Source organism: Cervus canadensis, chromosome 28, assembly GCF_019320065.1.
Source record: "Cervus canadensis isolate Bull #8, Minnesota chromosome 28, ASM1932006v1, whole genome shotgun sequence".
Classification (NCBI taxonomy): Eukaryota; Metazoa; Chordata; class Mammalia; order Artiodactyla; family Cervidae; genus Cervus; species Cervus canadensis.
This window is the reverse complement of record NC_057413.1, coordinates 31,202,616-31,346,794: the sequence shown is the minus strand read 5'-3', so window position 1 is coordinate 31,346,794 and position 144,179 is coordinate 31,202,616. Positions and strand designations below refer to the sequence as shown.

At 39.1% G+C, this 144,179-nt stretch overlaps 1 protein-coding gene and 2 pseudogenes across 1 annotated transcript; all 3 read right to left on the bottom strand.

Moving 5' to 3' along the window:
• Positions 1-22,439: 22,439 nt before the first annotated feature.
• Positions 22,440-22,546, bottom strand: LOC122430227 (annotated as a pseudogene).
• Positions 22,547-80,588: 58,042 nt separating this feature from the next.
• Positions 80,589-108,493, bottom strand: LOC122429269 (annotated as a pseudogene).
• A 16,440-nt stretch (positions 108,494-124,933) lies between these two features.
• On the bottom strand, positions 124,934-126,890 carry LOC122429268 (endogenous retrovirus group K member 8 Env polyprotein-like). Its single transcript, XM_043449498.1, is given in 2 exon segments — positions 124,934-126,685; positions 126,687-126,890. Coding segments are annotated over 2 exon segments (1,956 nt in total).
• Between the last annotated feature and the right edge of the window lie 17,289 nt (positions 126,891-144,179).

The window sequence follows — 144,179 nt, the reverse complement described above, 5'->3', positions numbered from 1 at the left end:
GACAGAGTGCCTGAAGAATGATGGACAGAGATTCATAACTCTGTGTAGGAGGCAGTGACCAAAATCATCCCCAAGAATAAGAAATGCAAGAAGGCAAAGTGGTTGTCTGAGGAGTCTTTACATATAGCTGAGAAAAGAAGAGAAGTGAAAGGCAAGGAGGAAAGGGAAAGATTAAACACCGATACAATATACTAACGCATATATATGGAATTTTAAAAGATAGTAACAATAACCCTATATGCAAAACAGAAAAAGAGACACAGATGTATAGAACAAACTTTTGGACTCTGTGGGAGAAGGCAAGGGTGGGATGTTCTGAGAGAACAGCATTGAAACAAATTTACTATCAAGGGTGAAACAGATCGCTGGCCCAGGTTGGATGCATGAGACCAGTGCTCAGGGCTGGTGCACTGGGAAGACCCAGAGGGATGGGATGGGGAGAGAGGTGGGGGGGTGGGGGGGTGGGATGGGAAACACATGTAAATCCATGGCTGATTCATGTCAATGTATGGCAAAAACCACTACAATATTGTAAAGTAATTAGCCTCCAACTAATAAAAAAAAATAAAAACAAAATAAAATAAACCCAACTGAGTGCAGAGTTCCAGAGAATAGCAAGGAGAGATAAGAAGGCCTTCTTAAATGAATAATGCAAAGAGGAAAACAGTAGAATAGGAAAGACTGGAGATCCCTTCAATAAATTGGGGATATCAAAGGAACATTTCATGCAAAAATGGATATGATAAAGGACAGAAACAGTAAGGACTTAACAGAAGCAGAAGAGATTAAAAAGAGGTGACAAGAATACACAGAACTGTACAAAAAGTCTTAATGACCCCAATAACTGTGGTTGTGTGGTCATTCACCCAGAGCCAGACATTCTGGAATGTGAAGTCAAGTGGGCCTTAGGATGCAGCCGGGGTCCAGCCTCGGCAGGATCCAGGGGGTACCCTCAGGATGATCGGTGTTGGCGAGAGAAGACACATGAGACCAGCCCTGATAGGGCCAAGTCTGCGAGGGAGAGAGAAAGAGAGAGAGAAAGAGAGAGAGAGAGAGAGTGACCAGACGGGGGTGCAGAGGGTCTGGCAAATCTTTATTTTTACCGTAGCTTTTATATTCTAAGTTAGTACATTTTTAAGGGGAAGATAGTTTAATGTTACATCAGCTTGTCCTACACGAAACCAGGGTGTTTTCTGCATACTTCTTTGTGAGAGTCTTGTACATTATCTTCTGGCCTTGGGGCCTATTGACATTTTATGACCTAGGTGCATGCAAAGCTGTTTTCTGCGATCTATTCTTTAATGAACACAAAGGTCAGTCCTTTTGCAGAAGTTATCAGTTAAATTTATCTAAAAGTTTTACCACACAAAGACTCTGCAGCTCTGGTGAGGCATCCCCTGTTTAGCATTCCTGGTTAAAATTAACAATTTAAACTCTTATTTTTCTAAATCTTTAACTATAACCACCTTTAGAATAAATTTTTGTGTTCTCTAATAGGGCTTCCTCACCTCCCGAATGGCTCTGTACCTATTAGGGCCTTTTGTGTGATCAGGTTCTTTTGAAGAAGGAATTCATAGGACCTGGACTCCATCTCAGCCTGTCTGTGCTGGTTGTACGCGGCCATCTCTCCACTGGACTCTGAACTCTTGTGCTTAGCGCCTGTAGGAATGACAATGGAAGGATAAGACCCCCTTTGGGCAGGGGAATCTTGAAGATCACATCCAGGTTACTCATTGCCTAAGAGAAAACAGACACTAATCACCCCTGCCTCCGGACAGTATCTATCGAAATGTAACCACAGGCTTATTGGTTATTAACTGGTTGTAATGTAACCGTGGGCTTATTGATTACTAACTGTTTGAACACATGACACGTGAATGATGGGGTTATTGTGATTGTATTTAGCCTTCCTTTGTAAGCCTCAAGGGATTTGGGCTGGTGGGTTTGGACGCGTACACATGGGGTATAAAAGATTTTCACAAATGCTGGTCGGGGCTAAGAGGAGATTCTGCCTTGGGCCCACCGGTGTAATAAACTGCACTCCACTATCTGCATTGTCCTTCTGAGTGAGTTTGTTTCCCAGAAAGCGTGGCTATAACACTTTATTCTGTTTATGATTAAAGTGTTGTGAGCAGTCATGTGCATTAGTACGCATTTGCCAAGCAGGCTAGAATGCCAGCAAAGGGGTCTAAATTGAAACACTCCTTTCATCCTGGATAATCTTATAGGATTCCACCGTCTGGGGGACATATTGATTAAAGTTCTAAGTTGATTCTGTTTGGAGAGAGATCGGGGAAGGCCTTCTGCCTGTGTCACAGAAATTAGGGAGTAGTCTAATACAGCAAGCATCAGAAAGACAGAGATCATCTTTAAGGTGAGCACCGGGGCAGCTTTTCTAAATCCCTGAAGTCCTGATCCGCCTTGCCTGTCAGGTCTTCTCCTCATGACCTTGTCATGGGTGGGATCTCCTGCGCTGGCTCCCGACATCTCCCCCTTTTTTATTTTTTAAGACAGACAGATGGATCTCAGTCGCGAGCTTCTGAGTGTTCTGCCGGAGAGTTCTGACAATACAAGGAAGGATTATAATGAGAAGTAGGACTAGGGCTGCCACAGTAACATAACTGAGGATAGTTGATAGAATATTTATTCCGGTAATAAAGTTAGAAAAGGTATGAAAAAAATCATTAGCAGCCCCTGCAGCAGTAAAGTCCAGACAGGAATATTCTAAGGTTTTTATCTGATCGTGAAGCTTTCCAAAGTGTAAACTAATGCTGGAGCTATTCCATACACCTGAAATGTGATTTTTAATCTTTTCCCAATTATAATCTGTATCGTTTACTTTTAGGGGTGTTACACAAATCCACCGATAGTTGGCGTGACAGAATAATGCTAACTTTACTTTTAAGGCCTGTAATTCAGTTCCAATATGCATGACCGCTGCTTCTAGGGCATCTACTTTTAATTCTAATTTCCTATCTATAATCTTTTGCATAGCTAGAGCTAAAGAAACATATTTTGACATATCATTGATATTGTTAGGAAAAACGCCGCTGGAGGAAAAAGCCGCCTCTAAGGACCGGTGGTAAAGGCCTTTTATTAAGCGTCGCTCTCGGGCAGAACTCCTGGGGGCTGGTGAGTGAGGAGACAAAGGGAGTCTGCAAGGTATGAGGGGTGGGGAGGGGTTTTATAGTCCGGGCCGGCATCCAGGCCAGGTCTTTTCATATAAGGAAGAAAGCGCGGGCTACAGCGGTGGTCAGTGTCCGAGGGCTTTATGTTGGTACCTGATTGGGCCAGGCTGCAGGGGGCCAGCCCCTGGAAGTTTAGCCAGCCTCCAGAATTTGCCTTGCAGCACTTTCCCGGGGGCATGCCCCGACCTTTCAGATATATTGAGCAGTATGTACCTGTTGAGTCAATGATATCGCTGCCACAGTGACAGAGGTAATTGTGGTTATTAAGGCTGAAATCCCTAAGAGAAGTAGTCCTACAAACCGTCAGGATCGCATTAAATCTTGCAGTTGTTGCAGAACGGCTACACCGTAATTGTCATACCAAAAGGTACTCACTGCGATGGGCACCATAAGGTAAGGTGGGCGTCGCAGCACCACAAAGGAACAAATATTATGTTGAGAGGTTAGGCAGGATGAGAGCATGCATTGTTCACAGTAGACTATATGTGGTCCACCTGGATAGTTCATCTGTATATAAATATTTTTAGAGTTATTAGTGAACAAAAAAACGTAAGGGGAGGGTAAAGAAGCCAGCACAGAATAGGTGGAATTGTTCTCGGGCCGAGGTAGAGTAACAAGGGAGGTGGCAGCAAGGGCTCTCCAAATTTCTGGTTGCCAAAAAGTTTTACCCTTAGTTGTATAGGACAGCATGGGGGAACAAATTGACTATAATGCCATCTGCTGGCCCCCAGTGGCCAAGGGAGGGAATCATTTTTCCAATTGCTAAACCTATTGACATAGTCAGGAACAGATCCTGGATCCTCACTTGGGTTTGGATTGCTCCAGTCTTGTACCGAATAGCTTCCGCCTCCCGGTATTCTATAATCTATTTTTGAATTATAAGTACAAGATTTCCATACCAGGTATCCAAGGCTGTTGCCTATAGTTTTCCATATGACGTCTGAAGGAGCAACATCAATACAATTTGGATATTTTGGTGGAGCATTAAGGAACAAGGATTTATAGGGATCAAGGGCCCCGGGCATACGGGCCTGTAATATTCAAACCAGCTGATCTCCTATTTTATCTGAAAATTTTGATATTGGAGAATCTGTCAAAATTGCTTTCTTGGAGGCTCCGACACACCCCTCCTTAGAGGGAGTGATAACATTTCTTGGGAAGTTAAAGCAAAGGGGAAGGTCATCTGTTAATCCCCTAAAAGTACAGTTAAAATTAATGGGATAGTGATCTTTATTATAAGAAGTATAGGATCCTCCCAAGAGATGAAGCTGCTTTGTGTTGACCCGTATAGAGTCATTGTTCCAAGTAACTACTTGGAAAGTTGGGGGATCAGGGAAATACACCCAATATTTTTTTTGATGCCCAGTATTTTTCTGATGTAGAAGAGGTAGCATTTACCTGGCAAGAAAGTGAAGCAAGCATAGCTATAAAAACCCCTTCAGGAGAGGCTGAAGATCCCTGCAGAGAAGCTATTGCCTGTGCTTGACGGCACAGTGACTTAATTTGCCCCCATGTGGGTGTGGAGTCTTGTTGAGTGGCCCGCCCAGGATTTCTTGGTTGCAGGTCATGAGGCATCTGATCTTCATCCAAAGATAGATTACTGAGATAAGCTTTAGAAACAAACAGAGTTGTTTTTTTAAATAACTTAATTAAATCTGTTAGCAATATAATATAACAAGGAACTATCTCAGAAGTGAGTCTTAGTAAACACTAAACCTTAATTAACAAAACTAGAAACTTAGTTTAACAATTTACAAAACTTAATATTCAGTAATTTTTTTTATTACGGATACATTAACCCTGTAGCCAGGGAAGGCTTTAACCCATCAAATAAAAATGAGATTTGTCAGGGAGCTGGGAAAAGCCAGTGGCTGTCTTGGATTTTCCATAGCCCTGACTCTTTGATTTTCAGCTATTGTTCACCCATTTTTAATTTTTCAATTTAGGAGTAGACTGTTGCCATGTTTTAAGGACATTAGGATAGCACAAGTCTAACAGTGAGAGGTTATTTTTGTAGAAGCAAAATGAGCTTTTACATGTACCATAATCTTAAATAGCACTTATTTACTTTACTAAAGTAACAAAAGATTTTAAAAACAAATATAAATCACTTAAAGGCAAAGAAATTCATAATCTGTTACTGAAAGATTTATTTTAAGAAAACTTTGTTTTCTTAACATAGAGAGTAGACTAAATTCTAGTCTGTTACCAATTTACCAGATAGCAAACAAACAAAATTTATCAGTTAATCTTAGAAAAGTCTTTTTTATAAATCTTGAAGAACTAGCAGTATTTTTTTAAAGGCATGAGAGTGAAACCATACAAGGCATGTTTAAAATCTAATTAAATTGTAATTGACAAAGAAGCCTGGTCATTGCTGTGACTTGTAACACTTTAACGTTATAACTAGAAATATAACTGATAACATTTTACCAGGAGATATCAGATTTTCATGAATTTTACATAATTTCTAGGATATCTATATAAGTAACATCAACCGTACAATATAACCTGAGAAGATTTATCATTCCTCCAACAATAATTCCCATGCAATTTAACATGTCAAATGAACTCAGGTAGTTTAATAGCTCTTTGGGATGTCTCAGGGGCCCTCTGAAGCATCCCAAAGTCAGCTAGAAGTCAAGCTATTTAGGCAGTTTTGTCAATAACTATCAAAAGGGTTTATAGCACTCTGTCAGGTAGAATCATATAGATCACTGTGAAATAATATATTTACTTAGCCAAAGTAAAAAAGAAGATTTTAAATATAAACATAGAACAGATCACTTCAGAGGTAAAGAAACTTAAAATCCATTATCAAAGGCAGTTTAACATCTCAAGAAAACTTGTGTTTATGCACAAAAACTCTTTCCTTGGCGTGCACTTTCCATCAAACCTTCTTAACACTTTCTGTACCCATTACTTTGTTCTCCCATCCTGAAACAGCCACCTGTAAGTCAGACTTACTTCCTTTTTTTTTTTGTAAAATGTAACTTCATTCCTCATGCCTTCTTTACTGAACACACACATCTTACTTTCCTTAAACAACCAAGAATTGACCTTTATATTATCAATCTACAGATTGGTGAACATAAACACCAGTGACAATTTTTTAAAAAATTTTAGCGAACATCTCAGGATGGCATCCAACATTACTCAGTAATAGTCCAAAATCTCTAGTTTCTCTGTAAGAGGAAATTAGTGTTCAGTAATGAATGTTCCAGAATCTTATTTTGTTGTTGTTGTTGTTATTATGACAGTATAAGTGTCTTTATTTAAAGAGTAAAAATGTATGCAAAAATCCTCCTCCCTCTTACAAAAGATTGAGAATATTTTTTTTTCTGGCAGCAAGTGAAATATCATTGAAATATCAATATTTTTATACACTCTAGATATGAAGACATTAAGTTAGTCACAGGTTATTTTGAAATTATTAAATTTAAAACATTTTTGTGCTATTTCAAAGATACATTAGTTCTTTTTAAAAGGCAGTAGCATAAAATGACGAACATGAAAAACAGCAGACCTCACCAATAATATCTGGAGGCACAACCCTTTAAAGAAATATCATACTCCACACTGTTTTCCATAGCGGCTGTACTAGTTTGCATAACGATAACCCTATATGCAAAACAGAAAAAGAGACACAGAAATACAGAACAGACTTTTGAACTTTGTGGGAGAATGTGAGGGTGGGATATTTCAAAAGAACAGCATGTATACTATCTATGGTGAAACAGATCACCAGCCCAGTGGATGCATGAGACATAGTGCTCCGGCCTGGTGCACTGGGAAGACCCAGAGGAATCGGGTGGAGAGGGAGGTGGGAGGGGGGATCGGGATTGGGAATACATGTAAATCCATGGCTGATTCATATCAATGTATGACAAGACCCACTGGAAAAAAAAATAAATAAAATTAAAAAAAAAAAAAAAAAAAAAGAAATATCATACTTGAATTTCACCATTTATCAGGGCAAAAAAACCAATCTTTCCTAATTAACTGACATGGACTGTCACAAAAATAAATGTGACGAGTCATTTCATGTCAATCAACAACACAGCAATTTTGCCTGATCTGTTTGATTTTCTGATGCCAACACAATTTCCTAAACTTCAAGCTAGCAAGATACGTATGAAAATTGGCTCAATGAGAATCTCATGTGGAAAAAATTTTAAAACAAAAATGAACGTTTCATTGTTTTTATACTTATATGGTATAGAAATGACCAATAATTTTATCTCTCCTCTGATATAAATTATCTTATGGAAAATTTATTCATAAAATCAGAGCAAAGAATGAATAGCATAAATTATATTTTCTTTCAAAATACAAGTTATCTTTCAATAAAAGAAAAGACTACTTGGCTTCTGATAACTGCAACCTCAATAAGCACAATGGACATAGTTTATAAGCTGAGACAAAGTAATGGAAGTTTCTTGAATCAACTGGGGAAATCAGTCTCACTGCTTATGGTGCATAAAGTGATGGAGAGAGGCAAAGAAGAGAAAAGAAACAGCATCAGATTGTGTTTGAGAACTGAGTGTTCAAGGAATAAAAGAAAAACTGCAAAAAGAAGAAAATGAATAGATTTTTTTTTAAGGTATCTGAGAAACACAGGGGAAAAATAAAAAAGAAATAATAGATTGATTTTTAGAGATCTAGGAGAATTCCTTGCCTTAAAATACATACACATATAGTTGAGATATATATAACAGAAATCTGTCATCTTGGCTAAAACATATTGTCTCCCTCAAAGTATGTGAAGTCAAAGGTCAATAATTTTAAGCTCTTGATAATATAACAGAAAAGTAGACTTTATCATTATTATTTTAAAACTGTAACTGACTTGTCAACTTCCCAGACCATAAAAGGATGGTGAAAAACCCTCTTTTCAGCTACCTGTTATCTGAACTAGAACATCTCCGTGTCATATTGCTATTGTACTCAAATATTTTTGCAATCACAGCATCCAAGCTGAACTAATAGTTTGTCAGTCTATTCTGTTTATAAAAAGGTAAAAATGGAAATTACAGGTTTTATTCTTTCTACTGCTTGTTCTTAAAGGACTTTGACATAATACAATAAGTGACCTGACATAACATGCTGTAGTCCCACAGTATAACACTTAATATTATGATCTAAAGCTATCAGAAAAGGAGGTCATACACACCTCCCCCTCCTCTCTCTTCCTAAGATCCCTGCTTCCTATGGCTCTTTCCAAACCACTATTCAGTACTGGGGGCAGCAACTTCCAATAATGCCTCCTTGCATTACTGTGGCCCTTTCCTCCTAGTTCGGGGGCCACTTGCCGGGGTCCAGCCTCGGCAGGATCCAGGGGGTACCCTCAGGATGATCGGTGTCGGCGAGAGAAGACATGTGAGACCAGCCTTGATAGGGCCAAGTCTGCGAGGGAGAGAGAGAGAGAGAGAGAGACCAGACGGGGGTTCACAGAGTCCGGCAAATCTTTATTTTTTGCCGTAGCTTTTATATTCTAAGTTAGTACATTTTTAAGGGGAAGATAGTTTACTGTTACATCAGCTTTCCTACAGAAACCAGGGTGTTTTCTGCATACTTCTTTGTGAGAGTCTTGTACATTATCTTCTGGCCTTGGGGCCTATTGACATTTTATGACTAGGTGAATACAAAGCTGTTTTCTGCGATCTATTCTTTAATGAACACAAAGGTCAGTCCTTTTGCAGAAGTTATCAGTTAAATTTATCTAAAAGTTTTACCACACAAAGACTCTGCAGCTCTGGTGAGGCAGCCCCTGTTTAGCATTCCTGGTTAAAATTAGCAATTCTAAACTCTTATTTTTCTAAATCTTTAACTATAACCACCTATAGAATAAATTTTTATGTTCTCTAATAGGGTTTCCTCACTCCCAAAGGCCTCTGTGCCTATTAGGGCCTTTTGTGATCAGCTTCTTTATGCTGTTTATGATTAAGGTGTTGTGAGCAGTCATGTGCATCAGTATGCATTTGCCAAGCAGGCTAGAATGCCAGCAAAGGGGTCTAAATTGAAACACTCCTTTCATCCTGGATAATCTTATAGGATTCCACCGTCTGGGGGACATATTGATTAAAGTTCTAAGTTGATTCTGTTTGGAGAGAGATCGGGGAAGGCCTTCTGCCTGTGTCACAGAAATTAGGGAGTAGTCTAATACAGCAAGCATCGGAAAGACAGAGATCATCTTTAAGGTGAGCACCGGGGCAGCTTTTCTAAATCCCTGAAGTCCTGATCCGCCTTGCCTGTCAGGTCTTCTCCTCATGACTTTGTCATGGGTGGGATCTCATGTTCCGGCTCCCGGCAGGAAGCATTACTAGGAGCAAAGCTATAGGAGGTGATGGAATTCCAGATGAGCTATTTCAAATCCTAAATAATGCTGTGAAAATGCTGCACTCAATATGTCAGCAAATTTGGAAAACTCAACTGTGGCTATAGGACTGGAAAAGGTCAATTTTCATTCCAATCCCACAGAAGCTTAATATATTAGAAAGTGTACGGATTCGGTCATTCAGTAAAAAATATTTGGAGCTTACTTTGTGACAGTCACAATGAATGTGTAAGGCTTGGATGGTGTTCCTAGGTAGCTCAATATTTAGTGTGGCATTTTCGTCCCAGTTCTGCTATTAATTAACCATGTGAGCACTTTGGAGTCTGTTTCATTGGCACTAAAAAGGAAAATGAGAGCACATGCCTGATTGTCTCAATAAATGTGTTAGTTATTTAATTAACTTAATTTTTAACATTTGATTTTTCAATTACATTCTAATTCTAATAGTTTGTTTACAGTAGGTAGTCCTGTAGGCAGCTCTTTTCTGGGAAGACATGGAAACACAGTGAGAGTAACACTAGCCCCAAGCCAGGAATTATTTCAAAAGCTTTAAATATATCATTTCATTCAGCCCGGTGATGCATGAAGGAGGCAGATTTCCCTTCTTGGTGTTCCTTGCAGCCAATGTGAGGGCATGAACGTTCGGGTCTGCCAGTGGGGCCCTGAAACCCAAGATAGGGTTAGGAACAAGCGGATCAAAGCTAAAGGAGCATGGGGTTTTGCCGTGGTGATGGAGGTCATGGAGTCCTTTGAGGGGGGCGGGGGCAGCCAGCAGGAGCCATGGCCTATTCAGGTAAGTCCAGGAATCAAACCTGTGTCTCCTGTGTCTCCGGCTTTGCTGGTAATTCTTTACCCACTGAACCACTGGGGAAGCAAAGTGTGTACATGAATAAATTTGGGAAAACTGTGCTTGATATTTTTTTGACTGTCTGACACCCACTGTCCCCTGGCTCTGGGGAATTTCTCCAGATATGGTTTTCTATTGAGAGGCAATATGTTTCCTGCTACCATGGAAACCACTTCATTCTCCCTGCAGATAAGAGCAGGCTTATGACCTGCACTCTGTGTGAAGCAGGTTGTTGGCCTTCTCTTCCACCATTATTATTTGGGTATAAGAATACAATATAGGATCTATCTCCTTAGCAAATTTTTAATAGCACAACACAGTGTCATTGAAACTAAAAAGCACTATGCTGTAGAGATGACCCACCCTGACGGCAGAAAGTGCAGAGGAACTAAAGAGCCTCTGGATGAAGGTGAAAGAAGAGAGTGAAAAAGCTGCCTTAAAACTCAACATTCAAAAAATGAAGACCATGGCATCTGGTCCCATCACTTCATGGCAAATAGATGGAGAAACAACGGAAACAGTGAGAGACTTTATTTTCTTGGGCTCCAAAATCACTGCAGACTGTGATTGCAGCCATGAAATTAAAAAGCGCTTGCTCCTTGGAAGAATAATTATGACAAACCTAGACAACGTATTAAAAAGCTGAGACACTTTACCAACAAAAGTACATATAGTCAAAGCTATGGTTTTTCCAGTAGTCATATACAGATGTGAGAGTTGGACCATAAAGAAAGCTGAATGCCAAAGAATTGATGCTTTCAAGCTGTGGAGTTGGAGAAGACTCTTGAGAGTCCCTTGGACTGCACGGAGATCCAACCAGTCAATCCTCAAGGAAATCAGTCCTGAATATTCATTGGAAGGACTGATAGTGAAGCTGAAACTCCAGGACTTTGGCCACCTGATGCGAAGAGCTGATTCAATGGAGAAGACCCTGATGCTGGGAAAGATTAAGGGCAGGTGAAGGGGTGACAGAGGATGAGATGGTTGGATGACATCATGAACTCAGTGGATATGAGTTCGAGCAAACTCTGGGAAATAGTGAAGGTCAGGGAAGCCTGGCATGTTGCAGTCCATGGAGTCACAATGAGTTGGACATGACTGAATGTCTGAACAACACTGCTGTGCAGAAGATCTCTAGGACTTATTCATCTTGCATAACTGGAACGTCCTTCCCTTTAACTAACACTTTGATTTTCTGCCTCCCTTCAGCCCCTGGCAATCACTATTCTACTCTATGCTTTTGTGAGTTTGACTACTTTTAGAATTCTCACATAGGCAATATCATGCATCATTTGTCTTTCTGTGTCTGACTTATTTCATTGAGCTTAATATTTATCACCAACTCAATGGACATGAGTTTGAGCAAGCTCTGGAAGTTGGTGATGGATAGGGAAGCCTGGCATGCTGCAGTCCTTGGGGTCACAAAGAATCCAACATGACTGAGCAACTGAACTGAACTGACTGAATGTCCTCCAGGTTCATTCAAATTGTCACGAATGGCAGAATTTCCTTCTTTTAAAAGACTGAATAATATCCCACTGTGTATACCTCACATCTCTTTTATTCATTCATTTGTTGATGGACATTAGGTTACTCCCATATCTTGGCTATTGTGAGTAATCTTGTTGCAGTGAATATAGGTGTGAAGATGTCTATGATATTCTTATTTCGATTCCTTTAAATATATGCCCAGAAGCAAGGGAAGTTCTTCAAAAAACTAAAAAGAAGAGGATTGTTAGCTTTTGGTTGGTTCCACACAGGCAAAGATAAAGAGTGCAGCAGAGTCCCACCAAAAGGCAAATATGCTTCTGCCCCTGGACCCTCTCCCACCCTTCATCCAGGGTGTTTGGTTTCTACTTATTTCCCAAGTTCAGTCCTTCAGCCTCTTGTTGATTCTGCAAACTCATATTTTGATAAATTCTCCTTTTTTTAAGAAAGATTTTCAAATTATGCTGCTCCCAGCAAAGAATTATATTGCTCCTTACTGTCAAAAGGAATTGTAGCATTTATAATTGAGTTTACTGAATTGCAGTATAGTACAGTCAGGCCTTGTAGTTTCATTATTAAGGAAATCCTGGTTTAATCCTTTAAAAACTTGTGACCTGAAGTAGGAGTTGAGTCAGATAACTATTAGCAGCAAAGATGAGTTTTGTTCCTGTGAAGTTTTGATAAATGCCTTAAGAAACTTAAGGATATCAAAGTGATTTAGAGAATTTCAGTAATGTCCCCAAAACACATTTATAATGGTATTCATATTCTAAATTGAGAGATGTGTAATACAGTTGTATTATTCTGTGTTGAAATTAGTAATACAGACAGGTTTGTCCCATACTTTTTGATCATGAAGCTCCATCCCCAGGAATTCTGGCCTCTCAATGAAACCAAAATACCCCATCAAAAAAAGCCTTGGAGTGGGACCTGGGGTTCCCAGTTCAGTGTATGCCTTTATTTGATATTATTACTTGTGTTGTCCTCCATCCCTTTAGTTGCCTACAATAAAAAAAAAATTCAAATGTTGCTTATGAGACTGAAATTTTAATTATTTAAATCAGATGAGAATCTCAGTCTATTATGAGTCCTTATGCCTTCCCAGCTCCTAGTGTGTGGAATAGACAATTATGCCATGTGGTATTTCCATGCAAACTCTAGCAAAGTGTAAGCATACATGTGATGACAAAAACTGAAACTATGACTGACGTTTATAAAATACGTTTTGAGATAGAAAGATATATGTATAAATTCAGGATGAATTCTGAATGGTGGTTAGTATTCAGGCATTGAAAGTAGGCTTTTTCCCCCGCATTTATTTGCTTATAGTAGATTTACAGTGTTGTGTTAATTTCTGCTGTACAGCTAAGTAATTCAGTTATACATATATATATACATTCTTTTTCATATTCTTTTCCATTATAGTTTATCACAGGATATTGAACACAGTTCCCTGTGTGTGTAGTAAGGCCCTGTTGTTTGCCCACTCTGTATATAATAGTTTGGATCTGCTAATCCCAGACTCTCAGTCCATCCCTCTCTCACCCTCTTTCACCCATGGCAATCACAAATATATTCTCCACATTGAAAATATTTCAAATATTTTGGATTAGATAACCAGGAAAACAAGAATTCCATATTCTATCAATAAGAATCAGAAAAGAATCATGTAGATGTGTTTCAAACTTTGAAATTTTAACTTCAATCAAGTGTGAATACATATCCTGAGCTTCCCCTCTAACAGATTTACATTTAATTGAGAGTAAGAACAAAAAGTATGTTCCAAAAGAGACAGTTTATGGAAATTGAGGTGTTTACTTCTGAGGGTGAGGACAGTATTTACAGTAGTTGAAAGCATTAGGATTCTGCTATGACCTTGCATTGTACTAAGTCTTTTAAATATATTGATTCATTTAATGCTCACAGCATCTCTGTGAATCAGATATATTATTATCCCCATTTTACAAATGAGGAAACTGAAGCACAGACAGGTAAATGACTTGCCAAAAGTTGCATGGTTTGCTATGAAAAGCTAAATTTCAAAGTAAACATTTTCGTGCTATTCGACTTTTTCAAACCATGTGCCTCTATTATTTTTAACTAAAATTTAAAAATTCCAGTTGAATAGAGATTTCTTGCTTCCATTATATTTTTTATGGAAAAAACACTATCAACTTTGCCCCCAAATATCACTGAATTGTAAAGTTGTTTTTTTTACTTATACATTCAATACTTAATGCAACACTGAGATCTAAAAAGAATAGGCAATATTTTATTTATTTTTTAAAACATTTATTTACTTGGAGGATAATTACAGTATTACGATGGTTTTTGCTATACACCAGCATGACTTGGCCATAGGCATACACCTGTCCTCTCCTTCCGGAACACCACTCCCACCTCCCTTCCCGCTCCATCCCTCTAGGTTGTCACAGAAACCAGCTTTGGGTTTCCCACTAGCTATCTAGTTTACATTTGGTAATGTATGTGTCTCAGTGTTATTCTCTCAAATCATCCCACCCTCTTTCTCCCACTGAGTCCAAAGTCTGTTCTTTCTGTCTCTGTCTCCTTCGCTGCCCTGCACTAGGGTTGTTGATACCGTCTTTCAAGATCCCATATATGTGAGTTAATATACGATATTTGTCCTTGTCTTTCTGCCTTGCTTCACTTCTGTATAATAGGCTCTAGATTCATCCACCTCATTAGAATGAATTCAAATGTGTTCCTTTTTATAGCTGAGTAATAGTCCATTGTGTAAACATACCACTATCTCCGTATCCATTCATCTGCCAATGGACATCGAGGAAAACAGGAAACATTTTATATTGGTATTTGTAATATCAAGGCGTGAACTTTAAGAAGTTGACTTTTTGTTACCCAGCCCTCCTCTAACTAAATTCCATTCTGAAATCTCAGCCTATTATCTTAATGCATCTTTAAAATGGATTGCCTGAGTGCCTGGACACATTTATACTTAAAACAGTTTGCTGAATTGCTTCTACTTAAGTAAACATTTCATGTTACTACAGGCTTCAAGTTGATTTTCAATTTAATAATATCTAGTAAAACAAAACAAGGAGTAACATAAACTGAATTAGCTTGCTTCTTATTTTTTTTTTCTTCAAGGAATTTCTTCAAAGAAAATCAGGAAATTATATACATGTTTAGAAAAAGTTTTATCCATATCATAAGACCCAGGACTTCATAGGAAACAGGTTTTATAGATAATCTGCTTCCTCTTGAAATATTTATAATAACTGAGGACATACCTTCTGGTCAATAATATCATCCAGATAAATAATAATTTTAGTTTTCATTACTTATTTAGTACCTTGGAGTATTATATAATCAATTTAGTCCAATTTACAGGATGAAACACAAATTTAAATAATTGAATTTGGCTTATAGTACATCTTTATTTCTTTTAAACATAGACATATACTTTACAAGTTAAGCTTTATTAACTTTACATGGACATACCTTTTTGGAAGTAGAATATTAATTAAACAGAATAAAGGTTTAGAGATGGATATTGGCTAATATATATATTTACATATATGCATATGTTATAAAAATAATTTTGCTTTATTCTCTAAAACATCATGTCTATGATTTCACCCTGGAAATCATTCCAATATAAGTCAGTGCTTTAAAATATATATGCTAATAAACAATGCTCAATGTGCTACAAAACTAATTTAGTTATCTTTTTTATGAATTTCCCTTCTAGTTACCTCATTTTGGTATTTATAGTACAGGAAACTCTGAATTTTACCTTATGGAGACCTTGCATGCAGGAGCACTGTATATCATAGCCTGCAGTGATTACCCAAATATGATATAAATAAAAAGTATGAGCTTACTTGCAGAAATTCTTCCATCTTACAGCTTACAGAATATTAAAAGTTGATCTATATGCATATATAACAAGAAAGTTTTTAATCCCATTTCTGGACAAGTGGAGAAAAGCATGATTTGAAAAGATTCATACACCACAATGCTCATTGCAGCACTATTTACAATAACCAGGATATGGAAGCAACCTAGTTGTCCATCAACAGAGAACAGATAAAGAAGATGTATATACATTTAATGGAATATTATTCAGCCATTCAAACGAGTGAGATAATGCCATTTGCAGCAACATGGATGGGCCTAGAGGTTCTCATACTGAGGGAAGTCAGGCAGAGAAAGACAAATATCACATGATATATGTGGGATCTTGAAAAAAGGGTACAAATGAACTTATCTACCAAACGGAGAGTTACAGATGTAAAAAGCACGATTATCAGGGGGTAAGAAGGTGGGGAGGGATAAGCTGGGAGAATGGGAGTGACATTTACACACAGCTCTACATAACATAGACAACCGACAAGGACCTACTGCACTCTCCTCAGTAACCCTATGACCTACATGGGAAAGAGACTCAAAAGGACTGGGCATATGCATTTGCAGCTATTTCACTTTGCTATCCACCTGAAACTGACAGCACTGTAGGTCAACTAGACTACAATAAAAATTAAAAATAAATTAAAAAGCTTAAAACCAAGGAAGCTTTTTAGAATGTACCTTTGAAATTCAGTTGTTCTACACAAATGTTTTTAGAAGAGTAAGTTTGAAGAATATGACAAGAATTTAGAGTACCACAGTTTTTTTGTTTTTTTTTTTTAATTGTCAGATGGTTAAACATCTTCATTATAAAGCTACAGTAAAGGCACTTATGTGAAATGCACATGTATGTACATGTTTGAGGTATAAGAAGGGAGTCTCCTCTCCTGGTTACACTACTTCCAATGGCTATTTCCATCTTATTAATTCAAATCGATAGTTGGTTGATGCTCTAAGCTTAGAGTTCAAAATCATCCATGTGTCATTTTTCAAGTTTAGATTAAATCTCCCAGGATCATAGGTGATACTAGAACGAGGTTGGGAGAACATTATATGGAGCAGAAATGGAGCACAAGTAGAGTGAAATGTAATTTTTCACTTGATGAGATGATGTTGATCTAGAAATGATGGAAGAGAGAGTACGAAATCATCCCAAATACCAGTGATCTAAAGTCCCTATTAAAAGTTGGGTTTTCACAGGATGTTTAAAAAGAATCAAAGTCATATATGCACTACCACGTGTAAGACGGACAGCTAGTGGGAAGCTGCTATATAGCCCAGGGAGCTCAGCTCAGGGCTCTGTGCCAACCAAGAGGGGTGGGGTGGGGGGCAGGGATGGAGGGAGGCTCAAAGGGGAGAGAATGTATATACAGCTGATTCACTTTGCTGTACAGCAGAAACCACCATCACATTGTAAAACAGTTAGATTCCAGTTAAATAGTAATCATTTTATCAGTCTTAGTTCTTTAGCTTTTTTTTTAAAATAAGATAGCCTCAATTTAAAATAATTGCACTAGTTCAATTTCACTCATGTAAGAAAAGGCAGTTCTGTGCAATCAATCTGTCAAACACGTACCAAAAAATAAAACAACTGAAGAAAGTAATTAGGTTCTCCAAAGCTTCTTCCTTTCTGTTGCTCTCATGTTTCTTCTAACATCTACTTTCTTTCTGGAGGCAAGCCTTCCACCTAGGGCGATGCTTATTGTAGGTGTCCCTATAATCCAGATGCGCATCTGTTCTTTCTTTCTCTCAATTCCTTCTGATGATAAAGCTACTCATCTCTTACTGAGGTGATAACAGGAATGGATATTTGTAATGCACTCTGCATTTTGTATGTCCTTCATTAAAAGCAGCTGAGTTGGTAGCTTCATGAAGGAGGATGCATTCTGCATTTGTGTGTGTGCACGTGTGTGTCTGGGGAAGAGTGTTTTGTAATTGTTTTCATTCAGAAGAACATACTGAAAGCTTCGCTACAAATTAATATTGTCATCAGTAGTGACATATGAAAATCTTGCTCATTAGTCTGTAATCCGGAGGGAGAATATTTAATAACTCTTGGTCAATGCATCTGTGATTCTTGTAACTATCATTGAAAATTTTTTTAAAAATTGATGTTTACTCTGGAATTTTATGCTTTTAAACATTATTGACTTCCAAGAAGGAAGTCAGATGTTAGAATCTTATAGCATAAACTTCAGGAATAGAAAAACTACTAAGTACTACTTAATTAAATAACACAGATTTAGGACATTTAACTTTTTAGCCAAATGTATTAAGATATAATTGACATAGGACTACAACTCACCCATTTAGAATGTATAGTTCAGTAATTTTTAGTATACTCACAGATATGTGCAATCATCTCCATGGTTAACTTTAAAACAATTTTGTCCCTGCAAGAAGTCTCATGCCCTACCAACCCTAAGCTATCACTTACTGCATTTTTGTTAAATCTTTAAAACCTTCATGAATCAGTACTTTGATATGAATCTCCAACTCTCTCTGCTATTATCTGTAAATTAAAAAACTTTAATTGTTGAGCAATGTTAGGTTTACAGAAATATTAAGCAGATATGTATAGAGATACCATATATTTCATTGACAATACCCTTCCCCCTTTTCCCTGTTACTAACACCTTGCATTAGAGGTACCTTTTTATAATTGATGAGCCAATACTGATATATTGTGATTAATTAAATTTTGCATTAGTTCACTATTTGTGTTGTTTGTTATATGGGTTTGAATAAATGTATAATGGCAGGTATTGGCCACTACAATCTCATACGGAATATTTTCACTGCCCTACCCTAGAAACTCCTATGATCTACCTGCTCATCACTACATCTCTTTCCCTAATTCCTGACAACTCCTAATCTTTTTACTATCTCCATAGTTTTGCCTTTCCCAAAATGTTGCAGAGTTGGAAGGTTTTCTTTTATATTATCTTCCAGAAGTTTTATAGCTTTGTGTTTCATATTTGTGTGCATGCATGCATGCTAAGTCACTCTGTCATGTCTGACTCTTTGTGACCCTGTGGACTGTAGCCTGTCAGGCTCCTCTGTCCATGGGAGTCTCCAGGCAAGAATACTGGAGTGGGTTGCCATGTCCTCCTCCAGGGAATCTTCCCATCCAGAGATGGAACATGTCTCTTACGTCTCCTGCATTGACAGGCAAGTTCTTTATCACTAGGGCCACCTGGGAAGCCCATTTTATATTTAGATTTGTGTTTATATTTAGGGCTTCCCTTGTGACTCAGCTGGTAAAGATTCTGCCTGCTATGCGGGAGACTTGGGCTCGATCCCTGGCTTGGGAAGATCCCCTGGAGAAGGAAAAGGCTACTCACTCCAGTATTCTGGCCTGGAGAATTCCATGAACTGCATAGTCCATGGGGTTGCAAAGAGTTGGACACGACTGAGTGACTTTCACTTTTCTTTTTTTTTTTCATTTATTTTATTAGTTGGAGGCTACTTTACAAAACTGTAGTGGGTTTTGCCCTACATTGACATGAATCAGCCATGAATTTACATGTGTTCCCCATCCTGATCCCCCCTCCCACCTCCCTTCCCATCCCATTCCCCTGGGTCTTCCCAGTGCACCAGCCATGAGCACATCTCTCGTGCATCCAACCTGGGCTGGTGATCTGTTTCACACTTGATAACATACTTGTTTCAATGCATTCTCTCAGATCATCCCACCCTCACCTTCTCCCACAGAGTCCAAAAGTCTGTTCTATACATCTGTGTCTCTTTTTCTGTCTTGCATATAGGGTTATTGTTATCATCTTTTTAAATTCCATATATATGCATTAGTATACTGTATTGGTCTTTATCTTTCTGGCTTACTTCACTCTATATAATGGGCTCCAGTTTCATCCGTCTCATTAGAACTGATTCAAATGTATTCTTTTTAATGGCTGAGTAATATTCCATTGTGTAAATGTACCATAGCATTCTTATCCATTCATCTGCTGATGGACATCTAGGTTGCTTCCATGTCCTGGCTATTATAAACAGTGCTTTGATGAACATTGGGGTACACGTGTCTATTTCAGATCTGGTTTCCTTGGTGTGTAGACTTTCACTTTTAAGTAAAGTATCCCCTGGTGGCTCAGACGGCAAATCATCCGCCTGCAATGCAGGAGACGGAGGTTTGATCCCTGGATTGGGAAGATCCCCTGGAGAAGGAAATGGCAACCCATTCCAGGACTCTTGCCTGGAAAAATCCCATGGACAGAGGAACCTGGTAGGACTGTGTCCATAAGGATGCAAAGATTTGGACACGACTGAGCGACTTCATTTTTATTTTTAATGTTTCTAAAAGGTATAAGGTTTATTTATAAATTCACTTTTTTTTTTCTTTCTGCATGTGGATGTCTAGTTATTCCAGGACCACTTGTTGAAAAGACAATCTTTGTTCTTCATATTGCTACTGTGCCTTGGTCAGAATCAGTTTACTGTGTATGTCTGGGTCTATTTCTGGGCTGTCTGTTCAGTTCCATTGATATGTTTGTCCATTCTCAAGCCCATACTACACTGTCCTGATTACTATCACTTTATAGTAAGTCTTGTTGTTGTCTCCAACTTTGTTCTTCCTGTTCAAGATTGTGTCATCCATTCTGGGTTTTTATAAACTCTGGAATCAATTTGTCAATATCTTGCAAAATAACTTTTGATTTTGATTGGGATTAATTAAATCTATGGGCTTCCCAGGTGACTCAGTGGTAAGGAATCTACCTGCCAATGCAGGAGATGCAAGAAATGTGGGTTTGATCCCTGTGTAGGGAAAATTCCTTAGAGAAGGAAATGGCCATCCACTCCAATATTCTTGCCTGGAAGTTTCCATGGAAAGAGAAGCCTGACGCACTACAGTCCAGGGGATTGCCAAGAGTTGGACACGACTTAGCGACTGAGACACACATATTAAATCTGTAGCTCAAATTGGGAAGAGCTGGCATCATCATAACACTTTTTGTCATCCTATACATGAACATGAGTATCCCTTCACTTATTTAAATTATTTGATTTCTTTCCTCAGAGGTTTATAGTTTTTCCTCATTTAGGTATAGTACATATTTATATCTAAGTATTTCATTTTGGGTGCTAATGTAAATGATGCTTTTTGAAGAAATTTCAAAACCCAATTGTTCATTGCTCGTATACAGGGAAGCAATTAGCTTTTATATGTGAATATGTATCCTGCAACACTTGCTATAATTGCTATAGTTCCCAAAGTCTTTTGGTTGGTTCAGCAAGATTTTCTATATGGCTAATCATGCCAGCTACAAAGACAGCTTTATCTCTTCCTTTTTGATTTATATATTTTTAATTTATTTTAGTCTAATTATATTAGCTGTGAATTCTAAGACAATGTTAAAAAATGTGTTGAGAAGGGATACCTTTGCCTTGTTCTTAATCTTAGTGAGAAAAACATCTAGATTCTCACTAATAAATACTGTATTATCTGTAGGTATATTATAAATTCTCAACATCAAGTTGCAATAGCTCCCTTGTGTTTCTAGTTTACTGGAAGTTTTTGTCATGAATAAACATTGGATTTGTCAAATCCTTTTTCTATATCTACTAGTATCACTTTATAGTTTTTTTTTTCTTTAACCTGTTTGTATGATGAATTACACAAATTTGTTTTCTTGTGGTAAACCAGCTTTGTATAGCTGGAATGGGCCCCACTTGTTCATGGTGTATGATACTCTTCAAACATAATTGAATTTGATTGACTAATATTTTGTTCAAGATTTTTGCAACTATATTCATTTGTCTGAATTTTTCTTTTTTTTATAATGCTTTGTATGCTTTTGACATTAGGATAATTCTGGCCTCCTAAAATGAGTTAGAAAATATTTATTCTAGCTCTATTTTTAGAGAACAATCATGCATTTTTCCTAAAATGTTCTGCTAAAGTTCATCAGTGAACCCACGTGGCCCTAGCGCTTTCTTTTTGGCAGGTTATTAACTATAGTTTCAAATCTCTTAGTATACATAGGCTAATTGAGATCGTCTATTTCCCTTTATGTTATTTGGGTGCTGGAACAACTGAATATCTACATGCCGAAAAAGTGAATCCAGACAAAGACCTTACAGTTTTGGTATACATTAAATGGATCTCAAAATGGATCATGGAATTCAATGTAAAATGTGATAGGCTTTAATTAAAATAAAATACTTCTGTTTTACAAAAGACACTGTTAATAGAATGAAAAGTCAAGCCACAGACTGGGAAAAATATTTGCAAAAAGATATCTGATAAAAGACTGATTTCTATAATATACAAAGAATTCTTATAACTGAACAATAGGAAAGCGGTTAAAAATGGACAAAGATCTTAAGATACACTTCACCAAGGAAGATATACAGATAGCAAGCAAGTGTATGAAAAAATGCTTAACATCATATGCCATTAGGAAATCATAAATTAAATCAGCCATGATGCACTACTGCATACACTTCAGAAAGATGTAAAGTCCAAATACTGCCAACACTAAATACTGATGAGGATGTGGAGCGACATAAATGCTTATTCCTCACTTGTGAAAATACAAGATGGCACAGTCACTTTGGAAGACAATTTGATAGTTTCTTATAAAATATTCATACTCTTAACATATAATCCAGCAATTATACTCCTTCATATGTGCACAAATGAGTTGAAAACTCATGTTCACAAGAAAACCTGCACATGCGTGTTTATAGAAACTTTTTTTTTTTTTAATTTTTTTCAATTAGCAATAATCGCACCTCGGATAAACCTCATTGTCTACGATACTGCCACTGCACAAAGCTTGAAACTTTATTTTTAATTGCTGAAACTTGGAAGCAATTATGATGTCCTCAATAGGTAAATTAGCTATGTTGTATCTGGCCAATAAAATAATAGTAGCCATTGAAAGAAACAAGCTATTGAACCACAAAAAGACATGAAGAACCTTAAAAACATATTGCAAAGTAAGAAACCATCTTAGAAGACTGCATACTACATGATTTCAACTATGTGACATTCTAGAAAAGGCAAAATTATGGAGACAGTTTAAAGATCGGTGGTTGCCAGGGGTTAGAGGTGAAGAGCGGGTGAATGGGTGAAGCAAAGGGTGTTTTAAGTGAAAAGAACTACTTTTTATATATAGGGGTGGATTACAGCATTATGTTTTTCTTAAGCTTATAGAATGTGCAGCACAAAGAGTGAACTCTATGTAAAGTATGGACTTTAGTTAATAATAATGTATTAATATTAGTTCATCAATTGCAATGTATCATATATGTATATATATATATACACACACAAAAGTAACTGTGGTTTCAGAATGTGAATTTAAAATCATTGTAACTGAGCTCAAAACCATCTTATTAATCAAAATAGGAACGATTACAATCAGAACATATTTGCCAATGAAAAATAAGTTTATTTATTCCTGTAGCATAAAAATCTGTGCTTCGGGATTATACAAAACACTTGGAAAACATTTTCTGCATCCTGTGGAAGGGTTTTCCCTGCAAAAAGTTGTCTAGATGCTTGAAGAAGTGCTAGTCAATTGTCTAGATGCTTGAAGAAGCTGTCGTCAGTTGGTGAGAGGTCAGGCGAGTGTGGCTAATGAGGCAAATCTAATTTGTTCAACTTCTGAAGCATCAGTTGGTTGTGCAATGTGCAGTCGGGCGATGTTGCAGAGAAGAATTGGGCCGTTTGTGTTGATCAATGCCAGCTGCAGGTGTTGCAGTTTTCAGTGCATCTCGTTGATTTGCTGAGCATACTTCTCAGATATAACGGTTTCACCAGGATTCAGAAAACTGTAGGGAGTCAGATGGACGGCAGACCACCAAACACTGACCATAGCATTTTTTTTTTTTTTGGTGCAAATTTGCTTTAAGAAGTCCTTTGGAGCTTCTTTTTGGTCCAGCCACTGAGCTGGTCATTGCTGGTTGCCATATACAATCCACTTTTCATCACACATCGCAATCCGATTGAGAAATGGTTCATAGTTGTGCAGAATAAGAGAAAATGACACTTCAAATGACAACTTTTTTTTTTAATATATTTTCGATCAGCTCATGAGGCTTTTTCACCTTTCCAGTTTGCTTCAAATGCCCAATGACCACAGAATGTTTGATGTTGAGCTGTTTGGCAACTTCTTGTGTCGTTGTAAAAGGACCAGCTTCAGTGATGGCTCTCAGTTGGTTGTTGTCGACTTCCAACAGCCAGCCACTCTGCTCCTCACCTTCAAGACTCTTGTCTCCTTTGAAAAACTGCCTGAACCACCACTGCATTGCACGTCTGTTGGAAGTTCCTGGGACAAAGGAGTCATTGATGTTGCCAGTTGTCTCCACTGTTTCACAACCCAGTTTGAATTAGAATAAGAAAATTGATCGAATTTGCTTTCTGTCTAATATCATGTCCATAGTTTAAAATAATATAAAATAAACAGCAAGTAATAAGTAATTAGCAAAAAAATATAAAGAGCGATATGTGCATTAAAATGATGTATAACATAACCACATTTACTTAAGAATGTATTCCAATATCAACTGGCAAATTTCAACAGTGCAAAATTGCAATTATGTTTGAACCAACTTAAATATATAGTATTTCTTGTATACATGTTTTCTTTATAGAAAAACAGAGACAGAGAATAAACTAGGGACTTCATTTTGAGAAGGAAAATGGTGACTAGAAGAGCTACAAGGAAGTGTTTTACTGCCTTTCACATTGGGAAATGAGTCAACTGCCCCAAATGGTAAAACCTTAGAGGAGTGAACTCTATTTCAAGTTGGTATTTATAATTAAATTTTGAATACAGTGCAAAAAGCTATTCTTTGACTCATTTTCATATAAAGCCAAAACACAGGATTTTTTGTTTGTTTGTTTGAAAAGATCAGAATCTATGAAAACTCTGTTTATGTAGCTTAAAATGTTTAACATTATTAGCTTTGAAAGTCAACCAGTCACATATTAACTTTCATTAATTTCAGTGATATTGATTCTTAACACAATACTCATAAAAAGGTAAACCATTAACATTTTCAAAGATTAGCAAAGCCTTTCCTAGAGAAGAGACTCTGATAACCATCATCCTTGATTGAATCTTAATCAACAAAATAAATCATGTTTATCAATAATTTATAATTAACTCCTTTGTTGAAGACATTGAAATTTTAATCAATAAAACTTTAGATGTAAGAATTGTTTGAAAAGATGAAAAATCTGTATTCTGGTCTTCAGTATACATGTGATACATTAGACAAATTTGGGGGTGTAACTTTTAAAAACTTGCTCTCTTACTCTGTCACTTAACTCACTTTTACTTTTATTCTCACATCCAGCTTTATATGATTTCTTTGTAAGAAACCTGATATTAAGAAAAAAGAAAAGGAAAGAAAATTGCTATTGAGTTAAAGGTGTTATATTTTTATTATTGTTATTATTCTTTGGTTATGAAAAGTCTGTAATATCAAAGATAGCAGCTTTTTCATCTATAAAATCTCTTGATTTTTTTATTTCTTTGTGTATTTTATGTGTGAAAAAAAGTGGCAAAACGACAGACTGTAAAATTTTGAAATAGTCGATCTCATATTCATTGCATGCTAATGTGTATGGAAGAATGCATCAAGTCACGCTGTCCTGCTGGGTTGGGAGAAAGGTGTTTCAGTGAAATTAGTGCAGATTGGTGAGTGGTTACTCTCACAGGCTCAGTTCATTTGGTGAAATCCAAAGCACATTACCCAAGGACAAAGACTTCTGCAGTTCAGCCAATCTTACAGGGTATAAGGTTCATGGGACACACAATTTTTGCTATTTTTTATTGTCTTGGAAAAAGCAATACTTAATTGAGGCAACTTCCAGAGTCCTGGATTCCTAAATTCATTCAGCACCAACCAAGGGACATGTATTTGATCAAAGGAAAAGCAGTACAAACCAGGAGTTGATAGGGCACACTTAAAAAAACTAGACAGTTTACATAGAATTTCCTCATTTTAACTTCATAATAGCCATGTGCAATAGGTTATTTCATAGTTGAAAATATTAACATTAAAAAAGCAGAGCTTATAAAAATGGCAAGGCATGTGGTTAATATATACACAAGTAGCATTTCTATATAATAGCAACAATGAGAATACATAGTTTTAAATAACACATCCTTTTTGTGTAATCTCTGAATGTGGAAAATTATGAAAAGTTTAATGAAATACATATAAAAGGAAGTTAATGATGAAGTTTTAGCCCATGTTCATGGATATAAAGGCTTGAGGTCTTTAAGATGTCAGATCTCCTAAACTCATCTGTAGATTTGAAGAAATTCAATAAAGACTCTATAGGGCTTTTCAAAGAACTTGGTAATATTATTGTAAAATACATATCAAAATAAAAAGGCCAAAGAGAAGGAAGCTCTGGAGAAAAAGAATAATGAATATATAAGCAACAAGAGTAAAAATCAGCAGGTGGGACTACATCAAACTAAAAAGCTTCTACACAGAAAAAGGAACAACAAAATGAAAAGGCAATTTACGAACTAGGAGAAAATCCTTAATGAGTATGCTAAATGAATCTCCTGGGCGGGGGGGGGCGATGTCAACAGAGTGATGACATAATTGCGCTCTTTGAGAAAGCTGGATACAGTTAAGATCTTGTTTGTAAAGATGATGTACAATGGCAGAGCAAGTGAGGTACTCCTGGGTAGCTGGATAAAGCTGGATGAAGCCAGTGTCCCTATGGAGATAAAAGCAAAGGGGCTGTTGACAGAGACTAAGAATAAAACATATCAGCCAACACTATATCAGCCAATGTTATTAGTTTCTGATATGATTGAGTTTGTGATTTCAATAATATTGGGCACAGGGGATTTAATGGATGGTAACATGGCATTAAGGTTGTGGTAATCCATCATGAAGCACTATTCTTTCTTCCAAGTATAAGAACAGGATAAACTGGGCTGTTCAGTGGTAACTCAGTGGGGATAGTCCTTGAGGGTTGAGTTTTATTTACATTATACCATATATTAAATATTTTGACTGAAGAGATGGTCCATAGTGCCCCATTTTGTCAAGACACTTTAAAGTACCAGTCTTAATTTTATTGCTCATTGAATCAGAATGTTATGCCCACTATGAGATATTTTTGTGAAAAAGGCATAATGACTATGGGGAGTATAGACAAGACCACAGTTGTTACAGTTAAGGTGAGATATAACTGGTCTCCTATATTTTATGTTCAATAATTTCCCCAAGGTTAGAAATGGAGCCTTTTTTAAAATTTGGTGGAAACCCATGGTATAACTGTAGTCTTAGACCCAGTATTGAATAAGGCTATGAAGCTGTATTTCAGGGGATGTTAAAGTTAATTCAGAACCTATTTTGCAGAAGCACAAAAGTCAATCAAGAACTTTTTATCTGTTTGTTGCTTAAGTTATTTCAATAAATTTTGCATTTACGAGTGGGTCAAATTGTGAACTTCTCTTTCAGTTTTTTTGTTTCTTCCCTCTGTATTCAGATTTCCTTCTTTCTCTTACTTCCTCGTTTTCTTACTTTTTGTTTCTTTCCTTCCTCTCTTTCTTTTTTCCTTCTTCCACAGTTACTGGGCATGCCTCAGGCTATAGATCCTGCCAACAGTGATACCTTTCTTCCTTCACAGATTCTCATGTCACTGGCATCAAAGTAATGTTGTCAAACACAGATTTGTATGCTTAATGCCCCATGAGGCTAAACAAACTGAAACATCTGAGTTTGGAGCAGAGGAATATTTATTGTGAAGATGAAGCAAGAAGAACAGATGACTTGTGCTCAAAAGACCTGAGTTTCCCAATGGTTTTCAGGGAAGAGTTTTTAAAGGCAAAATTTGGGGTGAGGGCTGCAGGGTATATGACTTCCTTCCAAATGGCTGGTAATAAGGTAACAGGATGATGTCTTTGGAATCTCAAGTTTCTGGTTTCAGCTAGTCTGGGTTCTACTTACTGTGATCAGGTTATCGTCACCATCCTCCATCCATGATGGGGGGGGGGGCGGGTGGGGTGAGAAGGGGTCTTAGTTTCTGTAGAATAATTTGAAGATAAGCATCATATAATGTTATCATACCCCTTTAGGAGAAACTAGGAACCCTATGAATCTATTGTCTTATTAATTGCTTGAGCTTATTCTTTAGACTCAGGGAAGGCCTAGGAAACTAATGCCTTTTCTCCTATTTTAAAACAAGAAACAAGGGACACAGAGGGACTTCTGTACCCAGGAGGGAATGTCAGTTCCTGCTAGGTTTCAGCTGTGGCCTCTGCCACAAAGATGGTTGATTAACTCCCACACTGCCACAAGGATGTTGTACATTCTATAAACCTGAGGATCTATAACCTCAGGTTATATGAACTTGAAGACCATGAACATTTCTGTGATAGAGCCACAGGCTTCAGAAACAGTAGCAGCAAAAGGTATTTAGTGAGGTCGTAGTTATTCTCTTGTTTTTAGAAATGCTGCCATCAAGACACAAGATCCTAGGCCAAGACACATGATTCCTTTCCCTCAATGTTGATGACTCCTGTTCCTGGTGAGTTAAAAGGGGAGGAGGGAATTTTGACCTTATTTAGCTTAGATCTGAAAAGTCATGGTGTCATTGCATGAAGGGGAACTTCTTATCTAAAAGGCTAATTTTATTGGAGATAGTGAAGGACAGGGAAACCTGGCATGTTGCAGTTTATGGGGTCACAAATAGTTGGACACAACTTAGTGATGGAACAAAAACAAATTTCATTGTAATAAAAGCATGATGAGAAACATGTTACATGTGGATGCAGGAGATTCCCGTCTTTCTTTACCTTTATATTTGTCTACTTTCCAACACATGTGATTTCCAGTCAGCCTGGAGAGTGCTGCCTGTCTGCCCATGCACCCCTGCTCTTTACAAGATGCGTGATTTCCTGCTACCTGACCTGTGCCCCCCGCCCTTTCTCTGCTCATATTTAGCTCCTGTTTGCCCTAATATCCTGACTCAGTTCAGTTCAGTTGCTCAGTCATGTCCAACTCTTTGTGACCCCATGAACTGCAGCACGCTAGGCTTTCCTGTCCATCACAAACTCCCAGAGCTTACTCAAACTCATGTAATCGAGTCGTGATGCCATCCAACCATCGCATCCCTTCTCCTCCCACCTTCAATCTTTCCTAGCATCAAGGTCTTTTCCAAAGAGTCAGTTCTTCACATCAAGTGGCCACGTAATGGAGTTTCAGTTTCTGCATCAGTCCTTCCAATGAATATTCAGGACTGATTTCCTTCAGGATAGACTGGTTGGAACTCCTTGCAGCCCAAGAGACTGTCAAGAATGAGAGTCAGGGGATAAATGGGGCCCTGGGGTAAACAGTTGGAGTCCCTTCTCTGTTGACAAATACAGCAAGTTGAAATTACCTGGATAATCGAGGGCAGAGGCTGAACCCGCCCAGACAGAAGATGAGAGACCACATATTTCCTATTCCTGAAGGCGGGAGACCTCCCTGACTACACAAGCACAGGCAGGCTCCTTGGAGGCCAGAAGGGGAGCGGTACTAACTACCCACAGGCCTCTTAAGAGGGTTCTGCAGTATACCAAATTCGGACTCTGCACCAGGCAAACCAAAAGTATTGGACAAAGGAAACTAGAAGAAGTGTTCTATATAAGAGATTTAAACTTCCATGAGGACATGAGTCTGAGTTCAGGTATGTCTATCCACATGCTTTGTACCTTTTTCCTTGTGATAAACACTTTTCTTATTTCACTACTTTCTGTCTTTGTGGGAATGCTTTTCTGAAAAGCTGGAGAACCTGGGCCTTGTCATCGACCACTGGTTTAGTGGTTAAGATTTGATGCTCTCACTGCTAAAACCCAACCTCAATCTCTGGCTGGGAAACTAAAGCCTTGCTTCAAGTAACTGCAAGTCAAGGCCGCCAGAGATCACGTTGGTATAGGTGGGAAATTCAAGTCATACAGGAAAATATTTTTTCCAACTCCAATTCCTAATAGTCACAAAAACCCCAGGTCATCTTTTTTTCCTTGCTCTTTCAAACAGTTTTTGGACCAGCTGGAGAAGGCTTCTTTGCTCTTTTCAGAAAACCTCACTACATTTCATTTCATAACATCTTGCTGTGTGTATGTACTTGTATGTATGTGTGTGTTTGGGAAGAAAGGTCATCATTTTTGACATACAAACCAAAGTTTGGGTGAGAGTTCATCCTGTCTCTGCAATTTGTTGGAAACAAATGATGTTAAAACATGCTGTCTGGATGGTGCCCACGTCCACTCCAGGTCTGTGTCTTCTGACGTGGCTTGCTAGCTCGCTCTGTGGCCTGCTAGGGCTTCAGGGCACTTTGTGGCTGACCACTGGGAAGTTTCCATGCTTAAAGCTGTGCTGTCTTGTCCTGCATTTTCTTAGTCTTACTGAGTCTCTGTTACCAATATATTTAACTGATCCAAGTCATGGAAGTTAAGTCCAATGCTGTAAAGAACAACACTGCATAGGAACCTTGAATGTTAGGTCCATGGATCAAGGCAAATTGGAAGTGGTCAAACAGGAGATGGCAAGAGTGAACATCGACATTTTAGGAATCGGAGAACTGAAATGGACTGGAATGGGTGAATTTAACTCAGATGACCATTCTGTCTACTACTGTGGGCAAGAGTCCCTTAGGAGAAATGGAGTAGCCATCAAAGTTAACCAAGGAGTCTAAAATGCAGTACTTGGATGCAATCTCAAAAGTGACAAAATGATCTCTGTTCATTTCCAAGGCAAACCATTCAATATCACAGTAATCCAAGTCTATGCCCCAACAAATAATGCTGAAGAAGTTGAAGTTGAATGGTTCTATGAAGACTTATAAGACCTTCTAGAATTAACACCCTGAAAAGATATGCTTTTCATTATAGGGGGCTGAAATGCAAAAGTAGGAAGTCAAGAGATACCTGGAGTACCAGGCAAATTTGTCCTTGGAGTACAACATGAAGCAGGGCAAAGGTGAATAGAGTTTTGCCAAGAGAACGAACTGGTCATAGAAAACACCCTCTTCCAACAACACAGGAGAAGACTCTACACATGGACATCACCAGATGGTCAACACCGAAATCAGATTGATTATATTCTTTGCAGCCAAAGAAGGAGAAGCTCTATACAGTCAGCAAAAACAAGACCAGGAGCTGACTGGCTTGGATCATGAACCCCTTATTGCCAAATTCAGACTTAAACTGAAGAAAGTAGGGAAAACCACTAGACCATTCACGTATGACTTAAATCAAATCCCTTATACAGTGGAAGTGACAAATAGATTCAAGGGATTAGATCTGACAGACAGAGTGCCTGAGGACTATGGACTGAGGTTCATGACATTGTACAAGAGGTAATGATCAAGACCATCCCCAAGAAAATGAAATGCAAAAAAGGCAAATAGGTTATCTGAGAGGCCTTACACATAGCTAAGAAGAGAAGAGAAATGAAAAGCAAAGGAGAAAAGAAAAGATATGCCCATTTGAATGCAGAGTTCCAAAGAATAGCAAGGAGAGATAAGAAAGCCCATTATACAGAGTGAAGTAAGCCAGAAAGATAAAGACCACTACAGTATACTAACACATATATATGGAATTTAGAAAGATGATAACACTAACCCTATATGCAAAACAGAAAAAGAGACACAGATGTACAGAACAGACTTTGGGACTCTGTGGGAAAAGGCGAGGCTGGGATGTTTAGAGAGAACAGAATCAAAACATGTATATCATCTAGGGTGAAACAGATCACCAGCCCAGGTTGGATGCATGAGACAAGTGCTCAGGCCTGGTGCACTGGGAAGACCCAGAGGGATCAGGTAGAGAGGGAGGTAGGAGGGGGGGTCGGGATGGGGAATACATATAAATCCATGGCTGATTCATGTCAATGTATGACAAAAACCACTACAATATTGTAAAGTAATTAGCCTCCAACAAATAAAAATAAATGGAGGAAAAAAAAAAAAACTCTAAAGAACCTGAAAAATGAAAAAAAAAAAAAAAACAATGGGCAAAGGACTTGCATAGACAGTTCTTCAAAGAAGAAATACAAATGGCCTATAAGCAGATGAACTGATGCTCAACATCGCTAATCATTGCTAAGTCACTTCAGTCATGTCCGACCCTGTACAACCCCATAGACGGCAGTCCACCAGGCTCCCCCATACCTGGGACTCTCAAGGCAAGAACACTGGAGTGGGTTGCCATTTCCTTCTTCAATGTGTGAAAGTGAAAAGTGAAAGTGAAGTCGCTCAGTCGTGTCCGACTCCTAGCGACCCGATGGACTGCAGCCTACCAGGCTCCTCTGCCCATGGGTTTTTCCAGGCAAGAGTACTGGAGTGGGGTGCCATTGCTTTCTCTGTGCTAATCATTAGGGAAATGCAAATCAAAACCATAAAGAGATATCAGTTCATACCAATTAGCATGGCCACTATCAAAAACAAAACAGAAAATAACAAATGTTGGCAAAAATGTGGAGAAATGTGAACCCTTGTGTACTGTTGGTGGGAATGTAAAATGTTACAGCCCCAGTGGAAAACAGTATGATGATTCCTCATAAAATTAGAAATAAAATTACTGTTGGTTCAAGAAAAAAAAAAAAAAAGCCTTCCTCAATGATCAATGCAAAGAAATAGAGAAAAAAAGTAGAATGGGAAAGACTAGAGATCTCTTCAAGAAAATTAGAGATACCAAGGGAACATGTCAAGCAAGATGGGCATAATTAAGGATAGAAATGGTATAGACCTAACAGAAGCAGAAGATATTAAGAACAGGTGGCAAGAATACACAGGAGAACTATACAAAAAATATCTTCATGACCCAGATAACCATGACGGTGTGATCACTCACCTAGAGCCAGACATCCTGGAATGTGAAGTCAAGTGGGCCTTAGGAAGCATCAATATGAAAAAGCTAGCAGTGGTGATGGATTTCCAGTTGAGATATTTTGAATCCTAAAAGATGATGCTGTGAAAGTGCTGCACTCATTAGGCCAGCAAATTTGGAAAACTCAGCAGTGGTCACAGGACTGGAAAAGGTCACTTTTCATTCCAATTCCAAAGAAAGGCAATGCCAAAGAATGTTCAAACTACCACACAATTTTACTCATCTCACACGCTAACAAAGTAATGCTCAAAATTCTCCAAGCCAGACTGCAACAGTAGGCGAACTGTGAACTTCCAGATGTTCAAGCAGGATTTAGAAAAGTGAGAGGAACCAGAGGAACCAGACAAAGTGTCCTTGGGGATTCAAACTCAGGAAAAATAGTAATACTGATTACCTAATATTTTAACTTTTTTTGTAAGGAGATATTTCCTTTTTTAACAATTTTTTGAAGGTATAATCAATTTTAAATAAACTGCACATATTTGAAGCACATAATCTGATGCTTTGAAATCAAAGCATGGCACCATGGCACCATCTTCCCACCTCTCCAAACACATCCATCTCCCCAAAGATTTTTATTGTTCCTTTATAAACCTTTTTTCCACCCATCTTTGCTCTTCCCATCAACTCACCACCAAGGATCCCAGTTTAGTTTGCACACAGAATTTTATAGAAACAGTTATATCACTTGTGCAGTTTCGTTGCCTCATTTCTTTCACTACATAGTTATTGTGTAAGTAATCTATGTTCTATAACTTTCCTACAATGTGTTTATCCTTATTATTGAATATTCTAGTATATGGATATACCACAATTTGTCTATCCTTTTAACTACTCATAAATATTTGTGTCATTTCCAAGTTAGGCACTATAAATGAAACATTTGCTATCATCAGTCTTTTTAATTTTAACCAAATAGATATGTAGAAGAATACCATTGGGAATTTCATTTGCATTTCCCTAATGAGTATGATATAGAATAGCTTTTTATGTGCTAATTTGCATCCCATATAACTTTGGTAAAATGCTTATTCCAAATTTTTGAACACTTTTTCAAAAGATGTGTTGTTTTGCTTTTACTAATATTTTTAAAAATTGAGGTATAATTGGCATACATTATATTAGTTTCAGGAGTACAACATAATGATTAGACATTTGTATATATTGAAAAATGATAATCACAGTAATTGTAGTTAACACCTGCCACTATACATAGTTTCACAATTGTTTTCTCTTGTATTGAGAACTTTTAAGATTTACACTCTTAGCAACTTTCAAATATGTGCCACAGTATTTTTCACTATAGTCTAAGTGTTGTGCATTGCATTTTAATGACTTATGTGTTTTAAACGTAACTGCAGTTGTGAACATTTTGATACCATTTACCTATTTTATCCTTTCCATATTACCCACTTCTGGCAACCCACAGTCTCTTCTCTAAATCTATAAGCTTGTTTTTTTGTTTTTTTTTTGTTTGTTTGTTTGTTTGTTTTTTGTTTTTTCTGTTTTCCTTAGATTCCACATATAGCTGAGATCATATAGTATTTTTCTTTCTCTGACATATTTTTCTTAGGATAATGCTACCAAGGTCCATTCATGTTAACTCAAATGACAAGATTATTTTATTTTTTTAATCACTGAAAAATGGAATGTTTCATTACATATATATACCACGTATCTGGTCCCATCACTTCATGGCAAATAGATGGGGAAACAATGGAAACAGTGAAAGACTTTATTTTGGGGGGCTCCAAAATTGCTGCAGATGGTGACTGCAGCCCTGAAATGAAAAGATGCTTGCTCCCTGGAAGAAAAGCTGCGACCAAGCTAGACAGCATATTGAAAAGCAGAGACATTCCTTTGCCAACAAAGGTCCATCTAGTCAAAGCTATGGTTTTACCGATAGTCATGTATGGATAAGAGAGCTGGATTATAAAGAAAGCTGAACACTGAAGAATTGATGCTTTTGAACTGTGGTGTTGGAGAAGACTCCTGAGAGTCCTTTGGACAGTAAGGAGATCCAACCAGTCCATCCTAAAGGAAATCAGTCCTGAATTTTCATTGGAAAGACTGATGCTGAAGCTGAAACTCCAATATTTATGCTACATGATGCAAAGAACTGACTCATTTGAAAAGACCCTGATGTTGGGAAAGTTTGAAGGCAGGAGGAGAAGGGGACAACAGAAGATGAGATGGTTGGATGGCATCACTGACGTGATGGACATGAGTTTGAGTAAGCTCTGGGAATTGGTGATAGACAGGAAAGCCTGGCGTGCTGCAGTCCATGGGTTCGCAAAGAGTCGAACAGACTGAGTGACTGAACTGACTGACCACATTTTCTTTAGATATTCCTTCATCAATGGACAACTTAGGCTATTTCCATATCTTGGCTGTAGTAAATAATGCTGAGTGAGCATGGGGGTGCAGATTTTTTTTGGGGGGTTACTGCTTTTATTTTCTTTGCCTAAAAACCCAGAAGTGGAATTGCTGGATCATACAGTGTTCCAATGTGAATTTTTTGAGTAACCTCATACTGCTTTTCATAGAGGCTGAACCAATTTACTTTACCCTCAAGAATGCAAAGGGGTTCACTTTATTCCAAATCCTTGCTAACTCTCATCTCTTATCGTTTTGATGATTGCCATACTAACAGACATAAAGTCATGTCTCATTGCAGTTTTGATTTCCATTTACTAGGGATATTACAATGCAGGAAGTCTTGTTCAGGCTTCAGAAGCAGGTGATCAGGCCTCTGACCTGCTTCTGACCTGCCTGGGCACTGCCCAGGTTCTGTGCCTGCCTGCAAACACAGCAAGTCAGGCTGCACTTTAAATAAGAAAGAAAGTGGATCTTGGAATTCTTGCATCCCTGGCTAACCCCTTGGGATCTAATGAAATCTCATGACTCTTTAGGTGAAACAAATAACATTGCAAAAAGCTAAAATAAAACCAGAGCTGCATTTTTGCACTTGCATACTGTAGATAACGATATCGGTTTTTGGTCTGAGAGTATAAGTAGGAGCCCCTGAAACTGAAATTTGAAGTTTCACCTGTGAGATGGACACACTGCCTGGGATCCTCTCCCAGTTGGGACACCAGAGTGCTGTAAACAAGGGGATTTTCAGCACTGTTTGTGTCTGGATGCAGGTTGACTTAATCTGGTGACATATACACTGGTGCTTTTCTCCATTCTATGTTTCTTCTTTTAATGACTGTTTGAAATTAAGTCAAAAAATGTTCTGTAAAGAACTGAAATTGTTTATGTATGTAACTACTGGCTTCTTTTGTTAATAATCTTTTGAAGCTAAAATGAAAGTAAAACTTTCTGCAAAATACCATTTCCCTAGTGACTAGTGATATTGAGCATTCTTCATGTACTACCTGTCAGTTGTTTGAATATCTTCTTTGGAAGAATGTCTGTGCAGATCCTTGTTTCATTTTTCAGTTTGGCTAAGGTCAGTGGCTCAGTTGTGTCCAACTCTTTGTGACCCCATTGCAGCAGGCCAGGATTCCCTGTCCATCACAAACTCCTGGAGCCGTCTCAAACTCATGTCCATCACGTCAGTGATGTCATCCAACCATCTCATCCTCTGCTGTCCCCTTTTCCTCCTGCCTTCAATCTTTCCCAATATCAGGGTCTTTTCAAATAAGTTGGTTCTTCACATCAGGTGGTGAAAGTATTGGAGTTTCAGCTTCAGATTAGTCCTTCCAATGAATATTCAGGACTGATTTCCTTTAGGATGGTCTGATTGGATCTCCTTGCTGTCCAAGGGACTCTCAAGAGTCTTCTCCAACACCACAGTTCAAAAGTGTCATTTTTTCAGTGCTCAGCTTTCTTTACAGTCCAACTCTCACATCAATACATGACTACTGGAAAAACCATATCTTTGACTAGATGGACTTTTGTTGGCTAAGTAATGTATCTGCTTTTTAATATGCTGTCTAGATTGTTCATGGCATTTCTTTCAAGGAGCAAGCATCTTTTGATTTCATGGATACAGTCAACATCTGCAGTGATTTTGGAGCCCCCCAAAAAATAAAGTCTGTCATTGTTTCCATTGTTTCCCTATCTATTTTCCAAAAAGAGATGGGACCAGATGTGGTGATCTTAGTTTTCTGAATGTTGAGCTTTAAGCCTACTTTTTCACTCTCTTCTTTCACTTTCATCAAGAGGCTCTTTAGTTCTTCCTCCTTTTCTGCCATAAGGGTGGTGTCATCTGCATATCTGAGGTTATTGATATTTTTCCCAGCAATCTTGATTCCAGCTTGTGCTTCATACAGTGCAACATTTCTCATGATGTACTCTGCATATTAGTTAAATAAGCAGGGTGACAATATACAGCCTTGACGTACTCCTTTTCTGATTTGGAACCAGTCTGTTGTTCCATGTCCAGTTCTAACTGTTTCTTCTTGAACTGCATACAGATTTCTAAGCAGGCAGGCCAGGTGGTCTGGTAATCCTATCTCTTTCAGAGTTTTCCACAGTTTATTGTGCTGGACACACTCAAAGGGTTTGGCATAGTCAATAAAGCAGAAACATATGTTTTTCTGGAAATCGCTTGCTGTTTTGATGATCCAACGGATATTGGCAATTTGATCTCTGGTTCCTCTGCCTTTTCTAAATCCAGCTTGAACATCTGGAAGTTCATTCTTCACGTATTGCTGAAGCCAGTCTTGGAGAATTTTGAGCATTACTTTACTAGTGTGTGAGATGAGTGCAATTGTGAGGTAGTTTAAGTGTTCTTTGCAATTGCCTTTCTTTGGGATTGGAATGAAGACTCACCTTTTCCAGTCCTGTGGCCACTGCTGAGTTTTCAAAATTTGCTGGCATATTACGTGCAACACTTTCACAGCATCATCTTTCAGGATTTGAAATAGCTAAACTGAAATTCCATCACCTCCTCTAGCTTTGTTCGTAGTGATGCTTCCTAAGGCCCACTTGACATCACATTCCAGGATGTCTGGCTCTAGGGGAGTGATCACACCATCATGGATATCTGGATCATGAACATCTTTTTTGTATAGTTCTACTGTGTATTCTTGCCAATTCTTCTTAATATCTTCTGCTTCTGTTAGGTCCATACTGTTTCTGTCCTTAACTGTGCCCATCTTTAGAAGACTCTACACATGGACATCACCTGATGGTCAACACTGAAATCAGATGGATTATATTCTTTGCAGCCAAAGGAGGAGAAGCTCTGTACAGTCAGCAAAAACAAGACTGGGAGCTGACTGTGGCTCAGATCATGAACTCCTTATTGCCACATTCAGACTTAAATTGAAGAAAGTGGGGAAAACACTAGACTGTTCACATATGACCTAAATCAAATCCATTATGATTATACAGTGGAAGTGAGAAATAGATTTAAGGGGCTAGATCTGATAGACACAGTTCCTGATGAACTGTGGATGGAAGTTCATGACATTGTACAGGAGACAGGGATCAAGACCATCCCCAAGAAAAAGAAATGCAAAAAAGCAAAATGGCTGTCTGAGGAGGCCTTACAAATAGCTGTGAAAAGAAGAGAAGCGAAAAGCAAAGGAGAAAAGGAAAGGTATTCCGATTTGAATGTAGAGTTCCAAAGAATAGCAAGGAGAGATAAGAAAGCCTTCCTCAGTGATCAATGCAAAGAAATAGAGGAAAACAATAGAATGGGAAAGACTAGAGATCCCTTCAAGAAAATCAGAGCTATCAAGGGAACATTTCATGCAAAGATGGGATCAATAAAGGACAGAAATGGTAGAGACTTAACAGAAGCAGAAGATAATAAGAAGAGGTGCAAGAATACACAGAAGAACTATACAAAAAAAATCTTCACAACCCAGATAATCACAATGGTGTGATCACTCACCCAGAGCCAGACATCCTGGAATGTGATGTCAAGTGGGCCTTAGGAAGCATCACTATGAACAAAGCTAGTGGATGTGATGGAATTCAGTTGAGCTATTTCAAATCCTTTAAGAAGATGCTGTGAAAGTGCTGCACTCACTATGGCAGCAAATTTTGAAAACTCAGCAGTGGTCACAGGACTGGAAAAGTTCAGTCTTCATTCCAATCCCAAAGAAAGGCAATGCCAAAGAATGTTCATACTATGGCACAATTGCACTCATCTCACACACTAGTAAAGTAATGCTCAAACTCTTCAAGACTGGCTTCAGCAATACATGAAGCATTGAAAGGTTGTTTAAGAACGGTTTTTATAGCCATTGCGAGGGCTTCCACCTTTTCCTTTGTCTTTCTCTGCCTTTCTTTCTTTTCCTCATATTCCCTACCATAATAGACTGTCTGAGCCAGTTGTAACAGATTATCTAAAGACTAATTTGGCCCATACACCCATTTTGATAACTTACAGCGAATATCTGGAGCCGACTGAGTGAGAAATCTATCCTTTAAGATCACTTTTCCCTATTCACTTTTGGGATCAATCTCAGTGAATCTGCAAAGGGCTTCTCTCAGTCTATCTAGGAATTTACCAGGAGCTTCCTTCTCCTCCTGTTCTATGTCTGTCAGTTTGTCATAGTTTAAAGGCTTAGAACATGTCTGCCTGAGTCCTTCAAGAATACATCTGACAAAATGACTCTGATCCCATCTTCCTTTAGCAGTGTTAGTCCCAGTCTGACTCCCAGTGGGTACCGCGGCCATGCAGTATCACATAGGAAGACCAGGTGTGTCTTCTTTAAACCCTGGGGATCAAATCTATCCTAGTTTTTCAGGATACAGTTCAAAGGAGTGAGGCTGGAATTGTTAGCTCCCATCTGTAAGAGAGAAAAAAAGTGACCAGCGCCATTTTTTCTACCAGAGGCATCCCTCCCTGCTCTAGATGGGGGTGTAGACAGACTTTACACCAAAAGCTTTTCCTTCCTGGTCAGACTTAGTCTGTCCCTTACCCCCGCAGACGTCACACTCATCCCTCCCGGTTCTACCACCGAGACGGGGTGGGGATGGATGCACCAGGGGTAGACCTGATGGCATCCCTGACTGACGTCCAGCTCTTCACCTCGCTTGCCTCTGATGCCACCCGGGGTGCAATCAGAGTAACCTTCCGGAATGCCTCCCAAGCTAAGACCTCTGGGGGACACATTCGTCACCTGAGTGCCTGTGCATGACCCTGAGTGTATTCCTGACCGCAATAAGACCTGCACGAACTTTAAACTGAGATGCTCCTTCTAAGCGTCACCACACCAGTATAAGAGCCTCCTCTTATCCACTAAGAGCCAGCGTTACCAAAGGAAAAAAAAAACCATTGCCGTTCCAATCCGAGTAACCTTTAACCTCAGAGATGCTCTTGGAGTTAGAGCTCCATCTAGCTTCCGAACTTTCCATGCCCAGTGAGGCTAGGCGCTTCCTGACTACCAATCCAAGTTTGAGACCTAGACCACAGAGGAGTAGCAATGTAGATAACAAGCCCCTTGAAAGCCTATGATCCGGTAGATAAGGTTAGTACTTCTAATTCCCAAGGAGTTAAGAAATGGTCAAAGAGACCGAAAGGTTTGACCGGGAAAGGAGAGTTTGGTCCACACGCTTTGCCCGTTTCTGGTCGGTTCCTGAAGGAGACATTGGTTGCCTCTTGGCATTGGCAGGTCGGTATAAACCCCCGACAGGTTTCTGCCATAAGCCCTATGAGGTCGCCGCGGAACCGCAGAGCAGGGCTCCTCACTTGCTTCATGCAGGGCGTTTCATTCATTCACACAATGACACCTTATAGTTAGTAAAGTACAGCGGAAAATGTGTTCACTAGGAGAACAAAGAACTAGAGCTCCAAGCATCCTTACCTTGTCCTGAAGGATCCCGGACGAGCCCCCAAGATGAAAGGTTGTTGTTGAATGATAAGATGCCGGATTCTTGGCCTCTGGAGGAGACGAATTCAATCCGGGGCCAGAGATGAGGCTGGATCGCTCAGAGCTTTTGTGTAATAAAGTTTTATTAAAGTATAAAGGAGATAGAGAAAACTTCTAACAGAGGCATCAGAAGGGGGCAAAAGAGTACCCCCCTCCTAGTCTTTAGCTGTAAGTTATATAGTCACTCACAGTCTGTTAATGAAAAGAAAGGAATGTCTTAGAATTTAGAATGGCACCAGATAATTCATCCCTGGCCATAAAATGACTTGAATCTTTTAGAAGGGCAGATTACCAAACAAATAGTTTCATTTACATAGATTAGGGGAACAATATCTGAGTAAATGGGTTAGGCCATTTGGCGGAACTTACAGAGTCTGGGGTAAATTAACATATCTTAAGATAAACATTTCCATAAAAAAATGTATTGGTTAACTCAAAGTTTGAGAATAGTTAGCTTCAGGTGAAACCAGGTGTCATGGCAACACAACATGTTAAGACAAAACTCCTTTTAAATTTGTATAGAGAAGAAAAAAATATAGCTGGTTTGTTTCCTCCTGACGCTTAAGAGAGATAAAAATGTCTGGCACTTGCAGCCTATTTCCTCCGTTTGGAGACCCTTGGCCTCCCTGCCTGTTACCCTCTCAGCATGAACTTCCAGATGTTCAAGCTGGTTTTAGAAAAGGCAGAGGAACCAGAGATCAAATTGTCAACATTGGCTGGATCATCAAAAAAGCAAGAGAGTTCTAGAGAAACATCTATTTCTGCTTTATTGACTATGCCAAAGCCTTTGACTGTGTGAATCACAATAAACTGTGGAAAATTCTTCAAGAGATGGGAATATCAGACCACCTGACCTGACTCTTGAGAAACCTGTATGCAGATCAGGAAGCAACATTTAGAACTGGACATGGAACAACAGACTGGTTCCCATTAGGAAAAGGAGTACATCAAGGCTGTATATTGTCACCCTGCTTATTTAACATATGCAGAGTACATCATAAGAAACGCTGGGCTGGAAGAAGCACAAGCTGGAATCAAGGTTGCCAAGAGAAATATCAGTAACCTCAGATATGTAGATGACACCACCCTTATGACAGAAAGTGAGGAAGAACTAAAGAGCCTCTTGATGAAAGTAAAAGCAGAGAGGAGGAGAGTGAAAAAGTTGGTTTAAAGCTCAACATTCAGAAAATTAAGATCAAAGTATCTGGACCCATCCCTTTATGGCAAATAGATGGGGAAACAGTGGAAACAGTGACAGAATTTATTTTTCTGGGCTCCAAAATCACTGCAGATGGTGACTGCAGCCATGAAATTAAAAGACACGGACTCCTTGGAAGGAAAGTTATGACCAACCTAGACAGCATATTAAAAAGCAGAGACATTACTTTGTCAACAAAGGTCTGTCTAGTCAAGGCTATGGTTTTTCCAGGGGTCATGTATGGATGTGAGAGTTGGACTATAAAGAAAGCTGAGCACAGAAGAATTGATGGTTTTGAACTGTGGTGTTGGAGAAGACTCTTGAGAGTCCCTTGGACTGCAAGGAGATCCAACCAGTCCATCCTAAAGGAGATCAGTCCTGGGTGTTAATTGGAAGGACTGATGTTGAAGCTGAAATTCCAATATTTTGGCCACCTCATGCGAAGGGCTGACTCATTTGAAAAGACCCTGATATTGGGAAAGATTGAAGGCAGGAGGAGAAGAGGACAACAGAGGATGAGATGGTTGGATGGCATCACCAATTCAATGGACATGAGGTTGGGTAAATTGCAGGAGTTGGTGATGGACAGGGAGGCCTGGCATGTTGTGGTTCATGGGGTTGCAAAGAGTCGGACACAACTGAGTGATTAAACTGAACTGAACTTGCATGAAATATTCCCTTGATATCTCTAATTTTCTTGAAGAGATCTCTAGTCTTTCCCATTCTATTGTTTTCCTCTATTTCTTTGCATTGATCGCTGAGGAAGTCTTCCTTATCTCTCCTTGCTATTTTTTGGAACTCTGCATTTAAATGGGTAAATCTCTCCTTTTCTCCTTTTGCCTTTAGATTCTCCTCTGTTCATTTTTAAATTGGATTATTTGATTTTTCTGCTATTAAATTGTATGAGTTCTTTATATATTTTGGATATTAATTATTAGTCAGATGTGTGGTTTGCAAATATCTTTTTCCCATTCCATAGGTTGCCTTTTCTTATAGTTTACTATTTCCTTTGCTGCTCAGAAGCTTTTCATTTGATATAGACTCACTTGTTTTTCATTTTGTTTCTTGTGCTTTAGGTGTCATATCCAAAATATCATTGTCAAGACCCAAGAGAAGAAATATTTTTTTCTATGTTTTCTTCTGGGAGTTTTATGGCTTTGTGGTTTGCATTCAAGTTTTTAATCCATTTTGAGTTAATTTCTGTGTATGGTGGAAAATAGTAGCCCAGCTTCATTCATTTACATGTGGTCATCTAGTTTCTCCAGCTCAATTTATTAAAAAGGCTGTCTTTCCACACTGTATATTCTAGGTTCCTTTGTCACACATTAATTTACCTTATGCCTGTGGGTTTATTTCTGGGCTCTCTGTTTTGTTCCATTCTCGGCAGGTGGCTTCTTTACCACTAGTGCTACCTGGAAAGCCCATGTTTATTGTTCAACAGGGATTAAATCTTTGGGATAGAAATGGGTGATCCCAAATGCATTGGATTATAAAACATGTTCTTATTAGATTCTTGGATTTATTTGTATTAGTATTTCTATGAGCCATTTGTTGATTTCATTTATTTATTTATTGGAGTACTTGTCTGGTTTTGGTATCATGCCCTCATAAAATGAGTCTAAAACTAGTCCCATGTCTTCTATTTTTTGGAAAAGTTTGAAAAGGATTGGCATTAATTCTCCTTTGAATGTTTGGTAGAATTTACCAGTTAAGTTGTCTGGTTCTGGACCTTTATGTTGGGATGTTTTTGATCATTAATTCAATCTCCTCTTAGCCTATTCAAATATTATTATTGAGTTTTATTAAGAGTTCTTTAAATGTTTTATATAGATACAAGTTCTTTATTAAGAGTTCTTTAAATGTTCTATATAGATACAAGTTCTATATAGATACAAGTTCTTTAAATGTTCTATATAGATACAAGTATCTATATAGATGTAACATATATGTAACATAACATACTTTGCTAAGTATGTTACTTATAAATATCATCTCCAGTCCATAGCTCCTAAGTTTTCTCAACTGTGAATGCTTCTTTTGAAGAGCAGATATTTTTATCATGGTGAAGTCCACTTTATGATTTTTTTCTTCTTTGTATTGTTATTTAGTGTCATAGCTAAGAAATAATTGCCTACTCCAAGGTCACAAAAGATTTTTTATTATCTTTTCTTCTAAAAGTTGTATTATTTTAAGTTCTGCATTTAGGTCTACAGTCCATTTTGAACTAATTTTTGTGTAAAATGTGAATGAATGAAAGTTTATCTTTTATTTGCATAAGGATTAAATTGCCCCATAATTGTTGAACAGACTATCTTTTATCTACTAAGTTGCCTTTGTACCTCAAAATCAAAACTATTGTGTCATGAATTTTGCCTAAACCCAGCCACATTCCCATTTTGAAAAGTCCACCTTAAACCATTTCTGCTAGACCCCAGGTCTTGTAAACCTGTTCCCACAACTCCTGCTTCTGATGACTACTAAGGTTCTGCCAAGGGGGTGTCCTTACTCACTGTTGGAGGTCTCATAAGCTTAGTGGTGCCTCAAGCTTAGAAGCCGACAGGTTCCCGTCCCACTCAAAAATGTCCTTATTTTAAATTGAAATAATTATTTAAGAGTATGTTTAGATGGGAGATGTCATGCTTAAAGTTCATTTTGTCAGGTGTTATTTCCCAAGAAAATTTTAAATCATAACTTATGATTTACTGTTGTGAAGATTTGACAGTAGCTTTTGAAAAGCACAGTTAGTCAAATTTGCACTTAAAATTATAATTCTTTTATTTTTAAACTAGAACTGCTTATCCTTTAATATTTAATAAAGGTTCTATATGAGTGCTTCTCACTTTTATTTGTTTATTCATAGAAAAGTTACTCTTGGTAAACGTCAGTCTGTAATGTTCCAACAGGAAACTGCAGGAACTATAGGACCAAAAACACTGATATTTCATCATAGCAACTACTGGAAAACATACAGTTTAGGGGCCACAGTGGTATAGATTAAGTCTCTGAGATAGAAGCGAGTTAGGTGATAAAACATGTGTTTATTAGATTACTGTGTCTATTTCTATTAGTAAATATATAGGTAATTATATTTGAGTCTCATGATATTTCTGACCCTCACCATTTTCCATGAAGGATTTTTATAAAATCCAGAGATGATTTTATTCTCTTATCAAAAATATTAAAACAAATGGAAACTAATTTAGCCTAAACACTTTTGCACAGCAATGGAAACCATAAATAAAATGAAAAGACAACTCTCAGAATGAGAGAAAATATTCACAAAGAGAGCAACTGACAAGGGATTAATATCCAAAATATGCAAATAACTCAATATCAAAAAGCAACTCAATCAAAAAAAAAAAAAATGAACAGAAGATGTAAATAGACATTTCTCCAAAGAAGACATGGAGATACACATGGAAAGATACTCAACATCACTAATCATTAGAGAAATGCAAGTCAAAGCTACATGAGGTATCTATCACCTCACTTCAGTCAAAATGGCCATCATCAAAAAATCTACAAAGAATAAATGTTTGAGAGGGCATGGGGGGAGAAAGAAGCCCTCCTATACTGCTGGTGTGCATGTAAATGTGTTAGCCACTATGGAGAGCAGTATGGAGATTCCTTCAAAAACTAAAAATAGAGCTACCATATGATTCACCAACCCCACGCCTAGACATATATCTGGGAAAAACCATTCTTCAAAAAGATACATACACCCCAAAGTTTACTGCAGCATTATTCACAATAGCAAGACATGGGAGTAACCTAAATGCCCTCTAACAGAGGAATGGATAAAGAAGATGTGGTATACATATACAGTGAAATGTTACTTAGCATAGAGCAGAATAAAATAATGCCATTTGCAGCAACATGGATGGGCCTAGAGATTGTCACACTGAGTGAAGTCAGCCAGACAGAGAAAAGACAAACACCATGTGATATTGCTTATACGTGGGATCTATACAAGGCTACAAATGAACCTATCTACAAAACTGAAGTAAAGTCACATTTGTAGAAAACAAACATGGAGTTCCAAGGGAGTAAGAGGGGGAGGGCTAAACTGGAAGACTGGGATTGACACATATGGACTGCTACATAAAATAGGTAACTAATAAGAACCCACTGCACAGCACAGGGAACTCTACTCAATATGCTAGTGACCTATATGGGAAGAGAATCTAAAAAGGAAAAAGTGAATCTGTTGTACAAAGTGAATCTTTACACAACGTATGTGTTTGTATAACAGATTCACTTTGCTGTATATCTGAAACTAACTCTACATTGTAAATTGGTTATACCCCAATACAAATTTTTTTCTGAAGTGTGGAGACAAATTTAGTGCACTCTGGTGAGGAACAGAGCTCCAACGCATTTGTCTGCTAGCCTGTTGGACTCTGTACCATATTCTTCCCTCAGTCCATGGAACCTCAAGTCTATTGGAACTGATTTGGTCCTCTCGTCTCAATATCAACCATCGAGGAGGAGCCAAGATGGCGGAGGAGTAGGACGGGGAGACCACTTTCTCTCCTACAAATTCATCAAAAGAATAACTGAACGCAGAGCAAACTTCGCAAAACAACTTCGGATCGCTAGCTGAGGTCATCGGGCGCCCAGAGAAGCAGCCCATTGTCTTCGAAAGGAGGTAGGACAAAATATGAAAGATAAAAAGTGAGACAAAAGAGCTAAGGACGGATATCCGTCCCGGGAGCTCCTAGGCGGCATTGCTTGGGGTAGGGTCCGGGCCGAGTGCCCTGAGGACAATCGGAGGGAACTTCTGTGAGTTGCCAACTTGAACTGTGGGAGACCAAAAGAGAGAGAGTAAATTAACCGGCCCGAACACACTGCCGGCCGCTCGCAGAACAAAGAGACCGAGAGGGTCCAGAGAGGAGCTCGCAGGCTGCGGACCGGTCCAGCCCCGCCGGAGGCAGGAGGCAGGAGGCAGGGGGGAGGGGAAGGTCGCGGCGAGACACAGGCCGCAGGCACCCGACCGGCGCGGGCGGGGACTGGGGCTGGGGACGCGGAGGGCGGAAGGCGCGCGCGCCCGACTGGCGCCAGCGGAAACTGAGACTGGGTCCGCGGAAGGGAGTGGGCGCGCCACACCTGGGTAGAGTGCGCCCACCAAGCCCCTGGCTGCCTGAACCGCTCTGACGGGGAAGGCACAGAGAGCAGGCGCAGCTTTTCCTTCCGCGCTTTTGTGGAACACCCGAGGGCTGGAGCCTCGCGCAGCGCGGGGCGCGCTCCATATAGAACAGCCGGGAGCCTGAGCAGCACAGACGGAGAAAGCAGCGTCAGCCCCTCCCGGCAGCCCCAGCCCATCCCCGCGGCGCAGGCCTGTCCCCACGGCGCCAGCCACTCTCTGCAGCGCAAGCCCCTCCCTGCCCCGCAGAGCGACGGAGCTAGCTACCTGGGTGAGAGTCCACCTCCGCCTGCCTGTGTCAGGGCGGAAATGAGGCTCTGAAGAGACCGGCAAACAGAACCCAAATAAACAAAGGGAACCGCTTCAGAAGGGACTGGTGCAACAGATTAAAATCCCTCTAGGAAACGCTGACTACACCGGAGGGGCCTGTAGATATCGAGAAGCGTAAGCTGGAACGAGGAGCTATCTGAAACTGAGCCGAACCCACACTGACCGCAACAGCTCCAGAGAAACTCCTAGATATAATTTTACTTTTTTCTCTTTTTTTTTTTTTTTTTAATTTTTTTAATTTTTTTTCTTTTTTTGTTTTTTTTTTTCTTTTTTCTTTCTTCTCTTTTATTTTCCTTTAAAATCCCCTATTACTCCCCCATTACTCCTTAACTTTCATTTCCACAGACTTTTACGATTTTTTAATTAGGGGGGAAAAAAAATTTTTTTTTTCTTTTTTCTTTTTTTTCTTTCCTTTTTCTCTTCTATTTTCTATTTTTCTTTTTCTCTTATTTCTTTTAAAGTCCTCTAGTACTCCTCTACTACTCTTCATTTTCATTTTCACTACACTATAACCTTACAAAAAAAAAAAGAAGAGAAGCCCTATTTTTAAACCGAAGATTATTCTCTCCCAATCTTGACTCTCTGTTTTCTACCTCAGAACACCTCTATTTCCTCCTTTCCCCTTCTCTTCCCAATCCAATTCTGTGAATCTTTGTAGGTGACTGGGCTATGGAGAACACTCTGGGAACAGACAGCTGCATAGATCTGTCTCTCTCCTCTTGAGTCCCCCTTTTTCTCCTCCTGCTCATCTCTATCTCCCTCCTCCCTCTCCTCTTCTTCATGTAACTCTGTGAACCTCTCTGGGTGTCCCTAACGGGGGAGAATCTTTTAGCCATTAACCTAGAAGTTTTCTTATCAGGGCTGTATAGTTGGAGAAGTCCTGAGACTACAGGAAGAATAAAACTGAAATCCAGAGGCAGGAGACTTAAGCCCAAAACCTGAGAACACCAGAAAACTCCTGACTACATGGAACTTTAAGTAATAAGTGACTGTCCAAAAGCCTCCATACCTACACTGAAACCAACCACCACCCAAGAGCCAGTAAGTTTTAGAGCAAGACATACCACACAAATTCTCCAGCAACGCAGGAACATAGCCCTGAACATCAACATACAGGCTGCCCAAGGTCACACCTAACACATAGACCCATCTCAAAACTCATTACTGGGCACTCCATTGCTCTCCAAAGAGAAGAAATCAAGTTCCACGCACCAGAACACTGACGCAAGCTCCCCTAACCAGGAAATCTTGACAAGCCAGTTGTCTAACCCCACCCACTGGGTTAATCCTCCACAATAAAAAGGAACCACAGACCTCCAGAATACAGAAAGCCCACTCCAGATACAGCAATCTAAACAAGATGAAAAGGCAAAGAAATACCCAACAGGTAAAGGAACATGAAAAATGCCCACCAAGTCAAACAAAAGAGGAGGAGATAGGGAATCTACCTGAAAAAGAATTTAGAATAATGATAATAAAAATGATCCAAAATCTTGAAAACAAAATGGAGTTACAGATAAATAGCCTGGAGACAGAGATTGAAAAGATACAAGAATTGTTTAATAAAGACCTAGAAGAAATAAAAAAGAGTCAATTAAAAATGAACAATGCAATGAATGAGATCAAAAACACTTTTTGGAGGGAACCAAGAGTAGAATAACGGAGGCAGAAGATAGGATAAGTGAGGTAGAAGATAAAATGGTGGAAATAAATGAAGCAGAGAGGAAAAAAGAAAAAAGGATCAAAAGAAATGAGGACAACCTCAGGGACCTCTGGGACACTGTGAAACGCCCCAAACATTCGAATCATAGGAGTTCCAGAAGAAGAAGACAAAAAGAAAGGCCATGAGAAAATACTCGAGGAGATAATAGCTGAAAACTTCCCTAAAATGGGGAAGGAAATAGCCACCCAAATCCAAGAAACCCAGAGAGTCCCAAACAGGATAAACCCAAGGCTCAATATCAACCATCCTGTTTTCTCTATTATGTGCTCTAATGCACGATCCAGGTCAAGGCTTGGAAGATTTGCATGCAGGGTTATCTACCATACACATTTAGGAAACCCCTCCGTGAGTCTTCTTCGCTCTCTGGTCAAGGTGTCAGCAGTAGGCTGGGTTCACTCCAAACTGTCTCTGAGCCTCTGAGTCAGAGTCCTGGTGGATGAGGAGCTGTCACTCAGGACTGCCTTGCTCCTTCAATACTTCATAGTCTGAAAATCAAATCCACACCTTTTACAGGTAGATTAGAAATAGAATTTTCTTCTCTATACTTTTTTGCTGGAGGACTAGGTTTTAAAGCCTCTAGTCACTGTGTGACAGTTTCTGCCAGCGGTCTGCTTCAGCAGGGTGGGGTGACTTTGATTGTCAGACCTGTCTCAAGCTATCCACCCACCACCTGGCTTCAACCCAGGGTCCCAGGAGTGTGTTGGTTTTCTGAGGAATGAATCCTGCCTTCCAATAGAAAGGTTACTTCCAGCTACACACTGGCACATTACAGAGTCTGCATACCTCGCTTTTTTTTCTTACTACTTAGAGAGATTATTCTTCTTACTTCTTAGGGCATTAGAACAGTGTCCTCATTCTTCCAGAACCATAGTTTTCCACATGAGGTTAAACAAATGCCCCTTAGGCCATATTGACCACATCTGGTAGGAAGAGTTGTACTGAAGACTGGAAGATCTAGTTGGTGGATGGATTTGATTTCCCTGAATCTTTTAAAAATATTCTTTGCTTTATTGTGCTGAAAAATGAAAGTTTACATTAGGCTGTCTGGGTTGTGAAACACAAATGTTGACATATGGAAAGATTTCTCAAAGCTCTTTTTATTTTTCTTAAAGTGACAAAATTGCCTTATGTTTAAACTCATTGAGTAAAATGATATTGTTTATTTAATACCCTACATATTCTCAGTTTTATAATATCCAGCATGACTCTGGAGAGAAGTCTTTCATTAGAGATGGGAAGTAGTGAGTATTTAGGATGACAGTGTCATTTTAGGAGTTCAACTGGGACAAGAGATTGGTCTTTTTTTTTTTTTTTGCTGTTGTTAAAGAGTGAGATAGTAAATATTTGGGGCTCTGTTGGCCTGCAACTACTGAACTCTGCCACTATAGACTGAAAGCAGCCTTGAACTGTACCTATCAAATGGGTGTGGTGGTGTTTCAAAAAACTTTAGACAGGAACAAAGCAGATTTGATCCCATGCCAGAGTTTGTTGACTCTTGTCCTAGAAAAAACTCTGAAATTTCGCATTCATTTTTATACTCCCTCTCCATGACCCTCCTTTTTAAGAGCATCTTTCATCTGTGTGGTGCAGTCAAATACTGAGTTACCAGATTTATATTTATATGTTTATGTGTGTGTGTGCTCAGTCACGTCTGACTCTTTGTGACTCCATGAACTGTAGCCTGCCAGGTTCCACTGTACATGGAGTTTTCCAAGCAAGAATATTGGAGTGGGTAGCAAATTCCTACTCCAGGAGATCTTCCCAATCCAAGGACTGAACCCAGTCTTTTGTGTCTCCTGCATTGGCAGGCAGGCCCTGGTGGCTCAGGTGGTGAATTTGCCTGCAATGCAGGAGACCTGGATTCGATCTCTGGGTTGGGAAGATTTCCTAGAGAAGGGAATGGCAACCCACCCCAGTATTCTTGCCTGGAGAATCCCATGGGCAGAGGAACTTTGTGGGCTACAGTCCATTGGATTGCATACAGTCAGACATGATTGAGCGACTAACACTTTAGTGCCACCTGGGAAGCCCTTTATATATTTATGCATTGATCATGTTTCCCAAACTACACGTGTATATGAAATTCAAGCTTATCTGGGCATAGTGTCTTTATCTGGCAGCCCCATCCCAATGGTCGTGTTTCCACCTATCCCACCTTAATCTGGAGTTTGATGTCCTTTTCTAGATCACAGTCTTCTCTGGAAAATGGAAGTTCTTAGAGAATGGATGAGGGAAAATTTAGGGCCATGTTGCCTTTCCTACAATTGCCTTTGTTGCAGGTTAGGAACATTAATGAGGAAAAGGAACAAAGTTTTTGTCTCAGGCTAAATACAAGCACGTCTGAACTTGGCAAGAGAAATTTGGTGGAGCCTGAACTTTATTTCCATTCCCTGAACATCTTCCCTGTTCATAGGTTACCTATTGTTTCTAAGTAAGGTGAATCCTGATGGAGTCTGCATGGAGGACAATATTCAGAGAAGAGGAGTCATAAAGGACACCTATAGATTGTTCTAAATTTTAGTGTTTGGTGGCATTGTGATATGATACAAAAGAGAACCTACCTAGTGCAGAGTAAATGCTTTAGTGCATATATGTTCCTTGGGCTTCCCAGGGAGCATTAATGGTAAAGAACTCACCTGCCCATGCAGGAAACATGAGACCCAGGTTCAATCCCTGGGTCTGGAATATCCCCTGGATGAGGGCGTGGCAGTCCAATCAAGTATTGTTGCCTGGAAAATCCCCATGGGCTCTGGAACTTGGTGGGCTACAATCATAGGGTTGCAAAGAGCCACACATGACTGAAGCAACTTAGCACACATGCATATATGTTCATTACTATTCTCTCATTCTTTAATACCCCAATTATTTCAATTCATTCAACATTAAAAATTCAAAGAAAAATTCTACTTGTATACTTTGTGCTTGCTGATTAATAAACACAGTTAAAGCGAACATTTAGAAAAATATGACTATACAAAGTAGTTTGCTGATCTCACAAGACTGAGGTATTATTTCAGTCATTCTAAATGATATTGGTATTCGAGTTCAAATTATATTCCAGGCTGGCTCTGAAACGGGCAAAATTATTTCCCAGAAGACATTGGTAAAAGTCTGCTAGACTGAGAAGTCAGTTCTCATGTTCTCTGGGGTGTGAGGGAACACTGTATCTTTCCCCGTAAACACGGAGAGAAGGCTAATGGGCTCTGGGGACTTCCTGACGGGGAAGATAATGAAAGATGCCTTCGTACCTGGGCTGTTCAGCACCATTGACCTTCCCTGTAATTGAAACACATGAAAGGGAGTGGGAAGTGAGAGGCAAGGCTCTGTCTATTTCCTGGCAGGTACAGTTACTTAAGCCTCCAAATAAAGAAGTGACTTTAGATTCCCACTTCAAGGTACTGCTTTTAAATCATTCTTTACAAAAAAATCAACTGGAGATACCACTTTTTGTTTTTTAACTCTAATAATATAATCATTTCTTTCTTTTGATCTGTGTTTGTGGATTAAAAGCATATTCATCTCAATAAGGTAGGTGGGCGTTTGCTACTTAATTAATGTAACTAATACAATCCACCATGTAGAAAATGTTACCAGAAAAAAAAAAAAAAGGTCTTAAAGGTTTACCATAGGAGACCAATATAGGATTCAAAGTGGTTTTAGACTGACAGGCAACAATAGTATTTCATTTCCCACACATGAAATCACTTTATGGAAATGAAAAATGGAAATGCAAAAATTTAACCTAGTTTAAACTGAGGAATAACATCATTTTGTAATCACAATACAAGGAAAATGAACCTAATCCTATAAATGTGTGTATGGACATAAAGAAAGACAGTTATCATCATTATGTTAATGACAAGACAATAGAGCAATGGAATTGTGTGTGTGTGTGCGTGTTGTGTGTAGGGAGTTGTTATTAACACTTCTCGCTTCCCTGGTGGCTCAGATGGTAAAGCATCTCCCCGCAGTGCGGGAGACCCAGGTTCGATTCCTGGGTTGGGAAGATCCCCTGGAGAAAGAAATGGCCACCCACTCCAGTACTCTTGCCTGGAAAATTCCATGGACTGAGGAGCCTCGTAGGCTACAGTCCATGGGGTTGCAAAGAGTTGGACACGACTGAGCGACGTCACTTTCACTATGCCAATTATACTTGTACATACAAGCATGTATTTCTGTGACAAGACAAAAACATCTAGAAAATCCTTTTTTAAAGTAGTTATCTTTGCAAAAGCTACAAATTCCTGTAATTAAAAAGTCATCCAGCTCATGTCACATACTCAGAGTATCATCTAGTGGCATGTGTATCAGAACTTGCTATTATTAGTTAGAGTCTATTTGCTTTTGAATCTACTTGAATTATGCAGCAATTACTTGAACTAAATTAGAAAAATGTTAAACATTTCTATTATCTAAACCAAGATGAAACTGAAAGAAAGCAAGATGTTTCAAAGTTTCTGATACAGTTTTAAGTGAAAATAAGGAGTAAGTGAAATTGCCAGGTGGGAAATAGTCAGATGGGATATAAAACAATAAAGGCCCTTATATGATAAGCCCTTTACTGACATTATGCTCAATGAAAGCTTTTCCTCTGATATCAGGAACAAGAGAGGGATGTCCATAGATGCCACTTTTGTTCAATATAGTATTAGAAGTCCTACTCAGAGTAACTCAGCAAGAAATCAAAGGCATCCAGTTAGAAAGGAAAAAGTAGCATTCTCAATATTTGCAGATGATGTTATTATACATACAAAATCCTAAATACTTCACCAAAAAGTTCTTAGAAGTAATAAACAACTCTAGTTGCAGACTACAAAATAAATATACAAACACTGGTTGCATTCCTATACACTAATAATGAACTATTAGGAAAAAAAAAACAAGCATTGCATCAAAAAAATAAAATACCTATGAATAAATTTAACCATGGAAGTGAAAGACCTGTACTCTGAAATCTATGACATTGATGAAAGCAATTGAAGAACACAGAAATAAATGGAACAATATTCTGTGGCTCATAGATCAGAAGAATTATTGTTAAAATGTTCATACAACCTAAAGCAATCTAGAGATTCAATTCAGTTCCTATCAAAACTCCAATGGCAATTTTCACTGAAATAGAGTAAAAAAAAAACCTAAAATATGTAAGGAGCCACAAAAGACCTGAATAACCAAAGCAATCTTCAGAGAGAACAAATCTGGAGGTATCATGCTTCCTGATTTTAAATTGTATTACAAAACTATGATATGGTATTGGTATAAAAACAGGCACATTGATTAAAGGAACAGAATCGAGAGCCCCAAAACAAATCCACACAGATATAAGCAATTTATTTATCACAAAGGAGCCAAGAATATGAAATGGGAAAGGACAATCTCTTCAATAAATGGTGTTGGGAAAACTGGACAGCCATACCCAAAAGAATAAAACTGGGCTACTATCTTACATCATACACAAAAAATAACTCAATGGAATAAAAACTTGAATGTAAGACCTGAAATCATTAGACTCCTAGAATAAAACATACACAGCAAGCTCCTGCACATTAGTCTTGGCCAAGATTTTTTATATATTATGCCAAAAGCAAAGGCAATAAAAGTACAAATAAACAAGTGACACTACACCAAACTAAGAAGCTTTTGTACAGTGAAGGAGGCTATCAACACAATGAAAAGGCAGCCAGCTGTGTGGAGGAAATATTTGCAAATAATGTGTCTGATAATGGGCTAATATCTAATACACAGTAAGATCTCACACAATGCAATAGCAAACAGACAATCTAATTAAAAATGGGCAGAGGATCTAGATAGACATTTTTCCAAAGAACACACACAGATGACCAGCGTGCATAGAAAAAGATGCTCAACATCACTAATCATCAGAGAGATACAGATCAAAACCACAAGGAGCTATCACCTCACAGCTGTTGGTGTGATCATCGTCCAAAGATAGGAAATAACAAGTGTTGACAAGGATGTGGAGAGAAGGGAACACTCGTGCACTCTTGGTGGGAACACAGATTGGTGCCACCACTATGGAAACTCATATGAAGTTTCCTCAAGACATTGAAACTGAGAATACCAAATGATACAGCAATTTCACTTCTGTGTATTCATACAGGAAAGGAGGAAAACACTAACTCCAAAGGCTATGTGGCAGAGGTCGGGGTGTGGGGGTGGGAAGTAGGTGACGTGAGTGAAGGGGGTTCAAAAGGTGTGCTTTTCCAGTTATGAATAAATAAGACATGGAGCTGTAATGGATAGCATGGTGAATATAGTTAACAATACTGTATTGCATGTTTAAAAGTTGCTGAGAGTAAATCTTAAAAGTTCTCATCACAAGAAAAAAATCTATGACTGTATGGTGATGGATGTTAACTAGACTTACTATGATGATTATTTTGCAATATATACAAATATGAAATGATTGAATTGTATGTCTGAAACCAATATAGTGTTCTATGTAAATTATACCTCAATAGGAAAATTCTTGTATCAAGATCAGATGTCTATTTTGATTTTAAATTAGAAAAAAAACTTTGAAGGATACAGTCAACTCTGTCTCCCTCTTCCTTCCCAATAGAAGTAAAGAAAAACTGTTACCCTTATGCCTTTCATAAAACTAGAAATTTTGTTTAAAGAATATATCTTAATTTTTAAAAAATTGAATAAAAAGGATATTTTCCCCTGGCCGCTCATGTTGTTGATTCTGTGAATTTATCCTTCCTTGTAATGTGACTGAAGGAAGTTCTAGAACCTCCCTTTTCTTTACATGTTTGCACCTTAGCTACTGCCATCAGTGGGCATGTGGTGATTGACTTCGGTGGAATGCTGGCTAGCTGACTCTGTATTTCATTTTAATTTTATGTTTCTCTGATTCTATTTGTGCCAGAATGTCAGGAAAAGTATCTGTGTTGTTTATCTGTGTGCAATCATATGAAATGTTTATTAAGCCTCTTTGGAAAGACCAAGAAGTATTGTTTTTACACTTTAAGATCTTAGCTGTGATTTTCCTATCTTAGACACCAGTATCTGTTTAGATGTGCTAGGTGTTTTAGCCGTGTCCAACTCTTTGTAACCCCATGGACTGTAGCCCACCAGGCTCCTCTTGTCCATGGGATTCTCCAGGCAAGAGTACTGGAGTGGATTGCCATGCCCTTCTCCAGGGGATCTTCCAGACCCAGGGATCGAATCCACATCTGCGGCTATAGGATTATTCACTGCTGAGTCACCAGAGAAGGCAGTATCTATCTCAGATACCAGTGTTAGTCCCCCAAAGTCTTACTAGATTGAAGAGGGCTGAACTGGAAAGAAATATTGTAAGCAGATAAGGTAGGGGGTTCATGATGGCATAGCTTCATAAGAGAAGCCATTTTTGGTCCAAGTCATTTCTAATCAAAGTCTGGCCACAGTACTTGCCCTTGAACAGGTCTCAGTAATTAAGGATCTTAAGTGGAAAAAATAATTCAGACTGTTATCAGGTAACAATAGCAAAGATAATAATAGCAAAGTAACAATAGCAAAGATAATATCAGTTTTAAAGACTCCCAGTTCTGTTTCAGTGGTAAGGATTAGCCCAAAGTTCTCAGCCACCTGATCAAGTGGAACCTAAGAGATGATAGTGTTGACTTTTTCTGACCCTCAGGATTTCAGTCAACTAAAGGCTGGGCTCTGCCTACCTCCCAAGCCTCTTTATGAATACACACATACCCTTGATATAAAACTTCCCCAGTTTTGCTGTTCCGGGAGACTCTGCTTTGATAAGTGTTGCTGGTATTCTACTTACTTGCTGCAGGTAATAAATCTTTCTTTCTTCTGCTTTTTGCTTTGGTTGTGTTTTTTAAGCTCAACATCCACCAACAGGCAGACTCAGTTTTTCGGGTAACAATATGAGGTTGACAATTCCTGTAGCTGAGATTTGCATAATTAGATGCATTATCCTTTGGTTGTTAAAACCCAGGCTTCCAAGGACTAATTATAGAAAACACAGCTCATCGGAGAGAACCTGCAAAGATGCTGTGCACTGTGTGTTTTATATTGGGCATGTGACGTTTGTTCTCGCTGGAGTCTGTCTCTCCATTATTGTTCTTCAAGATTTGTTGCCTGGGAGTTTATGGGAAAAATTACTCCTAATAGAAATACTGTTATATTTTATTCACAGTATTCTAACTTTCAGAATATTTAATGACAAAACTGTTCCCATTACCAGAGTAAAGCTAAACATATTTTCAGATTTAAATAAAGCATGCAGAAATAATTTATAGGGAGAAAACTATTGAATGAAGAAGAAAAATGAATGGAGCCATGTTCGGTCTATGGAGAGCACTGGGAAAGGACTTCATTCAGGTGGGGAAGCTGACCTTTCCTCCTCTTAGGGTAGGGAGTCCTGAGTGCACAGACTGCTCCCAGGGAGCAGGAAGCAGAAACCAGAAGACTTTAGTCAGGAATTGCTACCAGTGTAGTTTCAGTTAAAATAAACTTTCCTAGGCAGCCTGTCTGCTTTTACACATATGAGAGTACACACACTTCTGAACATGTGCAGTTGATTTCTTGTCTTTTATTTTGTGACTCTTGCTGACTTCAAGTCCTCTTTTTTGTTTGGTGTGAACTCTGCAGTCACACATACACAAACACCCATGATGTTTAGAGTTTGAATCATCACTTAGAGAAATGTGCAAGATTCTGTCTACACATTTTCTTCATCTTTTTTTTTCAATTTTTTAAAGCATTTAATTTAATTTTGTATTGGAGTCATGTTAGTTTCAGATGTACAGGAAAGTGATTAGTTAAATATACATATATTCATTTTTTTTTTCAGATTCTTTACTCATATAGGTTATTACAAGATGTTAAGTAGAGTTCCCTGTGCTATACAGTGGGTCCTTGTTGACTATCTATCAACCTTCTTATATAAAAGAACAAAGTGCTGTGGAAAGTGGTCAGGAAAATGTTCTGATTGAGAAGAGGCATATCTCTGAAGAAGACAGTGCCTTGGACAGTGGCAGGAATGGCCTGCAGCAGTTGTCACTCTTTTTTTTTTTTTTTTTTTTTAGTTGTCACTCTTGATCTGTGCTGGCAGGCTCTGCCCGGACAGGGACCTGGCTCCCTGGGTGGGCAGGGCCATGTGCTGTCCCTGGGCCTGCCCCTGTGTAGGACACCTGTGGCCTGTGGGCGTAGCTTGCTGCTGATGGGCTGTTTGTCTCTTCACTCTGCTTTGTCCTTGATAGGAGAGAAACCTATGATAGCAGTAAGGTGGACCTAAAGGGGCCTGGAGTTCTACTTTGTACCAGTTTAATTCTGAGGTGTGTGGTCCACAGTGAAGCACCATCTTCTCCTCTAAGGTCTGTCCAACAGCTGTCATGAGAGCCTGAGCCTCAACAGCCTTGCTGTCTGTAATCAGATGACTTTTGACAGTTCTGTGGCTCTGGGCAGTGTCCGCGGCAGGCTTGCATTCTTGCAGGGGCTCTTCCAATCTTTTGCCTTTATTGGGGCAAATCCACTGCAGAAAGTGCTTAATCCTCTCTCTGAAGTGGTTTTCTGAAGAAACCTGTCCCTTCTTCAGGTGGGATTTGCTTTGTAGGGATTCTGCTGATTCCTTTTTCTGGCCAGGGTAGCTCATCTTGCGGGCCTGGTGGGCTCTGCATACCACCAACCCTTTTCTATGCTGTCCTAGTTTGGGCCTCCTATTAGTCCCTCTCGCATCAGTGGAGATGAATTTCCTGCATTGACTTATGTTGGGGCTGCCTTCTCAGAGCCTCCTTCTGTCCCTGGCTGCTCTCCGCTTGACATAACATCATAGAGTATCTGGGAATTGGATGATTCTCTACTGGACAGGGTCTCACAACAGGACAGAGATGCCTGAGAAGCCAGGTGTTTGTGGCAGTGAATATATCTGAGTGAGAGTCTTTGAGAAGCCGCTCAGTGGCACAGTCTTGAAGGAGCATGCAGGTGGGCTGGCCTTGAGCCTTCTTCTGCCAGTCTGTGAACCCTCGGAACTCAAGCTTACAAAACGGTTCATCAAAGTCTACCTCTTCTGGATTTGAGTCAACAAATTTTGTGTTCAAGGAAGGATTTGTATTGGACCTTAGAAGCTGTGATTTTCTTATATCAATATTGATGATTTAGGACTTGGTTAGTAGACTTGGTTCAAAATTATCTTTCCTAACAGGGTCTTCCTCCACAGCCTCTTGTTCTCTGCAAGATGGGGAACACTCATTGAGGTCCATGACTGTCTCACTAGAGCAAGATTCTGGGGTGGTCCACCCCCCGGATCCCTCTTGTGGCACATTCCTGGCCATTGCTGGACTTGGACTAGACTCCAGGCTGCCTCTGTCAGCCTCCATGACAGACTCACTGTGCCAAATTCTGCCCACAAAGTTGTATGTAGTGTCCTGAGAAGATGGCTTGACTTCCTGTCCAGTCAGAGGTGCCTTTAAGGGTTTCTGCATATTGCCAGGTAGGGGTCCTTCCAGAGCCTGCCAGGTTTCCTCAGTTGCCCATGAAGGGGCAGGGAGGGGCCTCTCCAGGTGGGGAACTGCTTCTGGTGTTATTCCTTTCTTTCCTGGATGGAGCTGAGGATGTTTTCCTGAGTCCTTGGCTAGCTGGGCTTTTGGGTGGTCCCCAGTGTCACTGGTGGCCTTCAAGGTGGATCTTGGAAGGCGTGTGCAGTAAGCATCTTTCAACTTTAAGTTAAATATAAACGTGAAGACCTTGAGGAGTAGGACCCATCTGTGCCTCACCCGAAACTTTAACACATAAGCTTCCAACTCCTGCTGAATATAAGGACTGACAACAAGAGACTCATGGGACGTGTTCATAGAGGCTTCCCCATCCTGAGAAGAATCTGTGTCTTCTGTTCCTGTAGGGGCATATAACTCACCGGGAAGGTCTAGGAAGTGGTTGGCAGCAAGTCTGGAACAATGGACATTCACAGGGATTTGACCCTCACAGATCTGCTGTGCCTTCTTGCTTATAAGGACTCCCAAGACTTTTTCTGGATGCTTCCTGCCTGGGCTCAACTCTCTTTCTGACTGAGGTTTTGCTATTAGAACCTTCATTGGGTGGTTTGCTGATGTCATGTATAGAATTTTATGGGCTCCCCCCATGCTCTGCCCTACATCATGGCATAGGTCTGTCCTGGTAGGATTCGTGCTGGGCACTTGGACCTCATCTTCTGTGCATCCTCGCTTCTTTTGCCTAGACCTGCAGAGGCACTTGAGGGCCCCTCCCTGCCCTGTGCCTGACAAGGCCTTGGGAATTGATCCTGAGACTGCATCAGTCTTTGAGAACCTTGGATTCTGCAGGGCAGGCTACTCTCTTGTTCCATGAACCTTTTGGAAGTGTGGTGCTCCAATTTCTCCCAAACCTCAGGGCTGATCAAATCCCCAGGAAAGATGGAAACAGAGGTGTGGGCTGGGAAGACTTGCTTTCCTGGGGAAGGTTGGGGATGACCTGGCTAAACACTTGCTGAGATTTTTTAACCAAAGAGGGTAAAGTTCTCCCACTTTCTACTTGCTTTTGCAAACAGTGATGTTCTAGGGTATGAATTACTTTTGGGATGAAATATTGTGCCTTATTTTGGACTATAGGGCCAGATACATCGTGGTACCTAGTCTGTGATTCAGAGGAAGATGGTTTGATTGGGAAAGAGTGTATAAGATGGGTAGTGGTCTCTAACTGAGCCCAAAGTCATGCTTGACCTTGGGGCATGGTTGGAGTAAAGGTTTGGGGTTGCATCTGGGGCTCCATGTGAGCCCAAAGTGGTGGTGATTGATGTTTGGCCTTTGTTGTTGTCAAGGGTAAGGGTTGGAGCCTGGTCTGCATATGAGCCTGAGTGAGGCATGGATGGATTCAAAGCTTGAGGTCGGGCCTGGGTCCCCATATGAGCCCAAGATTGTGGTTGACATTGAGGCGTGTTTGGATTCAAGGATTGGGGTTGGGCCTGGGCCTCCATATGAGCCCAAGATTGTGGTTGACATTGAGGCGTGTTTGGATTCAAGGGTTAGGGTTGGGCCTGGGTCTGCATGTGAGCCTGAGATGGTGATTGACACTGGGTCATGGTTGGAGCAAAGGGTTGCAGTCTGGTCTGGGCCTCCATGTGAGCCTGAGGTGGTGGCTGAAAGTGAGTCATCATTGGAGACAAGGGTTTGGATTGAGCCTGGGTCTCCACATGAACCTGTGGTTGTGGTTGATGTTGGGGCATGGTCAGAGTCAAGAGAAGGGGTGGAGCCTGGGTCTCCCTGTGAGCCCCAGATGGTGAGTGAAACTGGAACATGGTTGAAGTCAAGGGTAGGGGTCGGGCCTGAGTCTCCATGTGACCCACAGGTGACAGTTGCAATTGGGGCATGGTTGGAGTCAAGGATTGAGGTTGAGCCTGGGCCACAGAGTGGGTCAAGGGCTGGGCCAGTGACAGTTGTGAAGTTACTTTAGATTGAATTTGAAATTTTTCAGCCTTAGAGAGTTCATTGAATAAGACATGGCATAATTCTAGAGCTGACCCAGGTACTGTGACAGCAGCTACGAGAGACTCACTGTGCAGAAAGGGGAGACCCCAGAAGAGCTGGCTGCATGTCTTCTGTAGACAGCCCCCCAAAGTGTCAGGATGTGGGGGCTTCTCGGGACCAAGCAGCTGATCATGTTTGCCTTTTATGCTCTAGAAGTGTTGGTGACCCAAGGTGTCCTGCTTGTCACCCAGTAACTTGATCCTTTTCCCCAAAGAATTCGGGTGGTAGCCTGCCTCCTCCTTGTTTTCTTCCTCCTTCCAAGACTTCAGTTCTACTCTCTTGGTGATTAGTATCTCCAGCAGCTTCTGGACATCCGGGTTGACAAACAAGAGGGTACTGGCCTCTATCTGCCTGTTTTTGGGGTGTCCCCAGAATGAGGCCTCTGGTGGATGGCGTGCTTTTGCTGGGACTCAAAGTTTGTCATGGTAGAGAGACTCCAAGATTTGGCAGCCCCATGCCACCAAGACAGGGCTGAAAGGGGACAGCTTGAATGGACAAGCCCTGAGATGGCTGGTCTCCAAGGAGATTGTGGATACAAGCTGTGTGGGATGGTGCCCAGTGGGAGTGACATGCAGGCACCCTGATTGAGACTCAGCACAGAACCTAGTAGTGGGGAGTCAGAGGAGGCTCTTGGAAGTGGAGGACCGGCCTCCCCATTACTGGGGCATGGTGGGGAAGTGGAAAGAGCCAGTGGCCAGGGTGAAAGGCTGTCCAGGAGAAAGAAAAGCTCTGATTACTGAGAGGTACTCTCAGATGAAAGTGAATGAACAGAATCTAAGGAAGACACTGAGTGTGGAGAGTGGGTGGAGTCCTAAGATAGAGGCCACTGGATCAGAGGAGGAGGGGGCATGGTGGGAGTGGCCTTTTACCTACTTGGCTGGTGGGCTCCAGCCGGCCCTGCTTTGCACACATCCCCAGGGGCATCTTGACTGGATACCTGATGAAAGCCGCCCTTGTCAGGGAGCCTCCTCAGAAGTCTGCAGAAGACATGAAGAACAAGCTGTAGCCAGGAGCCCCGGGGCCAGGTGGGCTGGGCAGGCCAGGCAGGGGTCGGCACCTGCAGCCCATGGCCCTGCACAGTCCCCATGCTGATTTCACAATGCTCCTGCTGTCCCTCCCACCAAGGCTTTAGCCGTTCTCTGCCCCAGTGTCCCCCTCCTAGCTCAGCCCCAGGCTGCTTGCAGTCCTGTGGTCACACCATAGGCTCCAGGAGGAAGAACCACGTAGGAGAGAAGGGGAAGATCCTTTACCTTTTCAGAAGTGAAGTCAGGTCCCAGACCTCTTCCAGTGCTTCCAGACAATCTCTGCAAGCTGGAAATTGGCAGACTCATCATGAGGATGAAGGCAGGCGCCTAGGGGACTTATGGGGCATTGAGTGTAGGTCCCTTGAAGGGGTTGCAACTGGGAGATGGGAGCCCAAGTACCAGCATCCAAGGTCATATGATCCCTGACAGTGATGGTGAAGTGAAGCTCATGAAAGGGTTTATTATTTACAAAGTGTTTCCATATCCTTTAATCCTTGCTAGCCTCATAATCCCCTGTTGGGGACAATGGGCGTGGGTCACCTTGCAGTGACATCTGAGCAAAGTTAAACGAGGTGTCCATAGTTGGACCCAGAGGTCCCACCTCCCAATCCAGGCATTATTGGTCCAGTGAAGCTCACACATGTCTGCTGGGCAACGTCCATTTCCAGACTCCTTAGGCTTCATTCTATACACAGAATCTAGGAAATATCTGGGTTCTGCTCTCCTTCCCAGAGCTTCCCTGGGTGTTCTGTTTACTGTGGGATGGCCCTGCCACTGGTCTCCTTGAAATTTGTGGAACTGGGCCATCATGACTGAAGAGGTGAGGGCTAACACCTGGGGCTCACAGGACTGAATGTCAGAACTTACCTTTCAAAGCTCCATTTCTTATTCTGCTCCTGCTTCTTCCCCTCCACTCCATGTGATGCTGAGAGAGAGAAAAAATGAGGGCTTGGGAGCCAATTCTCTCTCTCTCCTCTCTAGATAAGTATCAAACAGTGTCCATACATAATATGACTTTCTATGTTTCACTAACAGAGCTCTGTGGTCTTTCATTCTTTAAACTCATATTTAAAGTGTATAAAAATATTTTCTATTTTCCTTTTTTGAAGAATATAAGGATTTTCAGGGATTCCCTGATAGCTCAGTTGGTAAAGAATCTGCCTTCAATGTGGGAGACCCCTGTTCGATTCCTGGATTGGGAAGATCCACTGGAGAAGGGACAGGCTACGCACTCCAGTATTCTTGGGCTTCCCTTGTGGCTCAGCTGGTAAAAAAAATCTGCCTGCAATTTGGGAGATCTGGGTTTGATTCCTGGGTTGGGAAGATTCCCTGGAGAAGGGAAAGGCTACCCAATCCAGTATTCTTGCCTGGAGAATTCCATGGACTGTATAGTCTATGGGGTCTCAAAGAGTCAGACATGACTAAGGTACTTTGACTCACTCACTCACTGACAAGGATTTTCAAGTGAGATTCACCCTGGATCTTTCATCACTGTTCCTCTGTTCAAAAAATACATGCACTCGCAGACCTATGGGTAAAACTGAGCTCCATGAGGTAAGTCTCTGCTTCTTGAAGCCAGAACTCCACTCCAGCCCCTGCTCTGAGGCTCTTAGGACTTCAGTACTGCCAGCCAACTAGCCCTGGTCTAAGACATTTGTTCATGACTGGTGAACTGGTGTTCAGAGTTCTGTGCTCTGGCTGACATTGAACTCAGTATCCAATCCTCGGCCCCTGGTCACTTTGTTTGGTGCATGCTCTGGAGCCCCTATCACACCAGGACATCTAGTCTGAGATCTCTGGGTAGAAATCCTAGTGTTCACTCTCTACTCTGCCCAGCCTGGTTTGTCCCTAGGGGCATGATGCTCTATTCTTCGTTGAGAATAGATGCCCTGTTCTTTCTCATTTCAAAAGTCTCTAGTTGGTTTAGAAAAGTGGAAATAAGAACAGAAATGAAGAGACAGCCAGGTGCTTGTCAGTCTGGACCAAGAGTTCCTTACCTTCCTGATGCTTCCATGTTTCCTAGGGGGAGCAAAGGCTGGGTTATTCTCCAGGTAAGGAAGGATCAGGAGAAAGAGCCCCAGTCCACACAGAAAGGCGAGGATGGTATCGATCACCCAGAAAGGGGAGCTGGAGTTCAGCCAAATATCAAAAGTGTTTTTTCAGAAAAAAGAGAGGATTATCCTTCATCTGAATCACACCGCTGCCCTCAGGCAACTGAGCCAGGTGTGCACTTGGGAACTAAAGTACCAGCCTCACATCACAGAGATGTGGTCTGGTAACAAAGGGCCCTTGGGGGTAAGAGAGGTTAGCAGAGGAGGAGGCGGCTGGACTTAGAGCCCCTCCCTAACCATCCAGCCCCACAGCTTCACTCATCTCCCTTCTCTGAGCCTTCCCATCCTACCTTCTCATCCTGTTAGACAGAAATATTAGTCTAGTTTCAATTCATCCCATCTGGAACTCAGACAATACTGTTTTTGTTTTTTTTTTCCCCCAAATCTCTACTTGAGCCCCATAAATGGCTTTTAAAAATCTGGAGTTGTCCCTATAGTTTTGGTTGATTCCAGGAATTCTTACTCTCAGGATTCCCTTGTCTGTAACTCCAAATTTTCCACATAGTATATTTGTGCCTTGCATCGACCTAGGCATGGAACTAAAATTTTTTTCATATTTTTTAGCCATGTGAATTTTGAAAATATTAAGAAAATTGTAAAATTTCATTCAATTTTCACTAGATGTAGATACAGAGTCTTAAAATTAAATCAATAACCACATGAAATTTAAAAGTTATGAAGTATAAAACAAATTCTAATAGTTAAGCTTCAAAGTAAATTTTTCATAAGTTTCCAGCATCTTTGTTTCTGAAATCAATAAACTTAACAAAAACTTTTGGAAAATTTTGTACAGATACACACTCATCTTTAATGAATCAGTCCAGTATTTTCAAATCTAAGAGAATCAAGCTTTTTTTTTTCTTTTTTCCTGTTCAAATGTCTTCCTTTAGTAATCAGTAGAAGTTGGAATGTTAGCAGAAAATTCTCCTGGTCTTTGTTTATCAGAATATTTTTATTTTGCTGTCTTCCTAATGTTTTATCTTTTAATGTTTTCCATTAGACTTGGTACGTTTCCAGTCATTATGTCTACAAGTATTTTTTTTTTTTTTCTTCCTCCCCTTTCTCTTCCTGCTTTCTGATACTCTTTCCACATATGCCAGTGTGATTAATGGGTCCCCTAGCTCATTTTTTCTCAAAATCTTTTCATTTTTTACATTGATTTCTATTAATCCATCTTCAAGTTTACAGTCTTTCGTCTACTATCTTACATGCACTGTTGAACTTCTGTAATCATTTTTTTCATTTCAATTATCATAGTTTTCAATTCCAGAATTTAAATTTGCTTCAGTTTTATTTAATTTCTAGCTGTTCACTGAGCTTCTCTATTTGTTGCCTTATTATCATATTTTCATCTAATTATTTAAATATGGTTCCTTTAGTTTTTATAACTATACTTATGTTTAGTACTTTAATCTTTTTCTGCATACTGGAATTATGAACAGTATACTTACATGACTTATAAGTGATATGTTATATGAACGCTTTACTCACCAGCTTTACAACGTTGGACTTTTCTGAACCTGTTTACTTATCTGTCCCAGGGAGTTTTATACTTTGATATATTTTTCTTTTACTAACTCACATCTTTTCATTTCAGCTTGTAGAACTTCCTTTAACATTTCTTGTAAGATTGATCCATTGGTGAGGAAGTCCTTCACCTTCTGCTTATCCGGAAAGTTCTGTCTCTCCTTCATTTCCGAAAGACAGTGTAGTTGTGTCATCAGGGATTTCTTAGCTGTGACATGTGGCATCTCGTTCCCCGACCAGGGACTGAACCCAGGCACCTTGCATTGGGACCACAAAGCCGTAGTCACTGGACCACCGGGAAAGTCCCCCACAGCTTTTTTATTTGTTAAGGAAAAATAATTCTCTGTGAAAGCTCATGTATCTAGTCCACACAGAAGTAGCCAGCAGTTATTCTTGTCATGAAGATTTAGACATGAATCTGGCTATCCGAAGCCAGCCCAGGACAAGGACAATAAGCCATAAGGAGACAGAAAGCCAAGGATTATGGGATTTTCCTCCTTCAGGGTGTAGGTTCCTGTAGTGTTTTATTTTTAATGGGAGTAAACATTACAGATTCACCCTGGTTGAGAAAAGAGATTTGGTACTTGTTATACAGAACTAATTAGAATGTGACAAAAGGCTGAAAAGGTTGGATGATATTCAAATACAACTTTGAGTTTGGACTAAATGTTAACTACTTATCCCCTTTAACTTAAATATTGGCATAAAAACTTAAATTCACATATGCTTGAAGATCCTCCCCCAAGTCATTACCCAGAAACGCATGCTGGTTTCACTTTTTTTCCCCCCATTTATTTTTATTAGTTGGAGGCTAATTACTTTGCAATGTTGTAGTGGTTTTTGCCATACATTGACATGAATCAGCCATGGATTTACATGTATTTCCCATCCCGATTCCCCCTCCCACCTCCCTCCCCACCCCATCCCTCTGGGTCTTCCCAGTGCACCAGCCCCAAGTACTTGTCTCATGCATCCAACATGGGCTGGTGATCTGTTTCACCCTTGATAATATACATGTTTTGATGCTGTTCTCTCAAAACATCCCACCCTCGCCTTCTCCCACAGAGTCCAAAAGTCTTTTCTGTACATCTGTGTCTCTTTTTCTGTTTTGCATACAGGGTTATCATTACCATCTTTCTAAATTCCATATATATGCATTAGTATACCATACTGGTCTTTATCTTTCTGGCTTACTTCACTCTGTTTGATGGGTTCCAGTTTCATCCATCTCATTAGAACTGCTTCAAATGAATTCTTTTTAATGGCTGAGTAATATTCCATGGTGTATATGTACCACAGCTTCCTTATCCATTCGTCTGCTGATGGGCATCTAGGTTGCTTCCATGTCCTGGCTATTATAAACAGTGCTGCGATGAACATTGGGGTGCACATGTCTCTTTCAGATCTGGTTTTCTCGGTGTGTATGCCCAGGAGTGGGATTGCTGGGTCATATGGCAGTTCTATTTCCAGTTTTTTAAGAAATCTCCACACTGTTCTCCATAGCGGCTGTACTAGTTTGCATTCCCACCAACAGTGTAAGAGGGTTCCCTTTTCTCCACACCCTCTCCAGCATTTATTGCTTGTAGACTTTTGGATAGCAGCCATCCTGACTGGCGTGTAATGGTACCTCATTGTGGTTTTGATTTGCATTTCTCTGATGAGTGATGTTGAGCATCTTTTCATGTGTTTGTTAGCCATCTGTATGTCTTCTTTGGAGAAATGTCTGTTTAGTTCTTTGGCCCATTTTTTGACTGGATCATTTACTTTTCTGGAATTGAGCTGCAGGAGTTGCTTGTATATCTTTGAGATTAATCCTTTGTATGTTTCTTCATTTGCTATTATTTTCTCCCATTCTGAAGGCTGTCTTTTTACCTTGCTTATAGTTTCCTTTGTTGTGCAAAAGCTTTTAAGTTTCATTAGGTCTCATTTGTTTATTTTTGCTTTTATTTCCAATATTCTGGGAGGTGGCTCATAAAGGATCTGGCTGTGATTTATGTCGGAGAGTGTTTTGCCTATGTTGTCCTCTAGGAGTTTCATAGTTTCTGGTCTTATATTTAGATCTTTAATCCATTTTGAGTTTATTTTTGTGTATGGTGTTAGAAAGTGTTCTAGTTTCATTCTTTTCCAAGTGGTTGACCAGTTTTCCCAGCACCACTTGTTAAAGAGGTTGTCTTTTTTCCATTGCATATCCTTGTCTTTGTGCCAGTACCATACTGTCTTGATGACTGTGGCTTTCCAGTAGAGCCTGAAGTCAGGCAGATTGATTCCTCCAGTTCCATTCTTCTTTCTCAAGATTGCTTTGGCTATTTGAGGTTTTTTTGTATTTTCAAACAAATTGTGAAATTATTTGTTCTAGTAGTTCTGTGAAGAATACCATTGGTAGCTTGATAGGGATTCCTTTGAAATCCTATAATCCATCACTCCCATGCCTGTGACTTCAGTTAACACCCATGGGCTGAGCAATCATACAGCCTCAGCCTCAACTTGAAAGTATTGATCACTTGTCAGCCATGTTGCTGCTGCTGCTGCTGCTGCTAAGTCACTTCAGTCGTGTCCGACTCTGTATGACCCCATAGATGGCAGCCCACTAGGCTCCCCTGTCCCTGGGATTCTCCAGGAAAGAACACTGGAGTGGGTTGCCAATTCCTTCTCCAATGCATGAAAGTGAAAAGTGAAAGTGAAGTCACTCAGTCGTGTACGACTCTCAGCAACCTCTTAGACTGCAGTCCACCAGGCTCCTACGTCCATGGGATTTTCCAGGCAAGAGTACTGGAGGGGGTTGCCATTGCCTTCTCCGGTCAGCCATGTTAGGGATCTTCAAATACACATCCACTCTGCCATATTTGAAATTGAATGCATGATTGCACAATTGGCTATATTATCTAATAGGTTAGCTAACTAAAACCCCAGCAGTCATGTCTGACATCTTTGTCTCTTAATATGCAGTTATCCTGGTCTTTTCATAAGTATATTTCAAATTTGGCTACATAAATTCTTCTTCCTTAATATCAATCAAATCCACGTTATCTGTTTTCTTTGACTTCTACAGGAAACTCATAACTGTTTCACCTGCAACCACATTTGATTCCTGTCATCTGTTTTCCAATCACAGTTGGAGTAATCTTTTCAAAATATTTATCAAATTGGTCAACCCCAGCAACAGCAACCCCCTTCATAATACATTTAATGGCTTTCCATTTTTTATGGGCTGAAAAGAAGAAAGACCCTTAACAAAACCTGCATGAGTCTTCAGTATAAGGTATCAAACTCCACTTCCAATGTCACACTCCCCCAGTGTATAGAAGTGTGGCTATATATACATACACATATCATAAAGTATTAGAGTAGGAAATAGCAACCCACTCCTGTTTCTTTCCTGGAAAATCCCAAGGACAGAGGAGCTTTGGTGGGCTGCTGAGATATCCAAGCATCAATTGTATAGGTATAGTGTTCATTACAATGATAAAATTGTATTTAATGTGTGTAATAATTATATAATTCATAAACATACTTATGTATTATGGATAATAGGGTTTCCCAGGTGGTGATAGTGGTAAAGAAATCCCCTGCCAATGAAGGAGACATAAGAGATGCAGGTTTGATTCCTGTGTTGTGAAGATCCCCTGGAGGGAGGCACAGCAACCCACTCCAGTGTTTTCACCTGGAGAATCCCATGAACAAAGGAGCCTGGCAGGCTACAGTCCATAGCGTCCCAAAGAGTTGGACAAGACTGAAGCAACTTTGCATGCCCATTATGGATAATAACCACATATATATACAACCACTGAAAGAACTAGTTGGTGCTGTTACTCAGTCACTAAGTGGTGTCTGACTCTTTGCAACCCCATGGACTGCAGCACACCAGGCTCCCGTATCCTTCACTACCTCCTAGAGTTTCCTCAAACTCATGTCCATTGAGTCAGTGATGCCATCCAACCATTTCATCCTCTGTTGCCCCCTTCTCCTCCTGTCTTTACTCTTTCCCAGCACTGGAGTCTTTTCCAGTGAGCCAGCTCTTTGTATCAGGTGGCCAAAGCATCAGTTCTTTGGTGCTCAGCCTTCCTTATGGTCCAACTCTCACATCCATACATAACTACTGGAAAAATCATAGCTTTGACTATGTGGACCTTTGTTGGTAAAGTGAGATATATACCATTAATGAAAACATAATAAAACAGTCAAAAACATTATTGAAATCCATTATGTGTGCTCTGGTCCAAAAACACATTACAAAGGCATGGAATGTATTCTGCTTCTCCTTTAAATGATTCAGTCTGGGAGATGGGCTTCCTCCTGTTTTAAAGACTGAGATTAACTGAATTTACAATAAGGCTACATTTCTTCAGAGAGAAGCTATCTACCCTTTCGCCTGATATCTGTGAAGTTTATTTTTTTTTAATTGAGGTAAAGTTCATATGACATGTAGTTTACCATTTTAAAGTATACAATTCATTGGAACTTAGTTCATTCATGATTTTGTGCAACCATTACCCCTGTGTGCTTAGTCACTCAGTCGTGTTGGACTCTTTGTGACCCCGTGGGCTGTAGTCCACCAGGCTCCTCTGTCCGTGGGACTCTCCAGCCTAGAACACTGGACTGGGTTGCCATGCCCTCCTCCAGGGGAACTTTCTGACCCAGGGATCGAACCGGGCCTGCCTTGCAGGTGGATTTATTGCCCCCAAAGGAGACCCCATACCATTAAACAGTCACTTCCTATCCCTTTCTCTCTCAGCCTCTGGCAGCCACTAATCTGCTTTCTGTCTCTACAGATGTGCCTATTTTCGATGTTTCATGTAAATGGAATCTTAAATATGTGACCTTTAGTGTCAGCCTTCTTTACTTACTTTTTTTTTTTTTTCTTTGTGAGGTCATCCATGTTTCAACTTGCCTCAGAATTTTATTACATATTATAGCTGAGTAATATTTCATTATATGGCTAGACCACACTTTATTTATCTATATCCTGAATATACTCTCTGTGGGATTTTCTGTCTTCACCCAGTTCTCCTTAGGTACTGGTTTCTCCTGTGCCCTAGGGCATTTGTATAGTAAAGTTTCTTAATTAAAAAAAATTCAGTTACTTAAAATCAAGCTAATCAAATTCTTTAGTACAGAGTAATATAATCTAGTGTATGCAAAAGAGTGGTTTCTTATGTTATTTTTCTACCTTCATCCTCATACTATTTCCCTATTCCTTTTTCCACAAAAACTCTCACTTTAATATGTTTGGTGTGTGGTGGCAGCCTTGTGAAATATGTGATTGCTTTGAGCATGTGCTTTTAATATATGTTAATGATTCTCCATTAGTATAACCCTTAGTACTGGACATGGAACAATGGGCTGGTTCAAAATTAGGTAAGGAGTACCTCAAGGCTGTATATTGTCAGCCTGCTTATTTAATTTATATGCAGAGTACATCATGTGAAATGCCAGACTGGATGAAACATAAGCTGTAATCCAGATTGCTGGGAGAAATATCAGTAACCTCAGATATACAGAAGACAACACCTTTACGGCAGAAAGCAAAGAGGAACTAAAGAGCCTCTTGATAAAGGTAAAAGAGGAGAGTGAAAAAGTTGACTTAAAATTCAGCATTCCAAAACTAAGGTCATGGTATCCAGTCTCATCACTTCATGGCAAATAGATGAGGAAACAATGGAAACAGTGACAAACTTTATTATCTTGGGCTGCAAAATCACTGCAGATGGTGACCGCAGCCATGAAATTAAAAGACACCTGATCCTTCAAAGAAATGCTGTGACAAACCTAGACAGCAGATTAAAAGGCAGAGACATTACTTTGTCAACAAATGTCCATCTAGTCAAAGCTATGTTTTTTTTCCAGTAGTCATGTATGGATGTGAGAGTTGGACCATAAGAATTGATGCTTCTGAATAGCGATGTTGAAGAAGACTCTTGAGAGTCCTCTGGGCTGCGAGGAGATTAAATCAGTCAATCCTAAAGGAAATCAACCCTGAACCGATGCTGAAGCTGAAACTCCACCTGATGGAGGCTACCTAATGTGAAGAGGTGACTCGTTGGAAAAGACCCTGATGCTGGGAAAGACTGAGGGCAGGAGAAGGGAACGACAGAGGACGAGATGGCTGGATGGCATCACTGACTCGATGGACGTGGGTTTGAGCAAGCTCTGAGAGATGGTGAGGGACAGGGAAGCCTGGCGTGCTGCACTCCATGGGGTCACAAAGAGTTAGACGCGACTGAACAATAATAGCAACAACAGCCCTTGTTCTGTGTCTTATCCTTTCCCCTCAACACTGTAGATCTACCTGTGTTGTCATATGTACTTCTACTTCAGTGTTCTTTGCTCCAGAGTGTTCTGTAGCTTGCCCCACTCCCCATCCACTCACCTAATAATAATCACATTATTTCTATTTCTCTGTCACAACGAACCAAGCTCTTGTATGTGTTTCCTTAAGGACCTGTATAAAAATATCTCTGGAAAAAAAAAAAATATATCTCTGGGATACATACCCAGAAGTGGGATCACTGGTCATAGGATACATACTTTATTTCACTGAATATTGCCCAGATTCCTTTCCAGAATGCTCTGTAATTTACACTCACATAAAAGGGCTTGAAAAATTCTGCTTCTTCACATCTTGGGCCAACACATATTATTATTATCCATCTTATTTGTCTTTTTTTTTTTCAGGTCATTAATTTTATTTTTTAATTTATTTTTTAATAGAAGGATCATTGCTTTACAGGATTTTGCTGTTTTCTGTCAAACCTCAACATGAATCAGCCATAAGTATACATATATTCCCTCCCTTTTGAAACTCCCTCCCATCTCCCTGCCCATCCCACCCCTCTAGATTGATACAGAGCCCCTGTTTGCGTTTCCTGAGCCAGACAGCAAATTCCCGCTGGCTATCTATTTTACATATGGTGATGTAAGTTTCCATGTTACTCTTTCCATACATCTCATCCTCTCCTCCCCTCACCCCATGTCCATATGTCTATTGTCTATGTCTGTTTCTCCATTGCTGCCCTGTAAATAAATTCTTCAGTACCATTTTTCTAGATTCCATATGTATCTGTTAGACATGATATTTATCTTTCTCTTTCTGACTTACTTCTGTATAATAGGCTCTAGGTTCATCCACCTCATTAGAACTGACTCAAATGTGTTCCTTTTATGGCTGAGTAATATTTCATTGTGTATATGTAATACAACTTCTTTATTCATTCACCTGTCAATGGACATCTATGTTGCTTCCATGTTCTAGCTATTGTAAATAGTGTTGCAGTGAATAATAGGATACATGTGTCTTTTTCAACTTTGGTTCCTTAGGGTATATGCCTAGGAGTGGGATTGCTGGGTCATATGGTGATTTTATTCCTAGTTTTTTAAGGAATCCCTATACCGTCTTCCATAGTGGCTGTATCAATTTACATTACCACCAACAGTGCAAGAGTGTTCGCTTTTTTCCACACCCTCTCTAGCATTTATTGTTTGTAGACTTTTTGATGATGGCCATTCTGAAGGGTATGAGGTGATATCTCATTGTAGTTTTGATTTGCATTTCTCTTATAATAAGCGATGTTGAGCATCTTTTCATGTGTTTATTAGCTATCTGTACGTCTTCTTTGGAGAAATGTCTGTTTAGATCTTTTTCCCACTTTTTGATTGGGTTGTTTGTTTTTCTAGTATTGAGTTGTATGAGTTGCTTGTATATTTTGGAAATTAATCCTTTGTCAGTTGTTTAATTTGCTATTATTTTCTCCCATTCTGAGGGTTGTCTTTTCACCTTGCTTATAATTTCCTTCGCTGTGGAAAAAAACTTTTAAATTTAATCAAGTCTCACTTGTTTACTTTTATTTTTATTTCCATGGCTCTAGGAGGTGGGTCATAGAGGATCTTGCTTTGATTTATGTCATCAAGTGTTCTGCCTATGTTTTCCTCTAAGAGTTTTATAGTTTCTGGTCTTACATTCAGGCCTTTAATCCATTTTGAGTTTATCTTTGTGCATGGTGTTAGGAAGTGTTCTGATTTCATTCTTTTACATGTAGCTATCCAGTTTTCCCAGCACCATTTATTGAAAAGGCTGTCTTTGCCCCACTGTATATTCTTGACTCCTTTGTCAAAAATATGGTACCCTTAGGCACATGGATTTATTTCTGGACTTTCTATCTTGTTCCATTGGTCTATATTTCTGTTTTTGTGCCAGTACCATACTGTCTTAATGACTGTAGCTTTGTAGTATAATCTGAAGCCAGGAAGGTTGATTCTTCCAGGTCTGTTCTTCTTTCTCAAAACTGCTTTGGCTATTCGGGGTCTTTTGTGTTTCCATATGAATTGTGAGATTTTTTGTTCTAGTTCTGTGAAAAACGCCACTGGTAATTTAATAAGGATCTCATTGAATCTGTAGCTTGCATTTGGTAGTATAGTCATTTTCACAATATTGATTCTTCCTACCCAGGAACAAGGAATATCTCACCATCTGTTTATGTTGTCTTTGATTCCTTTCATCAGTGTCTTATAATTTTCTGTGTATAATTCTTTTGTCTCCTTAGGTAAGTTTATTCATAGATATTTTATTCTTTTTGTTGCAATGGTGAATGGGATTGATTCCTTAATTTATCTTTCTGATTCATAATTGTTAGTATATAGAAATGCAAGTGATTTCTGTGTATTGATTTTGTATCCTGTAACTTTGCTAAATTCACTGATTAGCTCTAGTAATTTTCTAATACTATCTTTAGGGTTTTCTATGTACAGTATCATGTCATCTGCAAACAGTGAGAGCTTTACTTCTTCTTTTCCTATCTGGATACCTTTTATTTCTTTTTCTTCTCTGATTGCTGTAGCTAGGACTTTCAGAACTGTTTTGAATAATAGTGAGGAAAGTGGACACCCTTGTCTTGTTTCTGATCTTAGGGGGAGTGCTTTCAGTTTTTCACCATTGAGAATAATGTTTGCTGTAGGCTTATCATTTATGGCCCTTACTAAGTTGAGGTAGATTCCTTCTATGCCCATTTTTTGAAGAGTTTTAATCGTAAATGGATACTGAATTTTGTCAAAGGATTTTTCTACATCTTTTGAGATGATCATATGGTTTTTATCTTTCAATTTGTTAATATGGGATATCACATTGATCGATTTGCATATGTTAAAGAATCCTTCCATCCCTGTAATAAACCCAACTTGATCATGGTGTATGAGCTTTTTGATGTGTTGCTGAATTCTGTTTGCTAAAATTTTGTTGAGATGTTTGCATCTATGTTCATCAGTGATATTGGCCTATAGTTTTCTTTTTTTGTGTTGTCTTTGTCTGCTTTTTGTGTCAGGGTGATGGTGGCCTCATAGAATGAGTTTGAAAGTGTTCCTTCCTCTGCAATTTTTTGAAAGTGTTTTAGAAGGATAGGCATTAGCTCTTCTCCAAATATTTGATAGAATTCTCCTGTGAAGCCATCTGGCCCTGGGCTTTTGTTTTCGGGGAGATTTTTTATCACAACTTCAGTTTCAGTGCTTGTAACTGGGTTGTTCATAATTTCTATTTGTTCCTGCTTCAGTCTTGGAAGATTGAACTTTTCTAAGAATCTGACAATTTCTTCCAGGTTATCCACTTTATTGCTATATATTGTTCATAATAGCCTCTTATAGTCTTTTGTATTTCTGCATTATCTGTTGTAATCTCTTTTTCATTTCTAGTTTTGTTGATTTGATTCTTCTCTCTTTTTTCCTCGATGAGTCTGGACAAAGTTTTGTCAATTTTGTTTATCTTCTCATAGAACCAGCTTTTAGTTTTATTAATCTTTACTACTGTTTCTTTCTTTTCTTTTTCATTTATTTTTGCTCAGATCTTTATAATTTATTTCCTTCTACTAATTTTTTTGTTCATCTTTTTCCAGCTGTTTTAGGTGTAAAGTTAGGTTGTCTATTCGATGATTTTCTTGTTTCTTGTGGTACGATTGTATTGCTAAAAACTTCCCTCTTAGAACTGCTTTTGCAACATCCCATAGGTTTTGAATTGTCATGTTTTCATTGTCACTTGTTTCTAGAATGTTTTTTTTTTTATTTCCATTTTGATTTCTTCAGTAACCTGTTGGTTATTTGGAAACATATTGTTTAATCTCCATGTGTTTGTGTTTTTTATAGTTTTTTTTTTCTTGTACTTGAGATCTAGTCTCATAGTGTTGTGGTCAGGAAAGATGCTTAATAGGATTTCAATTTTCTTAAATTTACTGGGGTTTGATTTGTGACCCAAGTTGTGGTCTATCCTGGAGAATGCTCCATGTGCACTTTTAAAGAAGGTGCGTTCTTCTGCATTTGGATAGAATGTCCTGAAGATATCAATGAGATCCATCTCATCTAAGGTATCATTTAAGACCTGTGTTTCCTTATTAATTTTCTGTTTGATGATCTCTCTGTTGGTGTGAGTGGGGTGTTAAAGTCTCCTGCTATTATTGTGTTACTGTCAGTTTCTCCTTTTATGTCTTGTTAGTGTTTGTCTTATGTATTGAGGTGCTCCTATGTTGGGTGCATAGATATTTACAATTGTTATGTCTTCCTCTTGGACAGGTCCCTTGATCATTCTGTACTGTCCTTCCTTATCTCTTATAATCTTCTTTATCTTAAGCTCTATTGTGTTTGATATGAAGATTGCTACTCCAGCTTTCTTTTGCTTCCCATTTGCATGGGATATATTTTTTCCAACCTCTCACTTTCAGTCTATATGTGTCTTTAGGTCTGAAGTGGGTCTCTTGTAGACAGTGTATATATGGGTGTTGTTTTTGTATCTATTCAGCTAGTCTGTGTCTTTTGGTCAGAGCATTTAATTTATTTACATTTAAAGTAATTATTGATATATATGTTCCTATTGCCATTTTCTTAATTGTTTGGGGTTGATTTTGTAGATCTTTTTCTTCTCTGGTATTTCTTGACTCTATGATTTCCCTTAACATTTGTTGTAAAGCTGGTTTGGTAGTACTGAATTCTCTTATCTTTTGCTTGTCTGAAAAGCTTTTTATTTCTCCATCAATTTTGAAATAGATCCTTGCTGGGTACAGAAATCTTGGTTGTAGAATTTTCCCTTTCAGCACTCTAAATGCATCCTGCCATTCTCTTCTGGTCTGTAATTTCTGCTGAAAGATCAGCTGTTAAACATGTGGGGTTTCCCTTGAGTGTTACTTGTTGCTTTTCTCTTGCTGCTTTTAATATTTTTTTCTTTGTGTTTAGTCTTTGTTAATCTGATTAGGATGTGTCTTGGTGTGTTTCTCCTTGGGTTTATCCCGTATGGGACTCTGCACCTCTTGGACTTGATTGACTATTTACTTTTCCATGTTGGGGAAATTTTCAACTATAATCAATACAAAAATTTTCTCATACCCTTTTTCTTTTTGTCTTCTGGTACTCCTATAATTCAAATGTTGCTGGGTTTGATATTTTCCCAGAGGTCTCTGAGACTATTCTCAGTTCTTTTCATTATTTTTGCTTTATCTGCTCTTCAGAAGTTATTGCCACCGTTTTATCTTCCAGCTCACTGATTAGTTCTTCTGTTTCAGATATTCTTCTATTGATTCCTTCTAGAGTATTTTTAATTTCAGTAATTGTGTTGTTTGTCCCTGTATGTTTGTTCTTTAATTCTTCTAGGTCTTTGTTAATTGATTGTTTCATTTTCTCCATTCTGTTTTCAAGGTTTTTGATCATTTTTGCTATCATTATTCTGAATTCCTTTTCAGGTAACTCGCCTGTTTCCTCTTCACTTACTTGGACTTCTGTGTTTCTAGTTTGTTCCTTCATTTGTGTACTATCTCTCTGCCTTTTCATTTTTTTTTTTTTTAACTTATTGCGTTTGAGGTCTCATTTTCCCAGGTTTCAAGGTTGAGTTCTTTCTTCCTTTTGATTTCTGCCCTCCTAAGTTTAGTCCAGTGGTTTGTATAAGCTTCGTATAAGGTGAGATTTGTGCTCAGTTTTTTTTTCTTTTTTTTCCTTTTTTCCCCTCTGATGGGCAAGGCTGAGTGAGGTGGTACTCCTGTCTGCTGATGACTTTTTTACATTTTTGCTTTGTTTGTTGTTTAGATGAGGTGCCCTGCACAGGGCTTTTTTTGGTATGAGTTCTCACTATTTGATACTCCCTAGGGTTAGTTCTCTGGTAGTCTAAGTTCTTGGAGGCAGTGCTCCCACTCCAAAAGCTTATGGCTTGACTTCTTCATCTAGGACTGATGAGATGAAAACAATCTCTTTGTTTTTCAGACCTCCTGTTGTAGTTATTTCCAAAATCTGATCGACCACATCTTCAGTTTCTCTGCATCCAGCGTGCCTTGGGAGCCACATTTCCTCTATATTGGCCTTACTTGTTATTTTGATGGCTGTGAAGTGTAGCTCATTGTTGCTGCTATTTTTGCATTTGCTTTATTTAACATTTTCCCTTTTTAAACTATAGATTCATATCTGACTATATGATTGCACAGTTTTAAGTATTTTTTTCTCTGCAGAATTATAAACCCTTCATCAGGTGTAGGTATGAAATATAAATTGCAAAAAAAGTAAATTATTCCATTTTCATTGCAAATTTAACTTTAGTCCTGTTTCTATCACAGAATGACTTTCCTGAATATAAACTATTATATAAAAAGTTAACTTGGTCCTCTTGCTTTATAAGTTGGTGAACCTTCCACAAAATTTTAGTCAATAGAAAATTATATAACAAGCTTATGTTTTAGTATAAAGCTAAACTGGGGCTTCCCTGGTGATTTGGTGGTGAAGAATCTGCCTGCCACTGTAGAATACCAGATACAATCCCTGAGTTGGGAAGATGCCCTGGGGAAGGAAATGGCTACCTATTTCAGTATTTTTGCCTGGAGAATCTCATGGAGATAGGAGCATGGCGGGCCACAGTCCATGGGGTTATGAGTCGGACACAACCTAGCAACTAAACAACAACAATGACTTTAATTATTATTTGGGAATTCTACTTTGATTAGAGTCTATATAAAAGGACAAGAAGAAAAAAAGCATAAGAAAATGAACCCTTTTTCTCCTTAAGTTAACAAATGGCAGATTTACAGTTGGCTGAAATAGAAATAGTAGTGCTCTTCAGAAACTCCAGAGTTTTGGATTGAGATCACTGGGTACTCTTCCACAAGTCATTCATCAGTGTCCCAAATCCTGAGCCAAAGGATCTTCCAGGGTGAGCCAGTGTGACATTTCTCATGTCCATTCATCTTTTTGATGATTAAGCCCTCAGTAAAGGCTAAAAGAATTCATATTTCATAAAATCCTTGAGGGAGATCTCTCATTCTCTGTGGTTCCTCTGTTCTAGGAAGGGTGATGTCATCTTTGAAGCTGTTCCTAAAGACAGATGGTGAATGACCAGTACTAGAACATGAGCCACAACAGATTAGTGTGAAGAGAATGTACATAAGACATATAAGGGAGAGGCTTTCTATCTCGGGGAGGGGGAGGGCATCGAAAACACCTGTGCAACTTTCTATAGGTCTTAGACCCCTCTCCCTTCCTCCAAAGGCAGTGCTGCTGGCAAGTGTGTCTTGGCAAAGTTTCATTGGCTTTCAGATGTGTGCTGGAGAACAAATTATAGGTATAAAGTTTTTGCCAGAAGCATTCACAGCCTGTATTTTGCAGAGCTGGAGATGACTGATCAGTGGTGCATTTTACAAGACTGTTGTTTTAAGAATTACTTCTTTGGCTATCCTGGGGGAAGACTGCACAGAAAAAGGTATGCATAGAATGTTAGTTCTCTTCATCACTGAAGTTAGAATCTTAAATGCACCCTTGCTTGGCACTCTGCTTCTCTTATGTGGTAAAGCCAGGGTGTTCGTTTTGAATTCTTTTTGTAGTTAGTTTGATTAAATGTTCTTCTGGCTTTAGTGCTGTGGATCCCTTGTTTTAAAGCTAAAGCAACGGTAATCACTCTGTAATGTATAAAAGTACTGAATCATTGTGCTGTGTGCAGTGTTGTGGGTCTATTACACTTCAAAAACCAAACAGAAAAACTCCTAGAGAAAGAGATCAGATTTGAGGTTACCAGAGATGGGGGAATTGGATGAAGGGAATCAAAGGGTACAAACTTCCAGTTATAAGATAAAAAGTACAAAGGCTATAATGTACATCAGGATCAATATAAATAACACTGTTGTGTTATATATGACAGTTGTTAAGAGAGTAATTCCTAGAATTCACATCACAAGGAAACATATTTTTTTTCTTTTTACTTTGTATCTATATGAGAAAATGATACTCTTTAAACTTATTGCAGTAATCATTTCATGATGTATTTAAATTAAATAATTATACTGTAAGTTTAGGCAGTGCTATATGTCAATTATATCCCAACACAGCTGGAAAAACAAAAATTAAGATAAAAAGATTTGTACATCCTGAAAAAGAGAGACCATATTGAAAACCTTCACCTTAGCAACTTCTGATAGAGAGATAAAACTGATTTTAATACACTATTGATTGTTATCAAAATTTTAAGTTTTAGTTTAAGAGACAGGATCACAATTCTTTTCCTCAGTTACTAACACTTTGATTGTCTCAAATTCCCAAAAGGAAGTCCAAAATATCATGCTGTAGAATTTTTTACGACTTAGAATCCACACTGTCTTTCTGCAAAGGAGCCAATGTCACCCCAAAATGCCTCTCTTCACTCTTGGAGTCATAAAAATTTTGCTTTTCAGTATACTTTTGGACAAGATTTAGTACCAAGTAGTGAATGCTCTAACTCCTTCTGAGGCCTTGCTGGGTCTTTGTGAATAAGATGTCATTGGTGATCCATTCATTCACCAGAAGAATGTTGTTCTGATGTTTTCACAGAACATCTGGTTCACAGATGAATTTCTGAACAACAGTCCCTGCCTGGGTAACACCTATGAGCTCATACTTTCTTACAATTTGGGTGAAATCCTCATTCTTCTGCAGGTTGGGATCACCAAAGGACCCCAATAAATCTGCCCCACACAGCAATGTTACCTTTGGACACCTTTTGCTTCTGACCCCAGGGATTTCTTTTGACTAAAATCTTGGCTTTGCTCAGCCAGCTTCCTCCTCCATTCAGGTCTTTCTGGCATAGGTGAGTCCTTCCAGTTATCACGGCTACTAGCCTCCAGTTTCTCTTGATGGTGTCTGAGCACCTGAGCAGTCTCTAGCCACCCCTTCTGAAGTCTTTCCCATGCACACACTTCCACCTGCTTTGAATTCTTGGTGGCAAGATATGCAATGATAACTCGGCAATGGGCAAAGAAGAGTTTGATGCTTCTTTTATACCTTGCTGACAGGATAAATTGTGCCTTGTCTAACTGTATATTTTCCTATTGCGTTCGTGTAGTTCTTGACCAGTTCAAACAACCTGAGGTGCATGTTGGTGACTAGAATAAAAAACCACAAGCAAGGAGAACCACAGTTGTCTTCTCGGAATTTTCTAGGCTAACAATGTTAAGTCGTTGGTCTAAGTGCAAAACCCTGACACGTCCTTTGTCATTCTTACAAAGGAAATTCTGTCATTCTGAGGCACTCTGCAAGGTTGGCTATCAGAATCATTCCAACTTGTGTGTCAACAGCCTTCTCCAAGTTGAGCTATAACAGAGGATCCGCATCCATATTGTAACTCACGTCCTTAAGGCTGACTGACAAGAGTCCTTGTATCTCGTTGCTTTAATTTATGTATCTTAGTTTATCAAATGGAATTTTAAAGTAGTTTTCTGGTTATTGCCCATCCATATCCTTTGTTGATTTTTAAAAATAGGAATTCCTGGGCTGGTGTATACTATCAAGGGTGAAACAGATCACCAGCCCAGGTTGGATGCATGAGACAAGTGCTCAGGGCTGGTGCACTGGGAAGACCCAGAGGGATGGGATGGAGAAGGAGGTGGGAGGGGGGATCGGGATGGGGAACACATGTAAATCCATGGCTGGTTCATGTCAATGTATGGTGAAAACCACTACAATATTGTAAAGTAATTAGCCTCCAACTAATAAAAATAAATGGAAAAAAAATAAAAAATAAAAAAAATAGGAACTCCTTAACTTTTCTGCTTTTGTGTTGTTATTTTTTGTTGTCATCTTGTTGTTATTGTCATCATCTTTGTAGCTCATTTGCAAGAATTTTTGGATATGCTAGACTTTGATTTATTGTCTTTTACATATGTCTCCAAAACTTACAGTATGCTTCATATATGTTGTTCCCTGTCTGTTAAATTGTTTTAAAACACTCTATGGGTATCAACTGTTGATTAAAAATGTTAATTGTCTTTAATGTTTTTGGTGTATTTATATTGTTTTCCTTATCCCTAGGTTGGCTTTGTATTTTTTTTCTTACTTTTGCTCTTTAATCTATTTAGAGTTCAATTCTGTCTCCAATAACTAAATAAATAAAGAGGGGAAAAGGGGGAAAGCTTTCTTACAGAAGAATTCCAATTAATAAATGTGGGCAGAATGAGGAAAACAGAAAATTACCATTAGAACATCACAGTTACATTGTTGCAGGCAATACCCATGGATGAATGTCAAGTATTTGTTAATCACTGTGGTGATTGTGACATATGCCTGCAGGTTCTTTGTTATTTCTCTCTCCAAGAGGTGAAGGTTAATCCCCCTCTGTTGAGTGTGGGCTGGACTGTGACTGTCTTCTAATAAATAGAGAACAGAAAGGAAAAAATAATAACTTTGTAGCAGAAAATATGGGCAGACACCAATTAACTTAGTGACCAAATTAAAAAGGGTACCAGTAATAAATCATTTTGACATCATACATCTTCTGATAAAATGTGATGAGACAGGCAAATCACCCTTATTGTATTTTTATAAAAATAAATTCTCCCTCCAATTTTTCCAAACTCCATATAATCAAGGGATAAGAATAGACAAACCAAAACTGAAGGACATTTTACAAGATACCTGACCAATATTCTTCAAAAGCATCAGGAGAAATAGGACAGATTGATACACTGTCTGATTAAAAAAAAAATTAGAAATGTGATGACTAAATGCAGTGTGTGGTCTTGAGAAATCAGTGGAAAAATGGGTTACATTCAAATAAACTTTAGTTGATAGTAATGTAGCAATGTTAATTTCTTAGAATTGCTAAATGTCCAATGGTTATGTAAGGTAACACTAGGGGAATCTGAATGAAGGATATAAAGAAACCCTTTGTGCTCCTGAAAATTCTTCTGCAAATTTAAGTGAAATTTGTCTAAGTAAAAATGTATTTTCAATTAAAAAAAAATGTTTTATAAAGCTTAACACCTTGTAAGTAGTATAAAAATCTCAGGGAATTTTTCATAGCAATATGGTGTGGGTGGCATTTTGGAGACTGACAAACTTGACTAAAAAATAGTCTTTCAGTAAAAACAATAGGGCAAAAAGACATATTTTACTTAAAACCAATAGTTAAAAAGACAAACAGGAGATTGTACAATACCATGCATAGAAAGGGATCGTGAGCTCATAGTGTCCTGGACACTCGGGATCCTGGGCACTCCCATAGGTAGAAAGCTGCTTTTAATGAGCTTGAAACAACTTCATTTCAAAGTTGCTGTGAGCATATCTCACAGCTTTGTGCTGTCCTGAGTGCTGGGGGTGCAAGTCAAAGTGACTCTAGTCATCGTCCACATCTCGTCCCGAATCCGTGATTCTAAGACGGTGGTCATAAAGACTGGATAGACAGCAAAGTGAAACACTAGTTTTCAGAGTTTTGAGTGTTACTGATTCCTGCATCTGTGGTGTTGCCGCTTCCCTTTTGGGCAGCTGGGGTATTCAAGCAGAGAAAACGACTTGAGCATAAAGTGTTGCACCTCACCTGGTTCCAAAGACCTCTGAGGATGGGAAGACTAGGCAGTTGCTGCTCTCATGAAGTCAGAGGGGTAGGCAGCGAGGAAGACCTGCTCTCCACCACTGTGTCCAGGCCTTACCCATCCCTCCTGGTCTTGTCACAAAGGTGTTTGTGACCTTCCAGAGGGAAAGACCAGATAAGCCTTCTCCCTCAGTGAAAGAGAAGGAAAATGGAACTTAGGTCACCTCCACCACACCAAAGGCTGTGTGCCCCAGGCATGCACTTTCTATCTAGCTCCTACTGGGTTCTCTCTTTCTGTTGGCAGTAAACACTGCAAATGTTCTTGGAGTAAAAATCATTGTCCTTTCTGAAAGCAACTGCCCCTGCAGACTTCTTTCTCTTATTTTCTCAATCTCTAAAATGTAGGTCATTCTTCAGATGTCTTTCAGTTATTGCAGACTTTGAGTCATGTTAATCTATTTCCTTATAAATCCTTCTTATAAAAATCAATTTCTTCTTTTGCCCTCCTACTGTCTGCTCATATTCTTTAATTCAAACACCTATAATAATTTATTAATTCATCATATTACTTTTTTTTTTTAAATTTTCTCCCGCTGCCCCCATCATATTACTTTTAGCTTCTACAGTCTATCCTAGGAATAGCTAAAAAAAAACCCAATTTTTTGTATAAGCTGTGGCTTGATAGACATATTGTTCTGGTCAAATATGTGCAACACTCTCTATTATCTACAAGTACTCTCCTAAGAGTCTTAGTCTAGATGTCCAGCCTTGCTGTCCATTGTCTATAATATTTTTCAAAATGATGTCCATTGTTTCTCAGCCCAGGTTTCATGGTTATCTGCAGGACTCACAGTAGGTAGTAAGGAGGCATAATTAACATGAACTGTATTTGTTGTTCAGTCACTAAGTCATGTCTGACTCTGCAACCCCATGGGCTGAAGCACGGGCTTCCCTGTCCTTCACTATCCCCCAAAGTTTGCTCAAACTCATGTCCATTGAGTCAGTGATGCCACCCAACCATCTCGTCCTCTGTCACCCCTTCTTCTCTTGCCCTCAGTCTTTCCCAGCATCAGGGTCTTTTCCAAAGAGTCAGCTCTTCACATCAGGTGGCCAAAATACTGGAGCTTCAGCTTCACCATCAGTCCTTCCAATTGATATTCAGGGTTGATTTCCTTTAGGATGGACTGGTATGATCTCTTTGCTCTCCAACGGACTCTCAAGAGTCTTCTCCAGCACCACCATTCAAAAGGATCAATTCTTCAACCTTCTTCATGGCCCAACTCTCACATCCATACACTACTGCAGGGGAAAACCATAGCTTTGATTAAATGGACCTTTATTGGTAAAGTGATGTCTCTGTTTTTTGATACATTGTCTATGTTTGTCATAGCTTTTTCCAAGGAGCTAGCGTATTTTGATTTCATGACTATCCATGAAATCACCATCCACAGTGATTTTGGAGCCTGAAAAAATAAAGTCTGTCCCTGTTTTCATTTTTTCACTCTCTGTTTGCCATGAAGTAAGGGGACTGGATGCTATGATCTTAGTTTTTTGAATGTTGGTTTTAGGCCAGCTTTTCCATTCTCCTCTTTCACCTTCAGCAAGAGGCTCTTTAGTTCCTCTTCACTTTCTGCCATTAGAGTGGTATCCTCTGCAAATCTGAGATTGCTGCTATTTCTCCAAGTTATCTTGATTTCAGCAGCTTGTGATTCATCCAGTCTGACATTTCGCACAATATTCTCTGCATATAAGTTAAATAAACAGGGTGACAATATATAGCCTTGATGTATTCCTTTCCCAATTTGGAACCAGTCTGTTGTTCCAAGTCTGGTTCTAACTGTTGCTTCTTGACCCACATATAGGTTTCTGAGGAGACAGGTAAGGTGGTCTGGTAGTGCCATCTTTTTAAGAATTTTCCATAATTGTGATCCACACAGTCAAAGATTTTAACATAATCAATGAAGCAGAAGTAGGTGTTTTTCTGGAATTCCCTTGCTTTCTCTGCCTTTTCCAAACTCACCTTGTATGTTTGGAAGTTCTCAGTTCATACACTGCTAATGCCTAACTTGAAGGATTTTGAGCATAGCCTTACCAGCACGTGAAATGAATGCAACTGTTTGGTAAGCGGAACATTCTTTGACATTGCCCTTCTTTAGGATTGGAATGAAAACTGACCTTTTCCAGTCCTGTGGCCACTGCTGAGTTTTCCAAATTTGCTGACATACTGATTGCAGCATTTTAACTGCATAAATCTTTCAGAATTTGAAATAGTTCAACTGGAATTCCATCACCTCCCAGCAATCTTAGTAGTAAAATGCATTAAACTTTATCCATTTATTTTATCTATGTTGTCACATGAATCAATGGTTTGTTCCTTTTGTTAAAGAATAGTACTCCACTGTATGGAGGTACCGTACTTTGTTAATCCACTCACCTGTTGAAGTACTTCTGGATTGTTTCCACTTTGGGGTGGTTGTGAAAGAAGCTAGGTTTGTAAACTTTCGAACTGGTAACTTTTATTCATTCACAAAATGGAACCAATGAAGGTTGGTTATCCCCACACACTCACCTTCCCTACTGGCCCTCCTGGCCACCAGCTGTATCTGAAGGAAGAAAGATAAAGGGAAATATGATTTTACCCTACGTGCTTCCTTGCCCCCAAGGGGAAAAGCAAATGGGCCTGGCAAAAAAAAAAAAAAAAACCTTAGGGGATAGAATCAAAATCATTACTGCTCATATAATGAAAGCTATGGTAAAATGTGAAGGTTGAATTCTCCTTCATAAGGTGAGAAAAAATCAATAAGAAAATAAAGACATATTGTGAATTAAGACTTAGAGGTTATTGACTGAGGTATATTAGAGGAATACCTTGGTCATACTTTGCTGTATTTCTATCCTTTGGAAAAATTCTCATTAAAAATGTCCCTCAAGTCCTCAAATTCTCACAAACTGTCCCAGAAGTTAGTTCTGGTTATGTTTCCTTGAGTTAAGTGTGGACACAGGGTAATGAGAAATAAAACATTAAAGTTAAGAAATAGCATAGGTAAAAAAGCAATAATGTAAGGCAACAGAGGATAATTACATATATGTCTTGAACTAGAAAGTAATCCAAGTTCTTTTATATATATATATATATTGTAGTGGGTTTTGTCATACATTGACATGAATCAACCATGGATTTACATGTATTCTCCATCCCGATCCCCCTCCCACCTCCCTCTCCACCCGATCCCTCTGGGTCTTCCCAGTGCACCAGGCCCGAGCACTTGTCTCATGCATCCAACATGGGCTGGTGATCTGTTTCACCCTAGATAATATACATGTTTCGATGCTGTTCTCTCGAAACATCCCACCCTCGCCTTCTCCCACAGAGTCCAAAAGTCTGTTCTGTACATCTGTGTCTCTTTTTCTGTCTTGCATATAGGGTTAACATTACCATCTTTCTAAATTCCATATATATGTGTTAGTATGCTGTAATGGTCTTTATCTTTCCGGCTTACTTCACTCTGTATAATGGGCTCCAGTTTCATCCATCTCATTAGAACTGATTCCAATGAATTATTTTTAATGGCTGACTAATATTCCATTGTGTATATGTACCACAGCTTCCTTATCCATTCGTCTGCTGATGGACATCTAGGTTGCTTCCATGTCCTGGCTATTATAAACAGTGCTGTGATGGACATTGGGGTGCACGTGTCTCTTTCAGATCTGGTTTCCTCAGTGTGTTTTCCCAGGAGTGGGATTGCTGGGTCATATGGCAGTTCTATTTCCAGTTTTTTAAGAAATCTCCACACTGTTCTCCATAGCAGCTGTACTAGTTGCATCCCCACCAACAGTGTAAGAGGGTTCCCTTTTCTCCACACCCCCTCCAGCATTTATTGCTTGTAGACTTTTGGATAGCAGCCATCCTGACTGGCGTGTAATGGTACCTCACTGTGGTTTTGATTTGCATTTCTCTGATAATGAGTGATGTTGAGCATCTTTTCATGTGTTTGTTAGCCATCTGTATGTCTTCTTTGGAGAAATGTCTGTTTAGTTCTTTGGCCCATTTTTTGATTGGGTCATTTATTTTTCTGGAATTGAGCTGCAGGAGTTGCTTGTATATTTTTGAGATTAATCCTTTGTCTGTTTCTTCATTTGCTATTATTTTCTCCCAATCTGAGGGCTGTCTTTTTACCTTGCTTATAGTTTCCTTTGTTGTGCAAAAGCTTTTAAGTTTCATTAGGTCCCATTTGTTTATTTTTGCTTTTATTTCCAATATTCTGGGAGGTGGGTCATAGAGGATCCTGCTGAGATTTATGTCGGAGAGTGTTTTGCCTATGTTGTCCTCTAGGAGTTTTATAGTTTCTGGTCTTATATTTAGATCTTTAATCCATTTTGAGTTTATTTTTGTGTATGGTGTTAGAAAGTGTTCTAGTTTCATTCTTTTCCAAGTTTTCCCAGCACCACTTGTTAAAGAGGTTGTCTTTTTTCCATTGTATATTCTTGCCTCCTTTGTCAAAGAGAAGGTGTCCATAGGTTCCATAGGTTCGTGGATTTATCTCTGGGCTTTCTATTCTGTTCCATTGATCTATATTTCTGTCTTTGTGCTAGTACTATACTGTCTTGATGACTGTGGCTTTGTAGTACAGTCTGAAGTCAGGCAGGTTGATTCCTCCAGTTCCGTTCTTCTTTCTCAAGATTATAGAAAGTAATCCAAGTTCTTAACTCATTTATTCTGATGCAATTTAATAAAGGACTGAGAACTCTTCAAAAAGTTAAAGAGAAATGCGATACTGCAAATTAAATTTACATTGGAAATGTTAGCACATTTATCCAATATATATCCACAAGATATTCTGCACTGAGTAAATCTTAAGGGTGGATTTTTGATTTTGTAAATTAAAACACTGATCCCCACCTAAACTGGATAGTTAGCCTTAAAAGTTGAAATCTGTGACTCAAATAAAATTGTCTCCAAATCTCCTCCTCCTCGCCTTCTAGTGCCCAGTATCTGCTCCACAGTGCTCCCTGGTGCTCCCCGGTGCTCCCCAGGCCACCTCTGATCTTTGCTTTCTCTCATTTGTTGACCCTGCTTTCTGTCTCTCACGTTCATTCACAGCACATCAGTTACTATTACAGTCGGCAGTTAGATGTATGTCCTTGGCCCATAACTCTATCACGTCTTCATTCATTTTGAAAGCCTCCACTGACTCCCTTTTGCCTGGGCAATGAACCTGGGTGTACTTGACACGCAAGGCCCTCTACACTCCAATCCCAGATATTTCCTAAATGCACCTGTACCCCAACCCCAAGCAAATCAGCCATTGGGCTGGACCAGCGGTCATCAAAAGTCACTGCAGGAAGCACTCTTCTCTGCCACTGTTTCTGTGACTGGTTATAACGTCTGCTTAGAATGGCTTTTTCCTAAATGTACATATTCAAATGCTCTATATATTTCAAAATGCAGTTTGCCATGAAGGCTATTTCTATGGACTGTAGGAAATAAAGCTACAATATGAGCTGAAGCAGTGGTTCTTATACATGTGCCACCTCGTGAACCCCATCCCCAGGTTCAGAGCAAGAACAGCTGTGCCTTTTAAAATGTTTTTCTTAAGTGACTCTATGAACCCCAAATCCGGCCCTGTGCAGGCTCTGTCGGTGTTTGGGAGGTACTGGGTTAAAAATAAAAGGATGTGATTGATGGTGCAGGTGTTCACATCAGAACTTTGGGGACTGAGTACTTTCATGAGTATATAGGGAACACAGTAAGCTGGCTTATTTACTTTGTATTGAAACTCCAATACTTTGGCAACCTGATGAGAAGAGCTGACTCATTGGAAAAGATCCTGATGCTGGGAAAGATTGAGGTAAGACGAGAAGGGGGCAACAAAGGATGAGATGGTTGGGTGGCATCACTGACTCAATGGACATGAGTTTGAGTAAACTCCAGGAGATGGTATAGGACAGGGAAGCCTGGCAGGCTGCAGTCCCTGATGTCACAAAAAGTTGGACATGACTTGGCTACTGAAGAGCAGCAAATAAATTTCATATCAAACTAGGAATATAAAAGAGCTGATAAAGGTAACAAGGAAGCCCTGCAGCTTAAACTGTACTTAGTAATGAAAAACTAAAAGGTAAGGAAACAGGCAAGGATATCTGTCCTCCTGATTCTTATTCCATATTGTACTGGAAGTTTAGCAATTTCAATAAGTCAAGGAAAAATTTTTTGAAAAAGGAGGAAATAAAATATTCTGTTTGTAGACAACATAATTGTCTATGTAGAAAATTATTATTGTTTAGTTGCTGAGTCGTGTCTGATTCTTTTGTGACCCCCATGGACTGTAGCCCACAAGACTCCTCTGTTAATGAGATTTTCCAGGCAGGAATACTGGAGTGGGTTGCCGTTTTCTTCTCCAAGGGATCTTCCCAACCTTAGGATTGAACCCACATCTCCTCTACTGGCAGGCAAATTCCTCACCACTGAGCCACCAGGGAAGCCAGAAAGTTCCTAGGACTCTACAAAAAGTCCCTAGAATGCAAAAATGAGTGAGCAATATTGCAAGTTAAAAGTCAACTTGAAAAATGAATTATACTTCTATATTTGAAAGAGTATTGTTTAAAGTATTATATATAATATAGTGTTATATTAAAGTAGTATATTATATATATATATGTATAAGTGATTCTTTATATATATGTATATATATATATATATGATTCTTAACCAGGGGTTCATAATGTCTGAAAGCATTTTCAGTCGTCACAGTGGGGTTATGGGTACTACTGACATCTATTAGGTGATGCCGAGGATGGCACTAAGCATTTTGTGATGCTACAGAGGAACCGCTCATAACACAGAATCATCCAGCCCAAAATGTCAATTGTGTTGGGGCTTACTAACCATGTTAAAAACCTAATGAAGTATGCCTAGGATCTATATGCTAAAAACTGTAAACACAGATGAAAGCAATCAAAGAATGTCTATAAATAGAGACACATACTGTGTTCATGTATTGGAATAGTCAATACAGTTAAGAGGTTATTTATCCTCAAATTCATCAATAGATTTAATGTAATGTGAAAGAAAATAGTGACATAATTTTTTATAGATAAGACAAGTTGATTCTAAAATCCACGTGAAAATTTAAAGCAGGGGTCACCACAGTACAGCCCTCCAGTCAAATTGGGCCTGCAACCTGTTCTTATATGGCACATAAATGAAGAATAGATCTTATATTTTATGATGTTAGGAAAAATCAAAAGAAGTATATTTTATAAGTTAAAAGTATTTGATATTCATATTTCAGTGATTGCAAACTTTTATTTGAACACAATCAATCATACTCATTTATTATGAATTTTCTACGGCTATGTCAGGCAGCCATGCCCTCATAGCTGCACTGGGTTTTGGCCCCACCTTTTGAAACTGAAGTCGAGTGGACCTGTTCCCCTACCCCACCCCTGCTCTCTGGTCCTTGGGTGGGTGTGGCAGCCCTGATGATCTCTGAAGCAACTTCAGAGTCCTTCCTCCCTTGTCTTAAACAGTAATGCGTATTCATAGCTGAATAGGGTCGATCATGTAGGGTCTCAGAAGCCTGGCAGTTTTCCTTCATTTTGTCTTATTTTCCCAGCTTGCAATATTTCCATTGGCACAATTCCATATCTACTCCTGTTTTTGCGAAGATGAAGTCCCTGGTTCTCACCCACTCTATTCTCCTCATCAAAAAGTTGGTTTGCCACATTGTTAGTGCCCCTTCCCAAACACAAATTTTTGTAATATGAACAGACCAATCATTTCTGGTTCCTTTTTGCTTAACAATTCCATCTGCAATTTATTTGGCTCCTATCCATTTTACTATAAGCAGCCAGGAAGACCCAAATGACTCATTCAACACTTAGCTTAAAAATCTCTTCAGCTTAAAGTCCAAGTTCATTGCTTGAAAGTTCTACTTTCTGCAAAATGCTAGAGCACAAACACAGTTCAACCAATTTATTTGCCATTTTATAACAAGGATAAAAGCGGTAATCATTGTCCAATAACATGTTCCTCACGTCCATCTGAGACTTCACCAGAATGTTTCTACCAATGTTCTATTGACAGTAATTTAGGCATTTGGTTAGATGACATCACCGACTCAGTGGTCATGAGTTTGGGTGGACTCTGGGAGTTGGTGATGGACAAGGAAGCCTGGCGTGCTGCGGTTCATGGGGTCGCAAAGAGTCAGACACGACTGAGCGACTGAACTGAAGAAGATGAAAACCTTCTCTACAGCTCTCTTTTCTTTCTGAGCTTTTACTAGAACCATTTTCGGAAGTCTGTTCCCAACAATCTAGACTTTGCTAGCATGCACTTCAAGAGTCCTCCAGTTTCCACCCACTCTCCAGTTCCAAAGTCATTTCTACATTTTTTACGGTATTTTGTTAGAGCAAGACCATTACCTCTTGGTAAACAATTTCTGTCTTAGACAATTTAGGCTGCTATAGTGGAATACCATAGAGTGAGAAGCTTATAAGAAACACACATCTTTCATTGCTCTCTGTAGTCTCAGCACATGGGCATAATCTCTGCTCTCCAAGAGTGTGTCTTTGACGCAGATGCTCAGGTCAGGCAAGATCGGGATGGATGGTCTCCTGAGACCCCTTAGTTTCCTCAGTGAACACAGAGACCCATCTACAAAAAATTAAATCTCCAATTCCCACTTTCCAAATGCTGTCATATTCAGACATTGGCATTGTTGATTATGAATATGCCAAATGTAGAAAGCTGTGCTAAAGTGGTAAATAAATGAACCGGAAGCATTTTGGAAGTAAACATGCCAAAGTAACTCATCTACTTTAAGAGGGTTAGAATGTCAAAGGACTTATATTTTCTCCTGCATACATTTTTAAGATTTCAGAATTTTTATAACATACATTAATTTTGAAAATAAAAAGTTAATTTAAAAAATTAATAGTGGATTCCTATACAAAATCAGTGTTCAACATACTTTTTCTTTGAGTATGTAATTGTCATTATGTGGGTTGTGGCCCATGCTCTGTTACAAGATTTGATTTACTGCATGGGGTCAGAGAGAAAATAGAAATTCCATCTGTGGGCAGCCCAAAATCCTGGGAATGTCCCTTTTCTTTTGGAGCCTCTGCCATGCACAATATCACACCCAGGTCATCATTCTCTTATTAACTAACATTTGTGCATTGTTGCACGGATCTTGACAGCACTTTTCTGTGACTCACTCATGCCCAAACAAACTTGGTTCTGCACTCATTCTACAAAGGGCTGTCCGGTTGGCAAGCACATTCATATTATTAATTCATTTAACATCTGTGGTTATCTAATCTAGGCAATAAATAAATGAAAAAAGATAAAACAAATTTCTTGGCTCAGGGCAAGGGATGAGAAACATACTCCATTAGAGTAAGCATAAATATAAATATGGATACATATTTGTTATATTTATGCTGCATACCAAATAAAAAATACTCTGCATCTGCAGTGGTTCAGTTCAGTTCAGTTCAGTCGCTCAGTCGTGTCCAACTCTTTGCGACCCCATGCACGCCAGGTCTCCCTGTCCATCACCAACTCCCGGAGTTTACTCAAAGTCATGTCCATCGAGTCAGTGATGCCATCCAGCCATCTCATCTTCTGTTGTCCCCTTCTCCTCCTGCCTCCAATCCCTCCCAGCATCAGGGTCTTTTCCAATGAGTCAACTCTTCCCATGAGGTGCAGTGGTTAATGATTCTTAATTTGTGGTATCACTGTTGGTTTCTCTCTACTGAGATATCAGAAAAGACTTTCCTTATGGTGGTTTTAAGTTCATCTTTGTTCTAGCGTTCACACTCACTCTGCCGTTCCTCTCACCCTTGTGTGTAGAAGATGTTGTTGGCACCTACATTTCCATAATGCTAAGGGTTAATTGCTACAACTCCCAGGGCTCTGTCTGAAACTTTCTCTGCCTATGAAAGAACATGTCTAGCTTATACACATTTGGAAGATCAGATGTGTCAGGAAATTAATGTGCCTGGGTTGCCGTCTCATTTCTCAGTCAATGGCACAGCTGGTGGCGCGATCCTCCAGCTACTTCATCCTTCAGCTGGGACAGCTCTGAGGCGTGTTGTCCCCCAGGGACCCCTGTGTGACTGAGCCATTTCTCATAGTAGTCACGTGCTCATCTGTGCATCTTGAGTTGCCTTCCTTTCTTCCCTCTCACTTTGTTACATCCCCTTCTCATGCTTCTTTGGAATTATCTCCCTAATATTTCACCCACCCTCATATACTGATCTCGAGCTGCTTGGGAGAACATAGGTCTCTCTGGTCCCATGCAGGTCTGGTTACTGTGGCTGCCCTATGTATTCAAGACTTTAACACCCATTTCAGAGATGGCTTTGTCTCTCTTTCTGTGGATCCTCAAAGTTTAGTCTTTAACTTTAGTCACCTGATGTGAAGAGCTGACTCATTGGAAAAGACCCTGAAGCTGGGAAAGATTGAAGGCAAAAGGATAAAGGGGAAGTAGAGGATGGAGATGATTGGATAGCATCACCGATTCAATGAACATGAATTTCAGCAAACTCCAGGAGATAGAGGAGGATAGAGGAGCCTGGTGTGCTACAGTCCATGGGGTCACAAAGAGTCAGACAAGACTTAGCAACTGAACAAAAACAACAAGAGGACTTTATTTTATTTACAGTTAAAACTCCATTTCACCGCTATATTTAAAATAGATAGCCAAGTGGGACCTACTGTATAGCACAAGGAACTCTGCTCAATGTTATGTGGCAGCTTGAATGGGAGGGGAATTTGGGGGTGAATGGGTACTTGTATAGGTGTGGCTGGGTCCCTTGGCTATTCACCTGAAATGATCACAACATTGTTAATCAGCCATACTGTAACTTAAAAAAAGTTTAATAAAAAATTAAAAATAAATAAACTCTGTTTTACTCAATAAAGTTTCAAAATACCTGTTGGTGATCTTAACCCAGCAGCAGAATCCTTGGTGGTCAAGCATTCAGTGCTTCCTTTCACTCCCCCAGCTTCTCCTGAGTCCATAGTTCAGTGGTGGAGCTTCTCACACAAAGAGATGGCCAGATTAGGTCCACATGACCAAGCTCCCACCCAGGGCTGAACTGGAGGTGTGTTTTGATGTTTGCAGTATTTTGCTATCAGTAGTTCCCCAAGTGAATGCTGTTCACTATCCAGAGATGGGAGTTGAATTTGATAGAGGAACCCCATATCTTCTGACTCCTTAATCCTATTTAGTGGACATGGTTTCAAAAGTCTTTCTTGAGTTAATGTTTGAATCATGACCCAAATATATATCACTCATCTGCAGGAATAAGTTGAATAAGACTGCTGCTATTGATGGGATTTTGTTATCACCTAGCAACATGCAAGTATCTGTGACCACAGGCATTATCGAGTCAGGAATAACTGAAGGTCAGGTGATGCTGGTGTTATATGAAGAATATAAGGGTGTAAGGAAATTACTCTGTATTGGTTGCACCTTGGGGAGACACAGCCCACTTCGCTACTTCAAATCTCATGCACATTTACTGTTGCTGAAACAAGACTCCAGTTCATTAGTGCCCTACTGCTTGCTAGATTTCTTCTAACCAAGGACTATTGATGCATCTCATAGGCAGGACTCCCCACTGCTGCAGTTTCAAATAATGAACACACCAATGGTGTTATCTTCCCATTTGCTAAAGATTTTATAGTCTTTCCCATGGTAAATATGGTAAGTCGCTTCAGTCATGTCCAACTCTGTGCAACCCCATTGATGGCAGCCCACCAGCCTCCTCTGTCCACAGGATTCTCTAGGCAAGAATACTGGAGTGCGTTGCCATTTCTAAATATAAAGACTTCTATTTTTTTCATACTTTATAGCATAAAAATACATCACTATGGAGAAGACAGCAAGAGATTGATATTATTGACCAAAATTTCTGCTATTTATGCTATTTTCTTTAACTGAACAGTCTTTTACTAATCAATGTCTATGATACATGAAGGGGATAAACTATTTTTGGCCCTTATCTTTTTTTTTTTTTTTAGCACTTTAGTAAAGATACTTGGAGTTTTTAACATCTCACATTTTGCTGTTCATATCCTCTTTGGGTAATCTGTTAATATCCCCCTTGATATCTAATTTTCCAGCACTCTAATCAATGTCTGTCATCTTCCAAATCCATTTACAAATGATTAGTCACTTTCTCTACCAAGTAGCATTCTAAAAAGCCACCAGTCAGTGGTCACTGAAGCTTTTAATAAAGGGCTTGATCAGTATTTGTTGTATCAATGAATAAGTCAATTAACAGCTCAGAGCACTACTTTCCTCTAAAGTGACCTCTGACACACCAAGGGCATATTATTTTCTTTTTCCTTCAGGGTGAATATTTCTTGCATTGTACTCTTCATTTAATCTGTGCATGCGTGCCTGCATGCTAAATTGCTTCAGCCACGTCTGACTCTTGGCCACCCCATGGACTGTAGCCCATCAGGCTCCTCTCTCCATGGAATTCTCCACGCAAGAATACCGGAGTGGGTAGCTATTCCCTTCTCCAGGGATCTTCCTGACCCAGGGATCAAACCCGGATGTCCTTCATTGCAGTCAGATTCTTTACCATCTGAGCCAGCAGGGAAGCTGTGTGTATAATTTAACTATTAAATTTTCTAAGCCATTATAGATAATGCACTGAACTTGGGCTCTACTCTAAAATAGCTATGCAGACATAACAAGCCAATTAATGAGTTATTATTCACATTAAAAGATCTCTCTATTTTGCTAAGCAAATGAAAGCAATCCTGCTTTGTTTATAGCTCATAGAAACAAATTAATAATTTATTTTTAAACCAGTTAGACGTCAGATTACAAATACGAGAGAAATATGGTGTAGAGGGACTTTTGCAATGATGTGTCTGTGTCCCGGGTGGAAGTACCACAATTAAAAAAAAATGTCCAGAAAAAGAAACAAAACAGGAAGTGACTCATTACAGGGACAGAGGCATTTGAAAAAATCAGATGATATTTGTTTAACTTGTGCTTTGGGAGAATTAATAGTTGCAAATTATTGGGAAAATGTAGATGATATTATTATTATTTATATTTTTCCATTTTTATTAAAATAAAATTAACATATAGCACAGTATAACTTAAGGTGTATAGCATGTAGATTTCATTTACATACACCATGAAGTGACTGTCACACTGAGTTTAGTGAGCATCCATTATTTCATGTGGATAAAAAGTAAAGAAATAGAAAAATTTGTCTTGTGCTGGGAATTTTTCAGATTTGCTCTCTTAACAACTTTTATATATAACATATAGCAGCCTCAATTATATCTATCATGGTGTACATAATGTCCCTAGTATTTAAATATCTTATAGCTGGAAGCTTGTACCTTTTGAACACCTGATTCAATTCTTCTCCCCCACCAACTCTGGTAATCATAAATCTGATCTCTTTTCCTATGAGTTGGTGTGTTTGTTTATTTGTTTGAAGTATAATTGACCTATGACACTATGTTAGTTCCTGTTATACAACATAGTTATTCAATATTCCTATATGCATTTCAATAAGTCTAGCTACAATATGTCACACTAAAAAGATATTACATAGTTTTAATGACTTTATTGACTATACTTCCATACATACACTTCATATTTGTGAATCATTTATTTGCACCTGGAATTTTGTACCTCCTAATCTCTCTCATCTATTTTTCTCCTCTCTCATCCCTCTCTGGTCTGTAACCTCCTGTTTGTTCTCTGTATTTAAAACTCTTGCTTCTATTACTTTTTTGTTCTTTTGTTTTTGGTTCCATACGTAATTGAAACCATACCTTGTTTGCTTTTCTTTGTCTGACTTATTTCACTTAGCATAATACCTTCTAGGTCCATGCATGTTCTCACACATGGCAAGATTTCATCCTTTTTATGGATGAGTAATACTCCACTGTGTGTATGTACACCACATATTCTTTATCTGCTCATCTCCTGATGGGCACTTAGGTTGCTCCCATATCTTGGCTGTTGTAAATAATGCTGTAATGAACATAAGGGTGCACATATTTTTTCTTATTCATGTTTTTGTTTTCTTCAGACAAATACCCAGTGGACTTCCCCATGGCTCAGCAGTAAAGAATCCAGCTGCAACTCAGGAGCACAGGAGATACAGGTTCAATCCTGCATCAGGAAGAACCCTTGGAGAAAAGTATGGCAACCCACTCCAGTATTTGTGCTGGAAAATCCCATGGACAGAGAAGCCTGGCGGGCTACAGTCCATCGGGTGGCAAAGAGTTGTATAGGACTGAAGCGATTTAGCACACACAGACAAATACCAAGGAGAGGAATTGCTGGATTATATGGTAGTTCTATTTTTATTTTTTTAAGGTATTACCATACTGTTCTCCATTTTGGCTACACTACTTTACATTCTTACCAATAGTGCATGAGTGTTCCCTTTCTTCTACATCTTGGTTAGCATTTGTTATTTATAACAGCCATTCTGACAGGTGTGAGGTGATATCCCACTGTGATTTTTATTTTAATTTCCCTGATGATTGATGGTGTTGAACATCTTTTTGATGTACCTATTGGCCATATGTACATCTTCTTTGGAAAAATGTGCATTCAGATACTCTGCCCAATTTTTTTAACTGGGTTGTTTGGTTTTTTAATGTTCAGTTTTATGAGTTCTTTGTAGGTTTTGGATATTATTTTAATTAGGAAACAGGGGTCAATGCTTTGTCCTTAAAGTGAAACCTCAAAGAATAACATGAGAACATTCTAGGCTTCTGATATATACTAATATGCACCATCAGTCTTGCTAACAATACCTAGAAAGGAAAATATTACAAAGACTGTATTTTTGATGACATTGGAGGGCTATAGAAAGCATGAGAACCAGGTGAAGTACAATTGTCAAGAAGGGATGACAATTCCAGGCAAGCTGAGAGTTTCCCTACCCCTGAGGGGTATTTGCTAGTTCTGGGCATTGGCTGAGAGACCAGGCTTGGCCAAAGTCAAGGACAACCTCTGGGAAAAAGAGAAAGTGGCAAAGCTCTTGGAAGTTATACAGTCATACAATGGGAGTCTTCAAGGGTTTTAAGCACATTCTGGCTTTCCTCAGAAGACGTTAGGTGCATTTTGCATGGAAGGTGAAAGAGCTGTGCCAAAACTTCCGAGAAACAGTAGGACTTCTGCAATCTTAGGGTCTTTAGGAAGCAGAGACCTATAGTAGTCAGGGCTGGAAACAAGGTATCCTGAGATGAGACCTTAGGGGGAGCAGTGAGTTGACCCTGAGGCTCTATCCTTGCTTCTAGCCTGAGGCTCTGTGCTACATTTGGCAGAAGGCTTTGCTGGGAGACAGTTGCAGGGACTATAGTGACAGAGTTGGGGACTTGAGGGACCTGTAACATATAGTAGTTCTTCACTCAAGACATTTGTGAGATTTTGAAGCTGTTGTCTCGCTGGCTCAAGAGTAAGCTGTAAAGAGGATATGGATCTTCTGCAACCACTAGATACACTGGACTCTCAGCTGAAAGGAGCAGAGGTGAACTGAACAGAAGTAGAAATCTCACTAAAGCTGCTACCCAATCCTGATGGAGTGCAACTTTGACAGGTGTAAAAGTGACCATCATTAAAAAAAAAAAAAAAAAAGGTAAGTTTAAAATTTACCTTGCTGTCCAAGATCAAAATAACTTCATCTTCCTCACTCCTCTTTTGCATTTTCTTTAGGAAATTTGAAATTGTAGGTGCTTTTTCTACCTCTATGAGATGTACCCACATTTTTTAACTTTATTTTTTAATTGGAGGAAAATTGCTTTACAATGTTGTGTTGGTTTCTGCCATGGAGCATTAGTCACTCAGTCATGTCTGACTCTTTGCAACCCTATGGACTGTAGCCCACCAAGCTTCACTGTCCATGGGATTCTCCAGGCAAGAATACTGGAGTGGTTTGCCATTTCCTTCTGCAGGGGACCATCCTGACTCAGGGGTTGAACCCAGGTCTCCCACATTGCAGGCAGCCCTAACTGTATGCATATCACCTCTTTGTAAAGCCTCTCTCCCCTGGCTACCCACCCTTCTAGGTCATCATGGGCCCCCTGTGTATACACATCTTTCTGAAAGTTAAGCGAGACTCTTGCTGGTCTTACATGCTAGGAATGCCTTTCTTGGGGATTTTGGAGCTACCTGTTTGAAATACAAACAACTAGAAGCAAGTCCTCCTTGTTGTTTGTATTTCAAAGAGATGTCCTCCTGTCTTGTCCTCCTGTCTCCGGGACCTCAGACTTAGACACTTAACTTCAAGTTGTGACTTCCTGCTTATTGGAAAGATGACAGAAGTTCACTTTTCTTTTTGATACATAAAGGCAATTTACATGTATGCAATGGGTTGTGTCTGTCTGGTTATATAAAAGGCCTCTTTTACATATACCTCTGTGGAGCTGTTTTCTGGGTTGGCAGATTTTATCTTTAAGTATTTTTAAGCCCCTGACATAGGGAATCAGCCTCATGCTTTGTGTAGAGCAAAGGAAAGCACCTTCAGTAGTGGAAGATGTCACTGGGTCCTCTAATGACAGGCCAGGCACACTCTCAAATTCCAGACATGTAAAGAAGCAAGATGGTGTAACTGGTAATCATGAGAAAAAAACAACAACAGAAACAGAATCACAGATAGTCCAGCTCTTACCTGTGGTTGACAAGGACTTTAAAATAACTCATTGAATTATGGATTTCTCTAGATATATGCCCAAGAGGAGGATTGAAAGATCATATTTGAAAAGATACATGCACTTCAGTGTTCACTGCAACACTGTTTACAATAGCCAAGACCTGGAAGCAACCTAAATGTCCATAGGCAGATGAATGGATAAAAAAGATGTGGTACATATATACAATAGAATATTACTCAGCCATAGAAAATAACAAAATTGGGTCATTCATAGAGATATGGGTCGACCTAAGTCTGTCATACAAAGTGAAATAAGTCAGAAATAGAAAGACCAATATTGCATATTAATGCATATATGTGTAACCTAGAAAAAGGGCATAAATGAACATTTTTGCAGGGTGGGAATAGAGAAGCAGAGGTAGAGAAGGGACATGCGGACATGGAGGGGTGGTGAAGGCGGGATGAACTGAGAGAATATATACTGCAAGTAAGTGTAAGACAGATTCTGAACAGGAAGATGCCGAGCAGCACAGGGAGCTCAGCCTGGAGCTCTGGTGATCTAGGCGGGTGATTGGCGGGGATGGTGGGAGGCACATCTGCTTTGCCAAAAGTTTTCACTTTCATCTCAGATTTAAAGGATTTGTTAACAAACTAAGCCATTTGTTATATACAGATGAACAATACAAATATTTATCAGCCTATCTAATCTACTTTCAACACACTGTCGTTAAAAGAAAAAAAAAGAAATAAAAACAGCAGAGGAGAGCAATAGTACATACATCACCAAATTGGATTTGCCAACACCCAGACTTAAACAGCACTGTGAAGCTCTGTGTAACAGCAGTCCAGAGTTCCAACTGGGAGAACGTCCCAGGCAGTGCGTCTGCTCTGTGGGTGAGACTTAAATTGCTGTCTCTCAGGCCATTGCGTATAATCCCCATGTCACAAACCTATATCATTTTTAGTTTGTGAGCAAACCTGCAGCTCTGGTATTATGTAAAGTTTTTACAATCCTGTTTGCTTTGTCCTGCAAATCTTGGAATGTTGCTAAGTCCAGGGAGTAGTTGGCCAGACCTCCTCTAGGCATTTAACAAATTCCAAGATCTTCTATCTATCATGTTTTTCTTAGGACACTCACAGCAGGTGTGGCTGACACTCACAGCAGTGCTCTGTTCTATGCCTCTGAAGCCTGAATGAGACTATTTAATTTTACTGACAACATCCAAGAGGGAGGGGATGTGTATATATACATATAACTGATTCACTTCATTGTACAGAAGAAACTAACATAGAATTGTTAAGCAATTATACTCCAATAAAAAAGAATAATATATTCATATATATGTTTAACTGAGTCAGTTTTCTGTATACCGGAAACTAAAACAACACTGTAAATCAATTATAGTTCAATTCAAAAATAAAAAAGTGAAGTAACTGATTCCTTTTAGAAATAAATGAAGAGAAAAATGGAAGGTTTATCAAAAAATTTCAGTCTATAAAAAAATCATATGGTCATTCTAGAACTGAAAAATACAGTATCTGAAATTATGACAAGAGTGAATTTAAGAGCAGTTTGAACAGGATTGTTGAACTAGAAAGCAAATCATTAGAAAATATCTAACACGGATAAGAGAGTGTTGTGGGCGAGTGTGAGGAAAGCAGAAGAGACTCCATCCTGAAGCCTGTCATCCGTCCTAAAGACAGGATGTGAGCTGGGCCTGAACCCTGCCCAAGAGTGAGGAAACCATTGCTAATGAAAACCAGGTCTCTTGGAGACTTCCCTCCTTACAGATGACAGAGATTGTAGTTGAGGTCAGGCTGCCCCTGTTAGATTAACCATGGAGACATCCCCCTTGATGTGTAATCATTGTCCAGCCCCCCACCCCCACCCCGCCGCCTTTAACCTTAATTGTTTGTTCTCTTAGCATCTATTTGTTGTAAAACTCAATCATATACAACAAAAAGATTGCTAACATGTAGCCAGTCATGGAGCAAAGGGTTTAAAACTGGGCCTCTCAGAAACATAAGAGTCCTTGTAGGGAGCTCATCCCTTGGACCCGCTGGGGTAATAAATCAGAGTCTTTGTTGGGAGCTGACCCGTCGGACCCACTGGGGTAATAAACCATCCTCCACTGTCTTGAGTGTCCTCCGAGGTGTGTTTTGAGACTCCAGATTCCACAAGAGAAAATAGGAATCAAGGAAATTAAAATCATAAGAGACATTTAAGATATCCTCAAAATTTCTAAGATACGTGTAATTGGTCTCAATAGGAGAAAAAATAATAAAGCAGAGACAAAATTCAAAGTATTTAAAGAGATTTAGCTGAGAATTTTCTATGATGAAAAATTTTATCACAGAGATTTTGTTAAGTCTTAAACAGGATAAGGAAAATAATACATTAGTACTTCCTAGTCAAACTATTAAAAGTTAGTGACAAAGAGAAAATATTATATGCAGCTAGAAAATAGTCAAAACATTGAAACACATCTTGCATTTCTCATTGCTTTACTAAATCATTTAAAATATAATTACAAATGAAACTGCCACATAAAGAATAATCAATATTCTATTTGAAAATCATAAATATAGACTTCTTAATGAGGAAGATTTTTAAATTAAAATTTGAGTTTATTTTGCTCATATGAACATGGCTCTGAGTGCAGGATCTACAACAAAAATGGTTCCTTTGAACAAGAAGGTAAAAATCATAAAGCACAGATATTTTCAGGTGGAAAATCATAAATATGAACCTACAAATGGAAATGTTCAGCATAAAAAGAAATATGATGCAAAATCAAAAGTGGAGGTAGAAACTGGGACTCCAGATGAATTGGAGAGTTGGAACTATACATTTTATTTCTCTGATTTACTGTGCAAGGTATTGCTGTGATTTAAGCATTTAAAATTTTCACTGAAAAAATATATATCTCCTTAAATTGAGTTATTTATAGATGTGAATACACTTTCAAGGAAAAGTGTACTGTATGGCAAGAAAGGATGTGTCATATTTGCTTGTCATATGAATTTATGCAAATACAAATATCCTGAAGTTCATTGACTGATCTCTTTTGTATATCATGTGTCCTCTCAAGTGATGACTACATAGGAAAACTGATGCCATTGATTCTGCCACCATCTTCCATAAAACCAAAAATAGTCTTCATAATATATGGCAATTCCTCATTATTGTATTGCAACAGACACTCCCTGTAGATCAGAAAAACAGGCTGAGAAGGCTCAAGTTTGAAAGTGACCTAAAAGGTGATTGGAGAGAATTGTTGTAACCAGGCATGTGGACTGTTTCCATTGTTGCTATTGGACTGAATCTCAGGAGCTTGAATGATGGAGACACTGTTACACAAAGACGCTCAGGACCTTGTAATATCAAAGCTTCATTTCAGTGCTCCCAAAAGTATTCAGTTCAGTTCAGTTCAGTCCTTCATTCATGTCCGACTCTTTGCAACCCCATGAATTGCAGCACACCAGGCCACCGTGCCCATTACCAACTCCTGGAGTTTACTCAAACTCATGTCCATCGAGTCAGTGATGCCATCCAACAATCTCATCCTCTGTCATCCCCTTCTCCTCCTGCCCCCAATCCCTCCCAGCATCAGGGTCTTTTCCAATGAGTCAACTCTGCACATGAGGTGGCCAAAGTTTCAGCTTCAGCATCTTTCCTTCCAATGAACACTCAGGACTGGTCTCCTTTAGGATGGACTCGTTGGATCTCCTTGCAGTCCAAGGGACTCTCAAGAGTCAACACCACATTTCAAAAGCATCAATTCTTCGGCACTCAGCTTTTTTCACAGTCCAACTCTCACATCCATACGTGACTACTGGAAAAACCATAGCCTTGACTAGACAGACCTTTGTTGGCAAAGTAATGTCTCTGCTTTTCAATATGCTGTCTAGGTTGGTCATAACTTTCCTTCCAAGGAGTAAGCATCTTTTAATTTCATGGCTGCAATCACCATCTGCAGTGATTTTGGAGCCCCCCAAAAATAAAGTCAGCCACTGTTTCCACTATTTCCCCATCTATTTCCTATGAAGTGATGGGACCAGATGCCATGATCTTAGTTTTCTGAATGTTGAGCTAGTGTAGTGCAAATGAAATACCATATTTTATTGCTGTCTATTTACTGTGGTGTTTTGTACTTTGGTTGTGTATATTACTCAGATTCAACTGCACCTCCCTTTTCATTCTTTTACAATTTGGCATTAACATTTGAAAAAAAACTCTTTGCTACACTAAATTTGTTTCAGAAAAATGTGATTTGACACAATTCAATTTAAATCACTTTTATGAGTCACATATATTCTCACCAAGTTGGTCTAATATACATTTTTTAAAAAAATCAATAGATTATACTAATTTAAATAAAACAATATGATAACTCAAGTCTTTGTGGTCAATTCTAAGCCTCCTGATAAAAACTGATCAAAAAAGAAGGATACTCAATATATTCTTCTTCTATCACTGAAGACAGAAAACATTACAACTCTCCTTTGTCTTGCTTACTTCCCCTGATAACTTAATTTCTTTCTGGCCCATATTCTCTGGCTCTGGTCAGTGGGAGAGCTGGATACATGAGTTCTAATGAGAACAACACTATACGCAGATCCAGTAAAGGCTCAGGATTCTGCCCAGCTAAGCCTGAAGTTTATGGTGATAGAAACACTCAATCTAAAGGTAATACATATAATCAATAAAAATATTTATGGTGGATGTAAATAGCATATTTTATTATAGGAAATCTTTGAAAAGTAATGCAGATAATCAAATCATGTGACTATGAGGATACAGTCTCCATGTCCATGAGAACCTGGTATGGTAGAAAGAATATAAAATCAACAGGAATTCAAAACCCAGTTCATTTCTTCCTGGGTATGTTATCTTTGCAAAGATGGGTCAGATTTTCCAAGTATTAATTTTGTTATAAATAAAATCAATGAGTAATATTTACTTCCGAGGGATGCTCTGAGAACTAAGTAATAAAGAGAAATAATGAGAAATCTTTTAATACAGCACCTGACACATAGGTTCTCACCAAATGTCATTCAATCCTTTACTCCCCATCCTGCTTCATCCGTAAAGATACACATACATAGAAAACAAAGTCATCATCGGAGAAAGGTAGTATTAACACAAATGATCATATTTATATGGTTTATTAACTAAAAGATCTGAGAAGCATAGAGGTAAACTTCTCCCTCAGTTTGAGCTTTATTCCTAAATCTTGTCCACTTGTCAGAAGACCTGCTTGGATTTAGGTAATTGGAAAAGAGAAAAATATCTATTGATAGAATTCAATAGAAAAAATTCAGTCCAGATTTGAGCTCTTGCTTTTAAATTTAGGCTTTCCTCATGGAAAAAAGCTAAGTCACTAATGACTACTGTGTATAGATGATTTAATTTGTTATTGTTTAGTCACTAAGTTGTGTCAGGCCCCTCTGTCCATGGGATTTCCCAGGCAAAAATACTGGGGTGGGTTGCCATTTCCTTCTCCAGGGGATCTTTCCAACCCAGGGATTGAACCCATGTTCCCTGTGTCTCCTGCATTGGAAAGTCAATTCTTTATCACTGAGTCACCAGGGAAGCCAGTGATGATCTAATATATGCCAGTAACTCTGAGTGTGAATGCAGATTCATTAGTTCATTTAGTCTGCACACAGGTCTGTGATAAATGTATTGTCAACTTCATTTTACAGATGAGGAAACTAAAGTCTAGTGTGATTAGATAAATGTGTCAAAATCACATTGTCAACCTTAACTTTTTGAATTACAGAGCTTGATATATTTTTTTTACAGCATCTTTTTGATAGAGAACACAAAATTACCAACATGAGGTTCAAAGGTTTCATAATAAAAAATTATGGTCAAGGGGATACTTTCATTAGAAAGGAAGCAAGGAAGGAAGGAGAAAAGGAAAGGGGGAAGGAAGGGATGAAGATTTTTTTTTTTTTTATGGCTTAGAATTTTTTGGTTTTGATTGAATGATTTTCAATTTATAAGATATTTCTTAGATTCTCAAAAACATAGGACACTCCTTCTACTAAATCCAAGGCAAGCTTAATATTATGCTTATTTAGCTCAACAGTCTTGTGTGGAAGGTCAAATAAAGCTGGAGTCTTGTCATTATTGTCAAGTAAGCAGGGGAGGATACCCCTGCTGGAGGCTCCCACCACCAGGAGCAATAGTGCCAGGGTGTCAGCCCTTGCAGGGCTTACAGATGTTGGGGTTGCCAGAAAAGAGATGATTTACACAAGCGTGGGATGGAACAATGCTTTACTCACATAAGGAAGAGACAGATGGAGATTAGCCTCAATAGTGACCGATCTCCTGTGGCCATTGGGTCTCACCCACAGCCCACGTAAGGTGATGCTGTGCACACACCCCTCTTGGTTTCGGGGGAACCACTTCCTCCCTGGTGGGAGCAGATAAAGCAGTGCGGCTGGCCAGATGTCATGTTTTGTGCACCTTTAAACAGAACAAATAAGAACATGCTAAATTTAGAACAGGTGAAGATATTCACAAACCAAGGAATAAGCCCAGCACAGGCTATGAGGAAGGAAATCTCCAAGCCTGAGGCCACGCTTATTAGATTATACAAGAGATGGCAGGTTATGCAATATCTTCTTTCCCAACAATATGATTTATTGAAACAGTACCTCTATTTCGGTATTTGTAGGATGAAAAACATTATATTTTTCAACTGAAGAGAATATGTAGGGTGATTTCTTATTGGGTCAAGTAATCATTTATAAGCAATTTAAAATATATATCATAAAAACATGAAGGTAGGCACACCTAAAACTACCTAATTTGTAGTGATTTGTCTGGTAAAAGGAGCCAAGATAAATTAGAGTTGGCAGTACTAACTGATTGCAGGTAAAAATATTGCTGAATCACATAGTTTGACAATATTGAAAACGGCAATATAAACATGCAAAATTTTATAATCAGTAGAAACAACTGGTCCAAAGTAATACTGACAAAAGATAAAACTGCACATGGTAAAACATTTTGGGCAAAAGTTGACAAAGTTTAAATCTGTAAGACCTTGGGTAATTGCAACTGATTAACTAAAGTAATGTCCACACACAAAAAAATGCACTCTGAGAGAAGTTAGACTGAGTAAAATATTATGTGATGTTACAAAAGGAAGAATTCATAAATCAATTATTTCTCTACAATTAACAGAGAAAGAAAGGAATGGAAATTATTGAAACACTTAGAATGAAATAAAAATAGTAATTAAAAAATTCAAAATTGCACTGCAAAACCTTTGATCAAAGAATTAATAAACTATAATCAAAATTTTATTGGGAAAATAATCTTTTGAGATCATTGCAATTGAACATTCTGTTTACAGTACCCTCAGGAGGAAATAGCAAGGTCAAAACCTGAATTAAATGAAAATGGCAGGGACTAAAAAGTGAAATCAAGGCAGCTTGTAACAGCAGGTGTCCTACCCTTTGCCTTACATTTTAGAGGCTTTCACCTTTCCCTGATGAAGTAAACAACTTCAAAGAACCAGAGCCTTTGACTTGTCTCTGAAGATATGGAGATGACTTTTTTTTCCTACCAAACCCAACACATTTTGTAGTTTCTTCTCTCTTAAAATGACTTTTAAATTTTGGCATCCTTTTAAAATATTTTTTCCATATTCAACTTGTTACTGTGAACTGGCCTCAATTCCTAACTCCTGAATATTTTTCAAAAACATCTGAGGAAACCTAGAAGTATAAATTTACATTTTGAAAATGGCAAGAATGAGTCAGACTCGATTGAAAATCTGGCTGTACATCTTGCTAGTTATATGACTTTAGAGAATTATTTTCATTTCTTGATCTTCAATTTCTAAATTTGTAATAAAGAGACCTCTTGACATATGTGATAAGGATTAACTAAGGCAATTCTTATAAAACGCTTTATGTGCAATTAATATTTGATGAATGAGCATTTTTCTTTCTTCCCATAAGACCAATTGTGAAGCAGACCCTATTCATTAGTTCTTTACTTAAACATACCTTCATTCATCTTTACATTCCAAATGGCTTACTATCCATATCATAGTTTTAATATTTTAACTTACAAATCTCATTGTTAAATTTATGAACTCTTTTACATGTGTGACTCTGGGTTCCATGCACTCTTTGGATTAAGAGTCTCATTATTTCAATGAGTATTTGTTGTAGAGAGGTGTATGCTTTAATAGATTTTATTACTATTTAATTTTAGGAAGGTCAACAGATCACCAGATGATGGTCATTGAAAAGATAGTTTATTATATTCCCAGATTACAACAGGAGGGAACACACCTCACCATGAAGAGCCACATGAGAATCACCAGAGTGAGAGCAGGAGGCAGAGTGAGTGAATGGACTATGGACAAGAGATTTTATTGTGGTTTCTTTGGGAAAGAACGGGCATTTCATGGTAAACAGGCTTAGGACTGGCTACTTGAAATAATTCCAGTGGGCTCTGAGGCAAAGCAGTTGTTCTTAATTGTCAGCTACCGGGCCCTGGAGCAGTTAGGGCAGGGGACTAGTGGACAAACATGTGAAAGCCCTGTAAGGGAAACGACTGGATGTGGAGTTAATAGGCTGTTCAAGAATGGGAACTGATTGCCTCTAGCCAGAGCTCTCTATGCTGGATCAAGATAGCATTTTTAAAAGTACATCACAGTGTGATAGCATCATTGACTCAATGGACATGAGTTTGAGCAAACTCTGGGAGATAGTGGAGGATAGGGAGGCCTGGCATGCTGCAGTCCGTGGGACTGTAAAGAGTCAGACATGACCGAGCAACTGAACAAACAGTGTATTAATGATGAAGACAAGACTCTTCTGCTTTCAGAATTATAGCTTGCCCCCATGGAGGCTGGTTCTTAAATCAAGGAGCTCAGCTGACTTCAGGCCATACTACAAAGCTGCAGTAATCAAAACAGTATGCTACTGGCACAAAAGCAGACACACAGATCACTAGAACAGAATACAAAGCCCAGAACTAAACTCACACACTTTGCTCATTTAATCTATAACAAATGATGCAAGAATACACAATTGAATCTCTTCAGTAAGTGGTGCTGGGTAAACTAGAAAGCTACATGTAAAAGAATGGAATTAGAACATTTTCTAACACTGTAGATATCAATAAATACAAAATTGATTAAAGACCTAAATGTAAAACTGGATATCATAAAACTCCTAGGTGAAAACATAGGCAGAATACATTTTGATATAAATCAAAGCATTATTTTTTGGATCTGTCTTCTAAGGCAAAAGAAATAAAAAATAAATAGAATTTAATTAAACTTAAAAGTTTTTGCACAGTAAAGGAGTCTATAAGCAAAATGAAAAGACTATGTACAGAATAGGGTAAAATATTTTCAAGTAGTATGACCAATAAGGGATTAATAACCAACAGAAACAGCTCATACAACTCAGTATTTTTTAAAAAAGAAAGACAAATAACTTGATTCAAAAATGGGAAGAAGAACTGAATAGACATTTTTTTTTTTCAAAAAAGGGATGCTTATGACCAATAGGCACATGAGAAGATCCTCAACATTGCTAACCATCAGGGAAACGCAAATCAAAACCACAGCGAGATATCATCAAAATGTCTACAAATATACATGTTTCAATGCTTATCAAGGGTGAAACAGATCACCAGCCCAGGTTGGGTGCATGAGACAAGTGCTTGGGGCTGGTGCACTGGGAAGACCCAGAGGGATGGGGTGGGGAGGGAGGTGGGAGGGGGGTTCAGGATGGGGAACACATGTAAATCCATGGGTGATTCATGTCAATGTATGGCAAAATCCACTACAATATTGTAAACTAATTAGCTTCCAACTAATAAAAATAAATGGAAAAAAATGTCTGCAAATAACAAATATTGGTGTGGATTTTGAGAAAAGAGACCCTTTGTACACTATTGGTGGAAATGTCAATCGGTGCAGCCTTGTGGAAAACAGTATGGAGGTATCTCAAAACATTAAAAACAGAGCTACAATATGACTCAGCAATTCTACTTCTGGCTGCATATCTGATAAAATCAAGAAAAGTAATTTGAAAAGGTACATGCACCCCAGTGTTCACAGTTGCATTATTTATAATAGCCAGACAGGAGAACATCCTAAGTGTCCATCAACACATGAATGAATAAATAAGTGATTTATATATATATATTTATACACACACACACACACACACACAATGAAATACTACTCAGTCATAAGAAAGGAGGAAATTTTTGCCATTTGCAGCAACATCGATGGACTTGGAGAGTATTATGTTAAATGAAATGAGTCAGAAAAAGATAAATACTTTATGTTATCACTTATATGTGGAATCTAAAAATACAGTAAACCCTAGTGAATAGAACAATAAAGAAGCAGACTCAAAGATACAGAGAACAAACCAGTGGTTATGGGAGACAGAGGCATGAGGTATGCGGGAATGGAAAAGTACAAATTATTGGGTGGAAGAGGAGTTCAAGGATATATTCTGCAACATGGGAAACATAGATAATATTTTGTAATAATTGTAAAAGGAAAGGAAACTTTAAACATTGTATAATTTAAAAAAACAAAAAGCAGAAACTAAATCAGGGAGCTCAGGAGACCCAATGCATCCTGAGAATTTGGGCTGTCTTATTGCCCCTTCCCTGGGGAAAGACACTGACACCAATGTGCCATTCTTAATAGTTGAAAAGTCACAGAATAAATCATCAGATTCTTCTTTCATGCCATGTGCTAATGACTGCACTGGCAATTTGGAGAAGGAATGCAGGGAGATTTGTACTTCAGAGGAAAATAAATTTCTTCCTGGATCTTTGACTAAGCTAGAATGCACAAAAGAATATGGGATGCAGGAAATTAAGTAGTGCACCTCTTGGGAAAAGCATTTTCTGCTGAGAAAAGAATTATGTAGATGTGATGTCTGTCTTTCCTGTGTGGCTGCTGGATTTTGTCTAAAAACAGTCTAGTGACAACAGGCATTGGCCAAAACATTGTATTGCTTAGTGAACACTTGATTCAAGTTAAAGGTAGCCATAAGTGGTAGCACATTCCAAAGCAGTATGTCATTAACAACAGTTTCATCTGAAACTCCAAATTAGGCCTGAAATTTTAGTGTAAAGATGAAGAAAATGAAAATTCACAAAGCTGTGTTGCATTTTTACCTTTTCCATCCAGGGCCTACTTATCTATGAGGTATGACAGGCCATTGAACTGGTTTAATTTGCATTTCTTTTAAAATTAGGAGAAAGCATGAATATAATAATAATGTGTTTCATAAAAAGTTGAGCCTGAATTATATTTGTCTTTAGACTAAGACAGTGATACAGTGTATCTGTTAATGCTTTGTAATGAAGCAGCCCGCCAGACAAAAATGCTCACTGTTAGAGAGAACAGTGACCCCAAAGATGCCCACAGCCTAATCCCTAGAACCTGTGAGTGCGTCACCTCCAAAGGCAAAAGGGACTTTGCACATTAAGGATCCTGAGATGGTAAGAGAATCCTGGACCGCCCCAGGGGCCTCAGTGTGATCACCAGGGCACTTACAAGACAGAGCAGATGTAAGAGAAAGAGGGAGGAGATATGATGACAGGAGTAGAGGTGGGAGCAATGTATTTCATAGGTTGAGGATGTGGCCATGAGCCAAGGAATGTGGGCTTTCACTAAAAGCTGGAAAAAGCAAGAGAATGGATTCCTGCAGAGCCTCCTGCTGACAGCTTGAATTTAGTTCAGAAGACTCACTTCAGACATCTGAACTCCAAAACTCTAAGATAATTTTTATCTGTTGTTTTAAGATACTAAGTTTGTGGGAATTAATCATAGCAGTCACAGGAAATGAGTAAGCCAATGAAACTCATAAAATAGTCCTACTATCAGGACTTAGGCAAATCCCTTAAACAATCTGGTTTTAATTTTCTCTTTTGTCAAATAAGTGGACTGAAGCAAATCTCATTTCAATCTCAGATTATTTCAGGGGCCAGACATGCAGCATAAATTGGTAACACTAGACCTATATTAGGAGGATAAATCTGTGGGCCTCTGGCAACACTGTACTTGCCTGGCCAAAAGACACTCAGAAAAATATGTGGAAAAGAATAATATAGAGTTCCTCTTAAATCCTTACAGACTTTTAAAGGGGACAGGTCAAGCCCTCAAAACTGTAAATAAACCTAGAGCATTTTCACATCGTGCGTGTGCTCAGCCACTCAGTTGTGTCTGACTTTTTGCAACTGTTTGGACTGTAGCCCGACAGACTCCTCTGTCCATGGGATTTTTTGGGCAAGAATACTAAAGTGGATTGCCATTTCCTTCTCCAGGGGATCTTCCTGAACCAGAGATTGAACCTGCATCTCCTGCATTGTAGGTAACTTCTTTACATCTGAGCAATCAGGGAAGCCCCTTTTCACATCATATTAAATAATAATGTATACCAATGCAAGATTTTACAGTTTAATTGTTATCTATACAGAGGAAGTGAGTTCTGAGATCCAGCTGAGTATTTGGCATAATGTGTGTGCACTACAAAGAAATTGCTTTGAAAAGAGAAACCTGTCTTTAGATTAAAGTCCTGAATTACCACAAAATCAGACCCTTTCCCATGTGTATGTGAGGCCCATCTAGTTTCATTTTGTTAAATGAGAAGTGCTTGCTTTATTTGCTTTTACAAACGATTGGAATCAACACACACACACACACACACACACATATATATATATATATATTTTTTTTTTCCTTCCCTTAGGGAGAAGTAAGGATTCACTCAGCTCAATTTTTTTTCTGGTCCCTTCCTTTCTTCTCAGAATCAAGGTTATATTCAAATTTGCATCCTGATACCACCAAAAATGACCCAGTCAGTATTGGCAAGTTGTGCTTCCTGCAAAATGAGAGATCTGCATTGCAGATGAATGCAGCCTTTTTCATCTGAGTGTAGTACATTTGATGAGGAATTTAAATTTCACTTCATAACAGTTAAATCAAATAAAATGTATAATTGTTGCCTAAAATCAAGCAATCTTCTATGTCAAAATAATTCTGAAGTTGTGTAGTTCACCATTTTGAAAAAAAAAATTTTCACTTTAAGGATTTAATCTCTTCAGAAAAATCAGCAAAAAAAACTTATATGGCTATCAGAGCTAAAAAAGAATTAATACATGTGACTTATTTTCTCATGAATTAAATTGTGTTAAATGTGTAACTTTGAATCCCTATCCTCCCAACCTAGTTGCACTTAAATTATAACAATAATAATAATAGACATTTAAACCAAGTTGACTTTTCAGAAATATATAAAAAAATTGATTTCTAGTATACATTAACACCTAAAATTAAATAAATTTAATAATTATAGAAATATTCTGTGAAGAACAATGCCACAGTTAAACCAGAAGATTTCTTCCTAAATTTTAAAGCTTCAATTGCAATTGTTTTCATTGATTTGAGAATTTCTTTACTAAGGCTTTCAGCACTAAGTCTTTTTTATCAGTTTCAGAAAAAAGGGGAACATGTATTATTAGTGTTTAATATAAAAATAACTTTTGGAAAAAATAGTTCTGCACTTATCAAAATTATTTCAACACATGATACTGAAAAATCAAGATGAGTGGAAAACCAGCAGAACCTAACATATAAAATTAGACTTTCAGCTAATTATTATTGGTGGTGATGGTGGTTTAGTCACTAAGTTGTGTCCAACTCCTGTGACCCCATGGACAGAGGAGCCTTACAGGCTACAGTCCATGGGATTCTCCAGGCAAGAATACTGGAGTGGGTTGCCATTTCCTTCTCCAGGGAAGAAAATGGAACACAAATAACACAAATTATTATTGAACACAAATCCTGGAGGGTGAATTTATGCAAAATTAATAACAAACATAAAAATGTTACTGCAAACCATAAATACGCTGATGTTACAAATCAAACAGTAGAGAGCAGTAGTTGATAGAGGCAGACTTCTAATCGGTGATCAGCTCAAAGATCAATATTTAAGCAGATATCCCCAAGAATTTTTTCAATCAAAATATGAGGGATCAGTGGTGAGGAAAAAATTAGAGTTTCTGTCCCCATATAGTCACCAACTCCTAGGTAAGGTAACCTCAGAAAGCCAAACTTTAAATCACACATCAGCAAGTTTTTTTGTTTGTTTGTTTGTTTAATCACAAATGATTTGAAGGTAAGAAGCAAGTTTAGGAGAAAATTGGGGAATTTTATTTGCAAAGGCAAAAGTGATGATGTTCCTGTTCAGAGTTGAATACCATTTTGGAGCCAGTCAAGCCAGGCTGAGGAAGCACATTCTAGGCAGAGGGGATAAATATTGTATCATTCTATCTACTTGATAATTAAAATCCTCCTCTGCTGAGATCTCCCTTTGAGAAACATTCACATAAGACACAAATATCTTCATGTCTTTCAACTCTTCAAAGAAGTCTGCCCACATCCCTCTTCCCCGCTTTTCTTTGTGACCAATTTGCCAATCATGACTTTTTCAAGTCCTTGATCACTCGGTGTGTCTGACCATTTCTCCTCCCAAGTGTTTCTCCCTCAGCCAAGCTAACTGCCTCAAGTTCTGTCCCCAGGGAGGATTTCCCTTCGCCACTGTCCTTCAGAGATGTCCCAAAGACAGGGTGAGGGCAGCAGCTGTCCACTTTTAGGTGGTGTCTGCATACTGTGCAGAACCATTCATAAACCAGCTTGCCTGAGTCTTCCCCTGTCAGTTCTCCACCACAGTGGGGAAGACCCCCATGGTCACAGGTACAGGATGGGACAGAAAAGGTAGTGTAGCAGAAGTGAGGACTGTGGGCTTCTGAGCTACTGCCTCATGTGACTGATTGTGCCTTCTGGACCCGCTCTGGCCTGCTCACATAAATGCCGCTATGCACATCTTGTATTGCAGCTTGGTGGTTAAGATACCACTTAGTTCATGATGGGCAGCTCAGGTCACATGGTAACTTGATGGCCCAAGTTTAAGCATTCAGTTTCTACAAAATCTGCAGATGTTTTGTTTCTCTAAAGCAGACTGGTTACCTAGATGATAGAAGGACCTTGCTCCACAATTCTTAAATCCTGTGCATCAATTTACTTTTAAGGGCCTTCAGAAGGCTCCAAAGGACGTCCACAGCTGCCTCAGACACATCAAGCACCATTGGACCTTCTGAATGTTATGGTCCAAAGCAGCCAGCATGGCAACCTGGACCTATTGCACAGCCCTCTCTTGTCCTGAGTTCCCTTCTAAACTGTCAGCTTTTGCAGTCACTTTATAAAAAAGCCTGGAGTCACACATCCAAATGAGGAATATGCTGCTTCCAAAACTCAAAGAAGTCACTAGGTGCTGTGCCTATTTCTTGGTTGGGGCCAGATGTCACAACTTATCCTTTACCTTAGAAGGGAGATCTTGACATGGCTCACACCACTGCCCCCGGAACTTTCACTGATATAGAAGGCCCCCTGCCTTTTGTGTGATCTATTTTCCATCCTTTGACACATAAATGCCTTACCAACGAGTCTAGAGTAGTTGCTATTTCTTGTTCTCTAGCGCCAACCAGCATAGAGGCAGCAATGTAACAGACCTGTGTGATATCTTCTGAAAGGGAGAGTCAATCAGTTTTAGATCAAAGTAAATTATGGTGTCAGGCTGGAAAGTTGATATACCCATGGGGTAGAGCAGTGAAAGTATATTACTGGCCTTGTCAGCTGAAAGCAAACTGCTTCTAGTGGGCCTATGGACAAGGATAGATAAAGAGGTGTTTTCCAGATTAAATACATAAACTTACATACCACTTACCAGGGTGAGTGTTCACTTGCTCAAGCCATGAAACCACATCTGGAACAGCAGCTACAACTGGAGCCACCAGCTGGTTGAAATGATGATAATTCCCTGTCCTTCTCCAAGATCCATCTGTCTTCTGCACAGGCCAAACAGGACGTGGTAGGAATTGCCGCTCCTGCATCCTTCAAGTCCTTGGTGGTGGAAGTAAACTCTGCAACCCCTCCATGAATGTGTTGTTAAATTTTATTTACTATTTCTCTAGGTAGTTCTCATAGCTTTTACTTGGCCTTCCCCTCCATAATAACCCTCCCTCCACAAGTCAAGGAACAAATGTGAAGAATCTGATGCTGCTAAATATGTCTATTCCAAGTATACATTCCAGAACTGCAGAGATAGCCACATGACTGGTTCGGAGACCCACTGGGCTCACCGTGAGGCAGAACAGAGCTACAACTCCATTGATCAATTGACTTCCATAAGGCTCTATGCTGACTTTATGGCCACTGCAATGTTTTAGGTCTCCTAGAATTAGTATTAGTTCAAAGCCAGTCAGTAGTTCCCAAAAGGAAAATATTTCCTTTTTCCCAATGCATAGTTACCTTGGTAAAAGGCCAAACATCATCTTGGGGAAGGCTGAGATAAGGATTGATAGTACAAACTTTTAGTAGTTCCCTGGGGTCCTTCCTCAAACAGACCCAGCCTCACCTTAATTCCAGGAATTCTGGGTGCATTAATTGGCTTGTTTCTGGGAATGGATTGAAGGGATGTAATGATCTGTTTTTATGATTTAGGCTAGACTTTTACTCCCTTGACCTGGAACTCTTCTGCAGACATAAATATAAATTTAGTAGGCTTCCCATCTATGTCACTTCCAGGAACACTGAGATCAACATTCTGATTGCTGCTTTGACCCTACTGTTCATTAAGGTAACCATGCCCACTTTGCTTTTGATAATTGAATATTGCCATTTGGCTCCTATCACCCCAGGATTCAATTATCTTCATCGCATTTAGGTTTCCCAATGCAATTACTGAGTGAAGCAATAGCAGAGTCTTCAAGGTGTCAATTGAAAAAAAAAAAAAGCACAACCAGAAGTGCAGAATTATGTCCTATTTGGAATATCACTGAGGACTTCCTGGGCTACAACTTCCTTGAGGACTGTTTCAAAGAGAAATAGGATATATAGGGGTTTCTGGAAACACACACACACACACAAAAATGGAAACAAAAAACCCAGGTAATAAAATATCAAATGCCAACAAAAAGAAAACAAACAAGCAATAAAGCAGACATCTCAAATTAACAAATTTAACACTTTTCTATGTATGAGGAGCTGCAAGAGTCTGGGCTTAATAAAATTATTCCTTTGATGTACATCTTAACCATCTAGGGCCAGAGCTTCCCAGGTGGCGGTAGTGGTAAAGAACCCGTATGCCAATGCAGGAGACATAAGAGATGCAGGTTCCATCCCTAGGTCAGAAAGATCCCCTGGAGGAGGACATGGCAACCCACTCACTCCAGTATTCTTGCGTAGAGGATCCCCTGGACAAAGGAGGCTGGCGGGCTAGGGTCCATAGGGTCACAAAGTCACACAGCTAAACTACTTAGCACACACGCACATCTAAGGTCAATACCCTGTGTTTTCTACATCTTAAATCCCCTCAGGGTACACTATCAGTGGTGGCTCCAGTGGCTGATGGCTTGATGGCTGCAACATCCTTTGTCTAATGATATGACAGGGGACATTTTTTGTCTACAAAGGATATTGATGGTCTTCTCATAAATTTATTCCTCATAGTATTGGTGGAAGGTAAAACTCCTGGATCTCTGCCCCCTCCTCCCCCGCCCCCGCCCACCGCATCAGGTGTGTACAGATAAATCCAGTCTAACATTCTTCTCTCATTAAGCTTTTGCAGTTCTTCTCTCCATTAAACCAATTCAAGTCCAACATTTCCAGTGTATTCATGCAGGTGGGGGGTGGGGGGTGGGTGGCCAAGAGGCCACCTTTTGGCCTGTGTATCAGCTAACCAACCAGCCAAATTTTCTAGAGGGCTTTCTAAGCTGCAAATTAAATGCAGTCTTATTTAGTGAACCCATAAATTCAGCCTCATCCAATCTTATAAGGCATTCTTTCTTCCATCATCCCACGCCTTTAGTACCCATTTCCACACATTTCACAATATTTTTTCTGTGTAACTTAGAAAGTCATTATTTTGGAATTTAGCACACTTCCTCATGAGTCAGAGTGTGTATTCCACCTTATGGGGCCTGTTGAAGCTAAGTCTAGTAAAAGTTCCACAAGTCAAGAGTTGTGGTTGGGATGCGTCATGAGGAGACTAAACATTGCCTTACATGACACCTGTGTCAGGGGAAGCTACTTCAACTGGGGTTGAAGAGGCCATCTACGTTGGGGCTGAGACCACTGGTAAGAAATATTTATCACAATTTAGGGGTTCAGATTCCCCATCTTCATCAGGATCTTCCCACAGATCCCCATTCTAACTTAGAGGGTCCAGTTCTTTCCCAATCAAAGCCCTCATGTTAATTCAACATGAGATGCCCTTTCAGGCAGCAAGTTCAACTTTCACTGCAATTCAACTAGATGCACGTTGAGGTTCTGTGCTTGATTTTCAGCCCTGTACTACAGGAAATAGCTGTGTCCTTTAGGCCACACATAGGAGCTCTCAAGTCATTTATGAGGCACTTGAGCTGGGAATTCAGGTTCATCCATTTCTTTCGGTGACGTAAGGAGTAACAGAACAACATAACTACATAGATTAGTTTTCCAAAAATGTTCAAAAATGTCATTACATTCATCCCAGAGAAATTAAATCTCATGTCCATGAAAATATTTGTACATGATTGTTTCTAGCAACTTCATTTGTAGTAGCTCCAAGCTAGAAACAACAAAAATGTTCTAGAATAAGTGAATGGTTAAACAAATTGTGGTACATGAATACCACGAAACACTGTTTAACAATAAAAAAGGCTAACTACTAATATATGAGAGTACCTGGATGACTCTCGTAAAACGCTGTGCCAACCTCAGAGGTTGGCATTTGAAGGCCATATATTATATGAATACATTATATAGCATTCTCAAGAAGACAAAAAAGAGATTGATAAGTGGTTGCCAAAAGTTTAGGGATGGTGCCTAGGGGCCAAGGTGGGAGGATGGTAAGTGTACCTATAGGAGCAACAGGAAGGAGACCTTTGTGGTGATGAAACAGGTGTGTATCTTGACTGTGGTGGTGCCAACACATGTGATGAAATGATACATCTACATTGTAGCAATGTCCACTGCCCAGTTTTGATAGAGTCCTATTTTTATACAAAATGTAAGCAATTAAGAAAACTGGACCAAGATTACTTGAAGTCTCTGACCTACTTTTGCACATTCTTGGCTGTCTGTAATTATTACAAAACAAATCACTAAAAAAAAGTAATGTGTTCCAATAAGAAAAAAATTTATATAAAAGTTTTTTTCTTGAGGGTGCTAAACTGTTCAAGACATCTTGAAATCTGAAGCAGTCATTTTATCATTGGTAACATAATAAAAGAAGCAAAAATTGTATTGGGGGATTATATTTGGAAATTTTAATGTAATTTTGACACACTATGTTAGAAATATTACTTTCTGCTGAATAATATTTTCCAACTTTTGAGGTAGGTTAACCACAGGTAGATAAATCTAGTAATCAATGAACAACATTAGGATAGAAAGGCAGTCTCTTAAGATAAATGATATCTTGCTATATGGAATTTTTCATTAATTTAAGCAACCCTGTAGATCTCTGATGTCAAGGTAAGTGACAAGTCCAAAGCTGCTGAAAACTAATGATGATTACAAGAGGTTACATGGTAAATTGTGAATCAATGAAAACAAAGATTTACAGAGCTGGTACAGAATTAAAGCCTTCATGTATAGCTTGAGAAACTTTGAAATTATATTTCCAAGCTTGCTCAGGACAAGGGACCAGGCCAAACCCAGACTATTTGGCCCCTAAAATGTGATTGTCCCCAAGAACCAGACTCTGTTGCACTGTTGCACCTGGCCCTCCCCTCACGAGCTGTCTTCATAGCTCTGTGCAGCTTTGGCCAGATTTCAAGGTACAGAAGGGCCTTCCCGGCGGCTCAGTGGTAAAGAATCCGCTTGCCAATGCAGGAGACGTGGAAGACATGGGTTTGATTCCAGGGTCGGAAAGATCCCTTGGAGGAAGGACTGGCAACCCAATACTCTTGCTTGAAAATCCCATATACAGAAGAGCCTGGCAGGCTACAGTCCATGGGGTCACAAAGAGTTGGACATGACTGACCACACACGCACAGGGTCCAGAGAGTCTGCCTTGAACTGAGAGCATGTCTCCCACACAGGCATCTGAAGGCTGGCAGAGCTCTGCTTACCTCTAAAGAATCCATCTTCAACAAGCTCTATTACAGTTAACAAGCTTCTCTGTAGCTTAAAATACTTTAGAAAGAAAAATATTTTAGAAAGTATCTAATTGGAGCTATCCCAATCACATAGTTTTCATCATCAGCCTTTGTGATTCCAGGCTTTTATAAGCCCAATTATTCTGACATATGTTTAGGGAGAAAGGAGAGTGAGTATTTTTCCCTACTTTAATTATACTCCCTAAGTCATCATAGTTTCATGTTATTGAATGTACAGACAAAAAACATCCACATATTCACATTTGGAAAGATTTACTTTAGAAATGCTCTTTGAATGCATTTTCACTACCAAAATCACATAAATATCTTCTGTAATAGGGAGGAAAATGTGACTTGTTTCTCTGTAAAACCAAATACAATATTGACCAAGTGGTAGACACTCAATGAACATGACCTCTGAGACCGTGTGTGGTGGGGATAAAGGCCTGGGATAGGAGTGCTGGCTGGACAGGTCCTTGGTCTCTAATTGAGTTCCCTTCAGCTTTTCCATTACCCTTCATGGATTATAGTATTGTCATGGTGAAAGGGCTTGCATAACTCAATAAAGCCATGAACCATGCCTTGCAGGGCCACCCAAGATGGATGGGTCATAGTGAAGAGTTCTGACAAAATGTGGTCCACTGGAAGAGGGAATGGTAAACCTCTTCAGTATTCTTGCTGAGAAAACACCCTGAACAATATGAAAAGGCAAAAAGATATGGCACCAGAAGATGAGGCCCTCAGGTTGGAAGGAGTCCAATATGCTACTGGGGAAGAGCAGAGAGCAACTACTGATAGCTCCAGAAAGAATGAAGCAGCTGGGCCAAAGTAAAAATGATCCTCAGGCGTGGCTGTGTCTGTGGTGAAAGTAAAGTCTGTCTGGTGTAGAAATTAAAGTTCGATGCTGTGAAGAACAATATTGCATAGGAGCCTGGAATGTGTAGGTCCATGAATGAAAGCAAATTAGATGTGGTCAGGCACAGATGACCAGAGTGAATATAGACACGTAAGGAATCAGTGAGCTAAAATGGACAGGATTGGGCAGATTTCATTCAGATGACCAGTATACCTACCACTGTGGGCAAGAATTTTTTAAAAGAAATGGAGTAGCCCTCATAGTCAACCAAAGAATCTGAAATGCAGTACTTGGGTGCAATCTCAAAAACAACAGAATGATCTTGGTTTGTTTCCAAGGCAAATCATTCAACATCATAGTAATCTTAGTCTATGCCCCAATCACTCATGCCAAAGAAGCCAAAGTTGACCAGTTCTATGAAGCTCTATAATAGCTTCTAGAACTAGCACCAAAAAAAAAAAGATATCCTTTTCATTATACTGGACTGGAATGCAAAAGTAGGAAGTCAAGAGATTCCTGGAGTAATAGGCAAGTTTGGCCTTGGAGTACAAAATGAAACAGGGCAAAGGCTAACAGTTTTTCCAGAGAACACATTGGTTATAGCAAACAGCCTTTTCCAACAACACAAGAGACAGCTCCACAGATGGATATCACCAGATGGCCAATTCTGAAATCAGATTAATTATATTATTTGCAGCAGAAGATGGAGAAGTTCTATACAGTCAGTGAAAACAAGACCTGGAACTGATGGGCTCAGATCATGAGCTCCTTACTGCAAAAATCAGGCTTAAATTGAGGAAAGCAGGGAAAACCACTAGGCCATTCAGGTTGACCTAAATCAAATCCCTTATGACTATACAGTGGAAGTGATGAGTAGATTAGATTAGGGATGAAGATTAGATTAGATGAAGGGATCTAATAGATCTAATAGATTAGATGAAGGGATTAGATCTGGTAGACAGAGTGCCTGAAGAATGATGGACAGAGATTCATAACTCTGTGTAGGAGACAGTGACAAAAATCATCCCCAAGAATAAGAAATGCAAGAAGGCAAAGTGGTTGTCTGAGGAGTCTTTACATATAGCTGAGAAAAGAAGAGAAGTGAAAGGCAAGGAGGAAAGGGAAAGATTAAACACCGATACAATGTACTAATGCATATATATGGAATTTAAAAAGATAGTAACAATAACCCTATATGCAAAACAGAAAAAGAGACACAGATGTATAGAACAAACTTTTGGACTCTGTAGGAGAAGGCAAGGGTGGGATGTTCTGAGAGAACAGCATTGAAACAAATTTACTATCAAGGGTGAAACAGATCGCCGGCCCAGGTTGGATGCATGAGACAAGTGCTCAGGACTGGTGCACTGGGAAGACCCAGAGGGATGGGATGGGGAGAGAGGTGGGAGGGGGGATCGGGATGGGGAACACATGTAAATCCATGGCTGATTCATGTCAATGTATGGCAAAAACCACTACAATACTGTAAAGTAATTAGCCTCCAACTAATAAAAAAAAATTAAAAATAAAATAAAATAAACCCAACTGAATGCAGAGTTCCAGAGAATAGCAAGGAGAGATAAGAAGGCCTTCTTAAATGAATAATGCAAAGAGGAAAACAGTAGAATAGGAAAGACTAGAGATCCCTTCAATAGATTGGGGATATCAAAGGAACATTTCATGCAAAAATGGATATGATAAAGGACAGAAACAGTAAGGACTTAACAGAAGCAGAAGAGATTAAAAAGAGGTGACAAGAATACACAGAACTGTACAAAAAGTCTTAATGACCCAGATAACTGTGGTTGTGTGGTCATTCACCCAGAGCCAGACATTCTAGAATGTGAAGTCAAGTGGGCCTTAGGAAGCAGCCAGGGTCCAGCCTCGGCAGGATCCAGGGGGTACCCTCAGGATGATCGGTGTTGGCGAGAGAAGACACATGAGACCAGCCTTGATAGGGCCAAGTCTGCGAGGGGGAGAGAGAGAGAAAGAGAGAAATAGAGAGAGAGAGACCAGACAGGTGGTGCAGAGAGTCTGGCAAATCTTTATTGTTTACCGTAGCTTTTATATTCTAAGTTAGTACATTTTTAAGGGGAAGATAGTTTAATGTTACATCAGCTTGTCCTACACGAAACCAGGGTGTTTTCTGCATACTTCATTGTGAGAGTCTTGCACATTATCTTCTGGCCTTGGGGCCTATTGACATTTTATGACCTAGGTGCATGCAAAGCTGTTTTCTGCAATCTATTCTTTAATGAACACAAAGGTCAGTCCTTTTGCAGAAGTTATCAGTTACATTTATCTAAAAGGTTTACCACACAAAGACTCTGCAGCTGTGGTGAGGCAGCCCCTGTTTAGCATTCCTGGTTAAAATTAGCAATTCTAAACTCTTATCTTTCTAAATCTTTAACTATAACCACCTGTAGAATAAATTTTTGTGTTCTCTAATAGGGCTTCCTCACCTCCCGAATGGCTCTGTACCTATTAGGGCCTTTTGTGTGATCAGGTTCTTTTTAAGAAGGAATTCATAGGACCTGGACTCCATCTCAGGCCTGTCTGTGCTGGTTGTACGCGGCCATCCCTCCACTGGACTCTGAACTCTTGTGCTTATCGCCTGTGGGAATGACAATGGAAGGATAAGACCCCCTTTGGGCAGGGGAATCTTGAAGATCACATCCAGGTTACTCATTGCCTAAGAGAAAACAGACACTAATCACCCCTGCCTCCGGACAGTATCTATCGGAATGTAACCACAGGCTTATTGGTTATTAACTGGTTGGAATGTAACCGTGGGCTTATTGATTACTAACTGTTTGAACACATGACACGTGAATGATGGGGTTATTGTGATTGTATTTACCCTTCCTTTGTAAGCCTCAAGGGATTTGGGCTGGTGGGTTTGGAGGAGTACACATGGGGTATAAAAGATTTTCACAAATGCTGGTCAGGGCTAAGAGGAGATTCTGCCTTGGGCCCACCGGTGTAATAAACTGCACTCCACTATCTGCATTGTCCTTCTGAGTGAGTTTGTTTCCCAGAAAGCGTGGCTATAACACTTTATTCTGTTTATGATTAAAGTGTTGTGAGCAGTCATGGGCATTAGTACGCATTTGCCAAGCAGGCTAGAATGCCAGCAAAGGGGTCTAAATTGAAACACTCCTTTCATCCTGGATAATCTTATAGGATTCCACCGTCTGGGGGACATATTGATTAAAGTTCTAAGTTGATTCTGTTTGGAGAGAGATCGGGGAAGGCCTTCTGCCTGTGTCACAGAAATTAGGGAGTAGTCTAATACAGCAAGCATCAGAAAGACAGAGATCATCTTTAAGGTGAGCGCCGGGGCAGCTTTTCTAAATCCCTGAAGTCCTGATCTGCCTTGCCTGTCAGGTCTTCTCCTCATGACCTTGTCATGGGTGGGATCTCATGTGCTGGCTCCCGACATCTCCCCCTTTTTTATTTTTTAAGACAGCCAGATGGATCTCAGTCGCGAGCTTCTGAGTTCTGCTGGAGAGTTCTGACAATACAGGAAGGATTATAATGAGAAGTAGGACTAGGGCTGCCACAGTAACATAACTGAGGATAGTTGATAGAATATTGATTCCAGTAATAAAGTTAGAAAAGGTATGAAAAAAATCATTAGCAGCCCCTGTAGCAGTAAAGTCCAGACGGGAATATTCTAAGGTTTTTATCTGACCGTGAAGCTTTCCAAGTTGTAAACTAATGCTGGAGCTATTCCATACACCTGAAATGTGATTTTTAATCTTTTCCCAATTATAATCTGTATCATTTACTTTTAGGGGTGTTACACAAATCCACCGATAGTCGGCGTGACAGGATAATGCTAATTTTACTTTTAAGGCCTGTAATTCAGTTCCAATATTCATGACCACTTCTTCTAGGGCGTCTACTTTTAATTCTAATTTCCTATCTATAATCTCTTGTGTAGCTAGAGCTAAAGAAACATATTTTGACATATCATTGATATATTGAGCAGTATGTACCTGTTGAGTCAATGATATCGCTGCTACAGTGACAGTGGTAATTGCGGTTATAAGAGCTGAAATCCCTAAGATAAGTAGTCCTACAAACCGTCGGGATCGCATTAAATCTTGGAGTTGTTGCAGAATGGCTAGACCGTAATTGTCATACCAAAAGGTACTCACTGCGATGGGCACCATAAGGTAAGGTGGGCGTCGCAGCACCACAAAGGAACAAATATTATATTGAGAGGTTAGGCAGGACGAGAGCATGCATTGTTCACAGTAGACTATATTTGGCCCACCTGGATAGTTCGTCTGTATATGAAGATATTTAGAGTTATTAGTGAACAAAAAAACGTAAGGGGAGGGTAAAGAAGCCAGCACAGAATAGGTGGAATCATTCTCTGGCTGAGATAGAGTAACAAGGGAGGTGGCAGCAAGGGCTCTCCAAATTCCTGGTTGCCAAAAAGTTTTACCCTTAGTTGTATAGGACAACATGGGGGGAACAAGTTGATTATAATGCCATCTGCTGGCCACCAATGGCCAAGGGAGGGAATCATTTTTCCAATTGCTAAACCTATTGACATAGTCAGGAACAGATCCTGAATCCTGACTTGGGTTTGGATTGCCCCAGGCTTGTACCGAATAGCTTCTGCCTCCCGGTATTCTATAATCGATTTTTGAATTATAATTACAAGATTTCCATACCGGGTATCCAAGGCGGTTGTCTATAGTTTTCCATATGACGTCTGAAGGAGAAACATCAATACAATTTGGATATTTTGGTGGAGCATTAAGGAACAAGGATTTATAGGGATCAAGGGCCCCGGGCATACGGGCCTGTAATATTCAAACCAGCTGATCTCCTGTTTTATCTGAAAATTTTGATATTGGAGAATCTGTCAAAATTGCTTTCTTGGAGGCTCCGACACACCCCTCCTTAGAGGGAGTGATAAAATTTCTTGGGAAGTTAAAGCAAAGGGGAAGGTCATCTGTTAATCCCCTAAAAGTACAGTTAAAATTAATGGGATAGTGATCTTTATTATAAGAAGTATAGGATCCTCCCAAGAGATGAAGCTGCTTTGTGTTGACCCGTATAGAGTTATTTTTCCAAGTAACTACTTGGAAAGTTGGGGGATCAGGGAAATACGCCCAATATTTTTTTTGATGCCCAGTATTTTTCTGATGTAGAAGAGGTAGCATTTACCTGGCAAGAAAGTGAAGCAAGCATAGCTATAAAAACCCCTTCAGGAGAGGCTGAAGATCCCTGCAGAGAAGCTATTGCCTGTGCTTGACGGCACAGCGACTTAATTTGCCCCCATGTGGGTGTGGAGGCTTGTTGAGTGGCCCGTGCAGGATTTCTTGGTTGCAGGTCATGAGGCATCTGATCTTCATCCAAAGATAGATTACTGAGATAAGCTTTAGAAACAGAGTTGTTTTTTTAAATAACTTAATTAAATCTGTTAGCAATATAATATAACAAGGAACTATCTCAGAAGTGAGTCTTAGTAAACACTAAACCTTAATTAACAAAACTAGAAACTTAGTTTAACAATTTACAAAACTTAATATTCAGTGATTTTTTTTTATTACGGATACATTAACCCTGTAGCCAGGGAAGGCTTTAACCCATCAAATAAAAATGAGATTTGTCAGGGAGCTGGGAAAAGCCAGTGGCTGTCTTGGATTTTCCATAGCCCTGACTCTTTGATTTTCAGCTATTGTTCACCCATTTTTAATTTTTCAATTTAGGAGTAGACTGTTGCCATGTTTTAAGGACATTAGGATAGCACAAGTCTAACAGTGAGAGGTTATTTTTGTAGAAGCAAAATGAGCTTTTACATGTACCATAATCTTAAATAGCACTTACTTACTTTACTAAAGTAACAAAAGATTTTAAAAACAAATATAAAGCACTTAAAGGCAAAGAAATTCATAATCTGTTACTGAAAGATTTATTTTAAGAAAACTTTGTTTTCTTAACATAGAGAGTAGACTAAATTCTAGTCTGTTACCAATTTACCAGATAGCAAACAAACAAAATTTGTCAGTTAATCTTAGAAAAGTCTTTTTTATAAATCTTGAAGAACTAGCAGTATTTTTTTAAAGGCATGAGAGTGAAACCATACAAGGCATGTTTAAAATCTAATTAAATTGTAATTGACAAAGAAGCCTGGTCATTGCTGTGACTTGTAACACTTTAACGTGATAACTAGAAATATAACTGATAACATTTTACCAGGAGATATCAGATTTTCATGAATTTTACATAATTTCTAGGATATCTATATAAGTAACATCAACCGTACAATATAACCTGAGAAGATTTATCATTCCTCCAACAATAATTCCCATGCAATTTAACATGTCAAATGAACTCAGGTAGTTTAATAGCTCTTTGGGATGTCTCAGGGGCCCTCTGAAGCATCCCAAAGTCAGCTAGAAGTCAAGCTATTTAGGCAGTTTTGTCAATAACTATCAAAAGGGTTTATAGCACTCTGTCAGGTAGAATCATATAGATCACTGTGAAATAATATATTTACTTAGCCAAAGTAAAAAAGAAGATTTTAAATATAAACATAGAACAGATCACTTCAGAGGTAAAGAAACTTAAAATCCATTATCAAAGGCAGTTTAACATCTCAAGAAAACTTGTGTTTATGCACAAAAACTCTTTCCTTGGCGTGCACTTTCCATCAAACCTTCTTAACACTTTCTGTACCCATTACTTTGTTCTCCCATCCTGAAACAGCCACCTGTAAGTCAGACTTACTTCCTTTTTTTTTTTGTAAAATGTAACTTCATTCCTCATGCCTTCTTTACTGAACACACACATCTTACTTTCCTTAAACAACCAAGAATTGACCTTTATATTATCAATCTACAGATTGGTGAACATAAATACCAGTGACAATTTTTTAAAAAATTTTAGCGAACATCTCAGGATGGCATTCAACATTACTCAGTAATAGTCCAAAATCTCTAGTTTCTCTGTAAGAGGAAATTAGTGTTCAGTAATGAATGTTCCAGAATCTTATTTTTTTTTTTTTTTTGTTATTATGACAGTATAAGTGTCTTTATTTAAAGAGTAAAAATGTATGTAAAAATCCTCCTCCCTCTTACAAAAGATTGAGAATATCTTTTTCTGGCAGCAAGTGAGATATCATTGAAATATCAATATTTTTATACACTCTAGATATGAAGACATTAAGTTAGTCACAGGTTATTTTGAAATTATTAAATTTAAAACATTTTTGTGCTATTTCAAAGATACATTAGTTCTTTTTAAAAGGCAGTAGCATAAAATGACGAACATGAAAAACAGCAGACCTCACCAAAAATATCTGGAGGCACAACCCTTTAAAGAAATATCATACTTGAATTTCACCATTTATCGGGGCAAAAAAAACAATCTTTCCTAATTAACTGACATGGACTGTCACAAAAATAAATGTGATGAGTCATTTCATGTCAATCAACCACACAGCAATTTTGCCTGATCTGTTTGATTTTCTGATGCCAACACAATTTCCTAAACTTCAAGCTAGCAAGATACGTATGAAAATTGGCTCAATGAGAATCTCATGTGGAAAAAGTTTTAAAACAAAAATGAATGTTTCATTGTTTTTATACTTATATGATATAGAAATGACCAATAATTTTATCTCTCCTCTGATATAAATTATCCTATGGAAAATTTATTCATAAAATCAGAGCAAAGAATAAATAGCATAAATTATATTTTCTTTCAAAATACAAGTTATCTTTCAATAAAAGAAAAGACTACTTGGCTTCTGATAACTGCAACCTCAATAAGCACAATGGACATAGTTTATAAGCTGAGACAAAGTAACGGAAGTTTCTTGAATCAACTGGGAAAATCAGTCTCACTGCTTATGGTGCATAAAGTGATGGAGAGAGGCAAAGAAGAGAAAAGAAACAGCATCAGATTGTGTTTGAGAACTGAGTGTTCAAGGAATAAAAGAAAAACTGCAAAAGGAAGAAAATGAATAGAATTTTTTTTTAAGGTATCTGAGAAACACAGGGGAAAAATAAAAAAGAAATAATAGATTGATTTTTAGAGATCTAGGAGAATTCCTTGCCTTAAAATACATACACATATAGTTGAGATATATATAACAGAAATCTGTCATCTTGGCTAAAACATATTGTCTCCCTCAAAGTATGTGAAGTCAAAAGTCAATAATTTTAAGCTCTTGATAATATAACAGAAAAGTAGACTTTTTCATTATTATTTTAAAACTGTAACTGACTTGTCAACTTCCCAGACCATAAGACGATGGTGAAAAACCCTCTTTTCAGCTACCTGTTATCTGAACTAGAACATCTCCGTGTCATATTGCTATTCTACTCAAATATTTTTGCAATCACAGCATCCAAGCTGAACTAATAGTTTGTCAGTCTATTCTGTTTATAAAAAGGTAAAAATGGAAATTACAGATTTTATTGTTTCTACTGCTTGTTCTTAAAGGACTTCGACATAATACAATAATATAAGTGAACTGACATAACATGCTGTAGTCTTAATATTATGATCTGAAGCTATCAGAAAAGAGGTCATACACACCTCCCCCTCCTCTCTCTTCCTAAGATCCCTGCCTTCTATGGCTCTTTCCAAACCACTATTCAGTACTGGGGGCAACAACTGCCAATAATGTCTCCTTGCATTACTGTGGCCCTTTCCTCCTAGTTCAGGCGCCACTTGCGGGGGTCAAGCCTCGGCAGGATCCAGGGGGTACCCTCAGGATGATCGGTGTCGGCGAGAGAAGACATGTGAGATCAGCCTTGATAGGGCCAAGTCTGCGAGGGAGAGAGAGAGAAAGAGAGAGAAAGAGAAAGAGTGAACAGACGGGGGTGCAGAGAGTCTGACAAATCTTTATTTTTTACCATAGCTTTTATATTCTAAGTTAGTACATTTTTAAAGGGAAGATAATTTAATGTTACATCAGCTTGTCCTACACGAAACCAGGGTGTTTTCTGCATACTTCATTGTGAGAGTCTTGTACATTATCTTCTGGCCTTGGGGCCTTTTGACATTTTATGACCTAGGTGCATGCAAAGCTGTTTTCCGCAATCTATTCTTTAATGAACACAAAGGTCAGTCCTTTTGCAGAAGTTATCAGTTAAATTTATCTAAAAGGTTTACCACACAAAGACTCTGCAGCTGTGGTGAGGCATCCCCTGTTTAGCATTCCTGGTTAAAATTAACAATTCTAAACTCTTATTTTTCTAAATCTTTAACTATAACCACCTTTAGAATAAATTTTTATGTTCTCTAATAGGGTTTCCGCACTCCCGAAGGGCTCTGTGCCTATTAGGGCCTTTTGTGATCAGCTTCTTTACTCTGTTTATGATTAAGGTGTTGTGAGCAGTCGTGTGCGTTAGTACGCATTTGCCAAGCAGGCTAGAATGCCAGCAAAGGGGTCTAAATTGAAACACTCCTTTCATCCTGGATAATCTTATAGGATACCACCGTCTGGGGGACATATTGATTAAAGTTCTAAGTTGATTCTGTTTGGAGAGAGATCGGGGAAGGCCTTCTGCCTGTGTCACAGAAATTAGGGAGTAGTCTAATACAGCAAGCATCAGAAAGACAGAGATCATCTTTAAGGTGAGCGCCAGGGCAGCTTTTCTAAATCCCTGAAGTCCTGATCTGCCTTGCCTGTCAGGTCTTCTCCTCATGACCTTGTCATGGGTGGGATCTTGTGTTCCGGCTCCTGGCAGGAAGCATTACTAGGAGCAAAGCTATAGAAGGTGATGGAATTCCAGATGAGCTATTTCAAATCCTAAATAATGCTGTGAAAATGCTGCACTCAATATGTCAGCAAATTTGGAAAAGTCAACTGTGGCTATAGGACTGGAAAAGGTCAATTTTCATTCCAATCCCACAGAAGCTTAATATAGTAGAAAGTGTACGGATTCTGTCATTCAGTAAAAAATATTTGGAGCTTACTTTGTGACAGTCACAATGAATGTGTAAGGCTTGGATGGTGTTCCTAGGTAGCTCAATATTTAGTGTGGCATTTTCGTTCCAGTTCTGCTATTAATTAACCATGTGAGCACTTTGGAGTCTGTTTCATTGGCCCTAAAAAGGAAAATGAGAGCACATGCCCGATTGTCTCAATAAATGTGTTAGTTATTTAATTAACTTAATTTTTAACATTTGACTTTTCAATTACATTCTAATTCTAATAGTTGGTTTACAGTAGGCAGTCCTGTAGGCAGCTCTCTTCTGGGAAGACATGGAAATACAGCGAGAGTAACACTAGCCCCAAGCCAGGAATTATTTCAAAAGCTTTAAATATATCATTTCATTCAGCTTGGTGGTGAATGAAGGAGGCAGATTTCCCTTCTTGGTGTTCCTTGCAGCCAATGTGAGGGCATGAACGTTCGGGTCTGCCAGTGGGGCCCTGAAACCGAAGATAGAGTTAGGAACAAGCGGATCAAAGCTAAAGGAGCATGGGGTTTTGCCGTGGTGATGGAGGTCATGGAGTCCTTTGAGGGGCGCGGGGGCAGCCAGCAGGAGCCATGGCCTATTCAGGTTTACAGAAAAGTCCAGGAATCAAACCTGTGTCTCCTGTGTCTCCGGCCTTGCTGGTAATTCTTTACCCACTGAACCACTGGGGAAGCAAAGTGTGTACATGAATAAATTTGGGAAAACTGTGCTTAATATTTTTTTGACTGTTTGACACCCACTGTCCCCTGGCTCTGGGGAATTTCTCCAGATATGATTTTCTATTGAGAGGCAATATGTTTCCTGCTACCATGGAAACCACTTCATTCTCCCTGCAGATAAGAGCAGGCTTATGACCTGCACTCTGTGTGAAGCAGGTTGTTGGCCTTCTCTTCCACCATTATTATTTGGGGATAAGAATACAATATAGGATCTATCTCCTTAGCAAGTTTTTAACAGCACAACAGTGTCATTGAAACTAAAAAGCACTATGCTGTAGAGATGACCCACCCTGACAGCAGAAAGTGCAGAGGAACTAAAGAGCCTCTGGATGAAGGTGAAAGAAGAGAGTGAAAAAGCTGCCTTAAAACTCAACATTCAAAAAATGAAGACCATGGCATCTGGTCCCATCACTTCATGGCAAATAGATGGAGAAACAACGGAAACAGTGAGAGACTTTATTTTCTTGGGCTCCAAAATCACTGCAGACTGTGATTGCTGCCATGAAATTAAAAAGCGCTTGCTCCTTGGAAGAATAATTATGACAAACCTAGACAACGTATTAAAAAGCTGAGACACTTTACCAACAAAAGTACATATAGTCAAAGCTATGGTTTTTCCAGTAGTCATATACAGATGTGAGAGTTGGACCATAAAGAAAGCTGAATGCCAAAGAATTGATGCTTTCAAGCTGTGGAGTTGGAGAAGACTCTTGAGAGTCCCTTGGACTGCACGGAGATCCAACCAGTCAATCCTCAAGGAAATCAGTTCTGAATATTCATTGGAAGGACTGATAGTGAAGCTGAAACTCCAGGACTTTGGCCACCTGATGCGAAGAGCTGATTCAATGGAGAAGACCCTGATGCTGGGAAAGATTAAGGGCAGGTGAAGGGGTGACAGAGGATGAGATGGTTGGATGACATCATGAACTCAGTGGATATGAGTTCGAGCAAACTCTGGGAAATAGTGAAGGTCAGGGAAGCCTGGCATGTTGCAGTCCATGGAGTCACAATGAGTTGGACATGACTGAATGTCTGAACAACACTGCTGTGCAGAAGATCTCTAGGACTTATTCATCTTGCATAACTGGAACGTCCTTCCCTTTAACTAACACTTTGATTTTCTGCCTCCCTTCAGCCCCTGGCAATCACTATTCTACTCTATGCTTTTGTGAGTTTGACTACTTTTAGAATTCTCACATAGGCAATATCATGCATTATTTGTCTTTCTGTGTCTGACTTATTTCATTGAGCTTAATATTTATCACCAACTCAATGGACATGAGTTTGAGCAAGCTCTGGAAGTTGGTGATGGATAGGGAAGCCTGGCATGCTGCAGTCCTTGGGGTCACAAAGAATCCAACATGACTGAGCAACTGAACTGAACTGACTGAATGTCCTCCAGGTTCATTCAAATTGTCACGAATGGCAGAATTTCCTTCTTTTAAAATACTGAATAATATCCCACTGTGTATACCTCACATCTCTTTTATTCATTCATTTGTTGATGGACATTAGGTTACTCCCATATCTTAGCTATTGTGAGTAATCTTGTTGCAGTGAATATAGGTGTGAAGATGTCTATGAGATTCTTATTTTGATTCCTTTAAATATATGCCCAGAAGCAAGGGAAGTTCTTCAAAAAACTAAAAAGAAGAGGATTGTTAGCTTTTGGTTGGTTCCACACAGGCAAAGATAAAGAGTGCAGCAGAGTCCCACCAAAAGGCAAATATGCTTCTGCCCCTGGACCCTCTCCCACCCTTCATCCAGGGTGTTTGGTTTCTACTTATTTCCCAAGTTCAGTCCTTCAGCCTCTTGTTGATTCTGCAAACTCATATTTTGATAAATTCTCCTTTTCTTAAGAAAGATTTTCAAATTATGTTGCTCCCAGCAAAGAATTATATTGCTCCTTACTGTCAAAAGTAATTGTAACATTTATAATTGAGTTTACTGAATTGCAATATAGTACAGTCAGGTCTTGTAGTTTCATTATTAAGGAAATCCTGGTTTAATCCTTTAAAAACTTGTGACCTGAAGTAGGAGTTGAGTCAGATAAGTATTAGCAGCAAAGATGAGTTTTGTTCCTGTGAAGTTTTGATAAATGCCTTAAGAAAGTGATTTAGAGAATTTCAGTAATGTCCCCAAAACACATTTATAATGGTATTCATATTCTAAATTGAGAGATATGTAATACAGTTGTATTATTCTGTGTTGAAATTAGTAATACAGAGAGGTTTGTCCCATACTTTTTGATCATGAAGCTCCATTCCCAGGAATTCTGGTCTCTCAATGAAACCAAAATACCCCATCAAAAAAAGCCTTGGGGTGGGACCTGGGGATCCCAGTCCAGTGTATGCCTTTATTTGATATTATTACTTGTGTTGTCCTCCATCCCTTTAGTTGCCTACAATAAAAAAAATTTCAAATGTTGCTTATGAGACTGAAATTTTAATTATTTAAATCAGATGAGAATCTCAGTCTATTATGAGTCCTTATGCCCTCCCAGCTCCTAGTGTGTGGAATAGGCAATTATGTGATGTGGTATTTCCATGCAAACTCTAGCAAAGTGTAAGCATACATGTGATGACAAAAACTGAAACTATGACTGACCTTTATAAAATACCTTTTGAGATAGAAAGATATATGTATAAATTCAGGATGAATTCTGAATGGTGGTTATTATTCAGGCATTGAAAGTAGGTTTTTTCCCCCTTCATTTATTTGCTTATAGTTGATTTACAGTGTTGTGTTAATTTCTGCTGTACAGCTAAGTAATTCAGTTATACATATATATATATACATTCTTTTTCATATTCTTTTCCATTATAGTTTATCACAGGATATTGAACACAGTTCCCTGTGTGTGTAGTAAGGCCTTGTTGTTAATCCACTCTGTATATAATAGTTTGGATCTGCTAATCCCAGACTCTCAGTCCATCCCTCTCGCACCCTCTTTCACCCATGGCAATCACTAATCTATTCTCCACACTGAAAATATTTCGAATATTTTGGATTAGATAATCAGGAAAACAAGAATTCCATATTCTATCAATAAGAATCAGAAAAAAGAATCATGTAGATGTGTTCCAAACTTTGAAATTTTAACTTCAATCAAATGTGAATACATATCTTGAGCTTCCCCTCTAACAGATTTACATTTAATTGAGAGTAAGAACAAAAAGTATGTTCCAAAAGAGACAGTTTATGGAAATTGAGGTGTTTACTTCTGAGGGTGAGGACAGTATTTACAATAGTTGAAAGCATTAGGATTCTGCTATGACCTTGCATTGTACTAAGTCTTTTAAATATATTGATTCATTCAATGCTCACAGCATCTCTGTGAATCAGATATATTATTATCCCCATTTTACAAATGAGGAAACTGAAGCACAGACAGGTAAATGACTTGCCAAAAGTTGCATGGCTGCTATGAAAAGCTAAATTTCAAAGTAAACATTTTCGTGCTATTTGACTTTTTCAAACCATGTGCCTCTATTATTTTTAACTAAAATTTAAAAATTCCAGTTGAATAGAGAATTCCTGCTTCCATTATATTTTTTATGGAAAAAACACTATCAACTTTGCCCCCAAATATCACTGAATTGTAAAGTTGTTTTTTTACTTATACCTTCAATACTTAATGCAACACTGAGATCTAAAAAGAGTAGGCAATATTTTATTTATTTTTTACAATATTTATTTACTTGGAGGATAATTACTTTACAGTATTACGATGGTTTTTGCTATACACCAGCATGACTTCGCCATAGGCATACCTGTGTCCTCTCCTTCCGGAACATCGCTCCCACCTCCCTTCCCGCTCCATCCCTCCAGGTTGTCACAGAAACCAGCTTTGGTTTTCCCACTAGCTATCTAGTTTACATTTGGTAATGTATGTGTCTCAGTGTTATTCTCTCAAATCATCCCACCCTCTTTCTCCCACTGAGTCCAAAGTCTGTTCTTTCCGTCTGTGTCTCCTTCGCTGCCCTGCACTAGGGTTGTTGATACCGTCTTTCTAGATCCCATATATGTGAGTTAATATACGATATTTGTCCTTCTCTTTCTGCCTTGCTTCACTTCTGTATAATAGGCTCTAGATTCATCCACCTCATTAGAATGAATTAAAATGTGTTCCTTTTTATAGCTGAGTAATATTCCATTGTGTAAACATACCACTATCTCCGTATCCATTCATCTGCCAATGGACATCAAGGGAAACAGGAAACATTTTATATTGGTATTTGTAATATCAAGGCACGAACTTTTAGAAGTTCGTTTTGTTACCCAGCCCTCCTTTAACTAAATTCTATTCTGAAATCTCAGCCTATTATCTTAATGCATCTTTAAAATGGATTGCCTGAGTGCCTGGACACATTTATACTTAAAACAGTTTGCTGAATTGTTTCTACTTAAGTAAATATTTCATGTTACTACAGGCTTCAAGTTGATTTTCAATTTAATAATATCTAGTAAAACAAAACAAGGAGTAACATAAACTGAATTAGCTTGCTCCTTATTTTTTTTTCTTCAAGGAATTTCTTCAAAGAAAATCAGGAAATTATATACATGTTTAGAAAAAGTTTTATCCATATCAATTTCATGGATACAGTCAACATCTGCAGTGATTTTGGAGCCCCCCCAAAAAATAAAGTCTGTCACTGTTTCCATTGTTTCCCTATCTATTTTCCAAAAAGAGATGGGACCAGATGCGGTGATCTTAGTTTTCTGAATGTTGAGCTTTAAGCCAACTTTTTCACTCTCCTCTTTCACTTTCATCAAGAGGCTCTTTAGTTCTTCCTCCTTTTCTGCCATAAGGGTGGTGTCATCTGTATATCTGAGGTTATTAATATTTTTCCCAGCAATCTTGATTCCAGCTTGTGCTTCATACAGTGCAACATTTCTCATGATGTACTCTGCATATTAGTTAAATAAGCAGGGTGACAATATACAGCCTTGACGTACTCCTTTTCTGATTTGGAACCAGTCTGTTGTTCCATGTCCAGTTCTAACTGTTTCTTCTTGAACTGCATACAGACTTCTAAGCAGGCAGGCCAGGTGGTCTGGTATTCCCATCTCTTTCAGAATTTTCCACAGTTTATTGTGCTCCACACACTCAAAGGCTTTGTCATAGTCAATAAAGCAGAAATAGATGTTTTTCTGGAAATCTCTTGCTGTTTTGATGATCCAACGGATGTTGGCAATTTGATCTCTGGTTCCTCTGCCTTTTCTAAATCCAGCTTGAACATCTGGAAGTTCATTCTTCATGTATTGCTGAAGCCAGTCTTGGAGAATTTTGAGCATTACTTTACTAGTGTGTGAGATGAGTGCAATTGTGAGGTAGTTTAAGCATTCTTTGCAATTGCCTTTCTTTGGGATTGGAATGAAGACTCACCTTTTCCAGTCCTGTGGCCACTGCTGAGTTTCCCAAATTTGCTGGCATATTGAGTGCAGCACTTTCATAGCATCATCTTTCAGGATTTGAAACAGCTAAACTGAAATTCCATCACCTCCGCTAGCTTTGTTCGTGGTGATGCTTCCTAAGGACCACTTGACATCACATTCCAGGATGTCTGGCTCTAGGGGAGTGATCACACCATTGTGGATATCTGGACCACGAACATCTTTTTTGTATAGTTCTACTGTGTATTCTTGCCAATTCTTCTTAATATCTTCTGCTTCTGTTAGGTCCATACTGTTTCTGTCCTTAACTGTGTCCATCTTTAGAAGACTCTACACATGGACATCACCTGATGGTCAACACTGAAATCAGATGGATTATATTCTTTGCAGCCAAAGGAGGAGAAGCTCTGTACAGTCAGCAAAAACAAGACTGGGAGCTGACTGTGGTTCAGATCATGAACTCCTTATTGCCACATTCAGACTTAAATTGAAGAAAGTGGGTAAAACACTAGACCATTCACATATGACCTTAATCAAATCCATTATGATTATACAGTGGAAGTGAGAAATAGATTGAAGAGACTAGATCTGATAGGCACAGTTCCTGATGAACTATGGATGGAGGTTCATGACATTGTACAGGAGACAGGGATCAAGACCATCCCCAAGAAAATGAAATGCAAAAAAGCAAAATGGCTGTCTGAGGAGGCCTTACAAATAGCTGTGAAAAGAAGAGAAGCGAAAAGCAAAGGAGAAAAGGAAAGATATTCCGATTTGAATGTAGAGTTCCAGAGAATAGCAAGGAGAGATAAGAAAGCCTTCCTCAGTGATCAATGCAAAGAAATAGAGGAAAACAATAGAATGGGAAAGACTAGAGATCCCTTCAAGAAAATCAGAGCTATCAAGGGAACATTTCATGCAAAGATGGGCTCAATAAAGGACAGAAATGGTACAGACCTAACAGAAGCAGAAGATATTAAGCAGAGGTGCAAGAATACACAGAAGAACTACACAAAAAAGATCTTCACAACCCAGATAATCACAATGGTGTGATCACTCACCTAGAGCCAGACATCCTGGAATGTGATGTCAAGTGGGCCTTAGGAAGCATCACTACGAACAAAGCTAGTGGAGGTGATGGAATTTCAGTTGAGCTATCTCAAATCCTTTAAGAAGATGCTGTGAAAGTGCTGCACTCACTATGCCAGCAAATTTGGAAAACTCAGCAATGGCCACAGGATTGGAAAAGGTGAGTCTTCATTCCAATCCCAAAGAAAGGCAATGCCAAAGAATGTTCATACTATGGCACAATTGCACTCATCTCACACACTAGTAAAGTAATGCTCAAAATCTCCAAGACTGGCTTCAGAAATACATTAAGCATTGAAAGGTTGTTTAAGAACGGTTTTCATAGCCATTGTGAGGGCTTCCACCTTTTCCTTTGTCTTTCTCTGCCTTTCTTTCTTTTCCTCATATACCCTACCATAATAGACTGAGCCAGTTGTAACAGATTATCTAAAGACTGATTTGGTCCATACACCCGTTTTGATAACTTACGGCGAATATCTGGAGCCTACTGAGTGAGAAATCTATCCTTTAAGATCACTTTTCCCTCTTCACTTTTGGGATCAATCTCAGTGAATCTGCAAAGGGCTTCTCTCAGTCTATCTAGGAATTTACCAGGAGCTTCCTTCTCCTCCTGTTCTATGTCTGCCAGTTTGCCATAGTTTAAAGGCTTAGAACACGCCTGCCTGAGTCCTTCAAGAATACATCTGACAAAATGACTCTGATCCCATCTTCCTTTAGCAGTGTTAGTCCCAGTCTGACTCCCAGTGAGTACCACGGCCATGCAGTATCACATAGGAAGACCAGGTGTGTCTTCTTTAAGCCCTGGGGATCAAATCTATCCTAGTTTTTCAGGATACAGTTCAAAGGAGTGAGGGTGGAATTGTTAGCTCCCATCTGTAAGAGAGAAAAAAAGTGACCAGCGCCATTTTTTCTACCGGAGGCTCCCTCCCTGCTCTAGATGGGGATGTAGACAGACGTTACACCAAAAGCTTTTCCTTCCTGGTCGGACTTAGTCTGTCCCTTACCCACGCAGGCGTCACACTCATCCTTCCCGGTTCTACCACTGAGATGGGGTGGGGATGCACCAGGGGTAGACCTGATGGCATCCCTGACTGACGTCCAGCTCTTCACCTCGCTTGCCTCTGATGTCACCCGGGGTGCAATCAGAGTAACCTTCCGGAATGCCTCCCAAGCTAAGACCTCTGGGGGACACATTCGTCACCTGAGTGCCTGTGCATGACCCTGAGTGTATTTCTGACCTCAATAAGACCGATACAAACATGAAACTGAGATGTTCCTTCCAAGCGTCACCACACCGGTATAAGAGCCTCCTCTGGTCCACTAAGAGCCAGTGTTACCAAAGGAAAAAACCATTGCAGTTCCAATCCGAGTAACCTTTAACCTCAGAGATGCTCTTGGAGTTAGAGCTCCATCTAGCTTCCGAACTTTCCAAGCCCAGCGAGGCTAGGCGCTTCCTGACTACCAATCCCAGTTTGAGACCTAGACCACAGAAGAGTAACAACATAGATTACAAGTCCCTGGAAAGTCTATGATCTGATAGATTAGGTTAGTACTTCTAGTTCCCAAGGAGATATGAAATGGTCAAAGAGACCGAAAAGTTTGACAGAGAAAGGAGAGTTTGGTCTACACGCTTTGCCCGTTTCTGGTCGGTTCCTGAAGGAGACATTGGTTGCCTCTTGGCATTGGCAGGTTGGTATAAACCCCCGACAGGTTTCTGCCATAAGCCCTATGAGGTCGCCGCGGAACCGCAGAGCAGGGCTCCTCACTTGCTTCGTGCAGGGCGTTTCATTCATTCACACAATGACACCTTATAGTTAGTAAAGTACAGCGGAAAATGTGTTCACTAGGAGAACAAAGAACTAGAGCTCCAAGCATCCTTACCTTGTCCTGAAGGATCCCGGACGAGCTCCCAAGATGAAAGGTTGTTGCTGAATGATAAGATGCCGGATTCTTGGCCTCTGGAGGAGACGAATTTAATCCGGGGCCAGAGACGAGGCTGGATCGCTCAGAGCTTTTGTGTAATAAAGTTTTATTAAAGTATAAAGGAGATAGAGAAAGCTTCTGACAGAGGCATCAGAAGGGGGCAAAAGAGTACCCCCCTCCTAGTCTTTAGCTGTAAGTTATATAGTCACTCACAGTCTGTTAATGAAAAGAAAGGAATGTCTTAGAATTTAGAATGGCACCAGATAATTCATCCCTGGCCATAAAACGATTGACTTGAATCTTGTAGAAGGGCAGATTACCAAACAAATAGTTTCATTTACATAGATTAGGGGAACAATATCTGAGTAAGTGGGTTAGGCCATTCGGCAGAACTTACAGAGTCTGGGGTAAATTAACATATCTTAAGACAAACATTTCCATAAAAAAATGTATTGGTTAACTCCAGGTTTGAGAATAGTTAGCTTCAGGTGAAACCAGGTGTCATGGCAACACGACATTTTAAGAGATACCTCCTTTTAAATTTGTATAGAGAAGAAAAAAATATCGCTGGTTTGTTTCCTCCTGCCACTTAAGAGAGATAAAAATGTCTGGCACTTGCAGCCTATTTCCTCCATTTGGAGACCCCTGGCCTTCCTGCCTGTTACCCTCTCAGCATGGACTTCCAGATGTTCAAGCTGGTTTTAGAAAAGGCAGAGGAACCAGAGAACAAATTGTCAACATTTGCTGGGTCATCAAAAAAGCAAGAGAGTTTCAGAAAAACATCTATTTCTGCTTTATTGACTATGCCAAAGTCTTTGTCTCTGTGAATCACAATAAACTGTGGAAAATTCTTCAAGAGATGGGAATATCAGACCACCTGACCTGCCTCTTGAGAAACCTGTATGCAGGTTAGGAAGCAACAGTTAGAATTTGACATAGAACAGCAGGCTAGTTCTAAATAGGAAAAGCAGTACGTCAAGGCTGTATATTGTCACCTTGCTTATTTAACTTATATGCACAGTACATCATGAGAAATGCTGGGCTGGAGGAAGCACAAGCTGGAATCAAGATTGCCGAGAGAAATATCAGTAACCTCAAATATGTAGATGACACCACCCTTATGTCAGAAAGTGAAGAAGAACTAAAGAGCCTCTTGATTAAAGTAAAAGCGGAGAGGAGGAGAGTGAAAAAGTTGGCTTAAAGCTCAACATTCAGAAAACTAAGATCAAGGTATCTGGACCCATCCCTTTATGGCAAATAAATGGTGAAACAGTGGAAACAGTGACAGACTTTATTTTTCTGGGCTCCAAAATCACTGCAGATGGTGACTGGAGCCATGAAATTAAAAGACATTACTCTTTGGAAAGAAAGCTATGACCAACCTAGATAGCATATTAAAAAACAGAGACATTCCTTTGTCAACAAAGGTCCATCTAGTCAAGGCTATGACTTTTCCAGTGGTCATGTATGGATGTGAGAGAGTTGGACAATAAAGAAAGCTGAGCCCAGAAGAATTGATGCTTTTGAACTGTGGTGTTGGAGAAGACTCTTGAGAGCCCCTTGGGCTGCAAGGAGATCCAACCAGTCCATCCTAAAGCAGATCAGTCCTGGGTGTTCATTGGAAGGACTGATGTTGAAGCTGAAATTCCAATATTTTGGCCACCTCATGCGAAGGGCTGACTCATTTGAAAAGACCCTGATATTGGGAAAGATTGAAGGCAGGAGGAGAAGAGGACAACAGAGGATGAGATGGTTAGATGCCATCACCAATTCAATGGACATGAGGTTGGGTAAGTTGCAGGAGTTGGTGATGGACAGGGAGGCCTGGCATGCTGTGGTTCATGGGATTGCAAAGAGTCGGACACGACTGAGTGATTAAACTGAACTGAATTTGCATGAAATATTCCCTTGATATCTCTAATTTTCTTGAAGAGATCTCTAGTCGTTCCCATTCTATTGTTTTCCTCTATTTCTTTGCATTGATCGCTGAGGAAGGCTTCCTTATCTCTCCTTGCTATTCTTTGGAACTCTGCATTTAAATGGGTAAATCTCTCCTTTTCTCCTTTTGCCTTTAGATTCTCCTCTGTTCATTTTTAAATTGGATTATTTGATTTTTCTGCTATTAAATTGTATGAGTTCCTTATATATTTTGGATATTAATTATTAGTCAGATGTGTGGTTTGCAAACATATTTTTCCCATTTCATAGGTTGCCTTTTCTTATAGTTTACTATTTCCTTTGCTGCTCAGAAGCTTTTCATTTGATATAGACTCACTTGTTTTTCATTTTGTTTCTTGTGCTTTAGGTGTCATATCCAAAATATCATTGTCAAGACCCAGGAGAAGTATTTTTTTCTATGTTTTCTTCTGGGAGTTTTATGGTTTCATGTTTGCATTCAAGTTGTTAATCCATTTTGAGTTAATTTCTGTGTATGGTGGAAAATAGTAGCCCAGCTTCATTCATTTACATGTGGTCATCCAGTTTCTCCAGCACAATTTATTAAAGAGGCTGTCTCTCCACATTGTATATTCTAGGTTCCTTTGTCACACATTAATTTACCTTATACCTGTGGGTTTATTTCTGGGCTCTCTGTTTTGTTCCATTCTCGGCAGGTGGGTTCTTTACCACTAGTGCTACCTGGAAAGCCCATGTTTATTGTTCAACAGGGATTAAATCTTTGGGATAGAAATGGGTGACCCCAAACGCATTGGGTTATAAAACATGTTCTTATTAGATTCTTGGATTTATTTGTATTAGTATTTCTATGAGCCATTTGTTGATTTCATTTATTTATTTATTGGAGTACTTGTCTGGTTTTGGTATCATGGTAATGCTGCCCTCATAAAATGAGTCTGAAACTAGTTCCATGTCTTCTATTTTTTGGAAAAGTTTGAAAAGGATTGGCATTAATTCTCCTTTGAATGTTTGGTAGAATTTACCAGTTAAGTTGTCTGGTTCTGGACCTTTATGTTGGGATGTTTTTGATCATTAATTCAATCTCCTCTTAGCCTATTCAAATATTATTATTGAGTTTTATTAAGAGTTCTTTAAATGTTCTATATAGATACAAGTTCTTTATTAAGAGTTCTTTAAATGTTCTATATAGATACAAGTTCTATATAGATACAAGTTCTTTAAATGTTCTATATAGATACAAGTATCTATATAGATGTAACATATATGTAACATAACATACTTTGCTAAGTATGTTACTTATAAATATCATCTCCAGTCCATAGCTCCTAAGTTTTCTCAACTGTGAATGCTTCTTTTGAAGAGCAGATATTTTTATCTTGATGAAGTCCACTTTATGATTTTTTCCTTTTATGTATTGTTATTTCATGTCATAGCTAAGAAATAATTGCCTACTCCAAGGTCACAAAAGATTTTTTATTATCTTTTCTTCTAAAAGTTGTATTATTTTAAGTTCTGCATTTAGGTCTCCAGTCCATTTTGAACTAATTTTTGTATAAAATGTGAATGAGTGAAAGTTTATCTTTTATTTGCGTAAGGATTAAATTGCCCCATAATTGTTGAACAGACTATCTTTTATCTACTAAGTTGCCTT